The sequence below is a fragment of the Equus asinus genome, chromosome 15 (genome assembly GCF_041296235.1).
Source record: "Equus asinus isolate D_3611 breed Donkey chromosome 15, EquAss-T2T_v2, whole genome shotgun sequence".
In the NCBI taxonomy this organism is placed as follows: domain Eukaryota; kingdom Metazoa; phylum Chordata; class Mammalia; order Perissodactyla; family Equidae; genus Equus; species Equus asinus.
The window spans coordinates 38,791,766-38,910,335 of NC_091804.1; the positions used below are offsets into that span (position 1 = coordinate 38,791,766).

The 118,570-nt window shown below is 51.9% G+C and overlaps 1 protein-coding gene across 1 annotated transcript; it reads right to left on the minus strand.

Annotated features, from left to right (window-relative positions):
* Positions 1 to 1,303: 1,303 nt before the first annotated feature.
* KCNB1 (potassium voltage-gated channel subfamily B member 1) lies at positions 1,304 to 107,250 on the minus strand. The gene is made up of 3 exons (XM_044748749.2): positions 106,586 to 107,250; positions 104,670 to 105,402; positions 1,304 to 12,005 (listed from the first exon to the last, which is right to left on the minus strand). The coding sequence occupies exons 2-3, from the start codon at positions 105,234 to 105,236 to the stop codon at positions 9,999 to 10,001; spliced, it is 2,574 nt and encodes an 857-aa protein (XP_044604684.1). The 5' UTR covers positions 105,237 to 105,402; positions 106,586 to 107,250; the 3' UTR covers positions 1,304 to 9,998.
* Between the last annotated feature and the right edge of the window lie 11,320 nt (positions 107,251 to 118,570).

Genomic DNA, 118,570 nt, shown 5'->3' on the forward strand with positions numbered 1-118,570 from the left:
AACATCTTTATTTGGCAAAATAAAATGCCAGAAAGGCTTACATACTTCACCAAACTGAATCGGAAATTCTGCTGGCCTATGAAATTCTAAAGTTGGAAACTACTCTTTCCGCTCAATGGGCTTTGGAATGTAGTCGTTTTAAAATAGGTTTACAAATTCTTTCATACTTTCTCTTCAACAGGTGCATTCCCACTCCTCTTGAATGTGAGCTAGAATTTGGTGGAAGAGACGATGTCTGATTTCTGAGCCTAGGTCACAAAAGGCATTATGCTTCCTCCTTGCTTTCTCTCTCAAGGGTCATTCGCAGGGGTGAGCCCACTGTCATGCTGTAAGAACATTCAAGGAGCTCTGTGGAGAGGTCCACATGGTGAGGAACTGAGGCCTCCTGCCCTCATCCAGCAAGGAACTGAGGTCTCCTGAGCCATGTTAGAAGCAGATCCTCCAGCCCCAGTCAAGCCTTCAGATGACTGTGTGTGGCTGACGTCTTGATTGCAACCTCATGGGAGACTCCTAGCCAGCATCACTCAGCTAATGATGCTCCTGAATTCCTGACCCACAAAAACTATGAGATAATCAATGTTTCAAGCTGCTAAGTTTTGGGATCATTTGTTACACAGCAATAGATCACTAATACAAGCTCTGTCAGTCAAAGCAGAGATCACAAAAGGCCAGTCTTTGGGCTGTAGCCTGCCTACAGATGTGCTTCATTTGGCCACTACGTGGCTAAAAGAAAAAAAATTAGAATTAGTTGCTAACACTTAAAAGTTGGGATATTTTCCATAAAAATCCAGATTCATGACCTCCAAAAAAGTGTGAAGACCCAACATTACTGGGCCTGCATCCCTATGTGATGGCAACCAGCCCAAGAATAATAGAGTTCATCCCTTTAGACAGGTAGTGTGCTCTCCAGTTGGCCACACTCACCACCACTCCTTTATGTCTTTTAGCTAGGTTGCTGTACTCATTTACGTCACCTGCGTTGCTCCTGTAGACATTTGCACTTGTAAATTCTATTACAAGATGTTTTTATGAGTGAGAGATGTTAAGGCCAGGAATACACAGGCATAGTTGACATGAGAGCCAATGACCAGAATTGGGGCTTTGGTGTATGAACACATCTTGGGGTGGATTACCACTGCTTGCATATTGGGGTGACAAGCCAGTTACATTTTCATACCCTCTGTCTTTTGGGTGAAGAAAAACAGCCACTGCTGCCCCTTCTATGTCCCCAGATTCGGCCTCCCCTACAAATCTTCACACCTCTGCCTCCTTGAGCCCTCCAAATAAAAGAAACTCCACAAGCTTGTTTTCTCCAGACCTTTTTATTGAACTCTGCAGATTTCATTAAGGGACCATTTGCTTAGAAATTCTTAGACATTTGGACATATTTTACAAGACAGGACAGCAGCTGGAGGTCACAATTTCATCTCGTCACATGCATAAAAAGACACTGGGATTTTTTGACGTTTGGTTCCTCGTGTGTGTGTGATGCTCATTTTCCCCTTTACAGGAAGGACTAGAGACGTCAACTGACAAGAGATGAACAGGACCCACGAACGCGACCCCGAGACAAGAGCGGCTAAGGACATTGGTCATTTATGGCTAATGTGATTGGCTTGGCCCCAAAATGGGTGGGGTGATCAGAATGGCTTTGCTGGCAGAAAAGCCGCAACATCACACCGTGGTTCCTGGGAGAGGCAGAGGGTTTTAGCTAACGGGATCGGGGCGCATGCTACCGTGGAGGGCACTGGGGCTCAGCAAAAACAAAGACCTTTTGGCTCTACAAGCTGGAGCACAGGCTGGCCCCCTTTCCAGCTGGACTCCTACGGCTCAGGGAATGCGATCCAGTTTCCGGATGTCGGCTCCCACACTCCTGCCCCCAGCAAGTCCCAGACCAGGGGAAACCACTACTTTGGACCCTTGGCTTAGCCCATTGGAAAACCACTTTGTGGTCTCCTATGGACTACGTGTGAGTTACGCTAGAACGTGAGGCTGAAAATTCATGGTACGAGAGTAGGACGGAGGCTGGCCTGCCCCACGGCCCCCGGAAGTATAGCTCTGGGAAGGCCACGCCCTTAAGGGTGGACAAGTGTCAGATTTGGACATCAACTTGGTCCCCAATTGAGTGAAAGGCCGGATGGCATTGGCGAGGCTTACGGGCTTTGATGGAAGGGGCTCCCAATTTCTCCTTCCTTCCCAGTTTGCAATACCTCAAGCCAGGTAAGAATTAATGAGCTTCTCTACTCACTCACACATTCACTCATCCATCCATTCGCTCGAGTTGACCATGTACATGTTCACTCACTTAAAAAAAACACAGTTTGGGTGACAACTATGTGTCAAGGGCATTCGCTGGGGGATAACCCTGAGTTCCTGGTGCAGAAAATGGTGTTCCCAGCCCTTGACTTTGGATTGGAGCCAGGATGGGTCTGGGGAGCAAACAGCCAGCTGCCCAGCCCGGCGGTTGCTGATGTCCCTCTTCCCCACCCGCTGGGCGCACCGAGTTCAGACGTCAAGCTCATCTCCGAGAGAGCCCGAGGCCCTAGTGAAGACCAGGGCGCCACGAACCAAGCTGAGGAGAAGCCTGAATCTCTTGGCCATCTTCTCCTGGGCGTCCCTTCTTGTTCCCCAAACCTGGACTAGCTCAGGGAGGCAGGAAGTGTGGGGCAGTCCATGCACGACCTTGAGAGCATCCCAATGGGACAGAATTGGGAGTTTCCTTTGTTTTCCAGAATGGTCATGTCGCTGCAGCCACTCACTTGAGCCATTCCTGCAGGACAGAGCCTCAAGGGGGATCTGGGTTTTTGCTTCATTTTGGTTTTGGGGGAAGGAGGCTCAGTCTACCCATCCAAACCTCTCGCCCTGCCTCACCTCGAGATAAAACCACCTGTGATGGGCTGGATTTGGGGTCACTCTGAGGATGAAATCCCACCTCCTCCAAACCCACCAGACACAATTGGGAGGGGCTTTAAAACCTCTTTGGCCGATCGCTCTCCCTGGAGGATGCAGTGTCCAGACCCAGCTGGGAAGGGGCTGCCGACGTGGGAGCCTGGGCCTTCTGCCTGCAGGCAGCCGAAGCCTTATTTGGCTGTAAAGCTGGATTATGGCTGCCTCTCTCTTTGGGCCCTTCTAGACTTACTTCATTGGGTGCGGACTTTCAAAGGTCTTGAATGGGTTTTCCTGTTTTATTTGCCAGAAAGAAAAGCCCTTTGGTAATGGTGGCATTTGCTATTGCCTGGGTAGTTTGTTCATTAGGCAGCTGGCTAGTGAGTAAAAGAAAATTGTGTCTCTTGTACAGACAGCCTCAGACCTAGGAGGGCACAGGGTCTGGGCAGAAGGGTGGAAGCACCGTGAGAGGCCCAGCCAGATGGGGGTTCCTCCTTGGCTGGCCTGCGGGGGTGGGTAGCATGGGCCTCATCCTAGCCAGTGCGACACCTGTTAGGGCACTGGGGATGGGCTGGATGGGTGACCGACAAGGTCATTAAAATTGTCCAAGATGGGGAGCAGAGAGGAAGCATCCTGCTGCCACCTCCCTCCCTGGCAGCCCCTCAGAAAGCTCCAAATCCTAGAATTTGAGTTCCTGCTGTGTTCCCTGCCTTTGCCTCAGTGGCTTGAGTCTGTGCCTAGATGTTCAAACCACACACATACACACACACACACACACACACCCCCAAGAAAGAGAGAGAGAAAGAGAGAATTTCCCTGGTTGTTCGGTCCAGTTGCCAGGCAATGCTAGGATCCCTCCGCAACACCCATTTTGTACAGCATCTAGCCTCTATTTAAACACCTGTGGTGTCAGGGAGCTCATTACCCAACACGGCATTGAGTTCCACGGTCAGGCAGCCTGGCCTGTGAGAAGAGCTTCCTTCATTTGAGCTGGAACTGATGCCCTGACCCTCTCACACAAGTTCATGCAGCCATCCTGCAAGCTACTGGTTTCTTCTTTGGGTGAACTGCCCCCCTCCTCCCCATCCTGGCCAGCCTTCAGGAGAGCTTTTCAGGATCTTTGCAGGGAGAAATGCAGAGTAAGAGTTAGAGGTAAAGATGAGGGGCCGCTCGATTAACAGAGCCCCTTCCAAATTCATTTCTTCAGAATGGCATTTGGGGGAGTTCTGGAGAAATTCCAGGTTAAGACAACATCAGGGCCAGTGGGTAGAAACCCCAACCATACAACCTCTTTCTGGATGAGAGCAGCCTCCGGCAAGGGTATCTGCTTCTCTGGGCATCAGACCTAGCAGATAACTAGGAGATAATTTTTTCTGTTGTTCTTGAGCATAAGTTTTAAAAAATCATGTCTGTTTTATTTGGCTCTGATTCAAACCAGACGACCAGGAATTTTAGGGTTAGAAAACTCTGATTAGGGTCACAGCCCAGGATAATAACTTTGTACATGGGTTGGTTTCCTTTTGGGGTTGATCCAGTGGTGACGGTTTGCTGCCATCTGGGGGGTCCTGATTGGTCCTGCTCTGGACAGGCCTGAGCCCTGGAACTAGAGTGAGGCAGGTGGGATATGAAAACCTAAATGGATGCCAGTTGCAGATCATCTGGTCTTTGTTCCTCTTCTTGCACGAGTTGATGGATGCAGAATCATTTTCTTCTGAAGATCCGGCTTCACGAGATGTCCTCTGCCCATCTGAGGCTAAAAAGTGCCTCGTGGAATTAATTATCAGGACAGTCCAGAAACTCCCCTAGGCCTGGATAGGTGAAAGCTGGAAAAATACCACTGCCTGCTTTCTGGAGCCAGGCAGCTGGAAAGGGAAGTGGAGATGAGACGGCAGATTCTGGGCACACGGCTTCTCAGAGTTTGGCTGCAAGTGTGTCTGGCCACTGTCTTTTTGGTGAGGCTGTTAGAAACGGATTGAAATGAGGAACTGATAAAAAGTTGATAAGATCTGAGGCCCAGCATGTCTTCTGAGGTTCACAAGAACCTGAAAATTTTCTGACCTTCAGGAAATTTTCTGACCCAATTGATGTCACAGGAGAGTGGGCCTCTGAACATGGCAACAGGCCAGCCGAGAGGGGCTTAGGAGTGTTCTGGACCTCAGAAATGCCAGCAGAAAGTGTGCTTGCAAGAGATTTTCAGTTTTAAGACCTCTGGGGATGAGAAAACTCAGTCCCTTCAGATCCCCGAAGCAAAGTACGGGATGAGCTAAAAACATCCCACATCCCATCCTGATTGGGACGGCCACCTGTAGCTCTGCTCCCTGGTCTCACTCCTGCATCCTTGCCCTGGATTCACGATAACAATAAACAAGAGAAACATACAGACGGAATGAGGAAAGCAACAGTGTCAACAGACTCTAGTGTCAGGAAATGCCTGCATGAGGGTCAGACCCCAGAGTCTTTCTCCACCCCCAGAAAATCAGAATCAAAAGGAAGAAAAGAAAAAACAGCCCAAGGGGCAATGGGAAGAGATGAAAAAGACCAGAAAATATCAGCTACAGTAATGACCAACAATAAAACTCCTAAGACATTCTGTATTACAAAAGAAGAATTAGACTCAATGGCCCTATTATAAATTTGCTAAAAATACATATACAATATATTTTTATCTGAACAGAAAAATAGACTACTCTGAGATGTGTGGACGTCCTATGACGCAGTCACACATCAGATACTTCTAGAGCCAGAAGAATGGCAACAGAAAATGCAGAGGTAACTCTTATTTCTGGGTGTAGCCACATCTGGTCTGGGTCGTCCCGGCCGAGTGAAAGCATTTGGATGCTGTCATATAAGGAGTGAGAGGCGGGGAGACTTCTGTTCAGGGCTGGAGATTCTTCACCGTCCTGCTGGGGGTCTTAACGGAGCCCCCTTCTTCCCACCAACTTCACAGCCACAGAGCAAGTCCTTTCCCAAAGGATCATGTCCCAGAGGCATTTCGCCATGCTGTTATTTGGTTCAAAGTTACTTGACTGGAGGCTGAAGCTCGGGGTTGTGTTACTTGAGACTAGTTGGCAGAGAAATAAGGAAAGGAGAGAGAGAGAGGCCTGGCTTTAGTGACCCTTGTCTGTGGTGAATTTTAAACTCGCCCTTCCCCACGGACTAGACACTCCAGCCACGACTTGGAGCAAGACAGAAGTATACAATAGTTACAAACATCAACGATACATTGCAGTCTTACAGAAGAGAATACTGTTTTGTGTTTTTCTCCTTAGAAATGTGAATCTTATTAGGAGAAAGGGCAAGGATGAGGCTACAGTTACGAAGACACGGTGGAGAAGAGGTCGGGAATCAGTTTGAAAAAGTTTGTATCACTCCGGGGTTCTCTGGGGAAAGCCGGGCGGGTTGAAAGGAAATGGCCTCCTCAGGACGTTGCTGTCTCCCTGTCGTCTTTTTTTTCCTTCTTGATCCCCAATGTTTTTAGAGAAAGGGCCTCCACGGGAACGAATGTCCTGTTCCCCGCTTTTCTTTCCCCATGAAGTGTGCTTAAGATCAAACCCCTAACGAAGGCACTGAGAAATCTACTGCATGGATGTCCTGCTGTTTTCCGTGACCCAAAGATAAAAAGGTGAATAAACGGGTCCCTCCAGGACTTGCCCAGCTTTCTCCTCTGGTGGCAGACCATTGCCCCTGGGATTGGGACACACAGCTACCTGGTCCCTAGCCCTTTCTGATAGTGGTGGAAGTTGGAACTCGAGTTCGGCTGGGTTCTTGACAAGTTTCACGGAATTCGCCAAAAGGACCAGGCGTCCATCCACCTGTAGCCCCAGCTTTGTTTCTTTGGGTTGACTTGTTTTTTTTCCCCGCTTTCGTTGGTTCAGGAATGGGTGGGACGTGGACCACCATGTCAAAGCAGCATTTGCCTCCAGACTCTTGCTTTCCTCTCGTCCATCAGGACCTGTCCATCAAGGTTAGTTTCTCAGTGGAGACTCTCACGTAGATTTCCCAGTGCAGATACACGGGTGCGGGTAGGGTGTACACATTAAAAATCTGGGTACGTTCCTTTTGGCAGGCAGGGGCCCAGGAAAAGTTCTAATACTCTATTTTGAATCGGGCACAGGGTAAAAGCTATAGTCCCACAATACATACACAAGTAAAAGAAAAACCCAAAATGAATGCAATACTTTCTAAGCATAGTATATGCTGAGTTTCAATTATTCTGTTTCTATAAGAACTCTATAGGACTCTGGCTATTAAGCCTGAAAAGGTAGGTTCTTAATGATACTTCTGAATTCGTCCTTCAAAAGTGACTCAATAAAATGCTACTTTAAGGTCAGACAAAATACATGAGAAAGAAGGGCCAGGTGCTGCGTGACCACACAAGGCAGAGAGGGCCTTTGGTTACAAGGAGAGTTGCACCAATTGGTTATTAGTTTTAAAAAGAGAAAGAAAGAATTCATTTCCAATCTGTACACTTCTCGTCTGCTTCGACCAACAAATGAAACGCCTCGATTTGAAGAAGGGGTGGTAAGTTCCTTCTCGCTGTATATGGCTATATTTAAACATGTTCACTTGCCTGATATGTAAAATAGACTATATTATTATTATTATTAATTTTTACAGATAGCATCAGCTCTAAAAATATCTGAATCGGAAATCACTATTTACTTTTATCAAAAAGCATTTGTTTGTTTTCCCTGAATTTTCACATTTGTGCTGATGGTGGACATAAATGGTCATGAAAACAAAGAAGAGACGCGTGTGATGGCCCGGGAAGGACTGGTGTGTGGCCGTTCCTCAAGACGCCCCCAGCGCGAACTGTGTGCTCGGCAGAGCGCCCCAGAAGGGCTGCTGCTTCCTGTCTGGTGTGCCCTTAGCACAGGATGGCCACACTCTCCCTGCCCCCTCAGTCCCTTTGCTTTTGCCATGAGGGTACCCTGAAGACACCTCCGGGGAGGTAAGATACTTCGGCTCTTGTTTTCTTTGTTAACACAGCAAAGAAGAGGACTGCACCCTCTTGCAAGGGTCTACAGACCCTGGAGATGCTGAGAAGCAGTATGAACCAGGTGCGTGTGCAGCAGAGAACACGCGTTTCCAAGGGCAGTGGAATGACCCCATGTCATCATACCTGTGACAGGTGGTCCAACCTCATCCACTATACGGAGGGCAGGCAGAACAACTCCATGATATTTGTGTACCGACAGGTGGGTCATACCACTGTACCAACAGGCAGATCAACAGCACGTTGTATGCAGGACAGGTGAACCACACCGTGTTTTGTTCCATCAGGAAGACATACACCTGTCACTGTACTGAGGGTCGGCAGATTCACACTGTTGTAACTGGGACGTTATCCATCAACATTGTATTAAGAGAATGACATCATTCCATTGTACTAAAGACAGGCAGATCAATAACGTGCCATCTTTACCGACAGATGGGCCAACAGCATGGCATCGTGCTAACCAGTGGCTCAACCCAATGTTACCGAACCGAGGAATGGCTAACAACACCATGCTGTGGGACTAAAACCAGGCAGGTCAACGCCAGGTCATCAACCTAGGACAGGAAGACCAACACCAAGAAATACACCAGACCTGCTCATGATGCACACAAATACTTATTGCTTTTGTCTGTACTGGCTGCATTGATGGCTGCAGAAAGGAGAGCTGAGCTTTTTAGTACAGACAGTGACACTGAAAACACACCAACAGCTGGTGGACAAGAAAGAGAACAGAGTAAAACACTCAATGCCCAACCGTCTACTGCATTCTGAGATGTGCATGTTTTCTGCACTCGTGACTCTATGAGGAGTCCCACTCAAGGGCCAAATACCCTTCCTGATGCAAGGGGGTTAAGAGGGAGCTTCAGAGGGGCAGGGAGGGAGCCCACAGACTTTGACATGGCAGACAGCGATACCAGCACAGTATCACCCACCGTGGCTGGACACACGCATGTAGCAACAACCCAATTCTAGTCCCAACAAGTGGCCCATGGGAAATAGTGCTTGTTTTAAAGTGCGAGATGTTGACACTGTCCCTGGTAGAACCTATTTTTGAAAAACATAAAGTGCTTTTTATTTTAACTTTTTTTTAAAACTGGAATACCACAGGAAACAAGAAAGAATTTCTATTATAGTAGATGCTTTCCCTGCCACAGCAGGAAGTATTCAAAAGTTTGAACTGGGCATTTCAACTGGGGATTTTTTTTTTCCTTTCCTTTTTGCAAGTAAAAAAAAAAATCAGATTTTCTTCTGTTCTTCAGTAACATACAGTCTCTTTGAAGAAGCCATTCCTTTTGCGTATGTGCCACTTGCCTATGTTTTGCGTCTACACTAGTGATGCACAGAAACTGTTTTCCTTCCACAGCCCTAAAGCAATGCTCAGAGTTCATAGTGTTGGCTGAGTGCCCGCTTTCGGAACCCTTCCCCGACTGCCAGGGGGCAATTAGAATTGAGTACAAGTGGTGCAACTCACCCTGATGATATCTCAAAATAAAATCTCAGGTATTACGGAATACTGAAGTCAATGAAGACATTTGAGTAAGGGTTTTGTGCTGGGATCGTGGCTTATGGCGCAGAGATTTCTCCAAGTCGCAAGCATTCCCTGTTGCCTTCTAACAGTGGGATCCATCCAGGAGGTGATGGACAGGAGTTCCTAGAAGTGGCCAGGCAACACCCAAAACCAAATTGGTCAACCCACTCTTGCGACACCAGCCACTTGTTCCAGCATCCTCCTCCAGCTGAAGCTAGGAGGAATGGAGGTGTTGCCCTCAGAGGCTGTGATGGAGAGCGATGGGAGAAGCATGGGGAGTAGGTAGCCTTGGTTCTGTCTAGAATGTGGTAATGGTGGCCGTGAGTCCTGCTCATGTCATCTCCCAAAGAGGGCAGTGGAGTTGTGACAAGGAGACGCCATACCTATGGCTTGGCCAATTTCATTCTGGTGGACCTGTCATGGCTCTCAAAGTCTTAGGGAGCTTTCTCTGGAGTCTCTCTTCTTTCTGAGGGCTTTGCAGCGCCTTTCTGTTTCAGAGTTTGTGCAGGAAAGCTCTATGGCAGGTAAGCTGGACAGCACTCCTCTTTGGACCTCGCCACAAGTCTCTCCTCCAAGCGCGGTAGTTCAGATGCTCTGATCCCGTGTGCTTCCATGGGCCCCTCCCCCCGGCAACACGCGGACATCGGGGGAGATATGGTTCTCGAGTTTGCACTTTTCCTGACCACTGGGGCCTTTTCCAGTCAATGCTTCTGTAGAGTAAATACAGTTCTGCCTTAAGAACTTAGGGGAGGTGGGTAATGGGGAGCTTTCAAAGTGGTTCTTCTCTGATCTTGCCCCGATGCTGAACTTGGGACTGGTGCTCCCATGGAGGCTCTTAGGAGGGCTAGAGTCCACACTATAGAGCAGCTGCCCCTCATCATCTGTGTCCGCGTCAATGTACTGGTGGACACCTGCTTCGAAGTTGAATGCTATTGCTGCGTGTTTCTCAGGCGACCGGGGGGGTGTCCTAGCACTTGCTGTGGTGTAGATGGAGGATTCTGGACTCAGCACAGTCCTGTCCAAGAGGGTGGCACACTCCAGTCCAGCAACAGCAGCTGCAGCGCCCCCCCGGTTCCTAAGAGGGTCATGGTACACCCCCAGAACGGGGACTAGGGGCCCGGGATCGCCCTCCATGAAGTTGACTTTAAGCGCTCGGAGCTTCAAGGGGTTGTTGGTCTTCATGGAGCTCTTGGGGCTCTCGATGAAGAAAGAGCGATGGCTGGCATCAGGGGTGGGGTTGGCTTCCACAAACCTACCACCACTGGCACCCAGAGCTCCCCGCCAGCCCATCTCTGGGGCCATGTTGCCCCCAGTCTTGGTGGGCAGTGAAGCCAAAGGGCTGTGGGAGAATCTGGTGGCTTCAGGGAAGTCTGTGGCACAGCTAATGAAGCTATCAATGCTCGACATGCTCCGCATGTCGATGACCCCTTCTGTACGAGTGGGCAGAGGGGCTATGGGGCTGGGGATGCTCTCCATTTCAAGTTCTTCCTTTGGTTTGCTCTGCGTTGTTGACTCCTTGGTATTGAGGATGGGTTGAGATTGGGTCTTGGCCATCTTATTGTACATGTCTTCCAACTGCTGGACGTTCAGATGCTGAGGACTAGAAGATGACCTGGCCTTCTCAGGGGATCCTTGCTCCTTGGTTTCAAAGGACTTACTTGAGCTGGTTTCCGACAGTGTCCTCTTTGTCCATTTCCATTTGTTGGGAGACAAATGGTTATCTTGCACTTTATCCTTCTTACCCGTATTCTCTCCATTTTTCTCAACCACGATGTCCATCATCTCAATGCTCCGGGCAAAAGCATCCTTCATGTTCATGGATACAATACTGCCATTCCTCTTGGCTCTCTCCAGAGCCTCTCTCCGTTTGATTGCTTTCTCCTGCCTCTTCTGTTCCTTGTAGAACTCAGAGAAGTTATTGACAATGATGGGGATGGGAAGAGCAATCACCAGGACCCCTGCAATGCAGCAGAGCCCCCCAACAATTTTCCCCAGGAGAGTCTTGGGGTAGATGTCTCCATACCCAACAGTTGTCATGGTGATGGTGGCCCACCAGAAAGAGGCTGGAATGCTTTTGAACTTGGTGTCATCCTCATCCTTCTCAGCAAAGAAGACAAGGCTGGAGAAGATCATGATGCCCATGGCGAGGAAGAGGATGAGCAAGCCCAGCTCATTGTAGCTCCTCCGCAGCGTGAAGCCCAAGGACTGGAGGCCAGTGGAGTGGCGTGCAAGCTTAAGGATGCGGAGAATACGCATGATGCGGAAGATCTGGACCACACGGCGGACATTTTGGAACTGCAGCACGCTCTTGTTGGATTCAGTGAGGAAGATCGTGACGTAGTACGGCAGGATGGCCAACAAGTCAATGGCGTTGAGCGGGCCCTTGAAGAACTTCCACTTCTTGGGCGAGGAGAGGAACCGCAGCAGGTACTCCATGGTGAACCAGGCAATGCACACGGCCTCCACGTGGGCCAGCTGGGGGTTATCTGTGGTCTGGCCAAACTCGTCTAGGCTCTGCAGCTCAGGCAGCGTGTTGAGTGACAGGGCAATGGTGGAGAGGACGATGAACATGATGGAAATTATGGCAAGGATCTGTGAGGAGAAAAGAGCGAGATTTAGTTATCAACCACCAACGGGATGGTCATCGTAATACTCTGGGTCTGCAGGATGCTTCTCAACATTCAAGAGCATTTTTACATCTCAGTAGTCACTAACAACTAGATATTTGAGCTAAAGAGATCATTTATTCAAACTAATTTACTGTACAGATGTGGAAACTGAGGCCCAGAGAATTGTGATGATTTAAAGCTAATAATTCTAGCCCAGGGGTTGGCAAACTTTTTCTGTAAAGGCCAGACAGTAAATAGTTTAGACTTTGAAGCCCATAAATTCTTGTTGCAACTACTCAACTCTGCAGTTATAGCAAGAAAGTAGCCTTAGATATTACATAATCTGAATGTGTGTAGCTGTGTTTCAGTAAAACTTTATTTACAAAAACAGGCAGTGGACTGAATTTGACCTGGGGGCCATAGTTTGCTGACTTGTGATCTAGACCGGTGGTTCAGTTCATAACTATTATGGGGTGGGGTACTGCTTTCATGACATGATTCTCAGAATAATAGCAATAGTTACCCTTTATAGAGTGTGCCTTGGATGCGAGGCACCGTGCTGAGCATTTTCCACGCAATACCTTACTTCATTCTTACGAGCAACCCCATTAAGCGTTGAATCTCTATTGAACAGATGAGGAAACTTAGGCTTCCAAAGCTGGAAAGTGGCAGAGCCAGGATTTTAACCTGGGTTTGCCTGGCCTCAGAGCATGAGCTCTTAAGGCTGTGTTAGAAATCAGATGAAAGCTATGGACCCTTTTGCTAGATATACAAGATTTTGCAGGTGAATTCGAGGGAGGCATAGATATCCTGGACCCACACTATTAACTCCCAATGAGGACTTTCAATTTTTGAGGCTAAACCACAGCTTAAACACCTTGGGTCCCCTGGATCAAAAAGAGGGTTTGGCCAAAGAGGTCACTGGATGTTGTTGAAATTAATGGAACCGAGGCCAGTCTGCAGCTTATGTGGAAATACAAGCAGATGTAATAGATTGCTCTGAGGGTCTTTTTTCAAAAATCCAAATCCAATCACATCACTCCCCTGCTTAATAAATTTCCAGGAGTCTTCAGGACAAACGCTAAACCCCTAAGCTTCCCAGTCAGCCCCCCACCCCCTCTGTGCTCTTCTCGGAGACTTGCCCTCCTCCTTCTGCAGCTCCTGCTGAAGCGCTGGACTGGTCACCGTGCTTTTGTCATTTGATCCTGGCTGCTGCTGATTGGGCCAGAGACGGATGGAAAATCCAAGCTGGGCTCAGCCAACCCACTGTTGAAAATCTCAGTTCACGGATCTAGAGGGTGAGCGGGTTATGGGATGGTGAGCCTCTGAATTAAATGGTCAAGTACAATCTAGCCTTGAACTCGATTTATAATAAGCCCAAGCCCCAAGCAAGAATCTCCCAAGTTGTAGGAGAACAGAGAAGCCATAAAAAATCAGGGAAAGCTGAATGTTTGAGAGAAGCCAGAGAATGAACGGAAGGGGCAGAGAGAAGGAGCAGTGAGGACTTGGGGGTTCGAGAGCAGGTGGAAAGGGCAGCAGTTAAGAGCTTGGGCTCTGGTCTCAGGTTGTTTTTGGTTCAAGTCCCAGCTCTGCCACTTCCACAGCTTGAGCCAGTTATTTAACTCTCCAAGCCTCAGTTTTCTCATCTGCAAAATGGGATGCTAATAACAGTATCTACCCCTGAGAGCTACTGTGAAGATTAAAGGTTTTAACACGTGCAGAGCACTTAGGATGGCTTCCAGCAGCACAGAGTGAATGTCTAATAAATGCCAGCTATCATCCTGAGGGAAATATCTCAGCCCGCGCCACCCCGTCAACGCAGACCACCCAGCCTCCGAGTGGTCTGGCTAGTCTCTGCTTCCTGTTCTTGTTCTGAAAGTGCCTGCTGTATCCTGTAAGTAAATGCCATGGCTGCTTGGGCAAGTGTGAGAGGTCTCTGTCCCCTGCAGTGAATCCAGTCAGGACACATGGTTGTCAGGTCCCTCTGCATCTTGGCTCTGACCCTCTCTTTAGCCTCTCCTGACACACGTTCCTAAACGTCATGCTTCTCTAGCCACATGCTACTGTTGGCCAGTTCTGCATGTCTGTGCCCCTTCCTCTCTGTCCAGTGAACTCCAGCCCATCTTTTAAAACCCAGCCTACACGTCCCCTCCCCTCTGAAGTCACCCTCCTTTCCCCAGGCAGGCCTGGCCACTCCATCCTCTGGGCTCCCTCACCATTTTGCCATACCTTGGGGTACTTATTACATTACAGGTGTGTATGTATGTGTGTGCCCATCACTGCCCAGTATCTGTGAGCTTAGGTGGGACAGGGATTGGCTCTAAGATTTATCTCTGCACACCCAGCCCCCAGCCCAGGGCACAACACCAGCAGGCGCTCCCCAAGTGTTGACTGTTGCTCAAGTTTGCAGAGCCACAAGTGGAAGGGCCAGGACCAGCATTCGGTTTTCAATGTGGCAACTATTTATCACTCAGCTACTATGCGTGGGCAGTGGGGATGCCCAGGTGGCCCGGCTCTGGCGTCTCTCTAGGCCAGCTCAGAACAGTGTTTCTCCAACCTCTGTTGTCCCACCAACTTCTTGATGTGTTCTTTGCTGTGGCTGTGTCCCACATAGCCTGTGTCTTACAAAAAGGCTTTTGAGTTTTACTTTCTTGATTTACACTCATTGAAAAAGAAAAATTCTGTAATCACTTTATAAAATGACATATCTGATGCACACAAAAGTAGATCTAATTTATCCATATTTACGAACCACAATCAAACGGACACCTGCAAGGCCACCACCCAAGTTAGGAAACAGCGTGTGACAATAACACTGACCCTTCCTGTGCGTCCTTCTCTGCCCCAGAGATAAGCAGAATTTTTTCTCATCCCTTTGCTTTTCTGTAAAGTTTTAACACAAATGTACACATCCCTAAACCACTTATTGTTGGTTTTGCTGGATTTTGTCATCATATTGCATGTGTTCTTTTGCTACTTGTACCAATCTTTCCTCAACAGTAAAAAAAAACCAGAAAACAAACAGTACTCACCTTCTTTGTTTTATTTTAGTCTCGTCCTAAGAAATAATATTTGCAAAACTGCTGATTTTGCGTGCTAGGGCTATATACATTAAATATTCATGAAAATAAATACAGGCTAATTGGAATTATTCGGAACTCCTGCGTTGAGGGTAGGAGTGTGGGCCCTGGAGAGCCCCGCTCCGCCGCTCATTGGCTGGGCGGCCTTGGGCACTGGAACTTGCCTTGTCTCAGTTTCCTTATTTATAAAATGGGGATATTCCAGCGGTTCTTAACTGGGGATGACTTTGACCCCCAGGGAACATTTGGCAAATTCTGTAGAAATTTTTGGTTGTCACAACTTGGAGGAGGTGCCACAGGCATCTAATGGGTAGAGGCCAGGGATGCTGTTAAACATCCTACAGTGCGCAGGACAGCTCCACAATGAAGAATCACCTTGCCCAAAATGCCAGTGGGACCGAGGTGGAGAAACCACAGGATACACCGACAGTCAGCCCCTCATGCGTTGTAGAGTGGGAGAAAGGAGATTCTGCACATGTAGCTTTTGCTCAGGCCTACGCACAAGAGTGGGTGTGACCTTCTGGGGCAGCCAGCCAGGGCCTTGGGCTCACCCCCCCCCACCACCCCCCCCCCCCCCCCCCCCCCCCCCCCCCCCCCCCCCCCGCACGTTGCTGGTCCAGCCTCTGACTCCTGGGCAGGAGGGAGCCTGCAGGAGAAGGGCAGATTCCGGGGGAGTCTGTTCCTTTAAGAGCTGGGAGGTCCTGTTTCCCCCGGAGGCTGGCAGGGGAAGCCTGCTCCAGTTTCTAACCCCCGACAACTCCAGGGAAGGCCCACATAATTGATGTTCTGCTGACAGATGCATGAATTATGCACCCAGCTATTGTACAGTCATTAGGGCCTGTTATACTAAGGCAGGCACCCCCTTTGTACTTGAGAATGTGCCCGCGCCTCCCCTCCTCTCAGCCTGAGGATGCCTAGGAAAGAAGAAAGAAGGGGCAGAGGCCTGACTGGATCCTGGGGGGATGGGAGGGTGGGGGGGGGGAGCTGCTCAGGGTTGGGTTGGGAGGGGCAGAGCGCACCAGGCCTTCTTCCCCGCAGAGCACACTTCCAATGGCGGGTGAGCTAACGCAGCCTGAGGGTCCCCCCACCTCTCCTGGCCCTGTCCACGGGTTGTTTTCTCTTCCAGACCCACTGAAGCCACACTGCCTGGCTGGGGAACTTCCAAACGTGGAGTTAAACCCCTTGTGGCCTCAGTTTGCTCATCTGTAAGATGGGGGCAGTCACTGCAAGGCTGCAATGCTGAGTCAAAGGATTCATAAGGCCCTTAGATCACTTTTATCACTCCACAGCCTTATGCTTATTTATAAGCTGGTTTGGGATTTGGGTTTGAGGCCTGGTGCTGTTATTCCCTGGCTGTGTGACCTCAGACAACTCACTTCCCCTTGCTGAGCCTCCATTTCCTTACATCTAAAATGGAGATGAGAGTAAGTGAGCACTTGCCACACAACAGCCACTTAATAAATATTATGTTAGTAAGTTATTATTCGGGTAATTTATCGTCACCCCCACCCCCACCCCGACTGGTTGCCTCTGGTAGGTCTGTGGACCCCAGCACCTGTGGCCAAGGTGGTGGGCATCCTACAAACAGCCTTGAACCCAAATGAATAGTGTTGATCTGGTCTCCGGGATGGGCCCCAGGGGTAGGGGTCCAGCCAGCATCCTGAGTCCTCCAGGCCCAGCTCAAACCCCCGACCAGGCCTCTGCGTTTCCAGCCTTCCTTTCCTGGGATCTGAGCCCGATCGAGTGTGGGCAGGACTCCAGGAACCCAGGGAGCGGAGGCAGGAGCCGGGACCAGGGATTGGAGGCTGTTCCCAGATTCCTTCCCAGTGAAGAGGTTCTGCATCCTGGACCCACCTGTCTACTCCAAACGGGGGAGGGGGCTTTGGGCGTCCAAAGGAGTCCAAGTGGGAGTCCCCTGGGTGGGAGTCAGGGGTGCTGGAGCCAGGCCCTCCTCAGCCTAACTGTCGGCTCTGATGGTGGCTCACAGGATGTCCACCTTTGGCTCCAGCAGTAAACACACACTATTCATCATTTCCTCCGCACACTCCCTGCTCTTCGAGGAATGTGCACAAGGCACAGAACGTCCGTGCAGAAAAGGACCCAGGCTCCTCTCTGGAAAGACGGGGAGACTCAAGCAGAGAAGAGAAGGCACTTGCCCACGGTCACACAGCCCCCTGCAGTCAGGTCTGTACAGCGACACTGGAAGCTCCGGCAGGCTGAGAGCTGACCTAATGTTTAGGGCTTGCAAACTGCTTTTCAGACACATGCGTGCTCATAGCGGCATTGTTCATAATAGCCAAGAAGTAAAATCAAATGTCCGTCACCTGACGTCTGGATAAACTGTGGCACAGCCACAGCATGGAACATTCTTCATCCGCAATAAGGAATGAGCACTGATACCTGCTACAACGTGGGGGAACCTTGAGAACGTTATGCTAAGTGAAAGAAGACACACGTGAAAAGCCACAGATTGTGTGACTCCATTTATATGAAATGTCCAGATAAGGGAAATCTATAGAGACAGAAAGAAGGTCAGTGGTTGCCAGGGTGAGGATAGGGACGAACAGTCAACGGGTATGAGGGATCTCACTGGGATGATGAAAACGTGCTAAAACTGATTTAAGGCGATGGCTATGCAACTTGGAAAATTTACTAAAAAGTCATTGAATTGCACATCGGAAATGGGTGTATTGCATGATATGTACAATAAGCCTCAATAAAGTATATAAAAATTTGCTGAGCCAGCCCTGATGGCCTTGTGGTTAACGTTTGGTGCTCTCACTGCTTTGGCGGCCCGGGTTCGGTTCCTGGTTGCAGAACCACACCACCCGTCTAACCACACTACCCATCTGTCAGTAGCCATGCTGTGGTGGCAGCTCACACAGAAGAACTACAAGGACTTAAACCAGGATATACAACCACGTACTGGTGCTTTGGGGAGAAGGAAAAACAAAAAAACCCCAGAAAACAAACAAAAAAAGAAGAAGATTGGCAACAGATGTTAGCTCAGGGTGAATCCTTCCCTGACAAAAAAAAAAAAAACACACACAACAAAAACCTTGTTTTCCACAAAGAGTATCCCATTGCTTCCAATGCTCACAGCCATGTTGATGGTCACAGGAGAGAAGCAGAACTCCAAGCAAGCCACGGCCTGCTCTAGACCCTGCGACCAATTCCTTTGCATTTAGTTGGCAAGTGTTTATTGAGCACTTACTAAGCACTATGCTAGTTGCTGGGGATGCAGCATGGATAAGAAAGAATTTCCCTGGCCTCAAGGAGCTGGTAGGGAGAGGCAGACAAAAAAATCCCATAAACCAATAAAGGAGCAAGATGATATCAGATAGTGTTAATGTGCAACATGATACTGAGAAAACCAAACCAGGCTGCTCAGCCGAGAAGCACTGGGGGGTGTCCACATGAGGTTGGGTGGTCAGGACAGGCCTCTCTCAGGAAGTGCCCTGGTTGCTGAAACTTGAGGATGAGGAGTGTGTCATTCGAAGATCTGAGAATTCCAGGCAGAAGGCACAGCATGTGCAAAGGCCCTGAGGTGGGAATGAGCTTGGCATATCAAGCCACAGAAAGAAGCTCAGTGTGGGTGGGGCTGAGTGAGCAAGGGAGAGAGTGGGAGGAGAGGAGGTCCCAGAGGCAGGAGGGCCTGACAAAGCATGATAAAGAGATTCGGGTTTTATATCAAGACTGCCTTTCTTCTCTCTCTCCAGACCATGTCCCACATTTCCTACTGCATATGCCACACTGATTCCTGGCAAAACCACTTACAGTTCCCAAGCCATTTGGCCAGGGTCCTCATACGTCCAGACCCTCGCCCATGCTGTTCCCTCTGCCTGGAATGCCCTTCCTTCCCCCTTCTGCTGATTCCTACTGCCCGTTCAGGCCGCAGCTCAGAGACCACTTGCTCCAGTGAGCCCTCTCTGACCCCCACGTCTGGGTTGGGTACGTCCATCCTCTGGACCCCCACTGCCCTTGACTTCCTCCCATCACAGCACCGGTCTTGCTGGGCTGGAATTTTCTCCTCTGGGTCTGGCAATAGAATGTCGGCTCCACAAGAGCCCAGGCGAGGTCTGTGTCGCGCTGCCGTATCCCCAGCTCCTGAAACTGTGCTGGGCACAGAGTAGGTGCTCCCTACAGTTGATAAATTAATGAACAAGAGAATGAATGAAACGGGGGCTCAGAGAATGAAGTGACTTTTCCAGGACCACACAGCTTGTAAGCGGTAGATCCGGGACTCAGGTCTGTACGTCAACTCAAGATGTTTTCAAGGACGTAGAAGGAGGCGGCTTCTGCACCATCAAACCTTTCACTCCTTTTATGGCGCTTCCGCTTCCCCCAGCTTTAAGGCAGGATTAGGCCGGGCAGTTTTAATTAGAAGGGTCACTGGTGCAGATCCGATTAAGGGGATTGGGAGCAGGCTGACGGTTTCCCCCTCCCCTCCAGGTGGGGGCCCCTAGGGAGGTTGGTGAAATTGAGTCAGGAGCCTGCAGGGGGCACTCCTGGGCACAAAGGGACAGGAATCCAGGGACCCTGTGCTTGGACAGCAAAGCACGAGGGCAGAGGCCTTGGGGCTTCACCATGAGAGGGCAACCGAGTTACAGAGGTGGAAATGGGGCACAGCGGCCTTGCTGGGGGTGTCATAGCCATTATAAACCAGACGTCTTGGGACTGAGAAATTTACTTTTACTCATGTGCCCAAGTTTCAACGTTGGGAGATTTCACATAAAAATCCAGATTTTCAGATTCCCTTGGAAAATCAGATGATGTGTCTACAGTCAACCTGTATTCCCGATGGCAACTGATGGCTGGAGCTGAGGAGCAGCCGCCCCCTTAGACAGGGCTTGGGGTCCCCTGTTGCCACAGGCTCCTTCACTCCTTTCCTTTCTGCCAGGTCTCTGTGGGTGTTGGGTTTGAGTCCTGGACCCACTGATGCAACACGGAAGACAGGAACGGCTCACTGACCTGCTACCGTCTAGGAACAACTTTCCAGACAAGATCTGCTTCTACTTGCACAAGCCAGGAACCTAGGGGGGTCACACTTGCCACACCCCACCCCATCCTTTGCCCCCATGTCCAACCCATCACCAAGTCTTGTCGATTCCGGCTCACAAACATCTTTGGATCCACTCCATTCTCTCCACCTGCAAGACGCTATCCTCGCCCAAGCCACCATCACCTCCCATCGGACCAGTACAAATAGACTTCTTTCTTGTCTCCCAAAGCCACTCTGGCCCACTGTGGCAGAGACCACTTGTTGTCCTCAATATCTGTTCTTCCCTTCTTCCATTGTCATAGAATTTTATGACTACAGAATAAAGACTACATTTCCCAGCTTCCCTTGCAGTTAGATGTGGCCATGTGACTAAGTCTGGCCAATGGAAGGTGAGCAAAAGTGATGCTTGGCCTTTCTCCTTTTTCTCTTTCTTCCTGCCTAGGAGGCAGGTGTGATGGCTAGAGCTGGAGCAACTATATTGGATCTGAGATGGAAGCTAGTCCCAGCCCTAGACTGGCCCTTTGCTGAAAAAGTTTGCCAGCTCCTGGCCTACCTCATAACATTTATCTTGTTTAAGTCACTGCATTTTGGGTCTTATTGTCACAGGTGCTTAGTCTATACCCTGTCTAACTCTCCAGGCTCATCTTTTTCCACACTCCCCTTTGCTCTCTCATTGCAAGCACATTAGCCTTCCTTTGGTCCCTCGTAGTCTCCACGATTCTTCTTGCCACAGGACCTTTGCAGATGCTGTTCCTTAGGCCTGGAACGCTTTTTCCTTCACTCTGCCTGGTTAACTCCTATTCATCCTTCTTATCTCAGTTCAGACATCACTTCCTCAGGGAAGACATCCCTCACCTCCTTGGCCAGGTCAAGTCCTCAATTGCAGGCTCTCACAGTACCACGTCCTTCTCTTCATAATGCTGTCCACGTTGCAATTTTACAATGATGGCTGCCTCTGTAGAATGCGGGCAACTTGAGGGCAGGGGTTTTCTCTGCCTGATTTTTCTCAATCCTAAATCCTCAGGGCACACAGTCAATACATACTTACAGAGTGAAGGACCTCATTTCATCCTGAAAACGACCTGCAGGGTGTGCCCTCCCCCTCCCCCCATTTTATAATTGGGGAATTGAGGCTCAGAAACACAACACCCAAAGTGACAATTAGGGAAGTGGCAGAGGCAGGGGTAAACCCACTTCTCCTAGACGCTGAAGCTCGTCTTTGCTTTTAACACATTATCCCGGCACCCTTAACATACGCCCTCACTCAAGCCATCTCCCCGAAGTGACCGACACTTCCCAGCCAGCTCTGGGTTGGGCACCCTCTTCCCAAACGAGGCAATTAAGTTCCCACGAGACTTGCTAAGTGGGAATTCTGGGAGCTGGTGATATTACAACCTCCTACCCATCTGAGGACAATGCGTCTGGTTGGGGGGACTTGACTCTGGCCCCTGCAGAGAGAAGAGGTGACGGAGAGAAACGTGGGGCAATGTCCTTCCTGCCTGAATGGCCGCCAATGCCCTGTATTTGCTGAGGGCACGAGGAGCTGAGGAAGGAACTGTCAGTCTTAACATTGACAAATGGCATCGGTCCATCCCTGCTGCAGAGAGCAGTGCACTGAATAAAAAACAAGGAGCATATTCTTCAAGGCAAATGAAAACAGGATTGAAACAAAAAAACAACCCACTAACTGGGAAAAAATATTTGCAAGTCATATATCTGACAAAGGCTTAATATCCTTAATATATAAAGAACTCTCACAACTCAATCACAAAACATCAAACAACCCAATCAAAAAATGGGCTGGAGACATGAACAGACATTTCTCCAAAGAAGATATACTGATGGCCAATAGGCACATGAAAAGATGCTCATCATCGCTGATCATCAGGGAAATGTAAATCAAAACTACACTAAGATTTCACCTTACACCCGTTAGAATGACAAAAATATCTAAAACTAATAGCAACAAATGTTGGAGAGGTTGTGGAGAAAAAGGAACCCTCATACACTGCTGGTGGGAATGCAAACTGGTGCAGCCACTATGGAAAACAGTATGGAGATTCCTCAAAAACTAAAAATAGAACTACCATACGATCCAGCCATCCCACTACTGGGTATTTATCCAAAGAGCCTGAAGTCAGCAATCCCAAAAGTCCTATGCACCCCAATGTTTATTGCAGCACTGTTTACAATAGCCAAGACGTGGAAGCAACCTAAGTGCCCATCAACAGACGAATGGATAAAGAAGATGTGGTACATATATACAATGGAATACTACTCAGCTGCAAAACAGAACAAAATCATTCCATTTGCAATAACATGGATGGACCTTGAGAGAATTATGTTAAGTGAAATAAGCCAGCAAGAGAAAGATAATCTGTGCATGACTCCACTCATATGAGAAATTTAAAACTATGGACCAAGAACAGTTTAGTGGATACCAGGGGAAAGGTGGGGTGGGGGGTGGGCACAAAGGGTGAAGTGGTGCACCTACAACATGACTGACAAACATTAATGTACAATTGAAATTTCACAAGATTGTAACCTATCAATAACTCAATAAAAAAGAAAAAAAAAAAACAAGGAGCATAGATGTCAGGCAAGGACAGTGTCCACAGTTTCTGCTGGGCCACAAACCTGTCCCCTTGCCCTCTGAGTCTGGCAGGATGGGGAGTGGGGAGGGTGCTCTCTGAGAGGTGGCCAAGATGGCTGGGGTTGCTAAAGGAAGCTAAGGATGTTAGTCTGGATGCTGGGATCGGGTACCACTCTGGCTAATGTTAGAATGATGGTCCTGTGAGTGGTCATTCTTGACAGTAGCCAGATTTGCTGGTTAATCTCCAATATACGTTTAGAAAGAGGCATTTGGGTGGCTTAAAAATAAACCTTTGTCACGTAGCATTTTAGTCTCCGTGGAGATTCATACTGAGGTGAAATGGATGCGTGGGTGGTTGAGGGACCCACTTTCTAATTCTAGCTGGGCCTCCTTGGGCAAATGTCTTTACATCTCTGGGCTTTTTCATGCAACATCCACTGAGAGTCTGTTGAGTCTCCAGTGCAGTTCCCTTCCAAGTGGTGACTCAGGGATCAGTGGCTCCATCCTCTCCATGAGTGGCCTCCGTTCTTGCCAAGGCAGGGGAAGGCACGGCACGGAGAACTCACACTTCGTGCCCAGGAGTGGCGCACGTCATTCCTCCTCTGCCTCCCTCGTGGGGACGCGGGAAGTGTTTTGAAAGCTCTACGATGCTTCACGCAGGCCAAGGAGATGGTCTCCAGTGTGGGTGTGGCACGACATGGCGCGCTGGGTGCAGAAAGACCTTACCAGTATTGATCAGTTCTAGAGATCTGCCCAACGACACTGCACTGGAGTCAACAATACCATATCGTACACCAAAAATTGGGTTAAGACGGTAGATCTCATCTTGTGTTCTTACCACCATAAAATAAAAACAAATTAAAAACTGGGGTAGATTTTTTAAAAATAAAAAGCATTTGAGACAGGCAAAAAAAGAGAGAAATTAGTGGCATTTCTGCTTTTTAACGTTAAAAAAAGTAGGAAATCCAGTTTTGCTGACGTCTAGCCTGTGGACCAACATCAGCGTCCTGTGCACTGCGTGTGGGACGCCGTGGGGGATGGAGACGTGCCCCGGAGGAAGATGAGGGTGTCTCGGTTCGGCGGGCTGGCAAAGGAGCCTTCCCCTTTTTTATCACAGCAGTGCAGTGTCTGTGTGCCTGGGGTGGAAGAAACTTCTAGCCCTCACTCCCGTCCAGTTCTTGCCTTCTTCCTGGACACACGGAGCCTTCTATTTCCTCTACACAGGACGTGTGACTAGCTGTGGCCAAGGGGCTGTGCGCGGAGCTGTCCCTTTGGGCTGAGCCATTGAAGAGTGGGTGGGAGTTCACACCCCCTCCTCTCCCTCAGCAAGAACGGAGGTCTCACGTTGAGACGATGGAGCTACTGGATGATGGAGTCACCACATGCAAGAGCGCTGTGCTGGCTTGTTTCTGGATCCTTAGTGGAAATTACCCGTGGGAGAAATAAACTGGGATGTGAAAAGTCACAGATTGTGTGCATGTTACTGCAGCACACTCTAGCGTATTCCGACTCCTTCATCAGGCTGAGTTGGAGAGCAAATCCTGTTCTCTGGTTTCAACCAAATGCATCGTTGCAGACAAAGGCAAATGGCTTACGAAGGTCCCTACAAAGAAACAACAGCTCAGAGCGGGTATCAGGGACGCCAGCTCAGGCGAACAGCAAGACAATTGCTAAACCGACGCTCCTCCTTCTGACAGGAGCCTTTCAACAGTGACAACACGAGGTTAAAAACACTGATGATCTCGCCAGCTGACAAGAAGTAGACCCCCCAAAAGGTCAAAATCATCAGAAACACTCTTTGTCATGTGGATTTTCACCCACACTTTTTACAGTAAAAGAGAGTAAAACACTTGTTCCGTTCCTCAAACACAGGAAGAAGGCAGAATAAATGAATTAAAAAATGAAAGAATGAACCAGATCCAGTGGGAGGGAGGCATTAGAACGTGTTGCTTAAGGACCCAGACCTGCATTCTAATCCCAGCTTCCCAGTTTTCTAGCTGTGAGACCTTGGACAAATTACTCACCCTCTCTGAGCCTCAATTTCCCCATCTGTGTGATGAGGATTGCCAGGGTCCCCACCTCATCAAGGATTCAAGGAGGAAATGCACGTGGTACCTGGCACACTGAAAGGATCCGGTGAAAGTCAGCTGCCCATTTGTTTTAGAGCTGGGAGCAAGACTTCAGTCCGATATAAGACTGTCCTAACGGTGGGGGCGGTTACAACGAGCTGTTATTATTCACCGGACGGGGTCGGAGAGAAGGGCGGAGTCAGCGAGACCTGGGTTCAAATCTTGCCCCTGGACAGTGTTCCCTGTGTATGTCTCACACAGCTGCGTACATTTACACAGGGAACTTCACCTCTCTGAGCCTCAGTTTCCTCATCTGTAAAGAGGAAATAATAATACCCACATGGGCAGGTTTTTATAAGGATTCATCTCATTCATTCATTCATTCTTTCAGTGATGTGCCAGGTGCCATTTTAGGCTCTGGGGGTACAGCCATGACCCAACCAAGCAGAAACGCCAGCTTGTGCGAGCTGACTGTTCCGTAGAGGGAAGGGATGCACAGGGAACGATAACAAGTCAACAGGATCATTTCGGGTGATGAAAACTGCTATGAAAAAATGAAGCAGGTCAGTGGGAAAGAGAATGACCACGTGACAGGTTTATTTAGCTCAGGCGGCCACAGTGGGCGTCTCTGTGGAGGTGACATTTGAGCTGAGACCTGAGTGATAAGGAGGAGCTGGCCATTGACCATTAGTAGGAAAGCATCCCAGGCAGAGGGAACAGCAAGTGCAAAGGCCCTGAGGTGGGAATGTGTTGGGCCAGCGTGGTTGAAGTAGGGGGAGGGAAGGGAGAGTAAGGGGAGATGAGTGGAGAGAGGCAACGGGGCAGAAGTCGGGGGTCTCCAGGACACACACACTGAGTGCGGAACCTGCTATGGTTTGATTAACATCAGCAGCAGCAGTCTCCTCTGACTCCCTCTTCATGCCCCACGAAGGACCTGCTTTGGGAAATAACGACAATCTTTCTGTTGTCCCACAAGAGTCCCTCAGATATTCGGCTGTCCCCCCCTGAAATCACTCAGGGCAGCAAAACACCAGCTCCTTGGTCCGATCGTTGAAGGCAGGGCTGACTCATTAAAGTGCCTGGGATCCTTTGCACTAATTGCCTAGGAAAGAAACGAGAAGGTGGCCAGGAACTCGGCCTGGAATCCTGAGCTTCGGCTCCATGCCTCTTGGGGCCTCTCCCTGTCCCCTCCCATTCTCTCAATTCTTGGGCCTTGAGTTCCCCACGTGCCTGGGGCCACTTTGAGGAAAGCCACGTGTGCCAGAGACTGTGAGGTACCATTTTCTCCTCTCTCTCATTAACAGCATCCTGACTTTCAATGGGCTAACACGCCTTCTCAGCTTAAAGACCACATTTCCCAGCCTTCTCTGCAGATAGATGGGGTTATGTGTTGGGATCTGGGCAATAAGATGTAAGTGGAAGTGTTGTGTCAGACTTCTAGAAATCTCTTTAACACAGGGAAGGCTGCCTTCTCTTTCTAGATCTTCCTCCATTCTGCTGCTAGGGATGATCGTGTGATGGCTGGAACTCTAGCAGCTATTTAGAGCCATGAGGCTGAAAGTCACACTCAGGAAAGGTAGAGTAGAAAGGTGGAACGAGCCTGGGACAATGACAACGTTGTAGAGCTACCATTCCAGTCCTGGACCATGTACATCTGGATTGATGAGAGAAACGCCTCTGGGTCTCTTCTCTCGCTCAGTCTCTCTCTGTTACAGCCTCCAGGCCTAGATCCTAATCATCATGGCAGTGGTTAGCGTAGTAATACCTCAGTATATAGAGTATTACTTACACGTTCCCACACGTCCAACTATACTCAGAGTCAGGCCCAATCTCTCTCCCCCACCGTAAAGTCCCAGTGCAGAGGCCGCTCCACCTGTCACGATGGTCCTGAATAAGGTCTGCCTCGCCATCTTTACAAGCGTTGACGAATGTTTTTATCTTCAACACTTTCCTTCGCTGGAGCCTCTGCAGCCTCTCATTTTCCTGTGATAAAGGGCAGTCACCGAGCCCTCGGCGCCTTCTCACTTGCTGATCCCTGGGCCTCGGATCCCTTTCCCGCCCCCTCGCCCACACAGGGTCTGCTCTCTCGCTTCTCTCAGGACTCCGCAGAATGTCACCTCCTCAGAGAAGCCTTTTCGACGTTGCCCGGACTGAAGCTGGCGCCCCTCTGCTGTGTTACTCAACACTTTCACTGCCTGGCATCGCTGCCTTTTTAAGGCAGAAACTAGGTTTCGCCACTCCCTTCCGTAAAGCCCTCCCACGGATCCCTAGTGTGCTCAGAATGAGGTTCAAACTCTTCTGGGACCTGCAAGGCTCTGCCCGATGTAGGCCGTGTCAGCTCTCAGATCTCTCCTCCTCTGCTCTCTCCCACACGATCACTCTTCTCTAGCCATGCTGGCCATTTATCTGCTCCTCAACAGGCTGAAATCATTCCTGCCTCAGGTCCTTTGCACTTGCTGTTCTCTCTGCCTGAAATGCCCTCCCTCCAGATTCCTCCCTGGTCACTCATTCTTGCCGTGATGTTTTACCTTCTTGGTGATTTGCCACAATCTGTAGTCATCTTGTTTATTCATTTGTTCCCTCATTTATTTTCTGCTTCCCCACCAACCCAGGTCAGCACTAGGAGGGCAGGCACTGTGTCTGTCTTACAAGGCTGCATCCCCACTGCCCAGAGCCTGGCACCGAGGTGGCACTCAGCAAATACTAGTACATTCAACGAATGAACAGACAGGTGAATGGATGGTTGGTGGGATGGATGGATGGGTTTAGAAGCCCTGGCCCCAACCGGACGACCCCAAATGCCATGTTTATTGAGTCCTTGCCCTGTGGGAGGCCCTACGGGGAAGTGCAAGCTTGAGGCAGCCTCTGAACACCTAATAATAATGACAGCTAATATTTGTTGATTACTCACCACACCAGGCACGGCGCCCCTCGCTTTCCATGGCCAGTCTCATTTACTCCTCACGTCAGCCCGAAGAAGTAACTCACTCATAATCCCTTTTCTGCAGTTGGGAAACTGAGGCACAGAAAGGTGAGGCCCCATGGAGGAGGACTCTCCCGGGCTGGGCTTGAAGGCTCCAGATGGATTCTGCGGGCAGAGCCCACAGCACGTGCCAAGGCTTGGAAGTGGGCAACAACACGCAGCCCAGTGTGGCTGGGGCAGGGGTGCAGAGAGAGGGGCCGCTCCTGAGCACCCGCTTCGTGCCACGTCCGCGGCATTCACTCACCACCGCCCCGGGAGGAGGGTCCTCTATCACCTCCATTTGTCAGAGGACCAACCTGAGGCCTGGAGCAGAGAAAGAACCACCCAGAGTCACCCGGCAGGGTTAGGACTGACCATGGGCTGCCCGGCTCCGGGGTGGGCACGCTGCGCAGAGAGATATTTAGGGGCGGGAGGGAGAGGCGAAGGCGAGGCCCCCCGAGCGTGGATAAGAACTAGGCACAGCGTCTTCTCCCATTTCATCCTCGCGAGCACCCAGGAGCTGGGCACTATTGTCCGTTTTTGGACTGCTCAGAGTTCTTTCGGAGAACCAGCCCTCTTCCACTGCACTCTCACGTTTTGAGCGCAGTCGACCCCTTCCCCAGCTCCGGGGATAAGAGTGAGACCCAAGCTCACCAATCAGGAAAATCCGTCTGCCTGGCCATAGTGATCGGTGTAGTAGTGTGGACATGACTCAAACTGGCCCATCAAGTTTTGTCCTGGGACTTTTTCTGGAACGATTGGGAAGGAGGGGTTCTCTCTCATCAGGGCTGCTGAGCCTTCGTCAGGCTGTCGTCAGGATGTCAACCTGCAGGGGCCAGAGAGTAATCTTTGGCCCTCTGGAGAGAGAATATAGCCAACGCGGAGGGACGCCGTGCCAAGAGACAAAGGCGGGTTTCTGATGACACTATTTGAGCACCTGGATACAGCCATTCTTGAAGCCAGTGTCTCCGGACTTTGCAACAACATGAACTGATCAATGCCCTTTTTTGATTAGGCCAGTTTGGGTTGGGTTTCTGACTCTTGCAAATAAAAAGTGACCTGGCTAAGAAAAGTCTCCTCTTCACTGAGCAACTAAGATTCCTAAGGTGAAATGATTTGCTCAGGATCACACAGCCAGGAAGTAGCTGAATCACACTGAGATATCGCATGGCAGGTGCCTGGCATCCACTATGTCCTCAACAAAGGCCAGTTCCCTTCCTCACGGATCAAGAGACGGTGGAGCAGACGACCAGAAGAGATATACCACGTGGGAGCCCCCTGAGCTCTACTGCTGGTTGGATTCTGGAACCCTCCGTGCTGCAGCGGGTCTGGCAGGAGCAGGAAGCAAGGCCCAGGAGGCGGCAAACAGTGAGCCAGCTGCCAGGATGTCAGCGTCTGAACAAAACTCCTGAGGCTTCCGCTCCAGCCAAAAAATGCCATCTGAGGGTCCTGGCTGCAACCGAGGGTTTCCAGGGCAGGGCCCGAGGTCCGGGCACGTCTTAGAGATTTAAACTTAGTAGGAACTTGCGCAGAGAAGGGTTTCAGTGCTGCTAAGGATTCTGCAGTCCTTTGAGCTTTCCAGCGCTCCTTCATGTTGGAGCCCGATGGAGGAACGGTGTAGCCTGCAAACTCGGACGCAGGACTCGCATCAGGTTGCGCTCCCGGCTCTTGCCAGCTGGGTGACTGCTGGTACATTACTTAACCTCTCTGAGCCTTGGTTGCCCCTCGTGTGAAATGGGCAGATTTGGCAGGAGAAATCAGACAAAGCAAGTAGAAGCTCTTCGGGCAGAGTTTGGAACCTCTGGCTTCTGGGCTGCGCAGGTGAGCTCTCCGTATGGCTGAGCCCTGGCGTGGAGAATCGTGTCATCTCTCTGAGCCTCAGTTTTCTCCTCTATAAAATGGGGGTCAGAACAGTCCCCACCGCACAGGTGTTGGTGAGGTTGTGGTGAAATCATGGGGGGAAAATACATACCCCAGGGCCTGCCACTGGGTGCCCATGAAGGGCCGTGACAAGCGTGAACCGAGGCCGCCCTGCCAGCTGGGGGCCTCCACCTACCCGTGGGCAGGTTGTTTTGGCCCATGTGGTAAATTATTCGTCAACATTTATCTCCCCTACACATCCAGATTTCCAGCTTCCTCCTCAAAAGTCTGAACTACCCCGGGCCGGCGTTTCTCTGTGGCACCCCGGGCGGGAGCCGCGCGCCGACCAGGCCAGGCCTGCGCCTTTAAAGTCCTGTGTGCGGCCCGCACAAGCTGTTTGTGAGGCTGCTTGGCCTCTGCAGGATCTCGGTTCGTCAGCCGGGGAATAAATCATTAGCGGTACGGCCAGTGACAAGGGTGAGGATTAAACAGCGCCAGGGAGCCAGCCCTGGGCTCCCGAGGGCACGCGGCTCCCCAGGCTGCTCTGCATCAGGGCTGGCAGCCCTGCCCGCTCCGGTCTCACCCAGCCCTGTTCAGGCCCGCTCCTCCCTGTCTGCAGAGAAGCCACGTCGTTGCTTGCTCGGAGCCCCCGGCTGCGTTTCCTCCCTGTCTCTCCCGCTCCCACACCCCCCTGAAGCCCTTCCTGTTCTCCACCACCCCCTCCGCCAATGAAACAGAGATGGGATAAAAAACAATAGGGTGGGGAGGGGAGACGACTTCAGCTCGAGCGGCCTGGGAGGGCCCCCCTGAGGAGGCCTCATCTGAGTGGGCATCTGAGGGATGCACAGGAGCCGGGCATGGGAAGGTCCGGGGACAGGGTGTTCCAGGAGGAGCTAACAATAAGTGCAAAGGCCCTGAGGCAGAGAAGAGATTGACATTAAGAGGAAGAGAAAGGATAGCAGTGCACCCAGAGCTGGGAGGAAGGCAAGGGGTGTCAGAGATGAGGCTGAAGAGAGAGATGAGAAAGGCCTTAAAGACCTGATAAGACGTTTTTATTCTGAGAAACACAGGAGCCCCAGAGGGCTTCTCAGCAGGCCAGAGACACGGCCTAACATAGGATTTAAGAGCCTGCACTGCATTTGGTAACAGCCTGCAGGGGGACTGGAACAGAAGCAGGAATCTAAGTGAGGAGGCTGGCAGGTGTCCAAGCAAGCGACGGCAGCTGTCGAGAAGAGAGAAGACAGATTCAAGGCATATTTGGGAAGTGAAACTAACCAAACTGCTGTTGGCTCAGATGTGTGGGGTGAGGGAAAGAAGAGTCAAGGAGGAATCCCACGTTCTGTTCTGAGCACACAGGAGGATGGTGGCGGCATTTCCTTGGGAGGACTGGGAGGAACACGCTGGAAAGGCCAGAGGAGCACCTGGGGCCAGATTGTGACAGCTGTGAATGCTGGCAGAGGCATCTGGATGAGACACTGCAGGCAATGGGGAGCTATGGAAGGCTTTTGAGCAATAGCACTATATTCATTCAGTCATTCAACAAACGTTTACGGGGCGAGGTGGTCCACACTCTGCTTTCTAACAGAGAGCTCCAGCAAAGCTCCCCAGACCAGCCATGGCAAACGGGGCACAAACCACCTTCCTGGGACCAGGGTGTGGACCAAGGAGATGTCACTGGCTGATCCGTGGGTCCCCTTCTCTTCCTTCTCCATCCCCTGCTGAAGGAGCTGAAGTGCATTTAAAAATCTTTATTTACTCATGGCCTGTTTTCCCTTCTAAAAGCTCGGAGAAAGCAGGGACTGTCTCCACCACTTCCGTGTTCCCAGTGCCTAGACCTGCTCCTGGTATATAGTGGGCGCCCACAACTATTTATGGAGGAAGTGAATTTCTTAAAAAGCCGCAGTCTGCCAGGTAGAAAGTGTGGGGCTCCACGGCTGGGACACAGTAGGCATTCAAAACACGGTAATAGAAATGCACAGAAAATATAGCCACCCTGCTGCCATCCTGGCCCAGGGTCTGGTGGGTCTTGAGGCTTTCCCAGGGCAGGAGGGGCCTGAAGCAGGGGGACAGAGAGGTGGCCAGTGATCCACCCTCCTGGGCCGCTGTCTCGGGCCTGGACAGGAGAGGTGTGGTGTCTCCACTAATCCCAGCTAAGCAGCTGGATGTGTAATCCGAGGCCCGAGAGACCTGCCGGCTTTAGCCTGACCTTGGCTGGGACGACCCCAGTCAAGGTGATGCCCGGCCCGCCAAGGCCCCTGAGAGATGAGACCCTCCACACGGCCAGGGACGGAGACCAAAGGGAACCCTTCTCTGAGGGCAGGGGTGGCAAGCTCACCCAGCCCCCCTCCCATGTCAGTTTGGAGAGGGCATCTCTGCGCCCCTGCCCCACTCCTGCATCTCTGTCCCAGAGTCCTCCCCGTCGGGGACACTGCTGAACAGAAACACTGTCAGGGAAGAAAAGGGGGATTCATTCATTCAGTCATTCGGCAAACATTTATGGAGCCCAAACTATGTCCCAGGCCCTGTTCTAGACACTCGGGACACAGCAGTGACCAAGACACACCTTGTCTTCAGGTCACTGACATTTGGGTGGGGGACGCAGGCGTTAAACGAGGAAACAGAAATTAACAAGGTCGCTAACGAAGACAAGAAAACGGGCTAATGGGATAGAGAGGGACTGACTGTGGGGGTAATCGCCAGCTATGGTGGTCACGGAGGGCTTCTCTGAGGAGGTGACATCTGAGCGGAGACCTGAAAGAGGAAGACACAGCAGTCTGAAGATCTGAGGGAGGAGTGTCAGGCAGAGGGACAAGATTTCCATCCTCACACATTGTACGAGTTGGCTCCACTACCTCCATTTGTCGAGCACGTGCCACGTGCCAGGCCCTGTTCTAAGCATCAAGTTGTTTAATGCAGCCATGTGTCGCTTAACGATGGGGATACGGTCTGAGAAAGGCGTTGTTAGAGGATTTCGTTGTTGTGTGAACATCACAGACAGCAGTTACACAAACCTCGATGGCGGGGCTTACGACACACCCAGGCTAGATGGGACCACCGTCCTATACGCGGTCCATCATTGACCAGAACATCGTTATGCAGCGCATGACTGTACCCAGAACAATCCATAGTTGCTGTCCCATCTTACAGATGAGGAAACTGAGCCACAGAGAAGCTAAGTACTTTGCCCAAGGCCACACAGCTAGCAAGTAGCAGAGCTGAGACTTGAACCCAGGTCTGCTCTATCCTCCAACTTCTTTGGGTTGTTCCTTATCCTCAAAGCACAGGGAGGAGAAAAATTAACTGTTGAGCACCAACCAAGTACCAGGCGGTTTGACCTCTGTCACCTTTACCCGGCTCTAGCTCTGAAGGCCACCTACCAGTCCTCTGCCATGCATATCTCTTTCCTCCTCTGTCACCACCCTGCCCACCTCCACCTCCAGGAGTGGCCACGTGACCCAGGCTGGTCCAGTGAGCATACGCCAACCTTGCTAGCCACAGTGATTGGCTGAGGGATGAGCATGTGACACACGATGGGCCAATGAGAGCGAATCCTGGGACTCTGGCTGTAATTACCTGGGAGGAGGAGCTCTCTTTGGAGGGGACTGTCTAGCTGGGAGATGGGGATCCCAGGAGCCTGAGAGCTTGTGTGAGAGTGAAGCTCACCCGGGGGAAGGCAGAGACGAGAGACGGAGCAACTGAGCCGCAGTGACAAGTCCTGACGCTATGGTTCCAGGGCCTGCGTCTCTGGGCCAGAAGTCAGAGCTACCTCTGGACTTTCCAGCCGCATGAGCCAATAAATCACCCTTCCCTTGCTTTTCTAGCTTAAGCCAGTTCCACTTGGATTTCTGTCACTTGCAACTGAAATCAGAACATTTTTTTCCGCTTAGAATGCCCTCCCTTTTCTTCTCTCCTGCTACCAACGGTATTATTCTTACCACCACCGTGAATATAACCGTCACTGCCATGACCAATACAATTAGTGCTTTCGCTAATACTTCTAGCACCACTGCCAGTAATAGCAGCAGTATTGCCGCTGTGAACATAATGACTGCCGGGGCCGTGACCGCTCCTACGACTGATCCTGGTGCTATTACTCTTACTTCTATTAATGTCACACTCTCCATCTGTAAATTTCTCCCCCGTTTACAAAGCACTTTCACGATCCAGGCTGGGTATTGTTAGTTCCATTGCAGAGGCAAGGAAAAGGAGGTTTGTGAAGGTGATGGAATCTGCTTACAGCCATAGGTGATGCTACTCAGACTTTCATTCATTCAGTCATTCATTCATTCACTCCCTCACCTACTCATTCAGTTATTGAAGGGATGCCATTGGCTGCCTTCTGTGGGAGGATCGGCTCCACTCGACGCTGGGATGCAGCAGTGAACACAGGCCTGCCTCCTGCCCTCACTGAGCTGCCAGTCGGGTGGGCTCCAGGACATTCCAAGGAGCCTGTCACAGGCCACATGGGAAGCCTGGCCAGGGTCATTCCCTCCTCCCCAGCATTCTGAGACTATCCTGGAGGAGCCCAGTTTGTAGGCAGAAGGCAAGGACTGCTGTGGATTTTCCCTCTTCCCTGAGCTGCCTTCGGCCATGGACTCAGCCTCTGAACCTAACCCCCTGCGCACGTGTGGGGTGGCAGTGGGGGAAGGGGTCCTGACTTGACTTCTCTGTCTCTGCACACTGCCTAGCATGGGGCTGGGCACAGAGCAGGAACTCAGTAAATGCTTATTAATGGACTGTTTCTCAGAGGCGGAGCCAGGCCTCCTTCCTTCGGTCTTTCCATCCATCCACCGAACTTTCCATCCATCCATTTATCTAACATCCATCCAATTCCTTCCTTTCACCTATCCTCCATTCTTGCATTCACCATCCATCCATCCATCCATTCATGCGTCCATCCACTCATCCATCTTCCTCCCTCTCTCTCCTTCCTCCCTCCCATCCATCCATCCATCCACACAACTTTCCATCTGTCCATTCTTCCACTTTCCTTCTCTCTTTCCTTCTCTTCCCTTCCTCCCTTCATTCTTTCCTCCTTGCACTCATTCCCTGTATTTTAATTCATCCATCTTCCATCCACTTATCCAGCATCCAACATCCTTTAGTCTTCTATCACCATCCATCCATTCATCCTTTCTTCTCTCCCTCCATTTCCTGTATTTGTCTTTATTTCCATCTTTCTTTTAATCAATTATTTATTCATCACTCGAGCATGACAGGCCCTGTGTCAGCTGCCATGGATAAAGTGCCCACCACTTGATCCCTTTCTCAGAGAGAGCACGTTGGAACCAGACCAGCGGCTGCTCAGGACCAGGTCGCCTTTCCCTGTCCCTATAGTCTGTCCCCCGGGCCCTGTAAAGGACCCCAGCTCTCATCCAGGCATTTTTCTCCTGCCTGCGTTTGGAATTGTCTCTAATGTTCTAGCCCACAGACCAGGCAGGAACTACAAACACAACCACTTTCTCCAGCTGTTCCTGGAGCTGTTCTCAACGCCTGCCTTCAGAGAACGCAGCCCTGGGCGGGACCCAATTGCTGCACAGCTCTGTGCAAAAACAGCACGGCACTGCTTGAGCACCTACTGTGTACTGGCATAAGGCGGGTATGAGAAAAAGACGACCCAAAGTTTCTGTGCCCAGGCCCCTTCCTGGTTCAACCCTCCCCTTTCATCCATTCTGGGCTAGGAGGCTGGGAAACAGCCCAGGGAGGACAGTGACTGACCAAGGTGGCCAGGCCAGTCTGTGGCAGAACCGGGACTGGGTTTGGGGTCCCCTGACCGGGCGCACTGTCCCTTCCCTGACTGTCTCCCGGCACCCCGAGTCCTCCTTGGGTAGCGAAGGACGAATCCAGCCTCCAGTTTTCCCTCCTGCTCTGCTTCTCCCCAGGCTCCCTCCCCAGGAGGTACCATCTTCCTGGCTCTTAGCAATTTGAAAGGGAGTGTTCGAGGCTGAACAAACAAACGAAAGAAAACCCGGATTCCCTCAGCCGCTTTTGAGGCACTCTGAATTCCTGCAGGACTTCGTGTCTCCCCTGACAGCCCACCCCAAGCCCGTGCTTCCTTCTAAGACTCTTCCTTCCCAGTTCCTGAGGAGCGCTCTCTCCCTCCCGCTTACAGCCAGCCAGATTGAAATCTCGCTATCCACGGGGTGGGGGGGCCAGGTGGGGGGGTAGGGGAGCGCTGACAACCGAAGCTGGATGTAAAATTCCAGGAGGGGCCCTAGGGCCACCGCTTACCAGCTCCAGGAGGAAACAGAGACGGCCCAAGGGTGGCCTAATTTTCCAATTTCTCAAGAGAAACAAACAAAATCTTTTGTGTGTGCGTGAAATCTCCAAAATCGTTAATGTTTGCAACAAATAAAAACATGTAAATACAGTTCCGTTCAAACAATACACATTAACAGGCTAGATGTGCTTCTCCTCCTTTCACAATCTCATCTGGTAGCTGGCTCCCTCCTCCCCCACAAATTGCCACCAGAGAGCTGGGCTCCAAGAAGAGCTTCTTGCTTTGAATGCAAATGACATAATAAGGACAGCAGCAGCTACCATGAATTGCATATCCAAACACTCAAAGGCTCAAATGACCCCTATGAGATACTGTTATTGGCACTTTACAAATGAAGAAAATGAGAGGCTCAGAGAGGTTAAGGAATTTGCCCAAGGTCACACAGCTAAGTGACAACCTGGATCTGAGCCTAGGTTTGTGTGACTCCAAGAGTGTGATCTAGCCCAGTGGCGGTGGCACCGCCCCCTAGGAGGCATTTTGGAAATGTGAGGCTGGGCAGGCATTTCTGATTGTCACAGTGATGGGATGGGGGTGCTACTGGTGTTCAGGGGGAGCCAGAGATGGGAGATGTCCTGGGATGCCCAAACAGTCCTGCGATGCCCAAACAGTCCTGCATCACAATGTCTTGTCTGGCCCCCAATGCCAATATTGCCCCAGTCCTCTCTCTTCTGCCACAATGGCAGCCATTATTGAGTGCCAGCTGTATGCCAGGGACTTCAGATCCTGCAGCCCAATGAGGGAGGTCCTGCTAGTGCCCCCATTTTATAGATGGGAAAACCGCAGCCTTGGGTAGGGAGGTGACTCAACAAAGATTACAGGAAGTGGCAGCAGGGCCGGGACTAGGGTGAAACAATTTAAGGGGGCAAAATTTAAGGGAGTCCCAAAAAACTCAGTCATCACGATAAGTAATATTTTAACGCAATATTTTAGAAAATCAGACTTCATGCTGTGGGGGCCTGGAATTGGCCACCCCAAGATACGTCTCTTTGGCATGAGGATTGTTTGGGGCTGGTTACTTTTAATAAACTGCAGACAGGAAAGCAGCCCTGAAAAGCAGAGTTTACTTACCCTTTGTTAAGAAACATTTACATGGTAAGGGAAATCTCCATCTGTAAAGGTGTCTCCCGCTCTGTACCTCGAAGAAGGGAGGATGACCTTATCACTAGAAACTCTTTGTCAATGCCAAAGGCAAGGACTTAAATCTGCATCTTGTTTACTGTACTTGTGTGGTAACCTCCCAAGATCGGCTCCTCCTCCATCCCCAACATCCTCCTCTGTCTTTAGCTGAAGATGATATTTAAGGTGGGGGCTTCAGCCATTTGGTCGAGTTGCTCAGCTTGTCTGAGCCTCTCCCTTGTACACATGTTATAAAGCTGTGTTTAATTCTCTCCTGCTATTCTGTCTCACGCGAATGTAATCCATTTTCTGGCCAGATGAACCCAGAGAGGGTAGAGGAAATGTCTTCCTCCTCTACAATGCAAAATATCTGTGATGAGCAAAATATCGAAATCTTATGTAAAGACAGGGTCTGCCATGTTGAGCCCTACTGGAGTCTGAGGGAAAAGGAAAAATCGATAATACTGATGCCAGAGTCCCAGCCCTCGGCAGCGAGTCAGGGTTGGAACCCAAGGCCAACGTGATGGTGCCCTGCGTCTCTGTCACCAGCCTCAGTAAGTGGGGAGTGGGGAGCCCTGTCTTCCCCCCAACCTCTTCAGGCCTCGAGTGCGCCGGGTTAAATTATAGGCCCCGGAGAGCCGTGATTTGTAAAGCTGGAGACAGACAGACGGGCCTCTAATTAGAGCCAGGCGGGTGGGTGGCTGGCTAATACTAAGCTCCATAATAAGAGCTATATTCTTGAATGTGCTGGCTCGCTTGCACACATCCTGGAGGTCTCTTTGGAAACCTGTTCATAGAAAATAGGGTAAACAGCTATTTCTACCCTGAGAGAAGGAAAATGACTTTGCAGCAGGGCGACTGTAACAAGGGTGGGCAGTTGATCTGGGACAAACCCCAGCCCTGCCACAGACCTGCTGTGTGGCCTTGGGCAAGTTATAGCCCTCTGTGAGCTTCTGTTCCCTCATTTGCAACGTGGGGATGAGGGGCCTGACCCTGTAGGTGGTGAGGAAGATTAGAAACAATACATAGTAGGCTCACACCTCTCATGGGTTTGGTTACAAGGATAACCACATAAGATGGATATTTGTCATTTAGTCTCAAAAATCCCTACCTTTAAACTGTGAGGACCTGAAACCTGGAAGTTCAAAAGGCAAGAAGTAGCGTACTTTATTAAGATGTGGCTGCCCTCTTTGAGGCCGGGAGGTACTTGTCCAATGAGGGGGCAGTTAGGGAAAGGTGAACAGGTGAAGGAGTAAACAAAGAATTTTTCTCTTTCTGTCGCTCTTTCTTCTCAAGCGAGAAGAATTCAATTCTCAGGAATTAGATACCTGGATAAGAAAGTCTTCCAGCTTTCCAGAGTCCTTGGCATGGAGAAGAGCTCATTATGGTGCTGGTTCTAAGACACAATCGGCGGGGGTTCGGGACCTCAAGAGCCACCTGGACTGGTTGTAGTCGCACGTGGGAGCTGGCTAACAGCCACGGGGCGAGTCTGGAGCGGCTGGAAATTCGCAGTGGATCCAGCCCAGGGCTGCTGACTGCTGGGAGTCCTTAGCAAGCCTGGCTCGGACTACCCGGGAGATAACTCACGCTGGTGTCGCCTCCTTTACTCCAAGGATAATTACCAAGGACGCACACAAATTGGAGAAAAAGACAAGCCCCTCTCAGCGTGCAAGGACTCGGATAAAAGCGGTGGAAATAAACCAGACGCTGGAGAATGGAAGGATGACAGCAAACGTGGTCCTCTCCTCAGAGCCCGGCTGGTAACTAGAGGCTGGGTCCAGCGACTCTCAGTGCGGGGGTGCTGCCTGCGAGGGCACGTGCTAGAAATTTGTGAGGATGTCCCGATGACAGGAGAGGACGCCTCAGGTGACCGGTAACGAGGGGACAGTGCCACTTATATCTCCTGAGCCTAGACTCCAACTCCATTTTACATGTACACACACCGAATACCTTCTGCCAAGGTTTTAATATACTCTGAATTTCCCAGAAATGCAAGCACTGGATAAAGCAGGGGAAGAGTTGTGCTTTCTTCTGTTCGGAACTTCACCAAGAGTTACTCACCACGTCGGAAAAATCAGGTAGCTGATGGCAATCGCGCTCGTGGCGTCTGAGCTGCCAACACACCTGTAGCCCTGTTTTTGTAGCCGTCACGCTCACGGTGCTTCTATGTATAGTGTGACCACCTGGCACCTGCATGGTGTTTTCTGGTGTCATTGTCGTGACCAGGCATTTGCATATTGAAATGAATACAAGTTTAATATAAATTGCTTTCCTTTTAATTCTCCTTTCTATTAAAGTTAAGGCATTATATTAATTTGGGGGGGAGTTATGTATATAATTAACACATATGAACCACGAATTTCATGGAGAAGCATTGCCCTGAATGTGTGTGTATTTATGTATCCCCCCTACTCAGGGCTGACGTCCCGGACCCTCTGCTACCTCCCTGATTAGGCCACATCTCTCTACTTATGCTTTCAGAGCATCTGCACTTTTTCTTTGCAAAACTTGTTAGAACCAAAAGGCAGAGCCGGGCGGAGGATGAGGGGTGCACTTGCCCGACCCTGAGAGTGGACACCTCCTTAAATTTTGCACCCTGGGCACTTCGCTCCCTCGCCCTCCTCCTGGCCCTGCCGACACGATTTTAGATATTAGTACAATTAGCTATCATGCCTGTCTCCTCCACTGTGCTGGGAGCTCCAGTCTGCTGCCTTCATTGGTGCACCTGCAACACCCAGCAGGGGGCCCGATGCATTGTGGTCACTGGTTGAATGAACGAAGGGCTGTATGTTTCATATATATGTAAATAAAAATTAATACATTTCAACTTCATGGCAAAGCTAAAACTGCTCAGCTCTGGGCCAGGTGCCTGATCTACAAAAGCGAGTAGCAGAGACAGACATGCAAATTATTGCAAAGCAGAAGGAGGGGATAAAGGGCGAGGGGCCGGCCCACTGCCGGGGAGAAACCAAGTGTATGGGTGGGGGAGGGAAGACCACCTGCAGGAAGCCTTGAGTCTGCCAGGCAGCCCCTCACCCTCCAGTCTAATCCCTTATTATACAGCTAGGGAAACTGAGTCTGGTTCTAGCTCCAGCTCTGTGAACCTTATGTGACCTTGGCCAAGTCTTTCCCTTTCTTTGGGTCTCAGTCTCCCCATCTGTACAATGAATGACCCCTAGGTCCGCCTGACCTTCCAGGACAGAGGTCTCACCCCGGTGGCTCTAGGATTGAATGCCACCTGCTGATGACCATCATCTGCCTCATGCCAGGACATACGTGAGCTGACCACCTGTGTCTGATGGCTGTCACCTGTCTGATGCCAGGACGTATTTGAGCTGATCACTTATGTCTGAGGCCTGCCTGAGAGCTGAGAATTTTGTAAATCAGAATGCCAATATTTTAGATTACACCTAAAAGCACTGGTTCTCAACCAGGCACGATCTTACCCCCCAGGGGACATTGGCAATGTTCCCCCGGGAGAAAGTTTTGGTTGTCACACTGGGCATGGGGTGGGGGTGGGGACCTGCTACTAGCATCTAGTGGGTGGAGGTCAGAGATGCTGCTAAGCACCCTACAATGCACAGGACGGCCCCATAACAAAGAACTCAGCCTCAAATGTCAGTCGCGCCGAGGTTGAGATGTCCTCCCTAAAAATCAACCCTCTTTCTGGGCCACACCGGCTCCTGGGAAGGTCCCGCAGGATCCTGTTGTCTTTCTACTTGGTGATTAATCACCGGCCTTTCCACCGTGGTCTGGAATTGTTCTCTGCCTGTTTTGCCAACATGCTTTCTGCCCCCAGGCCTGGGCTCCCCACTGGCCCCCAGCTGCCGGGAGCAGGGCCTGCCTCTCCAGCTTCGACTTCTCTGGTTCAGACCTCAAGGTCCCCTGGGCATAGCTGCCTGCCTGTTGAGACCCCTCTTTTCCACACGGGCACAGAGTGTCACTGGCTTGACGGAAGTCCCACGGAGAAGGAAGCAGGGCTGAGATTTGAACTCGGGCACCCTGACCCCCAGCTGAAGCTTTGTTCTGAGAACTGACCCTCTTTGGGGTTCAGGTTTTCCACGACCTCCACTCACCCCTCTTGATGCCTTTCTGGTTAGAACTGAGCCCTGAAGGCACACTGGGAACGGAAGCCGAAGCCATCTTTGAACCCTGTCTTGTGGTGACATGCTGAGGCTTTGAGTTAGATCTCAGCAGGACTTTCTGACAACACACGAGTGCTGGGGACGGAGGTGACAGCACAGCACGGGGGCTGAGGAAACAGGCTCTGGAGTCAGAACCGGGCTCTGGAGTTTGTGTTTCACCCCAGACGGAGGACAAACTCCCCCACCTCTCCACGTCTCGGTCTCCCCGTCTGGGAAGTGCGGGTGGGGATTCTTCCTCAACCATTGAGTTGCTGGGTGGATCTGACAAGATTACCCACGTGGAAGGCTGGCCCAGGGCTTGCTCAAGAAGGGGAGCTGGGGTGGCCCTTAGCCCCAGGGTCTGTGATGACAGAGAGATGCTCTGGAGAATTCTAGAAGGTGACAGTGTGTCCTCCTCTCCAGAGAGTAGAGGACGGAAAAGGACCCTCCAACTGCCTTGTTTTCTCTCTCTTTTTGGGAGGGTGAGGAAGATTGTCGCTGAGCTAACATCCGTGCCCACCTTCTTCCACTTTATCAGTGGGACGCCACCACAGCATGGCCTGATGGGCGGTGTGTAGGTCCACGCCTGGGATCTGAACCCACAAACCCCGGGCCACCGAAGCAGAATGTGCGAACTTAGCACTATGCCACCGGGCCGCCCCTTTGTTTTCTCTGTTAAGAATTCTCCCTACCACACCTCTCTGCCCACATTCATGCCACAACATTATCATTCCAAACCCTTACCCAGTAGCCCCCTGGGCACCAAGTGCTCAACCATGAGGGAGCCCAGAAGCCTGGCTCAGCCCTTCTCTGGCCTGGGCGTGGTTCACATTTTATGCCCATTCAGTCACCACGTTCTGAGTACTTTCTGTGCCAGGTACTGTGCTGGGCTCCTGGGCGGAGCAGTGACTGAGGCAGGATGACACTGCCCTCAGGAAGAGGAGGAGCCAACAAAGGCATAAAAAATGGCAGGGAGGGAGATAACGGGCGACGGGGAGAGAGTGCCTGTGGGAGGGAGGTAGCTGGTCAAGAGAGGCCCCTCTGAGGATGCCTGTTAAACTGAGGTCTGAGGATGAGCATGGCAAGTTAGGGGGAATAGCAAGTGCAAAGGCCCTGGGGCAGGCATGAGGTGTGTCTAAGGGCCAGAAAGGAGGCCAGTGTGGAAGAAGCAAGGGAAAGAGAAGTCAGAGATGATGATGGAGAGGCAAGGAGGAGCCAGATCACATGGTTTTGAAGGCCAGAGTGAAGACTTTCTAATTTATTCTACAAACCCCAAGAGAGAGGGGGCTCTGGGCCTTGAGTGGAAGAGCTGCCTTATCTCTTTGGAGCGCCAAGGCTCATGGGAGAACCTGACCATCCCCCCCAACCCTGGCAACCTGGCTGGCTTGTATGTAGCCTGCCAATGGGTACGACGCCTCACTGCACGTGCCGGCCTTGTTTCTGCCTCCCCACCTCTGCTCAGGCAAGTCCCCCTGCCTGCAATGCCCTTCCTTCCCTTAACCGGCCCAGCTTCTCGTCAGCCCGGCCTTCCTCAGCAAGGCCTCCCTGACACCTGTAGCCCATAGGGACCTCTTCTTCCCCTGACCACCCCTCTGACACTGAAATCCCCTGGGGGATTCTGCTAGCAATGTCAATTCCTGGTCCTCCCCGAGAGACGGATTCAGGAGGTCTGTGGGAGGATGCAAGAATCTGCTTTTTTTTTTTTTTTTTGGTGAGGAAGATTCGCCCTGAGCTAACATCCATTGCCAATCTTCCTCTCTCTCTTTTTTTTTTTGCTTGAGGAAGATTCGCCCTGAGCTAACATCTGTGCCAATCTTTCCTCTACTTCGTATGTGGGACGCCTCCACAGCATGGCTGATGAGTGGAGTAGGGCTGCACCCAGGATCTGAACCTGTGAACCCAGGCTGCCGAGGTGGAGCACCTGGAACTTTAACCACCAGGCCACGGGGCAGCCCCAAGAAACTGCATTTTTAACAGACTCTTTAGGGCAATTCCGTTAGTGGGCCTCAGAGAGACAGAGCTGCTGGCGTTTTCCCAGAGCCACCTCGGGCAGCAGGGCACGTGGTGTGTGTGTGGAGTGGGAGCAGGGAGGGGGCAGTTGGTGGAACCAGAAGACCCCGGATTCAAATCTCAGCTCTGTCACTGACCCAGCTGGGTAATCGTGGGCAAGTCCCATCACCTCCTCGAGCCTCAGTTTCTTCAGCTGTAAAATGGGGATCGTCACACCCAACTGGAAGTGTTCCGAAATGTCGAATATAATGCACCCGGCCCAGGGCCTGCCCACAATCGGTGCTTAATAAATGCAGTCTGGTCCCCAGCCTGCAGCTGCTTCCCAAGAACGTGAGTAGGAACAGTTAACACACACTGGGGCTTGTCATGGACCGGGCAGTGCTCTCCAGACCAGGGGTCAGCAGACTTCCTGCACTGGGCCCGACAGCAAATATTTTAGACTTTGTGGGCCACATAGTCTGTCGCAACCAGTCCACTCTGCACCAGAGCGCGAACGTAGCCAGAGACAAACAGGGACAAACGGCGGGGCTGTGTTCCAAGAACCCTTTATGGACACCGAAACGGGAATTTTATATAATTTTCATGTGTCATGAAATAGTCGTCTTCTTTTGATATTTTCCAATGACTTGAAAATGTAAAAACCGCCTTCAGCTTGCAGGTCATTCATAAACGAAGTGGTGGGCTAGATCCGGCTTGGGGGCCCTGGTTTGCTGACCTCTGCTCCGGACACTTTGCATGGATTCACTCCCGGGACGCGTCTGAGATAAGCATGTTATTACTTAACCTTATTTTCAGATGAGGAAATGGGGGCTCGGAGAGACTAAGATGCAATGTCCATGGCCTCTGTCAAGAGAGATGGCGATGAGATTTGAACTCAGGCAGAGCTGGGTTCAGAGCCCATGCTGGTAACCACTGTGCTCTCCTGCCTTGTTGAGGCCACACGAGCACACACCACATGTCAAGAACCAATGACACCTCCTTATCGAGAGAGAAAGAGAGAAGAAACAACTTAGATATTGTGTAAGCCCCTGCTATTCGAGTCTCTATCACAACAGCCAAATCTGTATCCTAAGTGAGTCTGGGAATGACTGGGGGCACACAAAGTGGGGAGATCAATCACGGCCTTTCTGAGAGCAGATGTTGGAATGAAGATCTGACTGTGAGAAGGAGCTGACCATGAGAAAAGCCTGAGGCAGAGCCCCATGCAGAGGCCAGCAAGTGCAAGGGTCCTGGGGTGGGAGAACCCCTCAGGGCTACCATGGGTTCCCATGAACATCCCACCAAGAGGCTGTGTTATGATCCTCGTTCCTATGGCAAGTAGCTTGATTTCTCTGAGCCTTAGTGTTCTCATCTGAGAAATGGGATGAGAACAGTATGCTCCCCATAGGGCTTTCGTGAGGATTGACCGAGTTAATGTATACAAGGTTCTTAGGATGGTGCCTGGTGCAAAATGGGTGCTCAATAAATGGTGGAACTGTTCCCCATCTTCTCTGAAGAGTCGGCCTCCTAACTACACGCTTCCCAAGGTCAGAGGGGAGCCTCAACAAAGACTTCATGTGCAAGAGCAGCTTTCTCAGGTGGAAATTCTTTCTCTCTCACATCTGTCTTATTTGGCTTTTCCTACTCCACCCATCCATCTGTCCATCCATCCATCCATGTACTTATCACCATCTATCTATCCATCCATCCATCCATCCACTTGTCCATCTATCATTCATCCACCCATCCACACATTCACCCACTCATCCACCTATCTACCCATCTACCTGTCTATCCATCCACCTGTCCATCCACCCATCCATCTGGCCAGCATTTATGGAGAGCCTGTGCCAGATTCTGGGGATGCAGAACTAAATAAATCAGTCTATGTCCTTGACGACCCTTACGTCCCTTACGTGGGATAAGTACCTAAGTTGCCTTATAAACCATGACAGAGACAGGCCGGCCCCATGGGTGAGGGGTTGAGTTCATGCGCTCTGCTTAGGCCCAGGGTTTCACCAGTTGGGATCCTGGGAGCAGACATGGCATCGCTCATCAGGCCATGCTGAGGTGGCGCCCCACATGCCGCAACCAGAGGGACCTACAACTAGAATATACCACTATGTACTCGGGGCATTTGGGGAGAAAAAGCAGAAAAAAAAAGATTGACAACTGTTGTTAGCTCAGGTGCCATTCTAAAAAAAAAAACCATGACAGAGAGTCTAGAGGTTGAACCCCAACTCTGCCACTTGCCTCATGTGACCCCAAGATGGTGATTTCTCCTCCCTCAGCCTTAACTCCCTCAGCAGTAAGAGGGAGGCGATAGTCTCTATGTCCAAAGATCCGATGAGATCAGAAATATCAACTAGAGCCTGGCCCACAGGAGGGCATTCAAGATACGGTCCCTGTCATTCTAGTGGAAGCCAGGGAAGTTTTCTTGGAGCCTTCCAGGCTCGACAAAAAAGGCCGGGATGAATTTGATGTGAGAGTGGAAGAGGCGGAGGGAATTCCAGGGGGAGGGCACATGAAGTGTGCAGACAGAGGACAGGAAATCAGGGCCCACAGAGGCCAGGCAAGAGGAACGCTCTGCTCTCCGCCCCCCACGTTCTCGGGGCAGCAGGGGCCAGAGGACTGAGAAGAACCGGCTGGTGTGCGTGGGCTCGGAGAGACGAGGACCTGTGGTCCAGGCGACCCAGATAGCCACAGGCAGACAGAACTGGGTCATGGGAATTAATCTCTGCCACAAGGCGGGCTCCCTCCGCCCCCATCCGGGCTGGTGGGGCCTGTCTGCGTGGGAGGAGGTTTGTTCTGACACTCGGACGTCCCATGGGCTTCTCCAACTTAACGAGGCCAAGCCATGCTCTTGACCCTTTACCACCTGCTCCTGACTGGGTGTTTCCTGTTTTGGCGAATGGCACCTCCATCCTCCCAGGTCCTCAGGCCAGAAACCCGACAGCCCCCTCCTCGCCTGCTCCCTGTCCATCAGCAGTGTCTGTGCGCTCCACCTTCAAAACAGCGCCAGAGCCTGACCGCCTCTCCCCACCTCCACCGCCACCACCCTGGTCCAAGCCACGGACACATCCCGTAGGGACGACTGCAGTGGCCTCCTCCCTGGTGTCCCTGCGTCCTCCCCCTCCCCTACTGTCCATTCTCCGCCCTGGCTGCCGGGTTAGCCCTCGCCCTCCTGCAGGTTCTTGATGGGAGGCGAGGCGGGGTCAGGCCGGGGTCGCAGCTCAGCCTGGTCTAGGGGCCTCAGGCAGCCTCTTTCTCTGAGCCTCAGCCTCCCTGTGTGTAAAACGGGGCAAAACCACCGACATTGCTGGGAAATCGACAGGAACTCTTTTCTTGCTTCTGCCATCACAGTCTGAGCCCCTTCTGTATGAACTTTTCTAAATGCTTTAATTGGAGCTTTCAAGCCTTCTAGAAGGGAAGCCAGAGAAAGAGATACATTTACAAAATCCGGAGAAATAACCGCTCCTGCCCACAACACATATCCTTATTATGATAATGCATTCTGGCATTTTTTGTTCTTGTCTTTTCATTGGTGGTTGTGACCCAGTAAATTGATTTTATGACCCTCCGTTTGAAAAGCACTGTGTTAACTCATTTAAACCTCACAAAACCCTACAAGAGAAGAACTATGAATACCCTTGTTTTGTAGATCAGGAAAGCGCTTCAGAGAGTAACTCAGGCCCAGGCGGGAGTGATGGGCCTCGGAGGCCGAGCCAGACCCCAGAGCCTTACTGGCCGCCCTCTAAGGGCCGGGCAGGGCCCCTTCCTGGGATGGGGCGGTGGAAACTGTCCCACAGCCCCCTGGCAACCTCCCTGCCTTGGCCACAGGCAACTCCTCTCTTAGTTTCCCTAAGCAAGCTGTCAGGTTAGTAAACAGATCCCAGAGTTTAATTAAAATAATGAGCTGTGCCAGAGGAAGGGCGCCAGGGCCAGCCAGAGTGGGGAAGAGGAATTATAAATGTTGTTGGGGGGTGGGGGAAGAGGTGGGGAGGGAGGGAGAGAAGGAGAGAGAGGGGGAGAGAGAAGGTGAATGCGAGAGAGATTATGATAGGAGAGAAGAGAAAAGAAGAAAAAAAGAGAAAGAGGAGAGAGAAGAGGAAAAAGAGAAGGGAGGGAGAGAGAGCTGGAGAAAGAAGAGGAGGAGGAAGAGGAAGAGGGGAGCAAGGAAGAGAAAGGGCGAGGGAGGGAGACAGAGTCTGTCTGACAGGAGAAGGCAGTAACGCTTAGATCTGGCTCTGCACCAACTCCTGCCTCCTCTAACCCCTTCTCCCAGAGAATCCCAAAGATGTTCCTACAAGATCTGATCTTGTCACTCCTCTGCTTTAGAGCCTTCTGTGGCTCCCCAGTGCCTTCAGGATAAATCCAGCCTGCTTACTGCAGCTCTCAAGGGCCAAGGATCTGGCTCCTACCCCTCCTGCTTGCTCTCTCCCCACAGTCCTCGCCTCCCCCCGCCCACACTGAACCCCGCCCTGGGCACTAGGCTGTTCCCAGGGCCACGCATGCTCTGCTCTCGCCCCACTCCTCTTGTCTGACTCCAGCTCCTCCTTCAAGGTCTCTTTAATTATCACTCGGGGGCACAGAGCTGAACCCGACTAGCAACACCCGCTTCCTGAGCTCATGGTTCAGAGAGGGAGAAGGACAGCACACAGGAATGAACAGAAGGATGGAGGGTTTAAGACAGGGAGGGGCACCCACGGAGGGTGGAAAAGCACACACTGGCCTTTGAGCACCTCTTTGCTCAGAACGCCCTGCGTGCATTTTCTCGTTGCATCCAGCTCCAGCCCTGAGAGAGGGTTCCCCCGTCTGAGCAGTGACGCAGGCTGCCCACGGATTATGGGGGCAGCGCCAGTTCCAGCGGGCAGGCTGGCTCTGAAATCGCCAGGCTCCAAACAGTGGGGAGATGGGAGAGGTGGGCAGGTGGGTGGGGGGTGGAGGGGGAGCGAACTTGATATTTGGTGGCCTGAGAAGATGGTCTTTGAACTGAGACAGAGGGGCCAGCCATGCAAAGGTGGAGGAAAGAGTGTTTTAGGGTGGCTGATGCGCAGGGATGCTCTGAGCCCACCCCCACCCCAGCCCCCGAGTTCCCATCCTTCCTCAAACATGCTCGGCCAGGCCAGCATGGCACTCGGAGAGGCCTGGGCCAAGTCTGCTGAAGGCCTTGGTGGGCTCCCGCCCTGTGACAGGTCACTGGGCTCCTTCCTCTCTGTGGGTGACCTTGGGGAAAGGTCTAGAGGACCCAAGAGGGGAGGGGCCACCAGTCTTTTCAGCAACCAGAGGTTGGGGGAGGGCCGTGCCTCCTGGAACATAATGTCTTTCCAGTTGTCAGATGTGGCTTCATTCATTCACCCCCTCCCGCCTCACTGTGGCCCACGTGCCCCCAGAAGGCCTCTCCAACCTCATCTCCTGCCATTCTCCCTCCACCCGCTCCACTCCAGCCACAGTGACCTTCTTGCTGTTCTCCCAAAATACAGAGCTCATTTCTGCCTCAGGACCTTTGCATTGCAGTCCCCTCTGCCTGGAATGTTCTTCCCTCATCCTGTGATGCTGTCCTTAATCAAGCCTCAGCTTCCAGGAAGTGGTTGGGGGTGGGCAAAAGAGGGGTCATTCTGCTCTAAGGGTCACAATCCCTAAAGGTCTTAAAGACGAGTTTTCATGATATAGGCATAAGGTAATTCGTTGCACCATTGTTTATTAGATCAAAAAGTTTGGAAACAACCTCAGTGCCCATCAACAGGGGAGCATTAAGTCAAGAGTGGGCCACCCACACAAGGGAATACTACACAGCTGTGAAAAAGAACAAGGTAGCTCAATATGCACTCACAGGGCATAATCCACAAGATGCGCTCTCAGCAACAAAGCAAGATGAGACCAACACGCGCACCCAGCTGCCACTTCAACAAAACAAAGGAAGAAACCAGACACAAATGCGGATTTGGATTTTCTTATACATGGATGAATTATTTCAGAAAGGGATCCGAAGAAATTGGAAACAGCGGCTGCCTCTGGGGCGGAGGGCTGAGGACAGAGGCGGGAGAAGATTTTTCACTGTGTGCCCTTTTGGATGCTTTGACTTTCATACAAGGAAAATGTATTACTTATTCAAAAACCTGACATTCCAATATTTTTAGAATTTTGACCTTATCTCTAAATGGGTTATGTACACAAACAGGGACGCAGCGACAGCGATGGGGAAAGACTGCGTTCATCGAACCATGCTACCCTCGTGCCCATGACAGCCTCACTCCTAGAGAACACCAGGAAATTCAAACACAAATATCTCAAGAACCAAAACAAATCCTGTGCTTATCTCGTGAGCCTCACACTTGTGTTGTGTTGTAATTTCATGCAGGTGGGTTAAAAGCAGGAATTTGTTCGATTTACTATTTTAAACATACCATCATTTTAGGGATGTCTTCATTTTTGGGGGTTATTTTAAGAAAATAAATTAATATTCCAGGAGTCTCAAAAAATAGAAGCCGTCCAGGTTCCTCTAGGCCCGAGGGGATCCTGGCCCAGTTGTCCTTGGGGAGAGACCAGGGAGGCTCAGAGGAGAGGCACGGGAAGCCCACATCCCACATTCAGCTGCTCCCCAGGGATCGCGACGAGGTCACCAGGGCGCAGAGGCAGGCCAGGCCTGCCCCTGGGAACGTGGCTCCCGGCGAATGTGGGCAGAGGGAATTCGCAGCCTCCAAGGCTGGTCTTGCCACGAACTGGGGACCATCTATTGTATTTTTGCTGCCTCTTCTGGAAACAGCCCCTGAGCACCAAGCTGGAGGCTCCACTTGGTTCTGTCTGACTCCAGAGCCCGGGCTCTTGAGCCACTACGTCGAAGGAAGAGATGCGACTGAGCCGCGCCCAGGGCCTGACCTGAACCAAGGTCGAAATCTCCCAGGAGCCTGCATGACGGGAGAGAGGACCAAAGGGACGACTGACAATGTGGGTGAATTTCACTCGTTCGTGAAGATCGCCCTTCACTGTCTACAGAGCTCGTGCCCAGCCCGCATCGCCCTTGATTCTCATGACCACTGTGGCGAGAACTTGCCAGCCACGTGAGTCTTCAAACGTCGCCCTCACATTCTTCAGCATTCCTCCGGCAGGAGGCGAGGTTTACGTCCCTTCCTCCTGAATTTGCGCTCTGCATCTGCTCGTTCAGGAGACTGTAGCAGAAGTGGTCATGGAGGTAGCAGGGTGTGCTTCATAATTCCCATTTTACAGACAGGGAAGCTGAGATTCAGAGTGGGGAAGACACTTGTCTGGGGTCACACAGCTGGGGAGTGTCATCTTGGTAAGGGTCTCCAGTCTAGAGCTCTCTCTGAGACAGTCCCTGGGGGAAAGCAGGTGGTCTTTGTCCCTGGGGCATGGATGGGAGAGGCCCCTGCTCGCCAGGTGGGCAGAGAGCTAGGCTGAAGCCAGAGGACTCTAGTCGAGACTGTCCTGCTGAGCCTGGTGATGGGGGAGGGACACTGAGCCACCAGCGACGGGAATCTCAGAACATCTAACGGGTCAGCAAGACGTGTCAGACCTGCCGTCAAGACGTATCTGGAACGTGCCCACCTCTCATGACCCCACAGGCATCCCCTGGACCAGGCCACCATCCCCTTTTTCCTGGACAACTGCAGTCACCTCCTCACTATCTTCCTGCTTCTGTCCTGGTCCCTACAATAAAACACAGTCCATTCTCCACATCCATCCATGTGGATCCTGCTGGAACCCGAGCCACGTCGTTTCACTCTTCTTTGCTCAAACCATCGCTGTGTCTCCCAATACACTTGGAACAAAAGCCAAGGACCTAACAACGGCCCACAAGGCCCTGTGTGGCCTCGCCTCCCCTCACCTCTCTGACCTCTCTACTCTTTCCCTCACTCACTCCGCCCCAGCTGCGCTGGCCCTCTGGCTGCTCCTGGAACACACAGGCACTCTCCAACCTCAGGACCTTTGCACTTGCTGTGCCCTCTGCCTCCCACGTATGTGCCCATCTCCTTTCTTCACTTCTTTCAGGTCTCTGCTCAAGAGTCGCATCCCCAGAATGGCTTTCCCTGAGCCCTCTATTTCAAATTGCACCCACCCCCCCATCAATACCTGTCCCCTCACTCCTGACATACGACATCTATCGATAGATACTGTAGATTCAATTCTGTCTTATTGTTTGTTTATTGTTCTCCTCTCCCTTCTAGAACCAAAGCTTCATGAGCTGTGGGGTCTTGGTCCTTTTTCTTGACTGCTGTGTCCTCAGTGCCTAGCAAGGGGCTGGTATACAGTAGATACTAAGTATGGATTTGTTGGAAGAACAAACAAATGAATTCCAGGTCTCCAGACAGATTCCGCAGGACTCTGACGGGGCCAATGGGCTCTGAAATGCCTTGCGGGTCTTTCTCTCCCAGAGATGCAAACCCAGCTTCCCAGTGGGGTCGGGCAGTTGACCTGGGGCCACACGTCCAAGTCCCCGCAGCCACAGGACCCGGTCAGCGGGTTTTTGTGGCTGAAGGTGAAGCACACTCTGTTTCCTCAAGGCAGTCGAACAAACACAACAGGAACTTTTTGGAGCTCGACGTAAAATTTGTGGAGTGAAATCTTGCTCCAAATGCATGATTTACAAGGACGCAGAGAGGATGCATGGACTATTTCGTCATAAATAGCAAATGAGATCTTATGCAAAGTCCGCATTCCTTGGGGTTGGCTCCTATTTCTCAAAAACCATTATTATGCAGAAAATAATCATTCAAAAGGATAGTTATTGGGGCTGGTCCCGTGGCCGAGTGGTTAAGTTTGCGTGCTCCGCTGCAGGTGGCCCAGTGTTTTGTTGGTTCGAGTCCTGGGTGTGGACATGGCACTGCTCATCAAGTCACGCTGAGGTGGTGTCCCACATGCCACAACTAGAAGGACCCACAATGGAGAATATACAACTATGTACCAGTGGGCTTTGGGGAGAAAAAGGAAAAAAATAAAATCTTTAAAAAAAAAAAAAGTAGTTAGCATCTACTGAGCATCTATTATGGGTGAGGCACTGTGCAGAGTACATTAGGTACATTGTCTATTTAATCCTCACGATATCCTTGAATCGTATCTCTGCCTGCCAGAAAAGGAAACCAAGGCTCAGAGAAGTAATATGCCTTGCCTGATGTCACACAGCCACTAAGAGGAGAAGTCAGAACTCAAACCCTGGTCTTCTCACCCTAAATCCAAGAAAAGATCCTCAAAGAACACTGGCGGTGGCCATTTGCTGCTAAGACAGCCATGCAGATAAGCACAGGCCTGCTGGCCAGGGCCTGAAAAACATAAGGCTTCTAGGTCACCCGAACGGCAACGGTGGCCAGTCATGCAGCACCTGAGTTCAGGCTGGGGTTACGACTCGTTGTTGGCATGCTCCTGGAAGACACCCAGACCTCTGGCCATTTTCTTCTGAAAGCCTTGGTGAAAGAGCGAGGGAAGATGCATTTGGAAAATCTCTGGATTCCATCACAGCAGGTGCTTAGGAGCCTAGAGTGCCATGTGCGCATTGTCCTGCCGGCTCACTTGTGGGTCTCCCAGTTCTGAGAACACATTGTGACCCAAGGCTGGGCAAGAAGGCCTGGACTTCCAAGTACACAGCCCCTCGGGGATGGGGCAGGAATAATGGCCTGGGGGCACAGAACAGACAGGCTAGGGAACGGCTTCATACTTCGCCCACGAGGCAAAATGAAATTTGACCAAAACCCACTCTGGCAACATGAAGTGGTAAGCACTGTCTTGTCCTGGGACGGGCTCTGATGGTTTAATAGTCTCATGGAGCACTTTCCTCTAAAACCTCCTGACCCGCTGACACGCCATGACCTTGCCAGCCACATAAGTCTTCAAATGTCACCCCCAGGGGCCAGCCCCATGGCCGAGTGGTTAAGTTCGCGTGCTCCGCTTTGGCGGCCCAGGGTTTCTCTGGTTTGTAATCCTGGGTAGGGACCTTGTACCACTCATCAGGCCATGCTGAGGCGGCGTCCCACACAGCACAACCAGAAGGACCCACAACTAGAATATACAACTATGTACTGGGGGGCTTTGTGGAGAAAAAGAAGAAGAAAAAATCCAAACAAAAGATTGGCAACAGATGTTAGCTCAGGGCCAATCTTTAAAAAAAAAAGAGTCACCCCCACATTGTTCACCACTCCTCTGTCAAGAGGTGAAGTCTACGCCCCTTCCTCTTGAATTGGGGATCCACAATTTCTTGTTCAGGAGACTATGGCAGAAATGATGTGGTGCCAGCTTCAGGACCCAGACCCTAGGAAACTGGTATCTTTCACTTCCTGTTTTTGGTGCGATCACCCTCGGAACGCAGTCACCTGCAGTGAGGAAGCCCAGGCTACTCCACGGAGACGGACGGACAGCCAGGAACAACTGCGGCTGGGCGAGCGATCCCAGCTCAGTGCCCCAGCGGACGCCACGTGTGGAGCAGAAATGACCCAGCCCACCCACCCCTGCACATGCTGCAGATTCATGAACAAATCAATGATTGACTGAGTTTCTAGCCACCAAGTCCTTGGGGTGGCTTGTTACACAGCAACAGACAAGCAGACACCTGCCCAACTTAGAAGGAACTTGCTTGTCTTACAGGAGCCTCACATCCAGACGCAGGACTTGAATAATCATAGAGAGGCCTGGTCACTTGAAGGAGGGCTAATAAATCAGGCCAGAAACGCCACCCGCTGACTCCCCCGCCCTCCGGTCTCCTCAACTGGAATAGCTAAGAATAGTCCGAGACTCCTCCCTATTTGAGAGAGAATCCTCTGTAACCGAACACCAGATGCTCTGTGGTCAGGGCAGAGGGTGGAAAAGGCGGAGAATAGATGTTTTCCCTTAACGCACGGTTTTAGATGTTTTCGTGGACATGGAATTATCTGGTAGCTATAGTCCTATTTGAAATATCAAAGGAAATAAGGCCGCTGTACAGAAAGCACCAGAAATCTCTCCTTCTGCTCTTCTTTTATTGATTGTGTGGGGCTGCCGTGCAGGTGGAGCCTATAAAATCTTCATGAAAGCCTCTTTTTCTAGGGCTTGGACTGGCTCCATGGAAGTGGATTTGCCTGCTTTTTCATGGAAGTGGGTTTGTTGTGTGATTTTAAAAGTCTCTCAAACTCCGTCTGCCAAACCATCCCTCTCTCTTATTTCAAGTTAGCTAGAACTCCCAAAGGACCACGACGACAGAACAAGTCCAAGGACTGCCAAAAGAGGGACCTGAGCAAGAATAGCCCGTGCCCACTCCACAATGGACGGCGCCCAAAAGCTCCCATCAGCGTTATCTCAGAAAATTCTCTCAGGAACCTGGTGAAGACTTGACAGAAGCTGTGATCCACCCAAACAAAGGAATACTACTCAGCAATAAAAAGGAATGAGCTGCAGATAAATGCTACGCCATGGGTGAACCTCCAAAACGCTACGCCAGGTGAAAGAAGCCAGACACAAAAGGGCACACGGTGCGTGATTTCATTTCTGTAAAATGTCCAGAAAAGGCAAATGCAGAAACGGAAAGTAGATTAGTGGTTGCTCGGGCCTGGGGGTGGGAACGGGGAGCGAATGCAAGTGGGCAAGAGGTTTCTTTTGGAGATGTCCTGAAATTAGATTATAGCAATGGCTCCACATCTCCGTAAATGTACTATAAATTATTAAATTGTACACTTAAAATGAATGAATTTTATGGTATATAAATTATTCCCCAATAAAGCCATTCTGAAAAAAGAACACAGGGACGCCAAATGGAGGAGGTGGGGTGGGGTGGGGGTTGCTAAGCTTCGTGGAGCGTGGGAGATAAGGGGGTAGGTATGGGGCAGAGCGGCTAGAGGCTCTGATTGTCTTAGTCACCTAACTGGGGAAATCATGGAGCAGAAGGCCTCTGACTTCCTGTTGGTCAAGAAGAGATTATATTATGAAAGGGATGATATGATATGATAACTGCGAACACGTATTACGTGCTTCCTCTACGTCAGGCAAGTGCGAAGCATCTTACCCGTGTGAGCTCCTTTGCTCCCCCCAGCAGCCCGACGGAGAGGTGTTGGGAGATGATTCCCCATGTGTCTCTCGAGGCTTGCACATCTTCTGAGCAAGAGACACCAAGAACTTTGCTCTGGACTATCGGCTCAAGGATGTCTGTACAGCAAACAGCCTCGGAAGACAGAAACGGTATCTCCCTCCGGGGCAGAGGGCAGAGTTGTTTCCTGACCAGTATAATAAAGATAATGTCTCCCTCTGGGGCAAAGGCTGGGCAGGTTTGCCAGTAGCCCCCTTAAAGATTGGGGGCTTCTTAAGCTTGAGGATCCTCAGTTGTATCAAATTCAGGTGGCGCAGCATCCAGCTGGCTCGCTTTGCAGTGCTTCCATGGAACTCAGGGTCAAAGAGAACTGACGCAAACATGAAGCTCATCCCGCCTGCTGTGCTGTGAGCAACAAAGCCCTTTGTCTCTGACCCGGGGGACTCATGTCTTCTGCCAGCATCCATGAAACTGTGGCAGATTCACTTGTTAGCTTGCAAGCAAAGTAAAATCTCAGACCCTCCACAGTTCTTGACAGTCGGCACTCACATCATCCCCATTTTACAGATGAGGACTCTGAGGCCCAGAGAAGTGAAGCTTCTTGTTCAGGGTCACACAGCTAGCAAGTGACAGAGCTGGGATCGAAACCCAGACAGATGGGGAAAGGCGTGAGATCCGAGCAGGGAATTGGCAAAGGTAACAGCTGGGAGTGAGGGGAGCTGAAGCCCCAAAGACACACAGAAGGTTGTGCCTCTCAGCCTCCCAACCCCACACACCCCCAGATGCTGCCTGTCCCCACATCCGGCTGCTGGCACTGAGCAGCCAGTTTGGGACGGCCGTGATATATTTAACGGTGAGTCACGCTCTCCCCCAGCAATCAGCAGTGGCAGGCTCCGGAGGATGCAGGGAGCATCTCTGGGAATCCATGCCCAAGGGTCGCCATGGCAACCCCACCCAACTTGCTTGCCAGCATCAGGGATGTCAGCTCCTGAATCAAGGCAGAAAATAGTCTCATAGGCTGAGTGCGGCCAAGGACAGGAGCAGGCCTGCCACGCGCCGTCGCCAGTGAGTTCGCCACGGTTGCTGCATGGTCGTGAGGACTTGGTGATAAGGAGGTCTCACGGGCACGCTGGTGAACTCAGAGTCCCCCATGGAGGCCTGGTGTCCCTGGCTTGCCGGGACGAGGGTACTTGACTTGGTGGGTGTCTTGGCGAGCACCATCTCTTTCTGCCTTGGTTCCTCTGCTGTGTCTCTGTCATACATACACACACTCACGAAGTCCCCTCTCCTTCTGAGGCTTCTAACCAAGGACCATTGTCACAGCTAAAGACCGATGGCAACTTGAGGATGTTACCCATAGACCCATCTTCCAGGATCATTCTGAAGACTTCAGCAGCTAGGACAAATCAGCCACACCCACAGCAAACATGACTATTCTGGCAAAAGCAGTTGGGAATGCATTCATGCATCAATTTGTCCCCTCAATTGCTCATTCTGAGTTAAATTCAGGGTCCGCAGGCCCCGTATAGATCTGGACGTGGTTATTTCTCTACCCTCATCTCTTTCCACTCTCCCCCTCTCCACCTACGCTCTGGCCCACTAGCCTTGCTGCCATTCCTCCTTTCCTGCCCTTCCATCTGCCTGGAAAGTTCTTCCCGCAGATAGCCACGGCCTGACCCCCTCATTTCCTTTAGGTCCCTGCACAAATCTCATCTCCTCAGAGAGATATTGCCAAGACCACCCTGGAGAAAGCACCCTCAGGGAGAAGGCCAAATATGTATACATTGTGTAAGCACAGATGGTGGCTCCGTTTCTTCTGTTTGTAACAAGGAGAGGTAAAGTGAAAATTGGTGGCCTGTAAAGTGAATTTGGCCCCAGGTAAGTTTTGTTTGGTCTAAACAGTGTTTTGAAAAAATTGAATTCGTTGCTAACACTTATAAAGTTTGGGAGATTTCATTTTAAAATCCCAAATTTCAACTTTTCTTGAAAGATGGGAAGATCAAGCTACACATTCCTGCATCCGTAACAGCCACCGCCGCTGGGGCTGAGCAGACGGGCATTCCAGTCTGCCAGGGCCGCCCCTGGCCCTCTTCATTCATTCACGCGGCCCCGGGAGTCTTGGTGCTTGTAACTCCTCCCGATCTCAGGTCTCTAAGAGCCTTTGGTTGGGGTGGAGGGGGTGGAGGACAGTGGTTAAGAGCCAGGAAGATGGAGTTCGATTCTGCGCTCGTTTCCCTGATTTCAGCCCAGTTTCCTCAAGTGGAATATCATAGAATCTCCGAGAGCTGACGAGCAAATCGTACAAAATAATGTACCTAGTAAAGTCTTAATGCAGAGCCGAGAGAATAGGGCACCCTCGATGTGTGGAGCTGAGAAAGGAAACAACATTCTCCAGCCTTTGGTTTCTGTCCACCATCGACCTCTTCTCTTCTCTCAGAAACTGGCAGACAAGGAAGGTTGTTTCCCTGAAATTCATTTTATGTCAAAGCAGGAAGGACCTTAGTCATGTCCAACATTTCTATTTCTTAGGCGCATAAACTAGGACCCAGGGAGGGGCTAAGTCTTGCCCAGAAGAGTTTCTAACCATCCTTCCTCCAAATGTTTGTATGCCAATGCAATTTGCTTAAAGCTGGAATCGGCTGAGTGTAGACACGGCTGTGGGAATTGTGTGGACACAGGTGGGTTCTAACTGCTCAGATCTCTCCACACTTTATCTGGAACAGTCCCTGGTGTTCCTGTGGGAACCAAACCTGCCTGGCCCCCAGGACACAGTTTAGGTGTGGTCAAGTGCCCCAGACCTGGCTGACTGGAGCTTCCATTCACGACCACACTGATGGGTTCAGGGGCGGTCATATGGTACAATTAGGCCAATGTGTGTCGACCCCAGGGCTCTTTAGAACTACGGGTGCCACTGGAGTTGCTGTGCTGACTGGATCCCAGCCTGGGGCTACTGACAACCATCTGTGCCACCACTTGGGGAAGCTGCCTGAGAGTGAAGCCAACACAAAGGAAAAAAGGACCACAGATGGAAGAAAACTGAAATCTCACAACATAGTTTGAACACCTGGATTCAGCCATGCCTGCAGCCACGTACCTCCGGACTTTTCAGTCACATGAGCTAATCAATTCCCTCCGTCCCCCTGCCCTCCCCATTTTTTGGCTTCAGTCTCTTAGAACTGATTTTCTGGACTGATCCAGGCTTCTAGGTGAAGACACTGGGTAAGCAAAGGCCCAGAGGCATGAAAACGTAGGGCAGTTTCTAGGGCTGCCAATGAGTGGTCTGGAGTGGGAAGAGGCCAGCAAAGTCATTTGGGGCCAGGGCCTGGAGGGCCTTGAATGCCTTGCTAAGTCACTTCAACTTATCCTGAGGGTAATGGGTGCCATGAAGACTCTGGAGCAAGGAAAGGGACACAATCAGAGCTGGCAGTGGTGTGGGGCAGGGGGAGTGAGAATCACTCCTGGTATCAAGTCCAGCTGAGGGTTCTCTTGGGGCCAAACCCACCCCAGAGTGCACACAGGGGTGAGAGGCTGGTGTCCTCCCCAGAGCCCCGGCTCCTGCTCCCCCTCTGGCTGTCTTATAATCACAGCGTTTTCAACATAGACGTTCTGGGTCCCCTGCCGCGGATCACTCAGCCACCCTTCCAGGGAGAAAACAAAAGGCGGTGTTTTTCCGTGTCTATTTTAGGCTGCTGCCTACATCTTTGTTCTTCGTGAGGAGCACACACTCCTGGGGGGCCCTTTTCTCAGCTGCAGCCCAGCAGCCAGGTCTGGACCACCAGGCTGGGCTCCATTATGGGAAAGAACCCACAGATGTAACGGAATCGTGCCAACTAGGCCGGGAGCTGCCTGGGGATGATGGCATCATCAAGGCCCAGGGACCTGAGGGGGAAGATGGCTCATTCCAGCCCACACGCGCATCCCAGACGGACCTTCATGACTCCTCTGAGCAGCGACGGAGAGCCCATCCTTGTTGCCCCTGAGGATGCTGCCTGGAGACTGGAAGTCCGTGTTGTGTGGTCCATTTGTGCTCATTTTACTGAGGAGCTGAGAGGAGATGTGGGGACTCTACTGCGCCTGGATGGATCTGGCCCACCCATTTCCCAGGTGGTGAAACTGAGGCCTGAAAGGAAGCACGGTTTGCTCAGGATTACAGAGCAGCCGGCCACAATCTGTGATTGAAAAGACCAGAGTGTAAAGTCTCAGAGGGCGTGACTTTGTCTGCCTTGGTCACAACTCCATCCGACACATAACATAGTAGCTGGCAAATAACAGGCCCTCGATAAATATACTTTGGATGGATAAACAACATCTCTACAGCTGTTTCCAGCTTTTACAAAGAATTGTTACACACATTCCCTCATTTTGATGGTCAACATTGTCTTTCAAGCCAGGAATGGTGTTTGTCCTCATTTTCCAGGTGAAGAAATGGAAGTTCAGAGAGGTTTAGTTGCCTACTTGAGATCACACAGCCTGGAAGTGGCCGAGGCAGGATTTGAATCCACAACATCTTACTGTGGGCTGAGCATCCCTTGGACTCTTCGGGTAGAGGAAGAGACCTTGGAAATGCCCAGCTATGAGGTAAAAGCTTTGATCCACAATGACGGTTCTGACCTTTGACTTGAATTATACTATACAATCTGGGGGAAGAGCGAAACCAAGAGAGCAGTCCCTCAAAATGTCAAACAGAGCTGCCGTATGAGCCAGCCATTCCATTCCCAAGAGAACTGAAAACCTATAATATCCACACAAAAACCTGCACATGAATGTTCACAGCAGCATTATTCACACCAAAAAGTAGAAATAACCAAATATCCATGAACTGACGAAGGGTAAATAAAACGTGACATATCCACCACGGTGTCTCATTCAGCCATAAACAGGAAGGAAGTCCCGACACCTGCTACAACACGGGTGAACCTTGAACACATCATGCTAAGTGACAGAAGTCGGACACAAAAGGTCACACAGCGTATGATTCCATTTACATGAAATATCCAGAACAGGCAAATCCACAGAGACAGACAGCAGATGAGCGGGTGCCAGGGCCAGAAGGGGTGTGGATGGAGAGTGACTACTGACACTCTTTTTAGGGGTGATGAAAGCGTTCTAAAGTTAGATTGTGGCGATGGCTGCACGACTCTGTGAATCTACTAAAAACTATTGAAGTATACATTTTAAATGGGTGAATTTTATGCCATGTGAATTATATCCCAACCAAACCATTTTTTAAAAAGACCAAGAGAAGCATTTCCATGACAACGAAGTTTTAGAAGGGGAACACAAATGAGGAAGCATCCCCAGCATGGACAGCCCCAAGCTGTCTTCCTGGATGTCTCAGGAAAGATTTCAACATTAAGTTCCAAGGAAGCACCTGAGAGATTGTTTCTGGAGAGCTGAGAATCTGCAGGACACCTCCTCCAGGCAGCTCTCCCAGACGTCTCAACTAGAAATGAGAAAAGGAAGCCAGCATGACGACTGGGCACCACTCGGTGTCCAGGTGCTCTGTTTGTGATCACTCACTGAAGCTATGCAACAGCCTTGCTGAGTGCGAGGTAGCATAACCACCTCTATTATCCAGATGAAGACATGGAGGTTCAGAGAGGTGAAATGACTTGCCTAAGGTCACACAGCCAGTGTGTGGCATTCTCAGCTACATCATAGTACATGACACTTGCCCAGACCAGGACCTGGGGCCACTTGCTGGGGGACCCCAGGAAAGTTCCTTGCCTTCTGTGGGCCTTGGTTTCTCTGAACCGTGAGATCTCAGCTCACCCCTCACTGTCCTGGTGGAAACTTCAGCCAGAGCAGCCTCACCTGCCTCTGATGTAATCAAGCCCCACATTTCATCAGATTTCATGTGAACAAAGCCACCTGCCCAGGGATTCTAGGCCAGATCTGTGCTGTTTTTCTCAACGCCATCCTTCCAGTACCTGGTGCTGCTTTTTCTGCTGTGGGCTGTGCAACCACCGCTCAAATAGCCCTGACGTTGGGGTTCAAGGAAGAAGACAGGGTTGCTGCTTGTGATGTATTTGCATGACGCTATCTCATAGGCTTTCTTCCCTCAGGGCTAAATGAGATGCTTTTGGTGTGCCTTTCCTTTACTTCTGCAGCTTGAGGTTCAGCTTTGGAATCTGCAGGCCTGCAGAGAATTTCCCGTCAAAGTGCACAGGCAGAGCTGCAAACACACACTCTTTTGTGTATCTATCCATCCATATACTCATTCACTCATCCATCCATCCATCCATCCATCCATCCATCCATCCAACCAACCACCCATCCAACCATCCATCCATCCAACCATATACTCATTCACTCATGCATCCATCCATATGCTCATTTACTCATCCATCCATCCATCTATCCATTCATCCATCCAACCATATACTCATTCACTCATCCATCCATCCATCCATATACTCATTCACTCATCTGTCCATCCATCCGTCCATCCATCCATCCATCCATATACTCATTCACTCATCTGTCCATCCATCCATTCATCCATCCATCCAACCATATACTCATTCACTCATCCATTCATCCATCCATCCAACCATATACTCATTCACTCATCCATTCATCCATCCATCCAACCATATACTCATTCACTCATCCATCCATCCATCCAACCATCCATATACTCGTTTACTCATCCATCCATCTGTCCATCCATTCATCCATCCATCCATCCTTCCATCCATCCATTCATTTCCCCAATTACTTAATTCATTCACTCATCCGTCCATCCATCCATTCATTTCCCTATTTACTCAATTCATTAATTAATTCAACAAATATTTATTGAGGGCCTACTATGTGCCGGGCATGGTGTTAGTCACTGGGTAGAGTGGAAGAAAACATAAAACAAGCTCCTTGCCCTCATGGAACTCACAGTCTAGAGGAGGAAGACAGGTCTTAGGGGACACACAAAATATCCTCATAAATTGGAAGGAATGCCACCAAGGAAAAGGTCAGAATAATAACAGGGACTTAGTTGCTATGGGGTGGGGCAGGAGGAAGTTGACATTTAAGATAAGGTCTGAAGTATGATTTATGCTTTATCAGTGAGGAATGCTCTTGGTTCAAGAAGTAAAAAATGCTGACTAAAAGAGGCCGAAACAAGCAGGGGATCTACTATTCCACATAACAAAATGCCCGAGACAGGATTACCTCATCACTGAGGGACTCAACCACATCAAGGATCCAAGTTCTCTACCATCTGCTCTTCCACCCTCAGAGGACTGACTCCATTTCCAGGCTGGCTCACCTCATGGACCCAAGATGGCTGCCACTGCACTAGCCATCATGTGGAGACATGACCTCATCCAAGGACAGGAAAAAAGATCCTCCTATCATTTTCTAAGATGGAGAAAACTTCCCAGAAACTCCCCAGCTGACTTGATGGGTGGCATCACATGTCCACACCTAAACCAGCACTGGCAAAAGGAATGGGGCCACCATGACAGATTCAACCAGCAGTTCTCACCCAGGGTGATTTTTCCCTCCAGGGGACATTTGGAGACGTTTTTGGTTGTCATAATGCTGCATGTATATGGGGGTGCTATTGGCATCAAGTTGGTAGAGACGATGAAAGCTGCTACCTATAGTGCACAGGACAGCCCCGCAACAGAGGATTATTCAGGTGTCAATAGTGTTGAGTTTGAGAAACCCTGCCTTAGACCAATCAGAAGCAAACCCTGAGTCACGTGGCGCCAGGTGGAAGGGGGCGAGGGAATTGCCGAGGGAAGGTTTCCTGGAGGCTGTAACAGTTCACCTGAGCCTAGAAAATGGATGCTGGCTAACCCAATCCAGGAAACGAGTCCAGCCGACCATCCGGCCATGTGGATGAGCAGAAATGCGGACGACCTCCTCCATCCTTCCTGCCTCTTCCAGTGGAATGGGAGCCCATGTGGGCAGGGACCTCGCTTGTCCTACTCAGTGCTTTATTCCCATTCCCAGTTCAGTGCCTGTCACAGTGGTTCAACATGTCGCTCTTAAAAAACAAGTGAACGGAATGGAGAAGGAGACCCACTCGACACTGGAACCCCAACTCTGGAAATTCCTGGGTGTCACACAGAGGGAATGCTGTGGACAATGTTCTGGAACAAGCATGGGAGAGGCAGTCAGTCGGCATTAGCAAGACACCAGAAAATGGCTCAATGCCATCATTGTACAGACAGGGAGACCAAGGCACAGAGAAGGGAAGATCATAGTCCAAGGTCACTCAGCAAGTTGGGGGCTGATGCAGGCCAGAATCCACGTGCCCCGTTCCTAACCCAGGATCAACACCACTGGCAGATCTGGAACACTCGTTCAGAGACACACGATGTGGCCCCTCACAGTCTCTCTTCCTAAACCCGTCTATTTTGGGAATGTGGGCACACCCCACCTCCCATCTCCTTACAAAGCTGTCTTCCCGGATTCACTCACCTCACGACCCTAAAAGGATGCTCAGAGCGGGGCCATTTCATCAGTGACATGTCTGCTCAGATTGCAAAATGGCCACCAAATGGGCCAACCAACATGGCCGGTCCATGCACATGTTTTTTTTGGCCCACACAGTTCTGAAAAAAAAAAGTATTATTTGCCTTCTTTGCCAACAATAAAAATAATTGGGACACTGTTCCTGTAATCCAAATTTCCCACTTCTCTGAGATAATCAGAAGGATTGGCGGCTCCGTGCCCAGTGTTCTGCACGGCAGCCATTTACTGGAGCTGGGTGGTGGCTGTCCCTTTAGTCGGGGGACCAGGGCTCCCTTCCACCCCAGCGTCCTCCTGGCACGTCACCCACGTACAGGCCTGCCTGGCCCCGGAGGCACCCTGAGACTGCAGCCCAGGCCCAGCTGACCGGGCAGGAGCCCGAGCAGGCGAGGCCACGTGGGGACCCCCGGGCAGCAACCCTCCCCTCTCCCGGAAGGAAGCGCCCAGTGACCATGGCAACATGCTGCCGGTTTGTAACACACCTTCCAGCTGAAACACAGAGATGACAAGTACATCTCTCTTCTCGGCTCAGGCAACATCAGCTCCCGGTGCCCCCAAAACTTCAGAGCCTGGAGGGGGAGGGGTGTGATCTGTCTTCTCCAATCTGGGCCCTGGATGCAGACGCCCCAAACATCCCCATTTGCTCAACCAACCCAGAGACGGGGTGTTGGGAGGGGCTGACTTAGATTCCATCTTATATAAAAAGACCAGAAAATGTTTGATGAGAGAGAGGAAGGCGTGGGTGTCTGAGCCGGGGCTCTGTTTCTGGGCGAATGTACACATCGCCTGCTCCACCCTCCCCTCCGCTTCCTCCGGGCAGAAGCACAGACCCTCCTTGCGGCTCTAGGCAACATCCTCCCCTCAGCCGGGACTCCAGCCCTCTGCCAATGCCCTGGGGCCCCCAAGGCGCCTGGCGTGTTTCTAGGCTGCTTACAGACTCAGAAGGAAATAAGGGAAGGAAATGAGAGAATCAGCCAGAAATAAGGAAATGCCCCACGCGATATTTCCCTTTGAAACTAAGAAGCTGAAATCTGGAACAGCAGCGGAAATCAGAAGCCACATTGAGAAAAGAAGCACAGAGAGGAGTGCCAATTAGCACCCAGGTCCCTCCTGGGAGTGTCAACCATAAATATTAATGGCTGTAATCATCTGGTATTAGTCATAATGCCTTGCAAATTAAGGTCATTTTACTGGGAGTAAATAGTCACGTTAATAGCAGCCAAAGGTGACAGCGCCACTGGCTGCATGGCAGCTGTGGCCACCAAGGTCATGGCACGAACAGGTCTGATCTGGGCAGCGGGGCAGGGGCCACCCCCATCCTCCTTTTCCTTTTCCTTCGTCCCCTCTTTCTCCCCTCTCCATCTCCCCCCTCCCCCACTAACCGTGGGATCCTAAGCAGTCAGCATGGCCTTATGGAGTCTGTTTCATCCTGTGCAAAAGGATCTAATAATAATAATTCATAATAATGACGATTAAGCGAAATAGCAGCATGGGAAGCTTTCGACACAAAGTGGTGCTCAGCAGCCTTCCTTCCCTTCCTTTCCAGGAGTTTCTGGGATCCTGGGCATCAGAGATGTGATTTATTTGAAAATCTCAGTGGACAGAGTCCCTGGTAATGCACTCTCCCTGCCCTCCCCCGCGCTAAATGCACCATCAGGCCTTCTCTCTCTCTCTCTCTCCCTCCCTCCCTCCTGGGCCCTCCTGTGCCTCTAAAGGGTGAATGCTTTTCTTGACCCTCTGAGAAAACTCACCAGGCACTCGATTAAACTAGATAGATCAAATAATGCCTCTAAATTCGGACGGAAAGCAAGCATCCATTATGGCTGGCTCCAGCAAGGGAGGGGGGCCGCCCAGCTCCTCCTAGGCCAGGACTGGATACATAATTCATAGAATCCAGTGCAAAGTGAAAACGCCGGGCCCCTGGTTCAGAAATTATTATGAATTTCAAGACAGTGACAGGAGAACATTAAACAAAGTGGGGGGCCCTTCGGAGCGTGGAGCCCAGTGCTGCCGTGCAAGTGGCGGCCCCGACGACACCCATTCACTCGCTCATCCTCTTAGCGTTGGGCCTCCAGTGTCCCGTGAGACCTGTCCCTGCGGGGGGGAGGCTGGAGCTCGGGGCCAGGCTCGCTGCCTGCTGGGTGGGCTGATGCGCCCTTCCGCCAGGGGCTGCGCCCTGGGCCCTCTGCCCCCTCCCTCCTCCAACTTGTCCGACAGAAGGAGCCCCGCCTCCAAGGTATGCTGGCCATGGGCACCCTCGGCCCTGCCAATCGAGGACATCACACAGGCCAGGAGTATAGATAAAATGAAATCCTAATTGTCAAAGTATAAAAGCCGAAATTTATGAAGCACTCACTGGTGCGGTTCTAAGCACTGAATACATCTCAACCTGTTTTAATTCTCACAACCACCTGGTGAGGTGGCTCCATCTGGCAGAGGAGGGAACTGAGTCATTTACCCAAGGCCACACCACCAGGAGGCGGCCAAGCTGCGCTTCAGTGAAGGCTTACGTTGGACCAGAACAAGGAAGGGAAATGAGGCATCCTGCTGCCTGGTCCCAGCCACTGGGCAGGAGGCCCACAGACCCCTAGGAGATGCCTTCTCCTGGGAGTAGGGAAAGAGCCAGGAGGACAGAAGAGAAGAGCGTGGCCCCTACAGAGCACTGGGCTGTGAGTCCTGAGGCCTGTGTTAAAACCTGGGTTCTACCACTGTGTCAACCTGCAGGGTCACCCACCCTGATGTGCACCACCCCCCACCTTTGCTGACCTCACCTCCTACACCCTCCCTTTACTCACTCCACGCCAATACGTGGCCTCCCCACTGTTCCTAGAATCTACAAAATGCATTCCCATGCCAGGACCTTTGCACTTGCTGCTTTCACCTCTGGAGCACCCTCATGCAGCACACGGCTCCTTATTTTTGTTTTCAACTCAAGGACCAAGAAGCCTGTGTGTGGGGAGAGCATAAGCTGTCTTCTCTATGACAAAAGGGCCTTCTTTGACTGCCTCACCCGCTAACTTGTGTAAAATGCTTGGAACAGCACCTGACACATGGTGAATGCCACAGAAGGGTCTGCTACTTTTATCATCATTTAAGTTCGCAGCCCCTCTACTTGTCACTCAGCTCCCCTTCCCTTCTCTATTTGTCTTCTCTGCACTTACCCCTTCCTGAGGTTGTCCCACGTGTTTGTCCACTTGGCTGCCCCGTGTCTCTCTCACAAGAGGGTGCGCCCCATTGGGCTGGGGCTTTGTCTTGGTCACTCTGGACCCCCAGAGTCAGCACAGGGCTCAGCTGGTGTCCCGGGGCTGGGAATCACCTCTCTGAGCCTCCCCTTCCTCCTCTGTATAAGGGGGGTCCCATGACAGCCCCTGCAAAGGGGCAGACGGAAGGAGGGGACACCCTGCCAGGGCTCTGTGATGCTGGTGAGGCCACTACAGTGACATCACAGTTCCTGGAGCTTAGCTCAAAGAGCTGGCCACAACTGCCGGGCAGCCCAGGCTCGGCCCCGGGGTGTCAGGACTTGGCGCCCACCAGAGATTCTCACACCCAGCTGGCCACCGGCCGCCTGAGTCAGCACAGAGGGCTGGCCCGGCCATCTGCCTGACCCAAGGGGCTACCCAGCCTTGGACAGTATCCTGGGGGTCACCTGGGCTCCAGATCTCAGCCTGCCCTGGCCTGGAGGGCAGCTGAAGGGGTGGGCTGCACACACCCTGTATGGACCCTCGGCTCACAGCATGCAATTCACTTCTTCGAGAAAGAGTCATGGTTAGCCATCAGGGAAATGCAAATCACAGCCACTGGGAAACCCAATTTCATGTCCACTAGGATGGCTAGAATAAAAATACAGACAACAACAAGTGTTGGCAAGGATGTCAAGAAACTGGAACACTTAAGTATTGGTGGTGGGAACACAGAGGGGTGCAGCCACTTTGCAAGACAGTCTGGCAGTTCCTCAAAAGGCTAAACAGAGAATTAGTGTACAACCCAGCAATTCCACTCCTAGAATGAAAACACTCTTCCACACAAAAACCTGTACACAAGTGCTCATAGCAGCGTTATTTATAATAACCCAAAGTGGAAACAACCCAAATATCCATCACCCGATGAAGGACGAACACAATGTGGTCTATCCATACAATGGAATATTATTCAGCCCTAAAAAGGAATGAAGTCCTGGCTCATGCTACAACATGGGTGAACCCCGAAACATATGCTCAGTGAGAGACGCCAGTCATGGGAGGCCACATATTACATGATTCTATTTATATGAAATATCCAGAATAGGCAAATCTATAGAGACAGAAATTAGGTTCATGGTTGCCTGGGCTGGGCTAGGAGTGGGGAGTGACTGCTTATGGGTACGAGATTTATTTTTGGGGTGATGAAAATATTCTAAAATTGATTAGGGTGATGGTTGCATGACTCTGGGTATATACTAAAAGCCAGTGAATGGTACCCTTTAAATGGGTGAATTGCACATCCCAATAATAACTCAGTAATGCTGTTATATGTAGATGTGGATGTGCGTTATATATCTATATAGACATGATATAATTGATGAGGTATCTCCTATGAGCCAGGTGAGTAAAACAAAGTCCCTGCCCTCTCAGGAAGCTAACAAGGAGGAGACAAGGGAACAAATAAAAGTGTGATTTGACCTGTGGTGATAAGATGAAGCAGGAAGGGACTGGATGATGGATGGGGCTGGAGCTGCTGCAGATGCGGGGGGAGAGGCACCATGGTCCAGGAAGGCCACTCTGAGGAGGTGACATTTGAACAGAGACATTTTGAGTGAAAAAATAAAGGAAGTCACAGACAGCTGGTGGAAGGGCATCAGGAGAAGCAGCAAGTGCAAAGGCCCTGAGGTGGGAGCAGTGAGCCAGTGGGGCTGGAGCATAAGGAGCCAGAGGGACGGTGGAGGAGGTAAGGTAGGAGAATTGATGGGGGCTGGATCATGGAGGCTGTGGCAGGCCATGGTGAGAACTGTGCTTTTATTGAGTGAAGTGGGAGTGGTGGGAGGGTGCTGAGCAGAGGGCAGATGTATTCTGACCAAGGATTCCCAGGATCCCTCTGGCCGTGAATGGCCTGCAGGGTGGAGGTGGGCAGGATGGAAGACAGGAGACCAGGGAGGAGGCCACTGCAACAGACTGGATGAGAGAGGATGGGGGCTCAGCCCCGGGAGGTGGAGGTGGAGATGTGAAGCGGTCAGGGGCTGGGTGTGCAGCCTACAGTCCCAGCTTCGGTCTTGCCGGGGCCTCTCCACAGCCCTGACATTTGCAGGGACCTTTATTGCCATTGAACTTGACCCACCTGTCAGCCGGGAGAGGGGGCTTCCTCCCTATTGAACAGTCTAAACTCCTCACAGTCTCCCAGGTCAAGATCCCCTGCACAGGCCTGATCCCAAACTCTGAAAACTCCCACGGGTTTGCAGACTCAGGGTCCTTGCCTCTTCTGCCCCTTGTGTCCACGTGTCCTAACCCCATCTGGGCCCTGCTGCCAATTTCCGTGAGAAATGCAGCCCCACCCAACACTTTATCATGTGGCAGCCTTAACTGAAGACTCAGTTTCTTCGTCTATCAAATGGGGATCAAGACAGCAGACCCTGAAACGGCTGTTGTCAGGTTAGATGCGTTAAGGAGCAAAGAGCACAGTGTGGGCACACAGCTGGCACTCAGTAAATGCTGGTTGTCGCTATTACTGCGTGGCTGTGTTGTGACGAGTGGAAGAGGAAGCTAGGAGGTCACCGTGTGTGGGTGTATGTGGTGTCCTAGCCAACCCCAAGCTGGTTCTCTCCCTCACTCACTCCCACCAGCAAATTCCTCTTCGTCGTGTAATCTCACTCTTTCTGGGAGGCACTGGCCTCACCCACCACACCCCACAGGGGCTCATTCACTTCAAGTGGCCTTAGGAAGCCATCTCCCCGATAGCACTGGGCCCCTGGGAGGAATTCTCCTGCCAGCCGCTAAAAGAACATGTTTATCTGTATCTCATTACGCATTCAGGCAGAAATGGAGCACAGAAGATGGAGAAATACGTCCAAGGTCACAAAACTTAGATGTGGCAGGCTGGGAATTTAATCCACTTCTGCTGCTAAACCAAGTGATTAAGGAAGGGAAGCTGGTTTTTATTGAGTGCCTATTATGGTCCAGGCTTTTTGTGTACATTGCCTTTTTAAAAATTGTATTTTTACAAAAATTATGTTTTTTTTTTTTTAAAAAGGGAGTACCTGCATACAGTTTGAAAACCAAAATGGTACAAAAGGATACACAATTAAAAGGGGGACCTCCCTTCTGTCCCCATCCCTTGCCATTCAGCTCCCCTCCCTGGAGCCAGCCAGTGTTCCCAGTTTCTTATGGATCTTTCCAGTGATGGGCTATGAATAACAGACACTGAGTGTCTCCCCAGTACCCACCCTCCGCCTTACTAACAGAACCCCAATTTTGTTTGGGTGGCAATCTGCCTCGATAAAAACACCCATGTTCCCAGACTCCCTTGCAAGTAGGAGCAGCCACGTGACCCAGTTCTGTGCAATGAGATGCAGGTGGAAGTCTCTGGGGAGAGCATTCCTTTCTGCTCCCCCCAAAAGACAAAGCACCGGAAGAGAGGACTTTTGTCTTTTTACTTTCCTTTGCCCTTTTTCTTTCTGCCTAGAATGTGGTCTCGATACCTAGAGGTGATGCAGCCATCTTGAGACCATGAGGTCCAAAGCCACATGCTCAGAATGGGGGAGCAGGAAGAGGGAAGACGCCTGAGTCCTTGAGCAGCTGTGCCAGCGCTGGGTCACTCAGCTCTGGACTTCTTCTTGTGTTTTTCCATGCCATTGTCTGTTGAACTTTCTCTTCCTTTCAGCCGCGTCCCTTCCTGACTGATATAATGGTAGCCCACACTACATCCACCCTTCAGGATCTTACTTCTTCACTTGAAATATCTTGAAGGTTGTTACAAATCAGTGCACAAAGAGCTGCCCCAAACTTTTCAATAAGTGTGTCAAACACTTTGTGTAGATGTCCCATAGAGTCAAGCAGTCCCCTCTTGGTCCACATGTGGATTGTCCTCAACTTTTTGCTATTGCCAACAATCCTGCAAGATTAGCCAGGGCGTGCTTCATTCCCACGTGTGAGGGTGCGTCTACAGGAGGAGATTGCTCAACAAATTCAGGTGCCTTTTAAGTGTTCCTAGATGTCACATTGCCCTGCGAAGAGGTCTGGCTAGTTTGCGTTCCCCCCCAACGTGCTAGCGTCCCCCCACCTCGTCTCTAATCCTGCAACAACACAATATGATAATGCCCGCTTTGCTGAGGCTCAGGGAATTGCGTGTGGTCTGCCCAAGGTCATGGCAGGGGACAGGTGGAACCGGGATTCGAACCAGCGTCTGGCTGATGTCAAAGCCGGGCTTGTAAACACCGACATGACACTGCTTCCCAGGGAGGCTGGATTCCAGAGACTCAGCAAAGAGGGAAGAGTGACAATGGCCGAGGTGCTGTCTGTGCCTGAGAAGGGCCTTTGGACGGAGCTGCGGAGTGTGTCCTGGGCTGGATTCCAGCTCAGATCTGCCACTGCCTTACTGTGTGAGCAAGTCCTGCCCCTCTCTGGGCCTCAGTTTCCCCATCCGTAAAATGGACGGCTTCGAATTGTTGGTCTCTAAGACCCTTTAGTGCTCAGCATCCGTGTCTGAGGGTCTCCCGGGAGCTGCTTTTCAGCCCCCAAAATGGAAACAGTCTTCTGAGCAATTTCCCCTCCATTCCTGACCACGCAGAGGTCGGCAGCATCCAGGGGTTCTATTTCTATCTGTGGGCTGTGCTCACACTCCCTCGGGGAGGTTGTGCCGCGGGAGCAGGAATGGCCTGGCTGCCCGCTTTTCTCTGCAGAGCACATCTTCTTCCAGCTCTCTCTGACACCCAGATTCTCAGGGCAGTGATTCCAATTATGGTTTCACATACGGGCGGCTTACCATAGGTCAGGCACTTCCCAGGGTGGTTTACAAACAGAATCTGGAAGAGAGGGGCTATTCTTATTCCCGTTTCACAGATAAGGACACAGAGGCACAGAAGGTTAAACAACTTTCCCAAGGTCAATCAGCCAGTAAGTGGCAGGTCAGGGTTTGGTCCCAGGAAGTCTGGTGCCAGAGTCTGTGCCCCTAACTCAGGGTTTCTCTCCCTGTGGACATTTTAAGCTGGATCATTCCTTGTTATGGGGGGCTGTGGTGTGCATTGTAGGATGTTTAGCAGCATCCCTGACCTCCGCCCACCAGATGACAGTAGCACCCATCCCGCTGGGTGTGACTACCAAAAATGTCTCTGACATTGCCAAGTGTCTCGTGGGGTCAAAACTGCCTCTGGCTGAGAACTGCCACCTTGACCACAGCTCTAGAGGAATGGATCCTGGGTCCCTCTAGGAACTCTTACCCTCCTGAGCCTACTGCAGGCTCCCCGGAGGCACTGCCAACGGCCAGGAGAAGCTTGCCAGAGGGCCACATCCCGTGCAGGTGGTAGAAGTTCTCTGAGGCTGGTGATGGGAAGACCCAGAGAGGAGCACAGGTGGGCAGCAGAGGAAGCGCTTGGGTGGTGAAGGGGGCTTGGAGGTCAGCTGTGTGACCTTGGACAAGTGCCTTAACCTCTCTGAGATGCAGCCTCCTCAGCCGAGATCAGAGATATCTGCTCGCAGAGTTGAGATGTGAAGCTTAAGTAAGGTATCATCATGATGGGTGAGGAGAAACAAAAAGCAGAAAGTAGCTCAATGCAGGGTCTAGTTAAACAAATTATGGTACATCCGTGGTATGGAAGATTATGTGGCCATTGAAACAAGCGAGGTAAATGTATGTTTGCTGATGTGGAAAGATCTCTAAGATTTATTAATTTATTAATAGTTAAAAAGCAAGGTCCAGAAGGGTATGTATGATATGATCCTATTGGCATTAGGAAAAACCCCGGAACTTTCGATATATCCTTATTGAAAACCTACCACCCACCAGGCACTCTTCTAAGCGGCGGGAATGCGGCAGTGGACGAAACACAAAAGGCCCTGTTCCCCCGGAGCCACTGGAATGTGACTAGAAATGTACAAACACATGAGCATTTTACAAGGAGGTACAGGAAAATGGTTCCTCCTGCTCCTGGAGACGCAGGGAGGAGATTCCATCCTGCTACTGCATACCCTGCGGTATTGTTTGAACCAGTCTTTACTGTGTGTATGTATTCATTTTAATTATCAGTTTTTAAAAGCCTGGATCAAAAAATGAGAGAGAAGGCAAAGTGCAGTGCTTGGCCCCCTGGCGATGGCTGCTTCTATGATGATCACGTAGTCAGTAACTGTTTCTTGTGCACCTATTGTGTGCCGGTACTGTGCTGAGTGCTGAGGACACAGTTGTGAGCAAGAAAGACAAGAGACCAGGGGCTGGCCCCGTGGCCGAGTGGTTAAGTTCGCGCGCTCCGCTGCAGGCGGCCCAGTGTTTCGTCGGTTCGAATCCTGGGCGCGGACATGGCACTGCTCGTCAGACCACGCTGAGGCAGCGTCCCACATGCCACAACTAGAGGAACCCACAACGAAGAATACACAACTATGTACCGGGGGGCTTTGGGGAGAAAAAGGAAAAAATAAAATCTTTAAAAAAAAAAAAGAAAGACAAGAGACCAGCTCTCAGGGAGCGGACACTGAGCTTGGGGCAACACGGACTTTAGAGAAGTAATTGCAAGAGTCATTAGTGTTACAACGGTGACATCTGGGGGGTTATGGAGGCCAGAGAACTGACCAGGGGGGTGGCCGACAGATCTGGGGAGCTGGCCAGGGGCCCAGGCCTGCGCTCCAGGCCTCTCTCCCTGGACCTGACTTCCACCTCAGGCTGTTCACAGTGTGTGGCCCCTCTGTGACTCTGGAGCTCATAAGAACAGCTAAAATTGATTGAGCACTTACAACCAACCAGGCATTCTGTAAGCACCGTACAGGTATTAACTTCCTTAATCCTTACTAAAATCCTACGAGGTAGATACTATTTTTATCCTCATTCTATAGATAAGAAAGCCAAGGCACAGAGAGGATGAGTAACTTGCCCAAGGTCACACAGCTAGGAAGTGGCAGAACCAGAACTGAAACCCAGGCAGTCTGCTCCAGACCCCACACTTATCGCTCCCTCCTTCCATGATTTTCTTCTCCTTTTCCTCCTCGTCCCTGCTCATCAGGGGCAGTCCTCTGCCTCCATGCCCTTGCCCAGATGTGAGGATGGCCCTCTGGTCCCACCTCCACCCTCCCCCTCCATCCTCCACCCTCGCCTGTCCAAGGGGCTCACAAGGCGTCCTGGCTTTGCCCTCAGTGCCTCAGTGGAAGAGGGATAAGGATGGGCAGGAACCGCCAGGAGCACACTGGTCCCTTCGCCCGCCTGTCTTCTAGGGACAAGGACCTGAGTTAACTCTTAATGCCCAAGGTTCCAGACTGAATCTAATCCCAGCCCCTGAGTGAACCCTGACCTGGGTCACAAACTGAGTCCTAATTCTGGTCACACTGAATCCTGACTCTGGCCACAGATTCCTTCATGACCCCGGTCCTAGTCCAAGCTCTGACTCTGTCACAAAGGAGTCTTGCCCTTGGTCACAGACTGAGCCCTGGTCCTGGCCACAGAGCCAACCATGACTCGATCCTAGGGGGAGCCATGAACTTGGTCACACACTGATCCCTGACCCCGGTCACAGACTGAGTCCTGACCCCAGTCACGTACTGATCCCTGATCCCGGTCACAGACTGAGTCCTGACCCCAGTCACACACTGATCCCTGACCCCGGTCACCGACTGAGTCCTGACCCCAGTCACGTACTGATCCCTGATCCCGGTCACAGACTGAGTCCTGACCCCGGTCACAGACTGAGTCCTGACCCCAGTCACGTACTGATCCCTGATCCCGGTCACAGACTGAGTCCTGACCCCAGTCACGTACTGATCCCTGACCCCGGTCACAGACTGAGTCCTGACCCCAGTCACGTACTGATCCCTGACCCCGGTCACAGACTGAGTCCTGACCCCAGTCACGTACTGATCCCTGATCCCGGTCACAGACTGAGTCCTGACCCTGGTCACACACTGAGGTTTACCTTGACCTCAGGTGCACAGCCATCTCTAGATGCTGCGTCTCCTGTCCAGAGGTCTGAAGAACTCCCAGAATGCCCCTTCCCACCTCCCCCCGGGCTTGGACCAGCCATTCCCTCCACCTGTGCAAGGATCGTCCAGCCTGCCATCTCCCAGGGCCAATCTGGGGGGATCTAGGGAACCCCAAAAAAGACAAGGAAGGTGGCATTTAGACAGAGCTAAGTTCTTGGGAGCCCCCTTTCCATCCAGAGGCTCCCGAACTCCTCCTATTTCTCCCTCCCCAACTCCTTCTCCCCGTTCATCACATCTTTATCCTGAAATAAAATTCACCAGCCGAATTCTGTCTTGAAGGAAGGGAGGTCAGACAGCAGCGCGCCCAGCAGCTGGGTAGAATTCTATTACCAGGAGGAAGTGCCGCCAGCAGGAAAGGGCTGTGCCCGCTCCCCCCGCAGAGCATTACTCACTCTCCGGGCTCGGCTTCCTTCAGAGGGGCCGTGGCGCTCCTGACAGGGGAGGCGCGCTGACAGGAGCCGTCCTCCCAGCGGTGGCTGTCTGCCCCTCTGGATCTGCCCTTGGGCCTGGGCAGCAGCCCCAGGCTCTGAGCAGTAAGGGTGTCAAGATTTGAAAGGAGTCCCCTCAGGTGCTTCCGAGGGTGGCAGGACCCGACAGGGCGAGACATGTTGGGAGAATGTCCTTGTGGCCTCCTTGAAGAACGATGTTTCCTCCTTAAGGCCCCAGGGGTTCCCTGAGCATGGGTGTGGGGATGAGGTGAGGAACAGAGGACTCATCATGCCTTCCCCACCCCCTTGAGGCAACACTGGAATCAAGGAGCCAGAGCAGATGCTGAGGTTTTCCTCCCGGGTCCCTTCCCTTCTCTGGGAGGGAGAGGACTTTAGCTCCTTGGGGCCGGGGGGCCTGGCGAGAAGGAGAGAAGCACGGCTGCTGAGGTGGGGTGGGGGTGTTCCAGCTGGGCGTCCTTCTAGCCCTGCCACGGCCTCAGACAGCCTGCGCGTGGTGTCCTAGCTGGGTGTCTAGGGTCAAATATCCAGCGTGCCAGTCAGCGGGACGTGCAGGTGGAAAAACAGTGGGTCAGCGCATCAACCATCGTGTCAGTCAGACACAGAGGCCAGTGGCCAGTCAGTCACTCACTTATTTGATCAGGCACGTGGTCAGACAATCAGGCAGACAGACAGACAATCAGTCAGCAGCTGGACAAGCAGATGGACACACAGACCTTTGGTCGTAATCTATTGGTCAGATACAACAGACACCCAGCAGACAGAAAGACAGACAAACAGACTGTCTTCACCATCTTGTCAGTCAGACATGGAGCCAGCTAGCCAGCCCGTCAGTCAGACCAGGAGCTGGAGCGACAGGCTCAGTCATTCACCTGATTACAGCCAACTGAACATCCCGGAATACAGACAGCCAGACTGTCAGCCAGTCAGACAGACATGGAGACAGGCAGATCATCAGTCAGTCACTCAGCCACTGGGTCAGACACCCAGGCAGACAGACAGACGGTCAGTAGTCAGACACTCAGAAAGACGTTCAAATAAGGAGACAGACGGAAAGCCAATTTGTTTTGCATTTAATTAGTTTGATAACAGCCAGTCAGACAGACAATCAGTCAGTCGTCCATTTAGTTAGAGCCCAACAACGTCGTCAGACTGGCCAGTCAGTTACGCTTCCAGGCAGTCAGACGCACGGCAGTGGGTCAGACACCCAGCGCTCAGTCTGACACGGAAACAGACAGACAGACAGACAACCAATCACCCATTCAGCTAGACACATGGTAGTCAGACGAGTCAGTCAGACATCCAGGCACACACACAGACACAGTCAGCCATTCGTCCAATCAGTTAACCATCCAGTTGGTCAGACAGGCAGGAGGACAGACAGACTGACAGTGAGCTAGGCATGTGGTGAATTTGTTAGTCGGACATCGGATCACCACAAAGGCCAGCAGCCACCCAGCCAGTCATTCAGACACTCCGCCTGTTGATCAGTCATGTGGTAGATGAATCAGACAGTCAGACACTGCCAGTGACCCAGCTGGTCATTATGATGACATACAGGCTGGGCAGAGTCGTAAGTGGACTCTGAGGGATGTTGGAAAATGGGACAGGTGAACTCACAGAATAACCAGGGGTCTGACCCTGACACAGCCCCCTAAGCAGTCAGGGAAAGCTTCCTGGAAGAGGAAGGCTCAGGACTTGGCTCAAACAAAGCATTCTGGGTAGGCTAGCTGCCCATCTCCCAGCGGGATGTGAGCCCAGCTAGTCCCCTTTCCCTAACCCCCGTCTTCTTTCAGCTATGGGGATGGGGTCCGCACACCTGCCCCAACCTCGTTATCCCCACCAGGCCTGCACCCCGCCCCGTTCCCGGAGCCATCCTCCTTCTCCACCTGAATCACGTCAAACACGTTGCCAGGCCTGGGAACACCCCAGGGCTTACTATTTTTACAGGCCACAGGGCTAGAGAAGGGGCCTTGTGTGTGTGTGTGTGTGTGTGTGTGTGTTTGGCGGGTGGAGTCAATTGTTTGGCCCCTCCTTTCTCCCAGCTCTGCCAAGCTCTGCCTCCCTCCTTCCTTCACTGGAGTTGGGGGTTGGGAGGTCCTCCCAGGCCACTTCCCATTTTGGGAATTGGGCTGAGAACTATGCAAGGAGACAGAAATAATTCCTTTTTCGAGCCTGGCCAGGGCCATAGTAGCCCAAACATTGGCACAAAATCAGTGCTGGGGGGGCCCTCGGAGGGGGCAGCTGGGGCGGGGCTGATCTCTGGGGCCCAGGGAGACAAAGGCCCCAGAGTCTGCAGAAAAACCTCTTCACCCAGCCCCAGGGCTGGGTACCAAGAACCCAGAGACTCAGAAACTCCCAGTGGGGAGCGCCAGGCCAGAAAAGATTGGGAGAGCGGGGTGCGGGGAGCAGGATACAGAAAGAAAGAGCAAGAAAGAAGTCACAGTGGCCCCACTGGCAAACATGACTTGAAAAATAGACCATTTCTGGAAGCCAAGAAGGAACCTCTGATATCTCCAGAGAATGTGGCCCTTCCCGCGGGCACACAGGACTTCTGCAACATGGGGGCAGACCCACTGATCACTCTAGTAAGAGATAGTGGCTGGGAAAGCACCTAGCACACAGTAGGAGCGCACTAAATTCAAGTGTCCTTCTGATGGAAATTCAAACAGAGCCAGCTTTGCCGCCCTGCCTCTCTGCCTCCTGCACGTGACCCTGGGCCAGCCACTCAGTTCGCTCAGCCTCACCTTTCGCATCTGTAAAGTGGGAGCAATGACAGAACCTACCTTCCAGGGTGGCTACAAGGATTCACTGACGTGATGAGTGTAGAAAACCCAGTATGGAGTAGGTGTGCAATGCACTTTCGTCCTTTCTCCTTTCTTTCCTCCTTTCTTTTTCTTCTCAAAGCATATTATTGTTTCAGTGGGGTCTTACAGCAACTCAACTAAAGGTAGATCTCAGTTCATATTTTCCACGCAACACCCACCTGAAACCAGCCTCTTCTCTCTGCACCTCAGTTTCCCCCTTCTGTACAATGATAGTGAAGGATGAGAGATGTCCCTAAGCGCCCTTCTATCATCGTCACCACCAGAGCCTCTGGTGATCTTAAACATCTGATCGCATCATTTCCAGCATGTATTTTCCCCTTCCAACCACTCCTGGTCTACTCGGGATCCATATGCTCATGAGGAAGCTGACTCCACCCCCTGCCCAGGGATAAGCCAATCAGCATGTCACATCCTCCAGAGAAGCACATCGTATTTTCTCGCCAGAGAGATTGCTCAGAGTGGGGCATGTGGCTTCAGCTAGCCCAATGGGACTGACTTCTGCGACTTTCTCTCGGATGCTGGGCCACCTCTTGTCTTCTGCACGGCATCGTGTGCAAACATGAAGCCCTAAGTGCCTCTGATACTCCCAGGAGGGGAGCCAGCCCAGAGCAAAACCCCCTCACTGAGAAGGGCCAAGCAGAGTAAACCACAGACCTTGTAAAACATAGTAATCCCTCCGCCCCCCCATCAACTCACCAAGACTTTTCAGCTATCACCATCCCATAAACGCCCTGCACTGTTTATACCAGCTGGATCTGCCTTTCTGTTTCTTGCATGCAAATGCACCTTACAGACATATCTCCGTTATCAAAGACTGTTTGCCAGTTTTAATCCTCATCAAGACCTTTCTAAATAGATACTACAGTCCTTCCCGTTTAGAGAGAAAGAAACTGAGGCTCAGAAAAGTGAAGTAACTTGCCCGGAAATCACAAGAGCCGGAAAGGGTCAGCCTGGTATTTGAACCTAGAAGAGTTCTATGCTCCTTTCATCATGCTCCGTGACCTCCTCTGTTCTCATCTATCTCCCAGCAAGGGAGACGGAGAAAAACGGCAGCCACCAGCAACCTCCGTTAATAATTGTCCCAGGGAAGACAAATCTCATCACGTCAAAGCCTGGAAGATGCTTAGAGATCCTTCAGCTTAACCTCACTCAACCCCTTCATTGTACAAAGGGGGAGATTGAGGCCCAGAGAGAGGATAGGACACAGGGAGCAGGAGGCAGATGGGAGCCAGGGTCTGAGACAGAAGGAGGAGACTGTTCTCGCGAGGGTGGAAGGGTATCAAGGGTGGAAGCGTCGTCTGACGTTTCCTGTCTGGCCTGGGGGGGCTTCCTTCCGGTAGCAAAGCCTCACCAGTCCGCAGCCACGTGGCTTGGGCGAGGCTGACCCCACCTCTAGCTCCAGGCCTGGCCAATCAGAACTGAGCATTCCCCGGGCAGCCACGATTGGCTCCGTTTGGGCACGGTGACCAAATCAAGCCAATCAGAGGGAATCCTGAGACTCCCGCTGGGACTAACAGGAAAGAGATGCTCCCAGGTCCCAACCAAGCTCTGTGTTTGCGGCAGAGAACAGGCTCCAGAGTCAGAGCCTGTGGTGAGCCGTGGCGGCCAGTTAGAATTTAATAAGCCGGTTCATTTTCACGGTGTTCATTTTTAAATTTGTCTTCCATTTAGGGTGACCAACTCCACCTGGTTTGCCGGGACCATCCCAATTTTAAAACTGAAGAGTTCCATGTCCAAGGCACCCCCTCACTCCCAAGCAGATGGAGACAGAGACAGTGGTCACCCTACTTCAATTTGTGGATATCAGATATTGGCTTTCCATGAATGACAGGTTCCTTTTAAAATAAACTTACTTATATTTAAAAGATGAGCTGTCTAAGGGAAAAATACGAAGAAAATAATAGTACCTTTAGTGAAGGGAAATGGTAAAAAAATCAGGAAAGCTGCACGTTAATGCAAGACGGTTTTGGGAGACACAAGGCTTGCAAGTCTGGAAACCCAAGCTCAATCCTGAGGTCCATGGCCTACTGGCTGTTTGACCTTGGACAAGTTGCTCACCCTCTCTGAGCCTCCAGTTCCTCCCCAGCTCACAGGCGGGTGGAGAAGACAGAGGAGAGGATGGTGTGGGCAGGCAGGCTCTGTTCACACCCTTAAAGTGTGGGCTCCCCTCAGGGCAAAACCTGCAGCCAAGAGCAGCTCACAAATCCTCAGGGAGGCCTGTCATCCCCCTGCTGCGCTTGGCTGGTGGGGCCATGTCTGCAAATTAACCACTATTCAGCTGCGAGGCCCTTTAGGGATGCTAATTGCCTGGTGCCCATGAGTCCCGTCCCTCCCTGGCACAGGCGGCTGGCTGTCGATCCCCTGCCATTATTGTCTGATAACAGCACTTGATTGCCTACACAGACCGGCCCGGGCACGCCATTAGCATCCAACCACGGCACAGTGTGTGCAGGGCAGTTCACCGACACTTGTGCATGCAGCGCCCAGGTGCCGGCAGACATCTGTTCCCGTGGACTGAGCTGTGGATGCCACGTGCACCCTCATGCATGTCTGCTTAGGCCCTCAAGGGTGGGATCAATTAGTGTCCATGTGTGCATGCGAGCTCTGTGAACCATTCACAAGCCTGCACAGAAAGAGCCGCACACAGGTAGACAAAGCCATGCTGTGTGGGGTTGCTGTGAGGACTGAATGACATACGCCTGTAGGGCTCCTACGACAGTGCCTCACACGTGGTTAGTTAGCCCCCATAAATGAGACCTCTTACAGATCGTTTTCTCCCCAATGCTCTCTTATTTCTTGAGGTATAATTTACACATAATAAAATGCACAAGTTTTAAGCATTCAGTGCAATGCCCTTGGATAAATGGATACACCTGTGTAACCATCACCCCGATTAAAGTCCAGAACATTTCCATCACCCAGAAAGTTCCCTTGGGCCCCCTTCCGGTCAGTATCCCAAAAGCAATCGCTGTTCTGATCTCTCTCACCAGAGTTTAGTCTTGTGTGTTCTTGAAGCTCAAATAAATGGAGTCATACGGCATGGCTGTCTTGATGATGACTATTATGCTCAGACGTGTGCAAGCCAGCACGCACAGCCACATACACCTGCACACATGTCTATGGAAGCGCATGGACACGCCCCGTACACACTCAGAAATGGGCGCGTCCGAGCGGCGAGTGCCTCAGCCTTCATCTGCAGCTCGGCTTGGCCTCTCCAGGTCCAGGCGGCTGGGGGCGGTGGGGAGCTCCCGGCACGGGGTTCAGACCATGCGGAGGCTCCTTCAACGCCTCCTTCATCTCCCCCTCGCTGGATGACCTCAGGCAAGTGCTTAAAATCTCAATTTTCTCCTCGGTAAAACAGGATGAATCACGCGTACTTCATAATAACTCCCCTGGACTGACCACTCACTGTGAGCTGGCCACTGTTCTAAGGGCTATACAAGTCTTAACCCGCTCCACCCTTGAAACAACCTTAGGATCTAGATACAGTTATGACCCTTCTCTTATGGGTAAAGAACCCAAGGCACAGAGAGGTCCAGCAGTCTGTCTAGCATCACACAGCTAGAAAGTGGCAGAGTTGGATTTGAACCCAGTATGGCTCCAGAACCTTCACTCACCATTGTTACAGTACCCCTCCTCATGGAGAGACTATGTGGGTTATTGTCTATGTCCATGCCCTGGAAAACAGTAGGTGTGTAATAAATGGTAGATGTGGCTACTACCACGAACGCTGGCATCACTATCTCAGATGCGTCAGAATAACCCCATTTTTCAGAGGAGGAGACTATGGCTCAGAGAAGTCAGTGGCAAAATACCCAGGTCTTCTGACTCTAAATCCCACATTCTTTCCATTCTCCCCAGTAGGGAAAGCCTGTCCCGCGAGGGAGGGACTTGGTCTGCTCTGATTTCTACTATGTTACCAGCACCTCGAAGAGTGCCTGGCACGTACTCAGCACTCAATAAATGTTTTTCCAATGAATGGATACTGTAGGGAGCTGGGAGCAATCACTCAGCCCAATGCCCTCCTTCATGCGGGGGACCTGAGACCCAGAGAGGGGGTGTGACTTGTCCAAGGTCACACTGCGCCTTAGCACCATTGAATCTGTCATTTTCTCCCTGCCTGGCTCACCCTCTACTTCCCGACCTGAGCAGGCCAAAAGATTGGGGAGCCCCTGAGGCACTCTCAAAGGCCACGTTAGCGGGGAGTTGGCGTGGAGCCTCTCCCGACTTCATAACGACGTCCAAGGTCGGCGCGGAAGGCTGCCAAGCTAAACCTCAGAAAACGCCGGCCAAAGAGAAACAAGGGCCAGCTTGCCAGAGCTTTCGCGCTGGGGACGGGGAGCATTCCTGGCAGAGAGGGCAAGGGGGGAGGACCGGCCAGCCTTTAAAAGCCCTTTGCGAACAAATGCTTAGACTGCAGCCCACTCTGGCCATCGTCCCCACCAAGTCAGCAGAAGAAGCAAAATTATTTAGCCCAGCGGGACAATGGGGAGCAGCCTGGGGTCCGTGCTTGTGGGGACGGGTCCATGAGAGCCCATCCTGAAGATGGAGGGGAACTGGGAGGAAGGCGGGGATGCTGGGGAGAGGGCAGACTGCCCTGGACGGGGGTCCCTATTAGTTGTCAATCCCTAGCCCTTGTGTAAGGATGTAAGTTTTAAACACACTGATCGCTTCCCCTCATGACTGGTAGGTGGGGGTCCCTAGAAGCAGAGCCTGAGACGAGGATTCTGATGCGGTGATCCAGTGAGGAAGTGCCTCTAGGAGACAGCGGGTGGGGCAAGCAGGGCCTGGCAGGGCGGGAGCTTCCTAGGACGTGTGTGGTCTCGGCAGGAAGCTAGCTTCCTTGGCCTGATCCCACCGGGAGCTCAGGAGCCTGAATTGCACCCGGAGTTGATCTCACCTTAAAGAAAGAAGGCTGAGCGTTGTACCCCTGACTCGGGGAGTCCTCGGCTACAGGCTGCCTGGCGGGAGGGGGGTCTGCGGTGGGCCGCAGTGCCCCAGGCAGGTGATTCCCACCGGCCGAGGGCAGTTGTCAGAGGGGCACTTGCAGCTGGCGCTGTCAGCAGCTGGTGCTCACAGCTCACAGTCAGGCGGGGTGCGCCGGCCTGGAGAGGGGGTGTGGGTGAGGCACCCACAGCATCCAGCACCCCAACCGCCCCCTTAAGCATTAATTCATCACTACCTGAACCACCCCAAGTTAGGACCACCCCCAGAGGAAAGATGAGGAAAAGACTGCATTGAACTGAAGTTAAGTTTCCAGCAGCCTCCATGGCAGGCCATTGAATCCAGCGTTTGAAAAACAAAGCAAACAGAACGGCCACTGTGGCATATCTGGGCCAACGGAAAGCAAGTGAGCCCTGTTCCACATGTCAGACTCCACAGTCTGCGAAGCATGGGGGGCGGCATGTCACAAGTGGAGTCTTGAGGGTCCCTGAGCTGATCTGCCCGCTGGGGAGGCCTCGCCAACAGAGGACAGGGAGGGGCTCAGCTTGAGGACCAGGCCGGGCAGATAGGTTACAGGGGGAAGAAAGACAAAGTGGCCTGGCCAGGCCTCAGCGGAGGCCCCGGGATGGGCCCCGGGGGGATGGTGAGATCCTATGTCGTGAGAAGCGGTGTGTCGGAGCAGGTGACAGGGCACAGAGGGTCCTCGGGGGTGAGGGCCTGGCCTGCAGCCCCCACCCCAGCTGTGAGAGGCACCAGGCCCTTCAGCCCTGAGCAGGGCCAAGGGCAGGGCCACTCCTCTCTTGCACCCAGGCCAAGCTAAACTGCCCTCACCTGGGCACAGCACTCTACAGTGAGCAAAACCCCTATCAGCTCGGCATTTTGAGGGGGTGAGCCAAGGGCTAAACTCCACACATGGGGAAACTGAGGCTTAGAGAGGCGCAGCGACTTCATTCATTACCAGACGTTGATTAAGCACCTACTGTGTACTGGGTACTAATTCAGGAGATGGAGGTACTTTAGTAAACAAGACAGCAGCACCTGCTCACACGGAGCGAGGATTCACGCGGGCAGGAGGGGGTGGGGAGAAGGTACTAACTGCTATGAAGAAAATCAGAGAGCAGAGAGAAGGAACGCAGGCGTGGAAGCTGCCGTTTAAAAATGGATGGCGAGAGACAAGAGAACACCGGCAAAGCCTTAGGAAAAGACCCGGCCCCCCTGCGCCTCAGTTTCCTCACCTGTAAAAAGGAGGCTGTGTGAGGAGGGCGTGGCTCGTACGGGCTGGATCCCTGGCTAAGTGGCTTTGATGCTGAACCCTAAGGCGGAGGCAGCATGCTTTTAAAGAGCCCTTCGAGGACCACCTGTGTCAGAGGCATTGGAGATCCTTGTTAGAATGCAGATCCTGGCCTGCCCCTAGAGACTCTGTGGTCTGGGGGACAGACCTGGGAATCTACATTCCACCGGGGTTTGCGAACCCCTGACCTAGGGCCTGGGTGTGGGGTTAAGGAGCCTGTGGCTGCCTCCCTGATGAAGACTCACAGGTCTCCAGAGGGGAAATGCCCTTAACGATCACACAGCTCAGCAATGTGCTACCATAAGCAGATGAGGAACCTCAAGACCAGAGAGGCTGAGTGACTTGCTGGAGGCCACACAGCTGGCAAGCAGCAGATCTGGGTCTAGGAAGGTTGACAGACAGATGGAGAGGTAATAGCCAGTTCAGGTAACAAGCTGTTGGTCCCCAGATAGTGGGGGTAGGATTAGGGCGAGAGCTGAATTTCATCCCTGAATCGAATTCTTCTGGACTGGAAGATGAATGAGCATTTCCTTCCCATTCGAGAGTGTTAAATGACCCTCTCTGGACTTCTGCTCAGTTAATTCCTTCCAGAAACGGGAGGCTGCTCTCCGATACGCTCTGACCAGCCCAGGGCACGCCAGCATCCCAGTGAGCCCCCTCCGGCAGGCCAGTGGACCTGCTGAACCCCTGTGCAGGCCACTGCAGGCCACACTCCACCAGCACTAGATGTGTTGAAATCTGGATTTCTCAACCTCATTGCACAGTGGAATCACCTTGGGCGCTTTGAAAAGTACCAGTCCCTGGGTCCCACCCCTGAGATTCTGATTTAATTGGTCTGGGGGGTGGCTTGGCATTGGGATTTTTCAAAGATGATTTTCATGGGCAGCCGAGACTGGCTTAGCTGCACAGGGACCTCAAAGCACGTTGACTCAGGGTGAGAAGGCGCCAGCCTTTCCCATGCTCCTTCAGACCTTAGACTGTCCTACGGGGAAGGTCCCCGTGTGAAGCTAAGGGGACTTTCACACCTCTCCATCACACAGCTGTCTCCCCTTTTAACCCAGACAGCAGGTGTCAGGCTCCAGCGCCTGGCTAGAATTTCATAACATGATTTATGGCAAATGGTACCAATTCTTCGTGATACAACTTGATTTAAGGAAAATAATTGAATTAATTTCAAGACAAATATTAAGCAAATCCTATTTCAGGTGTTTCCCCTGGACCCAGTGATGGTCTATGACCCAAGCTGGTCCCCTCATGTATGTCCTCCTCTGGCCACAGGCATTGGTTCAGAGATGAGCACGTGACCCAAGTGTGTCCCAAAGAGCCGACTCTGGGACTTTTGCTGGAATGGCCAGGGAAGAGGATCTCTCTTTCTACTGGCCTGGGTGCTTGGAGGATGGAGTTTGGAGACAATTTCAGCTCGGGGAGAGGAAGTGACCTGTCCGAGGCCACAGACACTAGTGGTGACGCTGGGATCTGACCCATGTCCACTCGCCCCCAAGGGTAGTGCACCTTCCAAGTAAATCACATTTCTGGTGAATTTGCCGAGATCCTTCATTTAAAAACCTCCCTCAGAACTTCTGTTTCCTGGGTTTCGAGTCTTCATATGTGGCGTTTGCTTAAGGAAAATTCAACAGCACCCTATAAAATATCACCCAAGTGGGTACCTTTGAAAAGCTGGTAGAAGATGCTGTAATTGTCATTCAACACGTTCTGAGCACCAGAGAAGAGATTCAGCTGATTATAAAGAACTTGGTGCCCTCGTTCCTTTCAGTTTTGGATAAGAACCTTCTGGTTGGAGTTCCAGCTGCACATTTCAGATTACCCCACTACCCACTCGAAGGAGCGTGATGTTGCTTTCTGCCAACTTTGGCTAACTTCTGAATTCACTCATCCATCCATTCATTCAACACGGTTTGATGGAGTGCTCACGCAGAGGTAGGCACAGCGCTGGGTGCAGGAGACTGACGAACACAGAGAGAAGTCCTGCCCTCGGGGAGCTCCCAGTCCACACGGGCGGAAGGCAAGCAGTAATCAGATAATCGCTTAAACGGATGTGAAATTACAGTGAGAACAAGGACCATCCGAGAGAGGCACACAGAGCTTTGAAAACCATCCCTGGGAGATTTGACCCATTCAGAGATCAGGGAAGGCTTCCAGAGGAGGTGACATTTGATCTGGCAGCTTCGGGATGAGCAGACAATAACTGGGTGAAGAAGAGAGGAAAAGCATTCCAGACAGAGGGAACAGCATGTGCAAAGGCCTGAGGCAGGAAGGAATTTAGTAAGTATGAGATCCGTGTGGCTGGACACAGGAAGCCAGGAGACCGTGGTGGGAGATGAGTCGGAGAAGTTGGGGTCCTGGCTGCATGGAGCCCGTAGGCTGCTGGGAGGAGATTTACCCTCCCCCACCCCGTTCTCCAGCAAGTCAAATGGAAACCTCCCACCCCTCCCCCCGCCGCCCTCCCTGACATCATAAAGATGCGGGAAAACCCACTGCCCTCTGGTTTCTAGAATTGGAAAAACACAACAAAACATCCACACAGTTGGGATTGTTCAATAACTTGGGGAGTTTGAGTCACTTAAGAGAAAAAGGAGAGGAGCCAGAAGAGAAAGACGAGAAGACTAAGAACAAAAGGAAGAAGCAAGCAAGGGGACGGAGAGAAGGAGAGGAGAGTGCGGTGTGGCTCCGTGCTGGGCTCCGGGGCTTCAGGCGCCACCTCTTGGCTGCATCCTCGCACGTGGTACTCAGCCTCTCTGGCCTCAGTTTCCTCCTCTGTAAAATGGGGATAACAATAGTCTGTCCTCACGGGGTGCTGTGAGGGCCGAATGGGTGAGCACCTGTAAGACCGCTATGTGAGTGATGGCTTTGTCACTGTTGTCAGGGAAACAGGCTGGCCTGTGCCCTGGGAACTCCTCAGAGTCCACAGTAAGGCCCTGGGCTCGGCCCAGACAGCCGGAGGGTGGGAAGGAACTGAGGGACGGAGGGCCCCCAGTGAAGGGCTGGCTTGGGACAGGCTTTGGGGGCAGCTAAGGAATTTCTCTGGGAAACCAAACGCCTCCTCCTCTGTGCGAGAATGTCTCCCATCTGGGAGGAGGGCCAGGTTCTGCACTTTTCTGAGCGCAGGGAATGGGGTCCAGCCAGCCCTCTTATAGGGAGCCTCCAGCTCAGGGAGATTCTCCCCACAGCGATGAACTTTGGAATCCAAAAGCGGTGACCAAGGGCCTAATGATTAATTCTCAGAAGAGATGCCAAGGCCCTTCATGGATCCTGGAATGACATCAAGTTTAGGGAGTCAAAAGAAGGGTGTTTAAGCAGAGTAGTAAAGGATGAGTTAAGGAGGCCAAACGGGCCAGGGTAGAGGCTAGAAGATTGTTCTTGTCAGCACAGCATGTGCAAAGGCCCCGAGGTGAGACCCAGAATGTTGTCCTGAGGATCTGAGAAAGGAGATAGGGAGCCATATGATGTGTGTGCCATGTGACAGCGGGTGGTAGTCCTTACAGGCCCTGAGTGGCCAGATAAGGATTTGGGAAGTTATCCTGAAAGCAATGAGAAGCCATGGCAGGGTTACAGGTCCTCCCTACTGGCACATCCCTGACCCCCACCCAAACACTGTGCAGATGGAGTGGGTGAGATTGGAGGTGGGCTCCGCACGGAATGATTCGAGAGCCTGGAAAACTCTCTAAGACCGTATCTGAAGGTGTGATATTCATTCATTCATTCAACAACTATTTACTTAGGAGCTGCTATATGCCAGACACAGTTTTCGCACTGGGAAGAGAGAAGGAAAAGCTGACCAAGCCCCTCTCTGATGGAGCTTCTAATGTAGTGGGATGAGACAGACAAAGCCAGAGGCGCATGCAACACACGAGGTGGTGAACAGGGCGGTGAAAAACTAAAGGGAGAGGAGTGGGGGGTCAAGGTCGTGGGAGGGTGTGCCGGTACCATTTCCCAGGGGCCGTGACCCAGCGAATCGTGCCCGCCAACCCCCTACCGCTGAGTGCCGTTATGCGCACCATGGAAAGCAGAGTTTAAGACGATTTCCGAGCGCCTCTCCACCCCACGATCAATGATGCTCCCTGTCCAGCTGGCACTGACAGAGCCTTTGTGGTGACCACAGCGACCAGCACACTGTTCCACTTCCTCACCTGTCTGTTGCCAGCTGTGCATCTCCTGGGCCAGGGAGCCACAAGCCCCTGGCGCTCCCCTCTGCCCCTTGACTGATGCCTTCCTCTGGACAATAGGGCCCTGAGATCAAGCAAGTGCCCCCGGGCGTGTGGGGGGTGGTGACAGGGCTGCTTCCCACCCCCCCGCCCCCTCCAGGTCAGCCAGCAAGAAGGAGTGGATTTAAGCAGAGTTGACTACAGGCTTAAGGGGCTTTTGGCCTCCCTGAGGATCAAGTCACTTCTACCGGCACCGCCTGAGTGGACGGCATCAGAAACAGTAAGAGAAAGAGGCATAAGTGACAGAACCCCGCTGGCTGACCGGAGGCTTGGGGACCTTCTGTGGTTTGCGTTTCTACAGGAACTGCTGCCAGGAGGGTGACGAGGCTGCATTAGTGACACACATAAGGGACGAGACCCACAGAAGAACGAGTTGGGAACAAGAGTTCCGACTCCAAACGCCAGCGTTCCGGATGTGCCTGCCAGAATTCCGGTCACGAGCCACGGACGTGTCCTCACCTTGACCCTCAGAATTCTGACTCTGGACACGAGTTCCAGCCTGGGACGTCAGCATTCCATCCTTGCCCGCTAGAGTTTCGACTCCGCGTAGAGACACTCTGGCCGTGTGCTCCTTGGGTCCAATTACAGATTTGAGGATTCTGCCCGCGAGTTGCAGCCTTCTGACCTTGAATTCCACAGCGGTGACCTTGAACGGCGGTGCTCCGACACCGGACTCGGCAACAGTTGTCTCGAGCGGCAGAATTCCAACCTCGAACGCAAAATCCCAACCCCCGGCCCCCAATCTCCACCGAAAATTTCTGAATGCCCAAGCTTTCCAGCCCGAATTTGCAGAGCCGACATTCCTCCGCCAGGATGTAAAGTCTGATTCTACACAATAAACTCTTCCGCAGGCCACCAGGCCCTAGAAATAAGCCCAGTGCTCAGAGGACGAGGGCGAGGAGGAGGAAAACAACAATACACATAACACGGGCTTGTGGTGGTTGCACGTCCGGCACTTTGCTGAGCACTTTACACGCTTTATCTCACTCAGTCCTCTGGACCACCCTGGGGAATTTATTCTTCCCGTTGTACAGATGAGGAAGCTGAGGCTCAGAGCCAGGCCAGTGTGCTCCTTCAATATGCAGCGCTTTTTCTAACCACCACAGCAGCTTTTTCTTCCGGGGTCCTTGGAGGTTGGGTGTGGGGACACTGGATCCTATGAGCTGATAAGTTTAGGGTTCACCCATGAATTTCTCTGACTTGTGCTGCGTCCCCCAGGGACGAGCTGTCTAGGGTTTTAGAGCCAACTCCCAGCTGGGTGGGACAGGCATTCATTCAGCAAACACTTGCCACCCCTCGCTGTGCTTGATGCCAGGCGTAAGGAGAAGGGAGAGGGAACTGTTGCGTCTGTGAATCAAGCTGTACCCCCTCCGCCTCCCCCTCTTCCAGGTTGGGGGGCCTCAGAGGCAAAAAATGATGCCCCCTCCCATTTCTAGCCACCTGAACGTTCCATGATGCAAGAGTCAAAAAGGGGAGCCCCAGAGGCCGCAAGTGGCCCCCAGATGTGTTCTGTTTGGCCCACTCGACTGTTTTTAATTTTTTTAAATTATTTGCCAACATTGAAAATTGGGATTTCTCGCATGAAAATGAAAATTTCTTGCTGGGCCCGGAACCCAGCCTGGAGCTGACTAGCAGCTGCCTCCTCATTCAGGATCATCTGCTCTGGGGCACCGCAGTCCCCACCACTCCCTGCTGCCTCCTTGACACCGGGCCGAGTGTTACCCAGCTTCCCGTTGAGCTCGCCCTACTGCAGTCCTCCCGGCCACCTGCTCCGCTTGTTAACATACCTCCTCGGCCGCCGTGACCGTCTGAGTCGGAGGTCCCTGCTCTGGCCTCTGTGTCCCCAGGCAGGCAGCTTCAGGAGGCACTTGTCCCTTGACAAATTCTCCGGGACTGAGGGCCTTCTGCTCCCCATCCCTAAGGCCTTCTACGTCATTCTCCCTGTGGGCGGGGCCGGCTTTAGAGGCTGCAACCCACACAGTCGCGCGCAGCTCTGTGACTAGAAGGGCCCCAAGCTTGGCTTAATGCTCCACTGTCACCATCTTGAAATTCTCATGAATTTTTGAACCAAGGGGCTGCATTTTCACTTTGCACTGCATCCCCACAAATTCTGTAGCCGGCCCTGCCAGTGGATCCCTCAGTAATTAGGGGCACCCAGCACCCCCCACCCCCCCCACACACATCCATTTGTCTTCTCCTAATCTGTCTGGAAAACCACCTGTGTGGATTGGCTTATTCTTCCAGTCACGAGGCTGGCAAGGGTCTAACATTTTTACACAGGGGTGGGGGGCCTGGGGGCAGCACCCTGGAGGGAGGGGGAGGGGAGCAGGGGACTTGCCTTGGGTGCATTTGCATAGAGCTTTCTGTGAAAGGATGGGGGGTGTGACAGAGCCAGGCGAGAGGGTCTGGGGAGTGTCTAGGCCCCCTCCCCTCCAGCCACTCCTTGGCATGGTCACTGCATGAAGAGTGCCAGCGGGCAAGGTGTCATCAGAGGCCGGACTAAGGCAAGGTTTGGGGCAGACTCGCTTTCCTCTCTCCCTCTTGAGAAAAGGAAGGGAGAAGGAAGACCCCCAGCATGATCACAGACCCTGTGCTCGGCCCGCGCTGCTGGCCTCCCTGGCACAGGGGTGTGCACCTGTCTTTCCTGCTTGGCAAAGTTACCACGCCCATTCTCCAGCTGAGGAAACTGAGGCCCAGGGAGATGAAGGGTCTCTCTGTCCAGGGTCTCATAGCTCACATGTGGCAGAGTTCTTTCCAGGGCGATGGCATATGAGAGGAGGGAAAACAGCAGTGAACAGGAAGGGACGGACACCTGCCCCGGCGGGCCTAACCTCAAATAAACCAGAGAGACGTCTTACCACGGAAACAGCGTAAGTGCCACCAGGTCTAAACTGGTCGTTCAAGGTCAAGGGGGGGCCTTTCTGAAGAGGTGACATATGAGCTGAGATCTGATGAATGCAAAGCATCAGCTGGCATTGCAAGATATGGAGTCAGAGGCCCAGAGAGGTTAAGCGATTTGCTCAAGGTCACACAGCTAGCTTGTGCCATCCCTCCCTCCCTCCCACCCTCCAGCAAACCCCCTCTGACAGAGCCCCTCCTCTGGATCAGGCCCTCAGGTGACTTTAGAACACACGTGGGCAAACTTTTCCGGTAAATGCTGCTGTCACCAAAAGCAGCCTTAGATAGCAGGTAAACGAATGTGGCGGTGTTCCAGGAAAACTTTATTTAAAAAACGGGCCGCCCACCCTGCTTTGGAACACGGAAATGCATAAGCTACAGGCCTGGACTTCGAGAACATCCTGCTTTGGTCGGGGAGAGAAGTCCAGAGGAAAAGAGAATACAAGCCGGAGCATGTTAAATGGTGCAGGGGACGCAGAACTGGTCGCAGAAAGGTCACTTCTGCAGCTCGGGGAGCAGAAAAGTCAGGTCCAAGTTCCCAGGAAGGGCCACGTGGGCTCAGAGGCTCTTCGGCCGTGCCCGGTTATTCTCTATCCAAACAACCGCTTTCTTTCCTTCACAACACATGTATTACACTACGTGATTATTCTCTCATTTAACTTTTTGTTTGGTTAATGCCCATCTCCCTCCAGGAGGCTACAAGCTCCACGATGGCTGTGGACTCTTTTTGCCAGTTTACATTTATTCTCCCCTCTCTTGGTAACAGCACTTCAGTTTTTCTTTGGGGAACCACCTCTTCCCCATTCTCAGTCTCATCCCAGCTCTAGCCATCGACATGTGACCCAGACCCAGCTACATGATTTGCTCAGAGATGGGCCAATGAAAATCAGCCCTGGGATTTTGCTGGAACTATGGGGAAACAGACCTGCTTTTTCCTCAGGATGGAAGCCTGGAGTTGCTGGAGGCTTTCTGTCCAGCCATGTTGGTGCAGCCTGCTGAGAAGCCCACAAGACCAGAAGAGAGCTTAGAGAGATTGGAGACCACGTCTTGACAACATATTTAAGGCCCTGGATCCAGCCCTGCCTGAAGCCTTACCTAACCCAGGACTTTTTCATGACATTTTTTGCTTAAGTCCATTTGAGCTGCATTTCTGTCACCTGCAACCAAAAGAATCCTAACTAATGGATACAGGAGTGCTTCTCAAGCACCCAGCATGGTGCCCGAGACATAGTAAGATACAATGAATGTTTGTCACACAAGCAACTGGTGGCATTGAAGCAGGACCTCAAAACATGCACGTACACCCACATAAAGGTATAAGGACCAGAGAAGCCTAGAAAGGAGGCTGACTTTGAAACCAAAAGGATCGTCTCAGGAACAGGGAGGAACGACTGAATCAAACTGCCATCAGTATTTCAAGGAACAATAAAGTACGTGTGGACATACCCACGGCACAGGAGATGAAAGAAAATCGCTCCATTCAGACAGTGGGAGTTCCAGACACAAAGCCAGTGGAAGGCTGGCTCAGTCTCAGCCTGCCCTTCCTTTCTCTTCTCACACGGCCCTGGCAGGGCCATCCTGGGCCTGCCTCTTTGTACGGTCAAGTCTACAAGGACCCTGAGAGGCAGGGGGGCCGAAGTCAAGGGCCCCAAGCACCACACAGGCCTTGGGAACACTCAGGGATGGGCCCTCGGTAGCAATTAGGGAGATAGGGTGGTCTATTTTTAGAAGCCGTCTGGTTCCAGGTCCATTACCTGGCGGATGTGCGCGCTGGGGTGGAACTGGCAAACGTAACGTCATTCTCTGTCATTCTCTCCAAGACGGTGTCCCCAGGCGGGCCACAGTGGGCAGTTCCGCGGAGACCAGCCTCCCGCAGGGCACAGACGGAGCGCTCAGGGCCTGGGGAACGCCTCTAGGTCTGTTTAATCCTGTCTCCGTGCTGTGAGTGGAAGCCAAGAGGTCACTTCTTCCTGGCCCAGGAAGGGTGGGATGGTAGTGGGCAGGGGGAGACAAGGAAGGTGGGAGGAGATAGGGGTCTACTGGGGAGACCCCTGCCTTGTAAGGGAGACCCCTCCGATCAGTCGTTACAAGATCATGCAGGTTTGCTCATTCATTCATTCAACAAGCGTTTACTAACATTTAACTGCAATGATAGTAATAGTTAACTGGTTCTGAACACTTGCTGAGTCTCAGGCACTGCTCTGAGTGCTTCATACAGAATGGACACAACAACCTTGGTCCTCAAATTTTATGGATCAGGAAATTGATCAGAGACGTTGTCATTCCCCTAAGGGCACACAGCTCAAAAGTGACTGAGCTGGGATTTGAACACGGGCAGTCGCGCTGCAGAGCCTGCTCTCTCAAGCATTTCCATGTCTCCGCGGGCCGGGCCTGGCACCCACAGAACAACCCACAAGCTAGTCTCTGTGCTAGTCTCCTCAGTGTTTCATGCGAGGAAGGTGTGAACGTCAGGTTTCCGGAGCACAGAGGAAGCAGCAGTCAGGGCTGCCTGACGGGGGTGTGGATGGCAGAGGGAGGGAGAAGCTGGGCCTTGAAGGCGGGGGAGAGAGGCTGCAGGCAGACAAGAGGAAGAAGGGCGCTTGGGCAAAGGGGTGGAGCAGGACTAGGGAGGGACAGAGTGCTTGGGGAATGCAGAAAGGCGGTGTAGGGGGAGCAGAGGGACCCTGGAGAGGAGACAGGAGCAGAGGAAGGTGGAGCGGTTAGCCAGGGTCTCGAAGGTCTGGCGGAGGAGTTTGGACTTACTCTGGGGGCAGTGGGAACCGGGAAAGGGGTTTTGGAAGGAGATGATTTACACGAACAGATTACACTTTAGAAAGATGCTCTGGTTTCCTGCAGAGGAGGGACTGGAGGAGGAAGCCTGGAGGTAGGGAGGCCAGCGCTGAGGCTCAGGGGCTCAGAGGAGAGGCCGAAGTCCAACCGTGACAGACAAGGTCACCTCTCTGATCTCCTCTCCCTAACTCCCCGACTGGCGCACTCTGCTCTGGCCATACTGGCCACCTAGCTGTTCCTTGTCTGCCCGAGACATGCTTCTGCCACAGGGCCTTAGCACATGCTGTTTTCTCCACTAGGAACACTCTTCCCCCAGCAGTCCCCATGCTCCCCTTTTTCCCTCCTGCAGGTCTCTGCCTGATGGGCACCTTCCAGGTGAGGCCCTTCCCCAGCACCCTGGTTAACCCCTCACCTGAGCACTCCGTCCCCCTTCCCTGCCGGCCTTCTTCACGGCACCCCCCGCCAACCTAACATTACATGTGTGTTCAATCTTGTCATTTCGTCCATAAATACCTCAGTGTGTATATCTAAAAGATAAAGATTTTTAAACATAATCACAATAGCATGATCACACCTAAAAGGTAGCATTAATCCCTCAATGACATCGAATATCCAGCTAGTGTCCATCCTCTCCACCTGTCGCACGATCTTTTGCACAGTGGCCTTGCTGCAGTCAGTGTCCGTGTGTGTTTTGCGGATGGTCTCACTCTCTCCCCTGCTGGGACATCAGTGCTACTTTCTGTTGGGGGGGGTCAGGGACTACCCCGCTGAGAAGGTGACATCTCAGCTGAGATCTGAACAATGTAGGCAGTGAGTCTCGGGGTTGTCTGCAGGAAAACTGGACCATGCAGAAGAACAGCATGTGCAAAGGCCCTGAGGTGGGAGAGTGCCTGGTGTGTCTGAGGAACAGCAAGGAGGCTACTGTGGGTGGATCAGAGTGACAGAGGGGGAGGGTGGTAGGGAAGGAGGTTGGAAGGGTGTTGGGAGAGAGAGGAAAGATGCCAGATCACGAGCCCTGTGGGCATGGGTGAGGACTTCGGCTTTTTCTCTGAGTGAGACGGGAGCCATGGGAGGATTCTGAGCAGGGAGTGAGCTGATCTGACTTACAGAGGCTCCTCCTGGCTGCACATGGAGGACAGATCACGGGGGCCGATGGGCCACTTGCACTGGCCCAGGTGGGAAGGGATGGGGCCTGGGCCAGGGAGGCAACAGTAGGGTGGTGAGCAGTGGTCACATTCTGGACACGTGTCACTCACACTCGTGTCTCAGTCTCTCTCACTTGCAGTCCACAAAGCCTTCCTGAGTGAAAGGGGAAGGGTGGAGCCACGCTGGGTGTGTCGGGGACTGTCTGTTATCCCAGCCAACAACCCTAATAGCAGTTGACCCAGACGGCGCCTCCCCGTGTCCCCAGCACTGTGCACAGAGCTCCAAGCCTGTTAGGGCCTCTGACCCCCATCACCCCCGGGCCCTCCTCCGTGATGGGCTTCTGGGCCCTCCCTGTGAGTCAGTCATCAGGGCAATAGACGGTGCTGTGAAAACTGGATGTCCCCATGCAGAAGAATGAAGTTGGTCCCTTACCTCACACCACATACAAAATTAACTCAAAATGGACCAGAGACCTAAAAATAAGACCTAAAAGTATAAAACTCTTAGAAGAAAACATAGGGGAAAGCATCATGACACTGGATTTGTCAATGATTTCTTGGATATGACACCAAAAGCACAGGCAACAAAAGAAAAAATAGACAAATTGGACTTCATCGAAATTAAAAACCTCTGCCTCAAAAGACACAATCAACAGAGTGAAAAGGCCACCTATGGAATGGGAGAAAATATTTGCAAATCATATATCTGATAAGGGGTTAATATCCAGAATATATAAAGAACTCCAAAACTCAACAATAAAAAACAAACAACCTGATTAGAAAGTGGGCATATTGCTTGACTATATATTGCTCCAAAAAAGATATACAAATGGTCAACAAGCGCATGAAAAGATGCTCAACATCACTGATCACTAGGGAAATGCAAATCAAAACCACAGTGAGACACCACTTCACCCCCATTAGGATGGCTACCATTAAAAAAAACAAACCAGAAAACAACGAGTGTTGGTGAGGACGCGGAAAAGTTGGAGCCCTTGTGCACTGCTGATGGAATGTAGAATGGTGCAGTCACTATGGAAAACAGTATGGCAGTTCCTCAAAAAATTAAAAATAGAAACACCACATGATTCAGCAACTCCGGTGCTGGATATATACCCCAAAGAACTGAAAGCAGGGTCTCAAAAAGACATTTGTACACCCATGTTCCTAGCAGGATTAGTCACAAAAGGTCGAGGCAGCCCAAGGGTCCAGCGACAGTTGAACGGATAAACAAGATGGGGTGTAGACACACAATGGAATACTCTTCAGCCTTAAGGAGAGGGAAATTCTGACACACGCTGCGACACGGGTGAACCTTGATGATATCATGCTAATATTATGCTTGATGATATTTTGTGACTTATTTCAGTCACAAAAAGACAAATACTGCACCTCGAGTGGCCCAATTCAGAGAGACAGAAAGCAGAAGGCGGCTGCCAGGGGCTGGGGGGAGGGGAATGGGAAGTTATTGTTTAATAGGCATAGAGTTTCAGTTTTGCAAGATGAGAAAGTTCTGGAGATTGGTTGTACAGCAATGTAAATATATTACCACTACTAAACTATGCACTTAAAAACGGCTAAGATGATAAGTTTTATGTTAAGTGTATTTTACCGCAAATAAAAAACATCACCCAGGGGCTGCGTTTCCACTGTGGGGCCCGGGCCTGGGTGCCCTTCAGATCTCAGGAGGCCCAAACGTGCAGCCAGGGTTGACACCACGCTCTGTGAAGGATGCCCTTTTATTACGCGCCCTTTCCAGCCTCACAGAGGGGAGGCGCCCTCTGAGTTCCTACAGCCAGGAAGCGCTGGAGGTGGGATTTGAACCCAGGTCTGCAGGAAGATGTCCCACATGGTCACGAGGAAAACATTTTAAGGAGAATTGGTGCCCTCTATATTAACATGTGAATTCTGGCTCCCACCCTACGTGCCTCTAATTTGGGGGCTGGGGTGTTCCTCCTGTCCCTGGTCTCACCTGGTCAGGCCCACCTCTACCAGAGGCGCCCAAATCAAGACTAGCCCACCTCAGGGAGAAGGAAGGGCCTCAGCTATCAAAATAATGCTCAAGGCTGACCCTGCGTCTCCAGTAGTCCCATCCAGTAGCCTTTGGGGGCAAGGTCATTATGGACCAGGAGGTAGGAGCACTCCCAGGTCAGGTGGAGATGCTGAACACTTCGCTCACCTCACAGCACTTCAGCTTCCCCCAAGGTGAAAGGGAGAGCTGGTGGCATCCTGGAGCTCGCTTCTCACTTCCTGAAGGTCATGCACACAGCACGGAGGCCGGACCACGGGCTTGCAGTCAGGGAGTCCTCCCACCGCTATTGTTTTTATTTCCTCCAGGAGATGGAGACGATGAGGCTGAGTGAGCCCGCCAGCCCTGGAGTTTCTTCTTTGAAGACGGTCCCCAGTATGGGGTTGAATGTGTGATGCTTTCCTGGCGCATAACACAACACCAGGACGCTCTGACTACATGAGGTCCCCGAGGTCATTCGTTGGTTTCCCCAGAATCAGATCCAAAGGCAGGGACGGGAGTACAAGTGGCTTACGCGGGAGGTAATCCCAGAAACCACTAGTGGGGGGAGGGGCCGTGAGATGCGGAAACGAGGCCAGGCAGGGTGTGTCATCAAGCAAGGAGCCACTGGAGACACCTGGGGCTTAGTTCTGCAAGGAACTCGGGGGCCAGTGTAGACCATGCACCTCCGAGTTACATCCCCATCTAGGGCAAGGGAGCTGCAGTGTCTCTATGCCTTTCCCGTCAGTTGGCAGAGTGAGCTGCCCTGGGTGGGGCATTAGCTCCCTGTCTTTACTAGGCCCCACTGGCCAGAGGAAGCTTCTAGACAAAGCACAGGTGTTGGCCGCTGGGAGCTGAGCTAGCTGCCCTGAAGTGGGAAGACCTGAGAGGATACGGTGGGACACTGGCCGCATCTCCTCTATCAGGGTCGGGTCGCTGTTCTGCCCCAACTGCTTGTGAGACATCAAGTGAGTTACGTAGCCTCGCCTTACAACAGGCAGGTACCGTTTTATAAGAAGAAGAATATTTTGAAAAGGAGCTATTTATCTGGCAGGATTGTCAGAAGGATGAAATGAGACAATGACAATTAAAAACGAAAAAACCCTAACGGTTATTGAGGGCTTTCGACATGCCAAACTCTATGTGAAGCGCTTTGCCTGCGTCAACTCATTTAATCCTGGTGGCGTCTCAACGCGGCAGGCACTGCTATGCCCCAATTTCACGAGCGAAGGACCCGAGGCACAGGAAGGCACAGTAGTTTATCCAAAATCACGTGGTCAGCGAGCAGAGGAGCCAAACTCTGAACTTGGGCGACCAGCTCTAAAGGCAGGGCCGCCATCCACGATGCTCACCAGGATAGGAAGCACCTGACGTGCTCGGGATGGAGCTGGTGCTTAAGGCATGCGTGTCCCTTTCCATTAATGAAGCTTTCCCCAAACTGCTCACTCGGTGAGCACGTTTCCTTCCTAAGCACTTCCACGTTCTCCAGCCTATTACAGACTTTCAAACCCCTCCTGGTCACGCATCCTGGATGAATGGAAAGCTCCCTAAGCCTCCATGAGGGCAACGGTGAGGGCAGAAAAGCCTGGAAGTTGTCCCTGATCTTCCACCAGCTCGAGTGACCTAGTCAAGTCGTTGAAGCATTCCCCATGTTTCCCTGTATCCAACGGGGTTGCTGGATTCACGAAGCGCGGCTTCAACACTTCACACGCACCATCATACTTACTCCTCCCCGCAACCCTGGGAGGTGGCCTGTGTTGTCATCTGCCTTTACAGATTAGGAAATGGGAACTATGGGAGGTGAAGTGATTTGCCCAAAGCCCACAGCTTGGAAATGTCTGGGCTGGGATTCCAGCCCAGGTCTGTGTGGCCCCACAGCTGAGATTCTGAAACTCTGGCGTATTGTCTCCTGGGAATAAATACAAGCATCCTGGATGACCGAGCTGGGACCAGCAGGAGCCTCAGCCGGATGACTCGCAGCACAGAAGTGGCCCCACAGACTCTGAGTTGGTTTCCCTCGTGTTTCTTGGTGATAATACATGAATCCCCCTGGCTCAGGCCAAGGAAGTAGACGCATCGCCACACTGGAGGCGTGAAACCCCAAGGGGGCGGGCAGCGATCCTACAGTCAACACCACGCAACAGACGTTTTCAAGCAGGGGTGTAGCTAGAACAGAGCAATTCAGTGACGACACGAATAGTCTCCATGGTCACCTACTGGATGCTTACCGCCTGCCGGGCACTGAGTTAGGCTCTTTTATGCAGATTATGTCCTGACGGCCCTGGGAGGTGGCCTCCATTACAGCCCCCATTTCCTAGATGAGGAAACTGAGTCTCAGAGAAGGAGAGCAACTTGCCCAAGGCCGTGTTCCTGGTGAGTGATGGAGCTGCAAAATGAACCACATCTGTCGGGCTCCCGAGCTGATTCTTAATCAAATCTGTGGTGGGCACACTACTGACCAATGTCCCTAAGTAAAGACTCCTCCCACTTTGGAATATTATAATAATAATAATAGTAACATACATTTATAAAGTATTTCTATTTGCAAATTACATTCACATCTGAAATCTCATTGAATCATCAAAAACAGCCCCGAGAGGTGGACACCGCTGTTATCACCACTGGCAGACGAGCTCCCTGAAGCTCAAGGAGCTTGAGCAATCTGCCGGAGATCCCAGGATTAACAAACACAGGCTTGGGAAGCAGACCAACCCGGGTCCAAACCGTGGCTCTGTGGTTTTCAACCCTCAACAAACATTTACCCAACACTTAGCTGTGTGAGCTGCAGCATGTGACCTCACCTCAGAGCCCCCACTTCCTCTTTGTAAAAGAGTATTCATACGGCTCATTAAAGCTATCCCCCCCGCCCCCCGCCCCCGCAGCTGAAAACGCTGACACTTGCTTTCCCAGGCTCCCCTGCGGCTGGAGCGCGAGCATGTGACCTGATCCCAGCCAACGGGATTTAGAAAGAAATCTGTCCGGTGGGCTCCTGGGAAAGGCTTGGCTCTCTGGGAAAAGAATTGCTCATACGGGGCCGGCCGTGGCCGAGTGGTAGAGTTCGCGCGCTCCACTTCGGCAGCCCAGGGTTTCACCGGTTCGGATCCTGGGCAAGGACATGGTACCGCTCATCAAGCCATGCTGAGGTGGCATCCCACATAGCACAACCAGAGGCGCTCACAACTAGAATATACAACTATGTACTCGGGGGGGCTTTGGGGAGAAGAAGAAGAAGAAGAAGAAGAAAAAAAAAAAGCAGATTGGCAACCGTTGTTAGCTCAGGTGCCAATCTTTAAAAAAAAATTGCTCATAGGAGGAAATGCCCCTCTTCACTGGTTGGCCATCATGTGTCTACATTTGAAGGCTGGAACTGGGTAGCCATCTTGTGACATGAGGCATCAAGCATGAGGACCAAGCCACCTGCAGGAATTGAAGGAACAGAAAGATTCCTCCGGAAAGAATGTAGAACCTAGAATCTAGAATCCTGACGGCGTGATGGAGCCATAACCCAAAACCAGCTACCTTGGAACTTCCTGTTATGTGAAATGATGCAACTTCTTCCTGAGAGAAGCCACTTTGAGTTTTCTATTCTATTACTTGCAGCCCAAACTGGCAGACTACTGAGGGGATCTCAACGAGACAGTGCTTATAAAGTGTCGCTAATCAGTGCCCGGCACAATAAACAAAAGCCACTCTGGACATTAGGAAATTATCTTAGGGCCTTAACCCTGTGCACAGACTCTCCCAGACGGCAATTTAATTCCCCCTCTCTCCCACTGAGAAAAGCCTGTAGATTTTCTGAGAAAGCGGAAACCCAGCGGTGGCCCGGTCAGCAGCCCTGTCCCGCGGATGGGGCTGACTCCAGCTTCCACACAAGAGCCAATCCCACAGCCTTTTGCCTAATGGATTCTGATTTTAACTCCACTGATGGTGAAGGCTGGGGCCTGCGCTTTGGCTTGTCTTCATGTTGCCAGAACATCCCATCAATTATTAACAGCGTCAGCTCAGCCTCCCGGTTCTGCTGTCAGAAGGAAAGGGTCTGCCACGACTCAGCCCACCCAGCCACAGGGGAAGGACTCTGCTCTTTATTATTTATAACAATAAGCCCCATCTACTATGTGCTAGGCACCACGCTGAAGTTCGACAAACCCGACTGTGTGATGGCCTCTTACCTACATTTTACAGGTGAGAGGCTGGGGCCTGGGGAGGTGAAGAATGTGCCTAAGGCCAGAAACTGGGGAGGTGGTGGAAGCGGGCCTGGAACCAGGTCTGTCCTGGCTCTTATACACATGAGCGATGGCCGTTTCCATATCTCATGGCCAACCAGAAATGACCCTCCGTTTGACTGTCTCATCCTATGGTCTCTGAGAAATTTCCACAGGCCTCGCTGTTGTGATGAGCAAAGCGTCCAGGCTGGGGGATGGAGCGTGGGTGAAGTGCAGACCATTGAAGGAGGGACACAGGGACCTGGGTTGCAGGTGGGCAGTGAGGAAGGAGTGACAGATCCCCAGGCCCTGAGACACAGCAGCTGACTGACGGCTCGCTCCATGCGTTCATTCCACACATAATCAGCCAGAGCTCCTCCAGGCCTGCACCACGGTGGGTGCTGGGAACAGAGCAGAGAACACAACTTATGACGCTTGTATTTTTGTGGGGGAGAGACAGAGACACACAGGGAAGCAAATATAATTTCAGATGGCACTTACAACCTATGTGGGACAGACGGTGCAATGCGATGGAGAGGAGGGGAGAGCAGCTGTTTTAGACAGGGTCGGGGAAAGTCTCTCTGGGGAGGGGACATCTGGGCAGGGGCCTGCTCAAATAAGGAATGAGGAGAAGCGGCCGGCCATGGGACAAACTGAGGACGAGCATTCCAGGCAGCAGAAACAGCAAGTGCAAAGGTCCTGCAGTGGCTTAGAGCCTGACCTGTTTCGAGAATAGCAAGGAGGTCAGTGGGGCTGGAGCCAGGTGAACCAGAGGAGAGCAGAAGAGATGAGCTCAGAGAGGTCACGGAGGCCGGGTTCAGTGGGGTCTGGCATGCCGTGTGAGGGGTTTGGATTTTATTCTGAGCGTGATGGGAAACCTCTGGAGGATTTTAAGCAGATGAAAAATGTGATCCAATTTACATTTTGAAAAGCTCACTCTGGCTGCTGTGTGGGGAATGGATTGCAGGGGAAAAAGCAGAAGCAGGGAGACTGTGGCACTTAATCATACAGAAAGAATAGGGTCTTCAAAATCACACTTGGGCTTGAATTTCTGGCTACTTCTGTTTGCCTGCTGTGTGATCTTAGGCAGATCACTTAACCGCTCTGAGTTTCCCTATTAGTGAAAGGTGGGATAATAATACAGAGTTGATATGAGGACTAATTGTGTTGTTACACTTTGTACACAGTAGATACTTGGTCAATGGCAGTCAGAATGTCTCTCCTCAGGGCAAATGAGCCTGCCTGCCTGTCTCCCCATGTCAGCTCTGGCTGCAGAATATCCTAGACCGTCCATCTGCCAGGAATGTGAGCTGGCAGCCTGAGCCTGGATCACAGAGAGGTCACGAAGCTTGTCCCTGCAAGCGGATTAACCCGAGGGAGAAATGAGGCTGTTTATTTCCAAACACCACTTTTTGCAAGCCTGGGCCCCCCTGCCTTGCTGCCAGTGCCAACCCAGACCCAGCCCTGGGCCTGCTCCTTCGGAAGGGCCACCCTCCCCTCCCCTGCCCCTCACTCGTGTTTTAGGGACACAGCGGGGAGGAGGGAGAGTCGTGTCTGGGCCCAACTGGGGTGTGGAGGGGAGGAATTCATGTCAGGCCTGGAAATAGCAAAATAAGTCTGTTGATCCTAAGCTGGTTAAGGGCGAGTGACTCTGTAAGAGGGAGGCTCCGTAGACATGAACCTGGGGCAGGATTATGGCCAGAGGCAGCCCGCAGCCTCAGAAGAGGAAACCAGGCCTAGCAACCTCTAGGTCCTCTTCAGGGTCCACAGGGAAGAGAGAAATCCAACGGGTTTCCCTCCACCCTGGCGCCAGCACCCCCTCCTGCATCCACTCTCAGAGGCCTCTCCTGGGGAAAGGGCCCTTCAGACCCTGCCCTGCAGGTGGGCCTTCAGTGAGGGCCAGCTGAGCCAGGGGCATCCCACAATGAGAGGCCAGGCTGGACACGAGGCAGCCCTAGCTGACGCATCGTGGCGGTACGTAGACCTCCTCCTCCCCCTTTCTTCCGCCACAGACACATTTACCTGCCCCCCCCCTCCATTTTTGGCCCTCATCTCAGAGAGAGAACATGTCTTTCCTAAATCGGTCTTCCTAGATTTTGACATCAACACCTTTCTTTTCCAGACTCCCCTAGGGCCGCACATCACATCTTTTACATCGCTGAACACACTGTGTTGGCATTTACTCCCGACACCCAGCATGTTGGCCACATCAAGTCAGACCCCCATGGCTCCGAGGCATCCCTGAATCCCGGCCCCTTACAGAGAAGTGGCTCAACCGACGACCTCCCGTCCTGGCCTGGCCCCCACCCAGGTCTCTCAGTCCCTTCTAGCCTGTGCCTTTACCCGGCAGCACACAGGACTCCCTGGCTCACCCGGTGGAATCGAACTCATTCCTGCCTCCTTCTCCTGCCTTATTTTTCACATTGTCTCATTTTTCTCCCCTATTTTGAAATTTACATCCTCTTCTCACAGCCAAAGCATCTCTACAAGCTGCATCAAACCCTTCTTGGAATAAACTCACCAAATAAAGAAAGAAAGAACAAACCAGGGGTGACTGTTCGCCCACAAGCACCCAGGGCCAGCTGCAGGCGTCACGCACGCCCACGCCCACCCCTCCAGAGCCCCTCTGCCTCATTTTTCTTACTTTTCTTTTCTTTCTTACAACTGCCTATATCTCGATGTCCTCCAAGCATGTCTGTAAGCTGCTCTCTTTCCTTTCTTGGGGCAAAGTGGGGTTATAAATATAGGGATAAGTAACAAAATTGCAGGGCGACCCCTCCAGCCTGGGTCTGGGACTTCACAAGGGGGCATTAGGTAAAACAGACCAAACTCAACTCTGCTCCGTGCCAGCAAGGCTTTACTGTCCCTCTCTGCTCTCTTTCTTAATTGTAGTGTTCATCCTCTTGCTGTGGGTTCTTATGTCTCTACAAATCCTTTTCTCCAACAGAGTTGGGGTATAAAGTATTGAATAATAAAAGGATGGGGTGACCAATGCCACTTAGGAACAGTCTGAAGGAGCTGGTCCTCACCTCTGAGGTCTTGGCCATAGCCCCTCTCCCTTTGCGGTCTCCATATTTGGGAACTAAACCAGAGTCCCCCAGCTGTGGTCCTCACTGTGGGGACGCAGGCAGAGCCCCAAGCCCAGCAGCCCCCAGATGCCGTACTCACCTTGGCAGCCACAGAGGAATTGGGCTTCTCCAGCAGGTCCCAGAGCTTTTTCCTCTTCTCGGCGCAGCACGTGTTGTCGAACTCCTCGCCCTCCCGCTCCCGCAGGGTCTCAGCCTCTCGCTTGAGCTCCTCGTTCATCTGCTCCTTCTTTTGGTGGTAGCGGGCCTGGCAGCAGGACTCCAGGTAGATCTCGTCGATGCCCCAGTAGTCCAGCTCTTGGCTGAAGCTGAGCGCGCACATCTCCTCCATCATGTGCAGCCGCCCTGTGCGGTAGAAGTTGAGGATGGAGGTGAAGGCGCCCGGATGGCGGTCGAAGAAGTACTCGTTGTCGTCGAGGCTGTAGTCGTCGCACACCTCGAGCAGCGAGTCGTGCGTGTTGCAGTCGCGGAGCTTGCCCAGCCGCGTGCGGGGCAGGCGGTCCAGGGTGCGCCAGAGCACCTCGTGCGCCAGCCCCCCGACGTTGAGGCGGACGCGCCGCGAGCACGCCTTGCTGCGCACGATCTCCATGGGCTCGGGCGGCAGCGAGCTGGTGGAGCGGGAGCCATGCTTCGTCATGCCCGCCGGCATCTCTGGTCCGGCCGCCCCCGCCCCCCCTGCCCCCCCAGGCCGCTGTCACTGGACGGCAAGGCCGGCTGCTGCGGGGGAGGGGGGCAGGGAGCGCTGTGGGCTGCTGGGGGTGCAGGGGGCCGCGCGGGCGCGCGTCACGGCCGTCTTCTCACCTCCATCCCGACGGCTGCGAGGCAGAAAGCGGACGCATGTCAGCAAACAGGGCGCGGCCCCTCCCCACCTCTCCGCCGGGGCCCCAGCCCGCCTTGACCTTCCCAGCGCTTAAGCGGCTCAGGGGGCAGAATGGCCGGGTGCTGTCCCTCCAGCAGGTGCTGAAGTCCGCCCTACCCGGTGTTTGGAGGGAGGGGCCGCCCCTCCGGGCGGGGAGAGAGCCCCCAAGAGGCTCCTCGGGGGCCCGGGAGGCCCCACCCGGGCTCCTGCGGCCCCGACCCGACCCACCGCCCAGGGAGCTGTCCGCCCCATCGAGTGCTGAAACTCGCTTCTCTCTGGGTCTCCCCGTCGAGTCCCTAACCTGGCCCCGCAGTGGGAAGAAAGGGGCGCTGCACGAGAAACTTTTTTTTTTTCTGAGACTTCTTATCTTTTCCTTCCCCCGCTCTGAGATAATTAGGGTTTGAGAGCTGGGGGGAGGGGGGCGGCAGCGGGTTTGCTTTTTCTAAATCTTAAAAGATTTGGGGGAATTCTTGGGGGTTTCAGGAGGCCACTTGTCAGAGGTCACATTAGACGAGGTGGTCACTACAGCCCCGCTGTCCCGGAGCGACCCCTCTCCCCAAGCCACGGGAACATCTTTGAGGTCGCTCTGGCGACGAGCTGTGCCCTGAAGACGCAAAGTCAAGCTCTGCGCGGGGTCCCGCCCCTCCCTCTGCGCCCCCTACCCCAGCGCAGGAGGGGCGTGCAGAGCCCTGGGGATCCACCTGCTCCGTCCTCCCCTTGCTCCTTCCCCGCCCCCTTCTCCTCCCTCCTCCTCGTCCTCCTCCTCCTCGCTCCTCTCCTGCGATGGCTTTTTATAACTCCGGGTTCTGCGCCTTTCCCGGGGCTTGGAAGGGAAGGGGTGGGGGAGGTGGGAGGCGGGGAAACGAGATGAATTTTCTGGCCTTTTCAAAATGCGCCCTCCTCCCGCCGCGCACTGGTGATTTCGGGGGCTCCTCTGAGCCCCTCGGCAAATGAAGCTCACGCCCTCTCCCCTAGCCCCGGAATGGAGATCGCGCGCCTCTCCAGGCCCCAGCCCTTGCCCGCCCCCCAAGCCTGGATCCGCGGAGCCCGGGTAGACCAAAAGGCCGAGCTGCAGCAGGCGAGTCCCCTGCTCGTGTTCCCCTGCGCACCCGCCGCGAGCCGCGCGCCGCAACACTCACCCCCAGGGCGGCCGCCTCCCGGGGCCAGGGACCGCGCATCGCCGCGGCCGCCCGGGCGCCCCCGCCCGCGGGCAGCGGCGGACCCGGGGCCGGGCTGGGCCCGGCCTACGTCGGCCGGGCAGGCGACGCGCTGGGGCTGCAGGCGCCGCGGGGCCGGGGCGCGCTCTCCGAGGCTAGGGGCGCGGGCGGGCGCCGGGGGCGCGGGTGGCAGGACCGCGATCGGGCGGCTCCTCCCGCTCCACCTCCTCCTCCTCCTGCTCCCGCGGCGGCGGCGGCGGCGGCTGCTTGAGCGAGATCAACAAGTCGGGACTGAGCTTCAGCTCCGCGCTCGCTGCGATTCTGTCCCGCACTTCGGAGCGCCCGGAGTCGGGCACCGAGGCGGGACGGCGCCACCTGCGGGTCGGAAGCGCGCGCGCCGCTTAACTCCTGCCTGCCCGGCGCAGCCTGCTCGTGAGGCTGGGGGCGGGCTGGGGGTCTGGGCGAAGGAGATGCGCCCGGCCGTCCGCCCCTTCCCACCTGCGCTCCCTCCCTTGACTGCCTTGCAATCTCGCCTTCCTTGGTCCGGTCAACAACGTGAGTTGAGCGCCTACTGTGCGCAGGGCACTAGGATAAGCCTCTGAGATACAGCTGTACACCAAACATAAACCTCTGGCCTCGTGCAGCCGGCTGGAGACAGACCCAAACCAAGAAAGTCAAAGAATATGTCGGACGCTGATAAGCGCTGTGGGGATAATGAAGCAGAGAAGAAGGATAGGGGCGGGGTGGGGACGGGGGCAGGCTGCAATTTTAAACAGCCCTTGCTTTCAGGAGCTTCCATTCTAGAGTCTAAAATCTAATTTGAGAATGGAATTCTGGATTCTAGTGGAGGAAGGTGGACAGTGAACACATCAACAAATAAATATGCAAAGTGGCAGCTGCTGATAACTGCTAAGAGGAAAAACGCAAGGTGAGGGGAAGAAAGGGTGAGGTGAGCTGGTTTGTATAGCCTGGTGATTCATTCATTCATTCATTCATGTTACCTTGGACAGCTGGTTATGGAAAGCTTCCTGTGTGCCAGGCCTTGTGCCAGGCTCAGTGAAGGAACTGTCTTCTCCTGGAGCTCCCTGTCCAGTGGGGGAGACAGAATCCGTCACATAATCCCCAGCAATGAATATAGAACCCTTTAAAGGGCTTACCTGGAGAATGAGCAGGCTTCCCTAAGGATGCCATATTGGGCCCCACGGTTACTCATTTATTCTTTCAGACACATGTTTGCTGCGTGATAGGTAAACAGGTGCTGGGGATACACAGGGAGCCCCCGCTCTGCAGGAGAAACGCTGTGAACAAGCCACAGGGCCCCAAGGCAAGGTCTTCCCCTCTCTAGCTCCCTTCTTCATTTCTAAAATTAAGGGATTCATTTCCTTTGAGTTGCACATGATATTATTATATATATTTAACCTGTTCACTTCTCATCACCTCCATCACCATGACCCTTGTCCAAGGTGCCGTCATCTCATGGGAAGAGGCCAGGGATGCGGCTAAGCATCCTCCAAAGCACAGGACAGAGCCCTCGATAGAGAATTCTCCAGCCCTGAATGTCAATAGTGCCAAGGTTGAGAACCCCTAGATTAATTTACTAGAAAGTGAAGGTATTTCCTGGTCTCAAAATGCTCGATTCTCAACCAATAATATGTGCCAGGCACTACTCAAGACATTGGAGAAACAGTGAGGATAAAACAGGCAGGCCCTGTGCTCATGGCCTTATAGTCTGGTGGGGGATACAGTTAATAAACAAGTAAATAAATAAACCAGATCATTCGGATTATGACAAACGCCATGAAGAAAAGTAAACAAGAGAGAGGGATGGAGCATGCCTGAGAGAGGCAGCAGCCACTTCAGACAGGATGGTCAGGCAGGAAAGGCTTCCTGGGGGAGGTGAGATGTCTAAGCTGGGAACCTGCGGGCAGGGAGAAGACAGACGTGTGAAGTTCACAGGAAGGAGGTACAGGCAGGGGAAACGGAAAGAGCAAAAGCCCTACGGTGCAAACGAAAAGAGGAAAACCCTAATAAGGGAAGGTAGCAAGGCGGACAGGACCAAGCCACGAGGGGCCTTGCTGGGATTTCATACTCAGGGTTAAGGAACGAGTGTGACTTTTTCCAACCGTGATGGGAAGCCACGGTAGCTTTAAGCAGAGAAGTCCCATGTGCTGGTACATGTTTTGAAGTGATCCCTCCAACGGCTGTGTGCATGACGGAGAGTTGGGGACAAAGGGTGGCAGCAGGAAGACCCATGATGAGGCTTCTGCAGTTGTCCAGACCGGAGGTCATAGGGCTGGGACTGGGGTCACAGTGGCGGGGATGGCTGGACGATCTCACGGCCAGTGCCGGATAGTCCACGTCATTCAGAGTCTTCCCTCTGAGGGTCTGATTCCTGCAAAGTCTAGCTCCAGGCTCAACTAAAGAACATCCGGCTACTCCTGGATCTTGGACAGTGGGAACAGCTCTGTCGCTTTTCAGCACACAGCTCTCTTGCTACTACTTGTCCATTCATTCACTCAACACGGATTCAGTGCAAACGTATTCGGGAAGGCAGTGTCGCCCAGTGGCTCAGAGAGCACATTCTAGAGTCAGAATGACTGGTGCCAATACTCACTTGCAGAGTGACCTTGGGCAAGTGGGTCTAACCTTCCTGGGTTTCAATTTCTCTCTGTAAAATGGGGATGGGAACAGAGAGTATCTGCTTTATAGGGTTATCATGAGGAATTTATAGAAAGCACTTACTCATTGGTAGCTCCCATTATCTGATAAATTGTGGGTTACCCACGGGGAGGAGCTTGAGGTCTTGCTCATCTCAGGTAACAGAATACTTAACTAACAGGGGCTTACAGAATAAGGATATTTAGTTACCTCAGATAAAAAATCAGGAGGAGGGTCGTATGAGAGTTGATTTAGCAGCTCAGTGATGTTATTAAGGACCCAGATTTCTTCCATCCTTTTGCTCGGCCTTCTTCATTGCATTGGCTCTTTGTCCCAGGCTTGTTGCCTCATAGTCACAAAATGGCTGCCTCCACTCTAGACATCAGTTTCCAAAAAACCATATTCAAGGGCAGAAAAAGGAGATGGCCAAGGTGGCCAAAAATAATCCTCCTCTCATGCTTCGCTCTTTTTTTCATAATCTCCCCGCCCACTGCCAAATTCCCTACCACGGGTCACACGGCCACTCTTAGACCAATCACTGGCGAAGGGAACAGGGTTCACCCCATATGGCTGGTTCGTTACTGACCTTACAAAATTGAAGTTTAACAAGGAAGAAGTGGAGACTGAGGTGGGTAGGCAGCTAACAGTGTCTGCCACACTGTTCCCATGGTACCCAGCACAATGCCAGACACAGAGTGACTGCTCAGTAAAGATTTGTTGAATGAATAAATAAATCCTCTTCTATGAAGGCATGTAAGAAACTTATGAGTAAGACACATCTCTGACCTCAGGGGCATTCAGTCCTGTTATGAGGGTGGGGCAGGTGTACACAAATACCCCCGAGATCATTCACAGTCTCGAGTCAGATAAACTGATATTTGTGTATATCTTTTCAAAAGAAATGCCTAGGATGTAGGCGGTGTTCCAGCCCTCTGGGCAATCCCTTATGCCAAATGGCAAAGGTCGTGAGCTGATAATCTGTGGACTTGTGTTGTTTGGCTATTACAGTATTTTTTTTTTTAATTTGCGTTAATATTTAAACATCAAAAGAGTTGACATAAAAATCTAGTTTTCTGGCTTCTCTTGGAAAGTTACAGGAGATGCTTAACACTGGGTCCATATTCCTGTGTAACACGGCAGTTACGGCTGGCACAGAGTAGTGGCTGCCCTTGAGTCCCGGCTGCCCTCTTTAGGCAAGATGTGCTCTCTACTTTATTCTAGTCTCCACTTCTCCCTAATGTCCCTCACTCAAGCCACTGTTCTCGTTTATGTCACTTGTCTGATCTTGGTATAAATTTAAGTCTGTGCTCCTTGCATACAAAGGCCAAGAAAGTCCAAAGAGGTTGTCTTGCTTCTCTCAATTTCCCCAGACTCTGCACAGTGCCTGTTTTAGAATTTTTATTTTCTGAATGAAAAGACTATACATTATTTGAAAGCATCTGGCCTTCATTTCTCAGAATTTCTGCCATCGTAAGAGAGACTACCTAGAAATAAAGCCAATACAGGGGAAAGTAGAGCCCAGAGATTGAGATACTGAGTCCTGACAAAGTCATCAGAGCTCCTGGATCCAGCCATGCCTGAAGGCAGTACCCCTGGATTTTCCAGTTATGTGAGCTAGTAAATACCCTTGTTTATCCAGCCAGACTGAACTGTGATTTTATCATTTATGTCCCCAAAATCCCAAATGATACAATTCTCTCTCCACTAATAAGAAGTTTACCCTTTCCTTATAATGCACTTAAAAGAAACAGGGCAAAAGGAAAATGTACTTATAGGAAACAGGACAAAAAGAGTAATAAAATTCAGAATGTCCTATAGAGAAGGGGCCCTGCAATAAGAACTCAAGTATAACCACCTCATTTTACAGACGGGAAAATGAGAAAGCTCATCGAGGGGAACAGCATCCCAACGGTTAACCAGTGAGTGGGCCAGGTCACCTGACTCCCAGGCCAGTGCTCTCTCTAAATGTCTTCTGCTCAGTGCCCCTCGGCAAACTTCCCGGTGAGAGGTGTTGAGATTTTTCCCTGAGGCTGAGTGAGGTCAAGTTGGACCAATTCATCCATGTAAGCACAGCTGAGTCCCCTCTACACTGTGCTGGCAAGAGACGGGTCCATTGGAAGTCAGATTTTTTTCTTGGAATCCATAATACCAGCCATCATTTATTTATAATCCCACTGAGTGTCCTGCTCGGGTTTCTCGGCACTTCTGGGCACTGAGCGAGACCAATTACTCCCCTCCCCCTCTCTCCCACGGACCCCTGGGGAGGAATAATTGCTTTACGAGGGTGGTTACAGGGGTCCCGGAAGGCTCAAGGGAAATCATCAGATCTCTGAGCGGATGTCACTCAGGACAACTGCTCTTTGCCCTGGTCTCGCCCGGACAAACCTCCAGCTCCCTCCGAACCCAGGGATTTTTCCATCAGCTTGGATTCCATTCTTCTCACCCATTCCTTTTTTGTCACACCCAATAATAATAATCACGATCATGAGTAAAACAGGGTTAATGATAGAATCTACCTCCCAGAGTCGCTGGGGGAAATAATGAGATCACGCATACGAGGACTGAGCACCCTACCTTGCACTCGGAAGTACTCATTAATACAACAGTAGCGGCCATACTAACAGCCGCGATAACAGCAGCTAACGTCGACTGAGCAGTTACCGTATACCAGACGCAGTACTAAATGCTTTGCATGTGTCTGGCCTCATTCAAGATTCTTTCAGGTCTCTCATCCTTAGGTTGACTATTCTAATATAAACAAGACCTATGAGCTGTTGGATGATCCTTGAGTGACCAGATGTCTGATTCTACTGCCTGTCCTATGCTAGCCTGATGGCCTTCATTAAGCCCTGGGTTTCTGGGCTCAGGTTCCTGGTTTTCTGACCAACCGAAACATTTATCCGTTCCTCTATCCATCTTTTGCCCATCACCTACCCATCAACCCAACCGTCCACTCATCCACCCATATACTGAGCCACCAAACCATCCAACTAAGCACTCACGGGTTTACCCACTCCCCTGTCCATCCATGCACTCACCCACTCACTCATTCATCTTTCTTTCTATTCATTCACACTTTCTACCCACTATCCATCTTTCCACCCACTCATTTATCCACCTACCCATTTATCCATCCATCCACCCGTGCACACACCATCTGTCGTTCCACTCACCCATCTATCTACCCACTCACCCACTCATCTATCCACCCATATCCCCAGTCACTTACCCAACTAATCACTCTTCCACCTATCCATCCATCCCCCCCCCCGTCACTCATCCAGCTCAAATATTCATGCATTTATCCACCACTCACCTACCCACTCACCTATCCATCCACCCATCCACCCACCCACTCACCCCCCCCATCAAGCTACTCACTATTTGGCCACCCCTACCCATCTGTGACTAACATTTTGGAGTGTTTACTACATGTAATGCTCTGTGCTAAGCCCTGGCATGGTGTCTTGGGCTCCCTCCCTGGGAGGAAATGCGGGTGTCACCAGAGGGTCCCCACAGAGGGAGACACGTAAGCCTGCGTGTGGTCCAGTCAGCCCTTTTGTGGCCTGAACTTTGCCAAAGCCATTGACTCCCAGGATCCGTCAAGCAACGATGAAATGCAGAGCGAGGGTGGACGCAGGCACAGGCTTCCAGCAGAGCAATTAGAGGCAAACTAAGGTCTTCCTCCCCCGAGGAGCCTGGGACTCCAAGATGCAACAGAAAAGCGCGAGTCAGCAAAAGGAGGGAATCAAAGCCACAGAGATCAAGAGCTAATTAACCGATTCCCCTAAGATAACATTTCATTGTAATCCAGCTCTCCTGCCTTTTGGGGACTGATGTCTCTCCCACCTCCTCTCCATCGGCCATGTTCACCCCTTCCTGATCTCGTCTGCCTCCTCTCTGGTCTCCCTCCCTCAGTTTTATCCTTCCTCTAATCTCACCTCCCCAGCTGCCAGGGTAGCCTGTTCAAGGCACAAGTCTGACCATGTCACTCCCCCGCTTATAATCCTTCACTACTCTCACTGTTCAGGTAAAGGACAGACTCTCCCAAGATGAGGAAAAGGCCATTTGGTCACTTCACACATCCTTCCTGAGCACCCACTAGGTGCCAAGCTGGGGTTGCATGCTGGGGATGCAGGAGTGGTGATGCCAACGCACCCTCCTGGAGCTCACACTCAAATGGGAGAAGTAAGCAGAGACATTTAGGAATAATCTAATATCAATAATCGTGAAGGAAATAAGCAAAAGCATGAGCAAGACTAATGGGGAGGAGGGGGCAGCAACTTCAGATCAAGAACTCCCTGAGACAGAGATCACGCAGGTGAGTGTTAAACCAGAGTAATCAGCAAGCCATAAAAGGGTGTGGGGAAGAACATTCCAAGCTAAAGGGAGAGCAGGTGCAAAGGCCCTGGGGCCGGAGTGAGGGTTGAAGGAGATGGAAGATGGCAGGTGTGGCCAGGGCAGAGCATGTGAGGGCAAAAGCAGGCCAAGAAGAGGAGAGAAAACAGGGGAAGAGAGAAAATCCTGTAGGCGAGGGCTGTGGGGAGGAGAGAAAACAGGGGAAGAGAAAATCCTGTAGGCGACGGCTGTGGGGAGGTGTTTGGATTTTATGTCGAAGGCATTGAAGGGTTTCAAGCAAGGGAGCAGCTGACTTGACTTTTATCTTCAGGACGTAAAAGGCTGTTTTAGAGGCTCCTGAGGTCTCAGTTTCTGCTGTGGCCTCTGAGCCTCCAAACAGGACAACACCTGCCAAGCGCCCTCCTTCGAGGGAGAGTGCCGGCCCCTCTGGCACAGGGCTTGCTGGGAGCTGGTCCTCGATGCGCTTTGAAGTCCCTGCCCACCACCCACCTCTAGGGAGACAGACAACTGATGGCATTTCTGGGTTTCAAAGAGAGTTGCCAGAATTCTGAGTGTTCCCTCTTTTCCAGAAAGCGGGGTGCATCTCCTCCCCCACGAGCTTGCAGATTGCTGGGCACGGAAACATGGGTCTGACCTTTCCCCTGTCTGCTTTTCTGCCTCATCACCCACCAGAAAATCCCTACATTTCAGGGAAAGACTTTCCAACCTCTGGCCCAATGGTGGCTGGTTCCCAAAGACGGCCCCCAGTGAACCCCAGTGAAGACCTGGTCTTCACGTCCTGGCACAGTCCCCTTCCGCCCTGACTCTGAGCTGCACCTCGCGACTCGCGTTTATCAGCAGAAGGTGGCAGGAGTGATGCCAATTCCAGGCCCAAGCCTCTAGAGGGTGGGCAGTGTCCGCTTCTGCACTTTTGGGAGCCCTGAGCCACATGCAGACAGCCCTGCCACCCTGCAGGAGATAAGATGTGGAGGTGCCACGTGGAGGCTCTAAAGCCCTGAAGTTACATGGAGAGAGAGCGGCTCAGCCGTCCCCATGTCCCAGCCAAGCACAGCCTGTCAGTCATCCCTGCCAAGGCACCATCTTCAATGTTGCAGCCCTACCTGACATCTGACTGCAGCACACGAGAGCCCCAAGGAAGACGAGCAGAAGAACCATCCAGCTGAGCCCCTGCCCACCCACAAAGCTGTGAGAAATAATACAACAATTGCATTTCAAACCACCACATTTGGGGGTTGTTTGTTACACAGCAACAGGTAGCTGACACAGGGCCTTTGTTCATGCTGCTTGCGCTGCTTGGACCGCTTCTCCAACTCCAGCCATCATTCTTCCTGCATGATGGACTCCTTCCCGCCATTCAATGCCCAGGTCCAGTGTCCCTTTCTCTGCCTCCTCATGGTCTGGGCTAGTTTCTCCTTCCTCCAGGAAACTCTATGATGAAGCTCACTCGGTATGCATTCTTCCATCTCTTCCATTGGTTGTGAATGAAAGTATTAACTCATTTAATGCTCATAAAAACCCTATGAGGGAGATGTTATTATTATCCATTAACCCTACTTTACAAATGAAGAAGCTGGGCCACAGAGGGATGCCCCAGATCACCCTGGTATCAAGTAGCTCAGCAGAGATTGAGACTGAGGCAGAGCCTTAGCCACTGTGGTATATGGCTTCTAAGTAGAGTCCAAACAGTAATGACATTTATTATCTCATTTAACACAAAATCTCAAAGTAGGCGATGCCAGGGTGTGTCACAGAAGCAGCTCAGAGGTCTCAGTGTTCTTGGTGGGTTTCTCTGAGATTCTCTTGTCCTCATGATCACAATATGGCTGCCATGGCCATGTTCTCACATGACAGCTCCAAGAGACGGAGGAAGGAGGAACTTCTCTCATATTTCTGAAGCTCCCCACAGATTTCCCTGACCATCTCATTGTCATGTACTGGGTCATATGACAACCACTAGCCCAACTGCTGGCTAGAGAGGACTGATACCTACATTGGGCTAGCCCTCAGGTCTCGATTTGGAGATTGGGCCCATTTTCTCTGAGCATACGGCTCCCTGATATCTGAAGGAAACCAGGGTTCTTCCAGCAAGGAGGCTGGGGTTTGGCTCTTGGCCAGCAACCAGCATTTCTCCCACAGTGGTCAGCCCTCAGAACACCTGAAATAGTGTCACCCAGAGACCCTGATCCTTGCAAGGATCCAGATGCCCCAAGGGCCACTTTCATAGGTTTGCATAATGGGGGTCCGTCTGCCTGGTCTCTCCCAGGCCACTCAGGCCTCTCTGAGGTCCAAGGGGAGGTCCCAGGGCGAGAGGGTATCACGCTGCCGACTCTCCCCATCCATCCCCCTCTTTCCCGCAGACACGTGCCTTGGCTCATGTCTTAAATGGCCACGATTCCCCAACACGAGTGCACTAAAGGAGCTTGAGTTTTCACTGGTCCACTGTGGAACGAGAAAAATAAGGATGATGGGACAAGATTTTTCTAAAGCTAAATTGATTCTATTTAAACGAAGGCTATTGCTGACTGTCCTGCTTAAACTCTCTAATGGCATCGAGGGGCACCTTTAGAATAAAGACCAGACTCCTGGCCGTGGCTGCCAGGTGTGCTCCAGGAGCGTCTCCTGCCAGCTTTCACCTGCCCAGCCTCCCTGGCATGTTCCTGTGTCTCCAACACACTGAGCCCTTTGCCCCTTTAGGGCCTCTGCATTTGCTGCTGCATCTTTCTGGAACATTCTTCCCTTGGATCCTCGCATGGTTTGCTCCTCTGGCTTCCTTCTGGTCTCTGTTCGAAGGTCACCTTGGAGAGCACTGCCTGGCTCACCCTACTTAAAATAGCACTTCCCTGTCCCCTTTCCCTCCTTTATTCTTCTCTATAGCACTTATCATCATCCGCCAGACTTTTTATTTTACCTATTTACCTAGTCTATTGCTGTCTCCCCCATGAGAATGTGGCTCCATGACGACAGGCATTTTTTTTTTTTTTGGTCTGTTTTACTCACTGCTGGGTCCTCATTGCCTAGAACGATACCTGGGACATGCCAGGTGCTCAAAACATTTACTTTTAAAAATATACACATCAATTTTATTGAGATATAAATAACACACCATAAAATTCACCCATTTAAAGTGTACAAGTCAATGGTTTTTAGTAAACTCAGTGTGGTGCAACCATCACCACCATCATTTTTAGAACATTTCATCACCCCCAAAAGAAACCCCATCCCCATTGCTCCCCAGCCCCAGCCCAACCCCTGGCAACCACCAACCTACCTTCCATCTCTGTCGATTGGTCATCCTGGACATTTCACATAAATGGAGTCATGCAACTTGTGGCTTTGGTGACTGACTTCTTTCACTTAGCATAACGTTTTCAAGCTTCATCCATCTTGTAGCATCAGTACTCCATCCCTTTCATTGACAAATAGCATTCCATCGTATGAACATGCTGTACCACGTTTTGTTTATCCATTCGTCAGTTGATGGGCATTTGCATGGTTCCCACTTTTGTGCTATTCAATATCAATTTTTGAGTGAATGGTTGTATTAATTCTGATATGGAACCGACCTTTCTGCTTTAGGGGTATTAAAGCTCCTTTCATAGATTGACGGTGGAAGTAAACAACACATGTATTTCTTAATGTCCTTACCTGGAGTCTTTCTTTCGACTTCAAGGGTACAGAGGTATCAATGGCTGAAATGCTGAAGCTGCAGACCCCTGATATAAAGTCAGTGGCTCAAGGAGACCAAGCGTTGTCTCTCTGGCCCTGTGTGTGGCTCAGATGATGACTGGTAAACAGGAGAGGATAACGCAACACTTCTCTAGCTGGGGTATGGTCCCCTCTGGGGGCACATATTTGTCTCCTGGAGAGAAAGACTACATTTCCCAGCTTCCTAGGCAGCAAGGAGCGTTATATAACTAAGTTCTGACAAATGGGATGGAAGCAGGAGATTTTTCTCTTCTTGGCTCCTCCTTGCTTTCTAATAGCTGGAATGTGAACCAAACGGCTGGAGCAAAAGCAGCCATACTGGACCCTGAGGTGGAAACCACCGTTACAGATGCTGGAGGGACAGAAGGAAGGGGCTTGGTGATTGTGGAGATGCCATACCACCTCTGGTCTCCTGTACCTGCATGAGAAAGACAGGGCTGGTGTGTGTGTGTGATGCAACGTTTTAATGTGCAAAATGTTGCAGTGTTCCTCTGAGATGTCTGTCACTCACAGGCAAACCCAATCCCACCGAACGCACTTCCATGACCCCCTTGCAGATGAGGAAGCAGCTGTGGGGGACGTTTGCCTCTGCACGTTATTTTTACTCAAAGATTTCTTTTTTAACTTGTTATATTCTTTTCTTTTCTTTTTTTTAAAGACTGGCGCCTGAGCTAACAACTATTGCCAATCTTTTTTTTTTTCTTCTTCTTCTCCCCAAAGCCCCCCCGTACACAGTTGCATATTCTACTTGTGGGCCCTTCTGGCTGTGCTATGTGGGACGCGGTCTCAGCATGGCCTGACAAGCGGTGCTAGGTCCACGCCCAATATCCGAACTGCCGAAACCCTGGGCCGCTGAATCGGAGCATGCGAGCTCCACCACTTGGCCACGGGGCTGGCCCCCTTACTCAAAGATTTGAGAGAAAAAATAATTTTCCCTTTTTAAATTTTTCCCAAAGCTAATTTAACTTATTTCACCCCTTCTTTTCTATATTAAAACAAATGCATACATTGTGGGGAAGGATAGAGAATGTCCAGTGAATTCTGAAGAGACCTTTCTGCTTGTCTTCCTTCGGGCTGTGAGCCTCCACCCCAAGGTCCTCTAGGGGGCCCGGTCTCTCTTCTGCCATCAGGAGGGTCGATGGACAGAGTCCCCGGAGGGAGAGAGGCATGCACTTGAATCCTGCATCCGCTACTCCTTAACCACATGACCCTGGGCAAGCCACTTCCCCTCTCTGACCCTCAGTT

What these genes read in the sequence shown, in the direction of transcription:
- KCNB1 (XM_044748749.2), bottom strand. Translation starts at nt 105,236, where the DNA reads ATGCCGGCGGGCATGACGAAGCATGGCTCCCGCTCCACCAGCTCGCTG. An exon ending in ATTCCTCTGTGGCTGCCAAG is followed by an intron (nt 12,006 to 104,669) that starts GTGAGTACGGCA and finishes TTCTCCTCACAG; the next exon opens with ATCCTTGCCATAATTTCCAT.